At 38.9% G+C, this 144,179-nt stretch overlaps 2 protein-coding genes across 2 annotated transcripts; both read left to right on the top strand.

The window, feature by feature from the left end:
• The first annotated feature begins 1,473 nt into the window (after positions 1-1,473).
• PLSCR1 (phospholipid scramblase 1) lies at positions 1,474-31,786 on the top strand. The gene is made up of 10 exons (XM_087818070.1): positions 1,474-1,581; positions 5,995-6,060; positions 7,438-7,463; positions 10,248-10,325; positions 17,342-17,670; positions 19,297-19,339; positions 21,865-22,085; positions 23,789-23,950; positions 28,864-29,025; positions 30,859-31,786. The coding sequence occupies exons 3-10, from the start codon at positions 7,451-7,453 to the stop codon at positions 30,913-30,915; spliced, it is 1,065 nt and encodes a 354-aa protein (XP_087674196.1). The 5' UTR covers positions 1,474-1,581; positions 5,995-6,060; positions 7,438-7,450; the 3' UTR covers positions 30,916-31,786.
• A 20,893-nt stretch (positions 31,787-52,679) lies between these two features.
• LOC107543807 (phospholipid scramblase 2-like) lies at positions 52,680-101,203 on the top strand. Its single transcript, XM_087818511.1, has 7 exons — positions 52,680-52,770; positions 53,654-53,877; positions 56,312-56,354; positions 84,889-85,109; positions 87,518-87,679; positions 98,294-98,455; positions 101,099-101,203. Exons 1-7 carry the CDS (start codon positions 52,680-52,682, stop codon positions 101,168-101,170), a joined length of 975 nt encoding a protein of 324 aa, XP_087674637.1. The 3' UTR covers positions 101,171-101,203.
• Positions 101,204-144,179: the final 42,976 nt, after the last annotated feature.

Raw genomic sequence — 144,179 nt, 5'->3', positions numbered from 1 at the left:
TTAACAGGTCCGGGATTCAGTCCGCAGTATATAGAGCACAACAAATCAGAAAGGAGGAATAAAAGCCCCAACCCAACAGAAAACTCTGTATTAAATATCAGAACATATCACAAAAGAAAATGGTAGAATGTTCACTGATAACAAGAAAAAATTACTCAGTATTACTAACAGAACTAACAAAAACAAGAATAACTTAATACCTGCCAATCAGAATAGCAAACACTTAGAAATGATATTTAGGAAGTGGAGAGATGTAAAACATGCCTTCTCAGAGTCTATTGGAAAAGAACAGAAGGATAAGCTTCTGTGGTGTGTACAGAAAGGCGTGTGCAAGGATGATGACCAGGACACAATCTGTCCTCGGGAAATTGGAAGCAAAGTACGCTGTGATTAGATCCATGATTCAGCTCTGCATTAAAGGCAAGGGGATTTCCAAGACGTATCACAAGGAGGAAACACGTCAGAGAACAGTTTTGCGTAAAAAAGCCCCAACAAAACACGAAAAACCCCGCTATGTACTTTTGTGCATGTGACCCTTATTGACCTGACTCTGGCCCGCATCACTCTGAGTCGGAGGGGAGGGGAGATTAACCAAAGAATTTAGATGCATGACCCGAGGACGCGGGCGTGGAGCGGGCACGTCCGGAATACTGCCAACTATAAACTTTCAGACTTCCACGAGGCAGGTAGCGGCGCCCTCACGTTACAGATTCACCGAGGCAGCGTGCCACGCGCAGTCACGGACGAGAGGGGGTTCCCGCCAAGGCGGCTCGGTCCCCTTTCTTCTTCACTCGTATTTTCCCCATTTCCGTCTCCCCCCGCTCCCCGCCCCCCCACACACCGCGCCCCCTCCAGCTCCCCTCCCCCGTCTCCCCTGCGCCCTCTGGGTGAATGTTCCCGTCCGCTACAGGGCCCCGGGGCAGGGGGCGCCGCAGGCCCTTCCTCCAGTCTCCGCGGCCCGCCCCCCCACCCCCACCCCCCCCCCGGTGGCGCGCACCGTCCCGTTACTTTCGCGCAGAAAAATTTAAAAGACGAAAGGAACCAATGCGCTCCTCGCTCAGCTCCCCGAGCGCGCCCTAGGCGGGCCGCGGCCGGGCCGGCGGCGCACGGGGCGCGCTCCCGCCGCCGCGCCCCCGCCCGCGGGTCTCCGCCGCGGGAAGCGTTCGCGATGCCCCGCTCTTCCCCGCTGACCTCCGGCGGGGCTGGAGGACGGGCGGGGGCCAGAGCGCGACCGCGAGAGGCCCGCGCAGAGAGCCGCGCCCCGCCCGCGCTCGCGCGCAGGTGCCCGCGGCGGGAGGTCGAGCGGGGGTCAGGCAGGTTCGGGTCGCGGGCCTCCAGCCCCACCCCCGGCGCCGCCCCAGTTCCCGTGCGCGGAGCTGCCGGCCGCAGAGCCCGCGTCGCGGGCGTCGGTCCCCAAGCAGCGGCGGGGCGGGGCGCTGGTCCCCGCAGCCTCCCCGCCGCGCCCGCCCGCCCGCGGGGGCGCTGAGCCCTCCTCGGGACGTAGGATCCCGGAAAACGAAACCGACAGCGGGGCTGCGGCGGCGCCAGGGCCGCTCGGAGGCTCCGTCCCTGCGACTCCAGGTAGGTGGTGCCCCGGCGGGGCCCGGCCGAGGGAGCGGAGCCTCGGGCCGGCGTCCTCTCCGCCCCTGGCCGCCCGGGAGCCACAGGTGGGCGCCGGCCTCGGGGCGGCTTGTGACACGGGGGCGCGAGGGCTGCGCCTGCGCTGAGGCTGCGGGGTACCGGGCGGGGCGGGGGTCCCAGCGGCCGCAGGAAACCGCGCGGAGGTGGACCCCGGCTGGACGGGTGCCCCCCAGGCCAGGAACGGGGGGCTCCCCGCCTGAACCGGCCTCTCCTGGGGCCTTCACGGCCGGGGCGCCTCGAGTCATGGTGAGAGGCTGGGCCCGGGACCTGCCCGCCCTGGGGCGAGGGGCGAGGGGCGAGGGAACAGTAAATACTACGGGGGGGGGGGCGTGCCGGGCGCCCCGCGACCCCAGCCCCGGGACGGCCCAGATGGAGACCCGCCGCCGCTGTGCCTGTCCGGGGCGCCGGCGGCCTCCGCACAGCCTCCCTTCCCTCCCTCGCGTCGGAAGCTGGGCAACTACAGGTCCCAGCGGTTAGAGGGTGACCCGACTGGGGTAACTTCGTGAGAGAGGGGCCTGGCACCGCGGGAGGCACTCGGCGAAGTCCGCTCCCGCTGTTTTGCGTGTCTGTCCGGCTCCCAGCTTCCCGGGCTGATGCCCGGTCCCCTGGGTTCCTTTACCCGTTTGCTCCTGGAAGCCTGGCGTGGTGGCTCCCCGGTTCCAGGAAAAGGCAGGTAACTGTTGTTTTTCCTAGTTTAGCAAGATCCAGGACATCAGTGCTGTGCAAGTGTCACTTGCTTATGTCGAGTGTCAGGGGAGTCCGGTCCCCCTTTTCCCCCTTGACCTTTGTCGCAGCAGAAGTTCCTCTTACTACCACCCTGGCGAGTACGCCGTGGGACGAGTGTGAAAGCCGAGCTAACGCAGGGCTGTTAGTAAACTGAGTGGCCCTGCCCTGGGTGGAAAGGGGCATGGAAAGCGCCAGGGCCTGGAGACTGAGCCCCCGCAGGTGTGCGGGGCTGCTCTCGGACCTGAAGGAGCGAGTGGCGGCGCACGGGCCTGTGCGCTCGGCGCGCGGCCAGGGCCTTGTCCTTGTCGGGGTCGGCTGTGCAGCTGGAGAGACGGAGCTGTGAGCACCGCCTCCTGTCTTACTCTGCCTTCCATCAGTATACTTTGAATAAAGGCACAAGCTTTATACTAAGTGAATATTTATACGTGTGTAAATGTATGTGTGTATTATATGTGTGTGTGCACACTGTATAGCACTTTTCAATAATGCTAAATTTAAAAAGTCAAAGTACTGTAGCTAATCAGTACTAACAACTGTGCTTTTCATTTTTAAAATTTGGAATTTATTACCTAAGCACTTACAGAAAAATTCCAACCTGGCCTAGTAAAAATACAATGGCCATGAGTAAATTTGAAATTATTAAGAGAGATACCATAAAGATAGTCTTTTGGACAACTTGGGAGATATTTTTTTGCAGTGAATCAAGGACTTGAGGGTAAAGCACATGAGGCATGAATCATTTTACTTAGTAAACATTCACTTTCTGGGCTTCACTTATGAGGAAAGGAAACAGCTCAGCTCTGCTTGTCAGCAAAGATTTCGCCAGAGGGGAGGAACCAAGCACCCATGCCAGGATAGCTGCCAAAGTTGTTTTTGTTTCTTTTGTCTTTTTGGTTTACTGGTTAGTCTTGTAGAACACTTGACCACCACTCTCTCAGTTGGTCCCAGTGGATGTTATATCTACTTTTGTCTTCGAAGTTTACTATAAAATGCTATCCCAAAGTGGTTCAGAGAATGTTTTATTTCCTTGAGCCATGTAATACAGGAGTAGACTTTTATAGGAAGAGTCCTCGTTACCAGATACTTTGCTTTTGTAAATCGGCCTCAGCCACCTCACTTCCATCCCATACCTTGTACCTGGATTTGGAAGACCAGTGGAATCAAAGTCTGTAAATTCATCTGGTTTGGGACTATTTATCTTTTACCAAAACTATAGTTCAACAGATGAAGTAGTTTTGTCCTTAGTATTAACTAAAGCTTTTCAGATGCATAAAATTTACCCACAATCAGAAGCTGAACATGAAGTGTTCTGTGACCAACCTCAGCAAGTGCTGGCCTCTCCACCTCCTGTGCCCAGTTTCTCTCGCCTCCACGCCTAATATCTCATTCTCACTTATTCAGAGAAATTTAGGGACATTGAATTCTGTGGATAAATTTAGAGCAGTAACATTTTGCTAAAATAATTTAGAACATATATTCCCCCATCTTGGGAATCTGAGAAAAAATGTTAACTGGTTTGTTCTTAGGCGATTAAGAAGTAAGTTTGGAGAAATAATTCAAGTCTAGTTTTGCCTAATTTGTATGCAGAGTAGTTTTAGGATTTTCCAAAATGAGAGATGCTTCCTGCTCGGGTTCCAGATTTTACATTCATACTTTTTGAAAGCAATGGGAGAGAAATTTTAGGTCCCCATGAAACCATTTTAGGTCAAAGGGTTTCACAATATGAATCATGGAGCAATAACTGTATATCACCTGCACTTCTCCTCCCTGTGGTAGATGTTTATAATTTGAAGTTCTGTATTTGTCCTGAAGTAATTAAGGTCCCAATGGTACAGTATATAATATGATTTTATTAGAGACTGTTTTTCTTTTAGTACAGGATAAATATGACTTTCTTGGAAGTCTTTTTGGGAATTGTTTCTTATAGAAGCAGTGGGAGGCAGTATTTAATAAAAGTTATCATGTTAATTAATTAATTCACCCAAGACTCAGCTCTGTCATTTCCAAAGCTGAGTGATGTTATGTCTTGTGATAGACCATTAAGTTTGAGAAAATCAAAAGACCCCTAAAACAGCAGAGTGGACAGATGTGACATGGTGCATATCTGTAATCCACACGTGCTTTATTCCACCTGGCACATACACAGGTACAGCCGTCACTTAACATTGTGCACCAGAGCTCATGACATACCATTTTAATACTTGAGATATTATGTAATAGTGAAAATTCTAAATCCTGCAGGAAAATGAGGGTTCAGATTGTGTTCCACAGTATTTTTCCCAACAAATGCTCATCCTCACAAACCTGTAGTTTAAGATTTAAAATAGTGTAGCCAAGTAGGAAGGAAAAGAGCAAGTATGACCGAATGAGCTCTGTTTGGAGTTGGTTTCATTTCTCTTCCTTGGATTTTATGCAAAGAGGGAATGATCTCTGACCCCATGAAAGGAGGGTAAATCCAGGCTGCTCAGGCTGCTCCTCATCTGGCGAGGACCTGGAGGCCATGGCTTTCCGCTGCGTAGGAGCTGCCAGCTGCTCCTGATGTGGTTCACAGCGTCATTTATTTCCTCTCTCTGGCACATGCGTTCTGATTGGCCTGGACTCCCCAGGCTCAAACAACTAAATATAAGAAAAAATATTTATAAATTTAAAATATTTTATTTTTGCCTGGCCAGGCATGGCTCAGCGGTTGAGCGTCGACCTAGGATCCAGGTGATCGGGGTTCGATTCCCAGTCAGGGCACAGGCCTGGGTTGCGGGCTCGGTCCCCAGTCGGTGGCGGCCGAGCAATGACTCTCTCATTATTGATGTTTCTATCTCTCTCTCCCTCTCCCTTCCTCTCTCTGAAATCAATAAAGATTTTTTTTTTAAAAAAAAATAGATATTTTATTTTTTAAGTAATTTTTTTAATTTTAATAATTTTAAAGTTCCCCCCCACACACACATACACACAGGGGGGACTTGTCTGTGTTCCTCCTCCAGGTATTATTCAGGATTTGTCCTTGAATTAAGTACCTTTCTGACATTGTAGGCAAGTGGACAGTGATGCAAACAATGGCCCCTTAAACTGCTGTAAAATTAGTTAAAAGCATAGGGTACTTTGGAACAATCGTGTTAAAGAGGGCTGTTCTGTGAGCAACAGAAGGTAAGTAAAACCTTTAGACATGTCCAGTCCAGCGTGCTGATTAGAAGGGTACTCTTTAATTGGACTACACAACTTTAGTCTTTTAATTTTATGTATCTGTGAAGGTACTCATAGCATATTTTAAGGTAATGGATATTACTTTTAATGTATAATATTTGATCGTGGAAATGTGAGATTTACAAAAGTAGCCATGGCATTTGGCACGTAGGACTTCAGTCTCCTTTTACTGTTCCTTTTATGACAGAACCTAAAACACGAATGTGGCTTATGAAGACTTTTAGCCAGCTTTGTTATATATGTTTATTTATTGATCATCTTATAGACTAACTGAAGAAAAACATAAATGTTAATATTTTTGCCCTTCTAGCCTGATGAGGTCCACAGCAGTTGGTTTCTGACTAGCTAATGAAAAGTTGGGTTACTGTCATTCTAAGTAGTCTAGGAAGTCAAATGAGTAACTCAGACAAGTGTTTTGCTTTATTTTAGGCCCAGGTAAACCTGTTCCAAATTATTCAACCATTGCTGAATTTCCTGAGCGCACGTAATTGAGAGGTGACTATCATTAGAATATTAATAAGAGTTTTACTAGATTATGACTTTTTTATGCTTAAAGTAGATAATAAAGAAATAAAATAAAAGGAGCCCTGGCCCATTTAGCTCAGTGGTTAGAGTGTTGACCTGCCCACCGAAGGGTCAAGGGTTCTTTTGCCAGTCAAGGGCATGTACCTGGGTTGCAGGTTCAATCCCAGGCCCTGGTCAGGGCTCATGCAGGAAGCAACCAATCAGTGTGTCATCCCCCCTCCACCCCCCTTCCACTCTTTTGGAAAATACCAGTGGAAAAAATATTCTCGGGTGAGGTTTAACAAAACAAAACAAAAATTAAAATGAGAGGAGGGACATGGTTTCTTCCTGGGAACACCAGATTTTAGTAAAGAATAGAGAGGGATCCGTTGACTTTTTATTTACCATTTAGGACAACACGAGGAAGCCTTAATAAAGTGGTAGCCAAGGCCGGAGAGGGCTGGGAAGGGCAGGGCTGATTTATGTTAGTGTGTGGGTCTGAGGTAAAACAGGTAACAGAGCTTTTGTCTCATGTGTTAATTGTTCTAAACGGGCATATAGGGTGTTGGGATATAAAGTGGAGAGAGAATGTAGTGACTGGGTAGGAGTGGGAAAGTGTAGGATGGGATCGAGGCACTGGAAGGCAGAAGTACTGAGCACAATGTTTATTATTATTATCATTATTATTTTTTTAAATATATCTTTATTGATTTCAGAGAGAGGAAAGGAAAGGGAGAGAGATAGAAACATCAATGATGAGAGAGTCATTGATCGAGCCCACAACCTGGCCATGTGCCATAACCAGGAATCGAACCCCGATCGCCTGGATCCTAGGTTGACACTCGCAGCGGCTGAGCCACGCCCGGCCGGGCTATTATTATTATTTTCAATAGAAATAACCAAACACAATATTTCAGGTGGATTGTCATGCTACTGCAACTATGACAACCCCTGAGAGTGGGTTCTTTGTTTAAAAGCATGTTTTAAAGTATAGAACAAAGGGTCAGGCCTCTTCAGATTTGCCATTCAAGCTGGGCAGAACACACCCCCAGGACCTGGACTTTCCAGAGGTATTTGCTGTCGTGTAACCCGATAGCTAAGCTTTCTCCCACTCATGCTGGACCACAAATGGAGCCCAGCCCTGAGCTGGCCACTACCTGAGCTGACCCAAAACTTCCGAAGTCCTCCTCAGAAACATAGCAGTGGGGATGGAGCAAGACCAAGGGTTTAAGTGAACAGATTCTGGTTAACTAGATGAATAGAGGAATATCTTATATGCGTGTATAGTTTCAGAGTATCTTGTTTTAACTGTCATACTTGACCTATAAAATTGTAACTGATATATTAATATCAGGTCTTCTTTTTCAGAGCTTTTTCAATCATGGACAAACAAAGTAAGTAAATTATGTGTTTACTTTTCCCCTATAATGTTAAATCTGTTGTTAATACATTAACTATCCTATGTTTTATTCAGTTTCTGAAAGAATATCATTTTCTTTGTGTTGTTTCTTCTCTGGAATCCAAAGCCTATTTCAGTGTTTTGATATATAGTATAAATAGATATCCACTACCATTAATTTGTCCTTTAAAATAAAAAAGCCTTAGATAAAACTAAAACATTTTAGGCTTACTGGAAAATATGTTGTATAATTTATACTATATTTCATTCATATCAGTTTTCACTTTGCTATGTGTATTTTATATACATAAAGGTTATTCAAATAATATTAATTAAAGATAATAAATTTAATGTCAGTTCATCATCATAAAATCCTCACATAAATCCCTGATATATATTTCATACACACACGTGAATAGTTTTAAATAAATACCAAGCATTATATTCTGGCTTTTTTTCTTTCAAGAATATTGACCAAGCATGTAATAAGACATTGTCTTATTGAAAACCTAAAGCAATACATATCGGGGGAAATATGAAAAACAAAATCCTGTGTTATGAAAGGATTTGCATTCTCTCTTTATTTTTGTTTAGATAACCAAAGGTGTTTATCTCACCACAAGGTCAGCCTTGCTACGCACGTAGTATCATTTCTTAGGACCAGAAACCTCGGCTCTTCAGGAGGTTTCATGATATTCTCTTAATGTTTGCTATGTCAATTTAATCTTACTTACAAAACTCAAAGCTTTTAAAATGTAAGTTTATATGATATTAAGCTGTTTTGTTTGCTGTAAATTTTAGGATGCTTCAAATCACTTTAGAAAGATTCTTTCGGTCACAGTCATAGTCACCTTTTAACTCTGCAGTTTCAATATATGTGATTTGTATGTATATGTATGCATAAATAGAAGTGAAATGTACCTATGTATATATATAAGTAAAAATAAAATACCTTTACAACAGTGTGATACTCCTATGATTTTATGTTATTTTAGGTTGCATTTCACAAATTCAATTGTGATTCATATGCTCCTTGCTCTACTTGACCACTTGCCCATCCATGTATTTGTCTTTGTATGAATTTCCACTGATCCTGTTACCAGGATCGTTGCTCTGGTACCAAAATCCCAGAGATGATGAGGTCCTAATTTCTTTATTCTGTCAGGTCATGGACCTATGTGTATCTTTACTATCGTTCAAACAACGGTACTTGTTCAGAGGTGCCGAAATGTGACATATCATTTAAGGGTAGGTCTTTAAGTCAGACTTGCAGTGTGTTTCCTCGAGATCCGTTGAGTCTGATCCTGTTGTCTCCAACTCAGATCGAGAGTAGGGGCTGTGGGCAGAGCCATAAGAGCTAGAGAACTAAATGCTAGGCCACTCATGTGACGCTGAGAAATAGAAGGGGATGGTTGGGGGAGAATGGCTTGCAGTATTTCAGAAATCTATGATAATTCCATGTGTCTTTCCAGGGTAAAGCCCTGATGGAAGTAGCTCTGTTGCCTGAATTAACAGTCTCCATGGACTCCATTCTGCTGAAGTTATTATGAAGCTAAATGAATGGAGGAGAGGCTCCAGCCTTCCTGCTGAAATCACGTTGATCTTAACAGGCTCATGAAAGAGAAGCATACAGGAGAGGTGTCAGATTGAAAGTTAGGCCAACATTTTCTTCTGAATTGATGCCATGTCCCCTTGATTCAAAAAGAAACTTTGGAATTCACAGTTAGAAGTCATAAGAAAGCGAGGAGCACATAATATAAGGGAAGAGCCCACTACACATAAGCTCCATGAGGGCAGAGCTAGTGTAGCCCCAGAGCCTAACTCAGGGGTGAGACCGGAGGTGCTCAGTAGATATTTATTGTCTGGCTGGGGTGGCCACTAAATGAATAACTGAAGAAATAAATATGAAGAACTAGGATATTGAACTATTTGTACAGAATTAGGGTTATTTAATGTTATCTGCATTGATTAGCAGATAACAACATTTAATCTGTTAGGTTATTGTAATTAAGTCAGTTATGATTTCTGTAGGTCAAATATCAGAATTTACTTTGGCCAACCTTATTAATATAGTTCCAGAGTAACCATGAAAAGGATATTTAAATACAGATATAGATGCATTATTTTAAATATTTTAAATGTTCCTATAGCAATGATTATAGATATCTTTAAAATCATCCATAACCCTTCCATTTTCATCCTCATATCCACCTAGTTTTACTTATCTTTTCACACTCCATATGTGGTTTTAAAACCATCTTTTTTATAATACCAACAAAATCAAAGTATGGAAGTGAACACTCCATAGTTAAAAACTAGAAATTCAACCCCAGTAACTCAGCTGTCTCATTTTATCCAAAAGGGAATTTGTTTGCCCTGGCCACTGTTCGTCATTTGGTTGGTTGTCATCCTATGCACCAAAGGGTTGCTGGTTCAATTCCCGGTCAGGGCACATGCCTGGGTTGCAGACTCAACCCTGGTGGGGGGGGGGGGCAGGGAGTATGCAGGAGGCAGCTGATCGATGTTTCGCTCTCTCTCCCTCTCCCTTTCTCACTCTCTAAAAATCAATAATTTTTTTTAAGGGAGTTTGTTTGAGACAGAGTTCTATGGCAAAATAATTCTGATAATAGGCACAGCTTGTGTTAGATGAAGAAGTCACCCTGTTTCAATACAGCACAGGATCATGCAAATGAAGTTATCTATCCACAGACATTGTATTTTTCTTTCTAGTGTATATTTTATTAAAGGAGATAAATGTTTACCTCTCCTTGAATTACAGTTGCGCAAACGAATGCTCCTCACCAAGGGACAAACTTCCCAGCTGCATATCCTCAATATCCTCCAGCAGCATTCCAAGGTAAAACATTTGTTTAAAGAATAAAACCAAAATAAATTCATCACTGATAATTCCCCAAAGGGTGGATGTGTGTCTGTCATCTGTCTCTGTATTTACTATAGTATTGCACTTTGTTGAAGATGCAGTAGTGAAATTGGCAGCCTAGTTCTTGATTTGTTTTGGTTGACTATATGTTATCATCAATATTATTAAAGTGATTTTTATTTATACAGTATAGTAAAGGTATAGAGTTAATAAAAATAGTGAGTTTACATTTAGCAAGTGAAATATAAAGCTGCATATAAATTAAACCCCAAAATACACATATTAAGTAATAGATTGCATCAATTCTCCATCTCTTCAGAGAATTGTAATCATGAAATCATAGTTAGAAGATTTAATCCTGAGTGTTTGTGAGTCATGTATAGCTGAGGTTGTGTTCAGAGAGTCACAGAAAAGACATGCCTGCTTAAAAGGAAGCTGTAAGCGACAGAAACATGGCTACCTGGGCATAATTCTCATCTTCATTTGGTAACATGTGAAAACTTTCCTTTTGTATACATTCTGGACCATGCCTTGCGTTTGAGTAAGCAGGCTTCCCACATCTTGAGAGACCATCCTGGGGAGCTGGGACCGAAAGGAATCAGGTTTGAACAGATGGGTGTGTGCATTTTGTATTCTACTCTGAACAGTCTGCTTGGGCACTGAAATCTGTTTTATTGTCCAGCGAGAAACCTCCCAGTGGGGCCTGGATGTCACCAGATGTTGGCAATTAAAAGAATGTGAACTAGAAAAAATCCAAGGCTCTAAGGTGATAGTCCCAAGGGTGCCTGCACTTAATATTACATGAGAGCTCTTAAAAACACTAGTGCCAGAACACTACCCAGAAAAATTGAAGCAGAAGCTCTGGAAGTGGTACCCAGGGATTTTTAATTCCATGGGTTAGTGTAATGTGCAGCCAGAACTGAGAACCACTGCACTACATTTTTAAAAATCATTTTCTATTTTCAATTACAGTTGACATACATCAGTGTGTACACCAGTGACTAGACATTACATAATAAGTGATCACTCCAATAAATCCCACACCCATCCAACACCAGGCTTAGTTATTAGAGTATTAGTGACTATATTCTCTATGTTATACTTTACATTCCCATAACTATTCTGTAACAACCAAATAGCACTTCTTAATCCCGTCTCCTTTTTCACCCACCCCTCCAACCCCACTCCCATCTGGCAACCAACAAAAAATTATCTGTATCTTTGAGTCTGTTTCTGTTCTGACTGTTCATTTTGTTGGTAGATTCAATTGTTAATAGATATGTATTTATTCTCATTTTAATGTTCATATTTTTTTATCTTCTTAAAGAAGACTCTTCTAACATTTCATGTAATACTGGTTTGGTGGTGACAAACTCCTTTAGATTTTTATTGTCTGGGAAGCTCTTTATCTGTCCTTCAATTCTAAATGATAGCTTTGCTGGATAGAGTAGCCTTGGTTGTAGGTCCTTGCTTTTCATCACCTTTAATATATTTCTTGCCACTCCCTCTGTCCTGCAAAGTTTCTGTTGAAAAACCATCTGACAGTCTTATGGGAGCTCTCTTGTAGATAACTAACTGCTTTTCTCTTACTGACTTTAAGATTTCCTCTGTCTTTAACCTTTTGCACTTTAATTATGATGTGTCTTGGTGTGGGCTTCTTTGGGTTCATCTTTTTGGGACTGTGCACTTCCTTGACTTGAACGTCTGTTTCCTTCACCAAGTTAGGTAAGTTTTCTTGTCATTATTATTGCAAATATGTTTTCAATTTCTTGCTCTCTTCTCTTTCCAGTACCCCTATGATGTGACTGTTGGTACACTTAAAGTTGTCCCAGAGGTTCCTTACACTATCCTCATTTTTTTGGATCCTTTTTTCTTTTTGCTATTGTGATTGAGTGTTTTTTGCTTCCTTATATTCCAAATTGCTGATTTGATTCTTGTCTTCATAACTCTACTGTGGATTCCCTGAAAATTTTTTATTTCAGTTAGTGTATCCTTCATTTCTGACGTATTCTTTTTTATGTTGTTGAGTTCCTCACTAAGTTCCTTGAACATCCTTATAACCAGTGTTTTGAACTCTACATCTAGTAGATTATCTCCATTCTGTTAAGTTTTTTTTCTGGACTTCTGTTCTTTCATTTGGGACATGTTTCTTTGTCTCCTCATTTTGACCACCTCTCTGTGTTTATTTCTATGTATTAGGTAGAGCTGCTATGTTTCCCAGGCTTGGTAGCATGGCCTAATGCAGTACTAGGTGTCCTGTAGCGTCCAGTGGCACAGCCCCCCCAATCACCCAAACTGGGTACTCAAGCTGCACCCCCCATGTGGGACTGTACACCCTGGTGTTGTAGTTGAGCCTTGACAATGTCTGAAGCTGTCCACTGGGTGCACTTGCTCTCCGTCCTCCTCTTAGGAGATACAGGCCAAGGTCAGCCACTGCCTGGCATATGCTACAAAGCGATCTGCAGATGACTGCTACTTGTGTTGGGTTTGGAGATGTCCAGGCAAAGCCAAGCTGTGAACCAAGGCTGGCTGCTGCTAGTGCTTGGCCTGGAGCTGCTTCGTGAGAGGTACAGGGCTAGCTGAGACCAGATGCTGCTTGAGAGATTTTAGGAAAATCTGAAGTATCAATCAAGACAGGCTATTTGTATGGAAAAGCCACTGGAAACAGCTTGGGTGGGCCCAAAAGTTGGGTGGGGTGGGACCTCAAGGATTCACTAGGGTGGGGCAAACAGTGTGAGCAGGTTGATGGATATGGTGCCTGTCTGGTGGCTCTGTGGCGGGAGGGCTCATCAAAGGAGCAATGGCCTCTGCCAGCATTTCTGTCTGGGAGAAAGCTTCCCCTCCAGCTTTTTCCCTGATGCCAAACAATGCATTTCCTCCTTGTATGTTTCCGGTGCCTTTCAAGCTGCTGCCCACGTGCTGGAGCTCAGAGGGAATGAGTCCGAGTGAGTCTACGTGTGGGCCCTTTAAAAGGAATTGCCTGGGACTCCAACAGCCTCCATCTCACTCAGCCACAATCCCCACTGATTTTTACAGTCAGAAGTTATGGGGACTTTTCTTTGTGGCATTAGAACCCTGGGCTGGGGCACCTGATGTGGGGCTGGCACCTCTTGCTCCGCAGGGGAGACTTGCACAGCCAAGATATCCCTCCCTATTTTTATCTGCTACATGTGGGTATAGGACCAGCCTTTCCCCATTCTACTCCTCCTGCAAGTTTTGATGTGGCTTCTTTAATTTCATACTTGTAGGTCTTCCATTCAGCTAGATTTTAGGTGGTTCTGAATGATGTTTGTTTTGTAGTTTAGTTGTAATTTTGATGTGGTTGTGGGAGGAGGCAAGTACCCTGTTTATCTATCCTCCATCTTGGCCAGAGTCTACTCTAAATTCTTATATGTTTGGTGTTTTGGAGAATTATTAGCAAGTCTATAATATTCATCCAAGTTACTTGGAGAATGATTTAATGTACCCACAGCTCATTAAAAGTAGGTGATATGTAATTAAATTTGGTTATCAGATTTGAGAGTTGTAAGAAAAAATAGCTCAATTTTATTTCTGAAGTTCAAGGCCACATATAGCACAGGTCTTAATATAACAATGATGCTAACAACATTGACAGCTAACTCTGCATAACATGGATTAGCTCATTTAATTCTCATATCTTATGAGGTAAATACTCTTAATTGTCCATATTATGGAAGTGGGAAAACAGGTATAGAGAGGCTTGATCAGGCTTCCAGTTTTGGCTTCTGTACTTGATAGTTGGTGGTTTTAAACAGGTTGCTGTACCTCCAAGCCTCAGTTCTTATCTATAAAATAGGGGTTACATTTTCCAATTCAGGTAGATTTAGAGATTAAATGAAAGTATATGTAAAACACCTAGCACAATGCCTTTCAAGTAATAAATGACAAGTATTTGGTGACTATATTAATAATATGTTAAATCAGTTTGGCTTTCTATAAATGAAAATATCCAAATTTCAGGTAATTCTGTATGCTAACCCATTGATTTTGGAAATAATGACCTATCCTTTTTCTCCAGTGTCTTGAGATGATTGAATTAATACCAATAATGTTACCAATTAATACAGCTGCACTTCTTCAGTGGCTCTCTAAAAAATACACATCTCTTCATATTGCAGACAGTGTTCAGTCTCTGTTGGCCTCCCATTACTTTTAAGCTGGAGGCCAGAATGTTTAATTTGGCCACCAGGTCCTGGGGGCTCCGGGCCTTCCCTTTAAGTGCCTCTTAAACCTGGCTCTACTGTTCGGGTAGGCAGGCCTTTTCCTCTGATCTGAAAAGCCCCGAGTTTGTTACTTTGCCAGAGCTTCTCTGAAGTGCTCTTACTGTGCCACCAGCCTACTCACCTCCTTTCGTCCCTGGGCCCTCAGGGAAGCTGTCCCAACTCCATCCCTTTCCCTCTCCTATCCAAACACCTTCCTATGGCAAATATAGTCATAGCGCCGGTCCCTCCTTCAAATGACTTATCTATGATTCTACCCATTAGTTAATCAGAGTGGTGGTGTATCTCCTTACAGTAAGGGTGAGAATCAAGTTCTCTCTCCCACTAGGCAATGAAGGCAGGGGTTTTTATCTGCACTTCTCATTTTCAGTCCCAGTGCTCAGCACTCCTAAAACGTCTTCAGATATGAATCAGATCAGGGAACTGACTCCCTCTTCTGCTCGAAATCCTCTACTGCCTGTGAGTCACACTTGGAGTAAAATCCAAACTCCTTATTAAGGGATTCCCTAGGTGAACCACTCCTTTCTTTACTGACAGCCATTTCTAGTCTTTCTCTCCCTGAGGATGGTCCTCTCTCAGACATGCCAAGTGCACCCCTAAGTGGGCATTTTTCAATTTAGTTTCCTTCCTCCTACAACATTTGTCACTGGATCGTCACACAAAGCTTTTCCCTTCTCATCTTTTAGTTCTCAACTTAAACTTTATCTATTTAAAAGTAACTAGTTGAGCCAGGCCTGTGTGGTTCAGTGGTTGAACGTCAACCCAGGGACCAGGTGGTCAAGGGTTGCAGGAGGCAGCTGAAAGATGATTTCTTTCCCATCATTATTGATGTTTGTATCTCTCTTTACCTCTCTCTTCTTCTCTCTGAAATCTTTTTTTTTTTTTTAAAGTAACTAGTTGATACCTTCCCTTTCCCTGTGCATTTTCTCTAATCAGTTCAATCTGAAATCTTTTTTAAAAAATTTATTTTCCGTCTCCCAGAAGCTGCCTGTAAGCCCCGTGAGAGCAGGTTGCCTTGTGGATAGTTGTATTCTGTTATTCTAGAACCGCTAGATTATAGACCACCTGTAAATTTGTTCATTGTAGAAGGAATGAATTATAAAAGCTGTAGTATTTAAAACACATTAGTATGAGGTTTAGTCTCTCTTTTAAGTCTTACTTTTTAATGGTGCATATATTTTTTTATTAGTGTTCCATTAAAAGTATTTACAAATTGTCTATTATAAGTGTCAAATTTGGCATAGCCTTTACAGTTAAAATATTGTGGAACACAGTCCTTTGAAATCATATTTCATTGCTCTCGAATTATTACTCTGTACACTATATATAAGCTTATAAAGCTTCACTGTAGTCAAAATACAGCAAATATAATGAGTATACTTGTGAAATTCACATGGAATATACAGTACACACACTTGTGAAATTCACGTGGAATACACAGTACACACACTTGTGAAATTCACGTGGAATACACAGTACACGCACTTGTGAGATTCAGGTGGAATATACAGTACACACTGGTAAGATTCACGTGGAATATAGAGCACACACTTGTAAAATTCACGTGGAATTTAGAATATACACAGCATACATTGTGCATATTAAGTACTTAAGACATTTATGCCCATGATAACATTTTACCTACTTTGGTTTTCAAATTGCATTTCCAGATAGTTGAGAGTGCTAAATTGTGAAATTTAAATTTGTAACCCAACCCTGGCCAGTGTGGCTCAGTTGGTTGGAGCTTCATCCCATACACTGAAAGCTTGCAGGCTTGATTCCAGATCAGGGCACTTACTTAGATTACAGATTCGATCTCCCGTTGGTGTGCATATGGGAGGCAACCAATCAATGTTTCTCTCTCTCTCTCTCCCTTTCTCTCTCTAAAATCAATGGACATGTCCTCAGGTGAGGATTACAGAAACAAAAACAAATAAATGTGTAACCTAAATATCACAGTGGATTTTTTTTCATGTAGAGTCTTAGGAACCGTAGGGTCTTAGGAATGGAATATACAGTGGGTTAAAACTTCAGGGAAATTGTTAACCCTGAAAATTACCTGGACAGTACCGAAAGGGATGACATGCCTTTACATCTATACCAGGGTTTCTCAATAGTGTCACTATAATATTTTGGGATGGATAATTCTTTTCTTCAGGGTGCTATTTTGGGCATTTTAGGTCTCTATACACCAGCTGTCAGTGTCACCTCCCCTCTAGTTGTAACAGCCAAAAACATTTCCAGAACTTTCCATATATGCCTTGAAGAGACAAAACTATCTCTAGTTCTATACACATAGGAGATACAATTTGTTGGAATTCCAAAGTTTCCATTTTTTACAGAGTGTTTTGGTCCTGGAAATCCTGGCTCAAAGCCTTTATGTTGAGTCTTCCACTCATTGCCATCTCTCTTTTCCATGAAGGCATTCCTGAATATTTATGCAAGAGACTATAACTGTTGTTGATTTTCTTTCACTTTCTTAGGTATTAAGCATATTTTCATCAGAGTTTTGAATGTCAAGAGTAAGGCCTGGGCCAACTATTCTGCCCAAAACTCTCAAAACAGAAGTGTATACAAAAGCATAGATATTTGATTTAAAGCTTGCTGAATGATAAAACATGAACTTTAAGCTTCATAGATACAGGATTCCTGAACTGAAATTTTAGTTTGTAGATACTGGGGTAATCCCAAAGACTTGATGTTTTCATTTTTCAGGGCAGTTACAAATTATTTCACTTGTTCATATTTCAGGACCTTCGGGACATACTGGCTACCCTGACTCACAGCCTGCCTATCCTGGGATGCTGACAGGCTATCCTGGCCCCCAGGGTGCCTATCCTGGAACTCAGGCAGGCTATCCTGGCCCCCAGGGTGCCTATCCTGGAATTCAGGCAGGCTACCCTGGCCCCCAGGGTGCCTACTCAGTCCCACCACCTGGCTATTCAGGTGCTGGTCCAGTCGGCTTCCCTGTCCAACACCAGCCAGTGCATAATCAGCCAGGTGGACCTGCAGGGGTACCATGGATGCCAGCACCACCTCCTCCATCAGGCTGCCCACCAGGGTTGGAATATTTAAGTCAGGTAATTTCAAATACATAAAATAGTTGTTAAAAGAAAACTGTGTTTCCAGTTTACGTAATGAGATTAACAAATTACTAATTCACAAAAGTTTGTAATGGTAAAACAACATTTTTTTCCTAACAAATCACTCTAATTCTTCTAGGTCAGGTTTACTTTTAAAGCAAACTATAAACTGCTTAAGAAATTGTGTTTTCTGCCTGGCTGGGCGTGGCTCAGCGATTGAGCGTCGACCTAGGATCCAGGCGACCGGGGTTTGATTCCTGGTCAGGGCACATGCCCGGATTGCAGGCTCAATCCCCAGTTGGGGGTGTGCAGGAGGCTTCCGATCAATGACTCATATCTCTCTCTCTCCCTCTCCTTTCCTCTCTCTGGAATCAATAAAGATATATTTTAAAAAAGAAATTGTGTTTTCTGTGATCTTGAATATTAATCTTTGATTATATCCAGGAGCAAACATTTATTAAGCAGCATTTTCCAGGCTTTATTCCTAAGTATAATAGAAGTATCAACTCATTTCATCCCTTCAAAAACTCTATGATGAATGGTGGGGAGAGGGACTGGGGAGGGGGAAGGAACGGGGTAGAACGGGTAATTGGGGAGAAAAAGGGACATCTGTAATATTTTAAACAAAAATAAAATTTAAAAAAAAACAAACAAAAAACTCTATGATAACCCAGCCAGCATGGCTCATCAGTTGAGCATCTACCTATGACCCAGGAGATCACGGTTTGATTCCCAGTCAGGGCACATGCCAGGTTTTGGGCTTGATCCCCAGTAGGAGGCATGCAGGAAGCAGCAGATCAATGACTCTCATCATTGATGTTTCTGCCTCTCCCTCTCCCTTCTCTCTGAAATAAATAAAAATATATTTTTAAAAAAATACTTCTATGATATATAGGTGCTATAATTATCACCTATTTTACGTAAGAGGAGACGGAGGTCCAGAGAAGTTTCATAATTTGCTCAGCATCAAAATGCCAAGGACGTGGAAATGGCTTTTTACTTCTGGAAACTTTGTCCTGTAAACTGGGCTCTAATTCCAACGCTGAATAATTTCCTAGGAACTGGAAAGAAAGTTCAAACTCAATTTACTATTGAGTTTCAATAAGTGTTACCAAAAACGGGGATAATATTTTGTATATAATATGACTCACTTTCCTGAATTTACCCACATTAATAGTGGACTCATTCAATAGATATTTTTAATTAAAAATATATTAACTTTAGCCCTGGCCGGTGTGGCTCAGACGGTTGGGTGTTGTCCCATGCACCTAGAGATTGCTGGATAGGGCACACACCCGGTTATGGGCTCTATCCCCAATAGGGGGCATGCAGGAGGCAGCTGATTGATGTTAATCTCTCATATAGATGTTTCTCTTTTCTCCCTTTCTCTCTAAAAATCAATAAATGATTCTTTTAAAAATTTTCTTAAAATAAAAATGTAAAAAAATATTAACTTTAGTTATACCTAGAAGTAATATGAACTATCAGTAAATATTGCTAATATTAGTAGGTATTGTTAATTATATATATTCTTTATAATATAAAAATGCTAATATTAATTTGGTTGGCTTAAAAAAACATGATACATAATTTACAGCTTAACTTTTTTTTTTACTATAATAGATAGATCAGATGCTGGTTCATCAGCAAGTTGAACTTCTAGAAGGTATGTATTGATTATGTTGATTATATTTCTAGAAAGAGAAGACATTTGTGCAAATAAAGTCATATCAACAGCCACAAATATAACACTTGCACAATGTGGAATGATTAAGCCTGGCTATTTACAAGTGTCTTTCATCCTAATAATGAAATGATGGTCGTTGTCAGCAGCTCATTTCTTCAATAGGAGTCAAGTGGTAAAAGACTATTACTCCGGGCATCTGTCCTGATGATGTAGACCCTAATTTAAAAGGAAACCAACCAAAACTTATTTCTGCTCCCCCTTCTCTTTAGGAATCATTTCAGTGATTTACGCCTTTCCCTGACCTCTCTCATTCGGCTTTCCTCTTTAACATGTGGTAACCTTGAGACTGGCACAGAGCCATGTGCAGCAGGGCACTTACCTTAGTGCATTTCCAAAGTGAATAAAGTTTTTGAATTTGGGTGGTATTTGGGGAAAATTTCAATCCTGCCAGCAGCTTCTCTTGGGAGTCCAGATGAGCCTCTAAACTTTTTTGCCATGAGCCGACGATTATCACTTTGGGTGCTGGAGGATGCTGACCATCAGACCTAGGGGTCCGGCTTCCTAAAACAGGCCTCGCGCTCACGTGATGGGCCTGGCCCCCACAGGTGTCTCTCACGTGCTCCGCACGTCTGAGATGAACTTAGGACGTCACCAGATGTTTCAAAACTCCTGCCAGGAGCATTCATACACCAAAGTATCTTTTTTCTAGGTAAAGAGCTTAACAAAAACTCTGCTAGTTTTAAAAATATATTAAATCCTTCACCTCTATACAAAGTTTCTTTTCACTAGTAGGAATTAAAATATGAATTACACTAGTCAGTGATAGATTTCGTTAGAATGTGCAATTTTTATCTATTGTATTTAGATTACTTACAGTGTGCATTGTTAAATGTTTATAATGTTCTCATTATTGTTAGTTTGTTTAAACTAAGTTTAAACTCCTGGAAAGGAGCTCTTTGTTGTTGGATAAATTGTATTATGAGTTTTTTTCATGTTTTATTCTAGGGAATTTATTTTTGAGATTATAACACCCCCCCTTAATAGTTTTTATATTTATAACTTTTCTACATTTTTGAGTATATATGTATTCATTGTAAAATATAAAGTTCTAAATTTAGTAATCATTCATTCTACAGTTTTTAAAAGGGATGTCTTTAATTTTGTTTTTTGTTTCAAATTGAAAATATGTAATTTAACACCATGACTATATAAAGAGATGAATATTACTATTTATTTTTAGTATCTGAGACTATGGCAGCCACATTTCTCAATTTAAAACATAATAGACAAAGACATAGCCATGGAATTTGTTTGTTTTTTTTGTTTTCACTTTTTAAGTAAATGGAAATTCAGAGACTGTGTAAGCCCATTGATTTCCTTCTATAGATAAGTAAACGAAAGATTTTTTAGTTTACTAAGAAATTAAGCTACCTAGTGAAACACTTAAGACAATAGGCCTATGTGAGTCAGAGGAGAGACACTGAAGGAGGTCCTGGTGCTAGACTTTGTGCAGGACGTCTCTCTCTGAATTAAAGTCCGTCCATACAGATATTGGAGAGTTGTTTTGTCTCCATATATTTCTTTTAATCACTTGTTATTTGGGTGGCTTGCAACATCCTATGACCCAGGTTAATGGGGGCTCTGGACAAGTGAAACCAGGAACTGCTCCTTCCTGGCACTAAGAAGGAGCAGTTTCCAATGTGGGTTCCCCTGGGGAGACTTTGCTAAGATGCCAGGCGGGTGTGAGTATTTAGCATGTCTCTTTCCCCAGTGAGGAGATCAGCCCCTCCAAGGTATAGAGTTCACTTAGGGTGCCAGTTGTCTAGATATTCTATGAGATGCAGCCCGGTTGCCAAGCACTTTTCCCCCTTGTCTAATACCACCTCCCACTCCTGGCAACTACTGCTGCATTGAACAGGGCCCGGGCCCAGTGTGGAGTCCTGACCCCCCCTTGCACTTTCTCTCCCTGTTCACAGGTGTGCACTGAGAGTAAACGCCTTCATTACCTTCCCTCACTCATGCAAAAAGCAAGCCATGAACATGGTACAAAACATAGTCACAAGCCAATTTATTTTATATCCTGTTTCCCAGAGCATGGGCATAGCAGTCATCCTCTCCTCCCTCCCTAACGAATATCTGAAAACTGAACCAACCAAGTGGACATGCTCTGCATACACCTAGCGGGACGGCGGCCATCTGAGCACTGCCCATCCCCCAGCCGCTGAGCCTCCCTTCCCGACAGGAGTCTGTGGAACTAGGAGGATGTGGGTTTTCTTTTCCGAGTCTCACAGAAGACTCTTTGTAGCCCTCTCTACCCTCTCCTGCTTGTCCTCCGTTGCTGTTTTTTCTTTGTTAGAGTCATCTCTGAAACCTGTCGTTTTCTTTCTCCCTGTGTGACATAAAATATTATCTAAAAATGATACAACGAGATATTATAGTATCTTAGGATAGATTCAGTATTCTTTTATCATAATGGTCATACTGACTCCATTTTATGTTTTTAGTCTTAACAGGTTTTGAAACAAATAACAAATATGAGATTAAGAACAGCCTTGGACAGAGAATTTACTTTGCTGTGGAAGATACTGATTGCTGTACCCGAAACTGCTGTGGAGCGGATAGGCCTTTTACCATGAGGATTCTTGATCTGATGGGCCGAGAGGTCATAACTCTGCAGAGACCACTGAGATGTTCCAGCTGTTGCTGCCCCTGCTGCCTTCAGGAGGTCAGTGAGCAACTGCCCGGGGAATATGTAAAGCAGTTCAACAAAAATTTTCACCCTTTCGTTGAATCTATATAATCAAATGAGATTTTCTAAAGATTTCTCATGAGATATTATTTTATGCTTGAAAGGATTGTGGACAAGAAGGATGGCAGGGGTAAAATAGTGAGTAGTGAGCCCCCTCGCCCTGAGAAAGTCCCTCGTGGGAATGAGCATCGCTCAGAGTCTGAATTTGGGGAGAGCTGAGAAGATAAGGCACCTTGGTCAAGTCCTTTACTTGACATGACCAGGAGAGGCCTGCCTGAAGCTGGAGGAGGGCACCCCAGAGAATACCCTAGAATACAATTCCAGGAGCAAGTGTACAGAGAACGTGGAAGAGAACAGACATGTTCACCCAACAATTTGGGCCACCCTATTAAGGAAGAAACCCAGGGGAGACTGCCTCTGAGAAATCTCCACTCCTGTGTGTTTAAGTTCCCCATTTTTAAAAATTAATATATTTGAGTCTCCTATAATAGAAATATGCTAGGTGTGGGTACCTTCAGCTCTCTAAAGACCAAGTGTCTGTTTCATATTACTTGCCAGCTCACTGATTCAGAGTGTGGATCTCGGGGGAGACACCAGGGCACAGAGGGCCTACAGGATAGTTGGCCTTTGCCTGTCTTCCACTGCCTGAGACCAGCCCTGCCTGGTCAGTGATTCCAACAAGTAGCTGTGGGACCGGGGAACAGACTGAGGCACAGCCACATAGATATTTGAAGTCTAAGACTGCATTAATTTTCAAAAGATAACAAGTTATTCCTGCTGAATTATTTTTTGTGTTGTCATTTAGGTAAGGTATAACAGTATCTGTCCATAGGAATATCTGAGGGAAAGTGGAGAGTTTGATGGAATATGCTCCAAATGTAAAGAGCACATTAACAAACATTATACTATGGATCTTAGAAAACAGTCTAGGACGACATCACTTACAAATGAGCGCACTGAGGAACTCTCAAGGTCACCCAGCTAATAGCAGAGCCAAGATTCCAGGCCCCAGTTCCTTTCCGTTGTAGAACCATCAGCACGCATATCCGAAAATTGCACCAGTGATCATCAGGGTTCTGTTCATATGTCTAACCCACTATTTTTATTTTTATTTTTATTTTTTAATATATCTTCATTGATTTCAGAGAGAGGAAAGGAGAGGGAGAGACAGCAGACACAAATATCAATGATGAGAGAGTCATTGATCGGCTGCAGCCCGCAACCCGGGCATGTGCCCTGACCGGGAATCGAACCCCGATCGCCTGGATCGTAGGTCAACGCTCAACCGCTGAGCCACATCTGGCCGGGCATAACCCACTATTTTTAAAGGAGTATGGGAACAGAGTTCCTTAGTAATTTAGACATGTTTCATAAGTATGGAAATTTAAAAATGTACAAGGTCAGCAGAGCAGTGCTTAAGAGTGGAGTCTATGGAGGCAGTGGCAGAGTTTGTGACTCATCTCATCCACTTTGTAGCTGGGGAATCTGATAGTTAGTTAGCTCTCTGTTCTTCAGTTACTTCCTCTATAAATAGGAATAGTACCAGCCTGTTAAGATGTGTTGTAAATCAAGTGGTGCTTAGAACAGTGTCTGACGCTTAGAATGTAGTCAGTAAATGAGGGTCGTTATTAGACATTATGATTATTATTACAATGTGTATATGTTTTGTTGCTTTATAGATAGAAATCCATGCTCCTCCTGGCGTACCAGTGGGTTATGTTATTCAGAATTGGCACCCGTGCTTGCCCAAACTTACAATCCAGAACGAGAGGAGGGAAGACACACTCAAAATCATTGGTCCGTGTCTTGTGTGCAGCTGTTGTGCAGATGTTGATTTTGAGGTAAGAGGTGTGATAATGTTTATAGGTTTTGCTTTCCTAATAAAAGAATAATATAAATTGGGAGGATGTTACAAATATATTAAATAAATATGTGTGTCCTAATATCTCAAGAGGGAGACAATGTGCTCATATATTTAACTTTGGTCAGAAAGGAATTTATTAATCTCCTGAGCTTCAGTGCTGATTATACTAAAGGGAAAAAAGGAAAGCAGAGCCTTGCACTCAAATAAATACAAGCAAAACAACTACCATTTAAACATGGTGGTTTCTATGTATTATTCATTTAGAGTAGAAGGTTAACCTTGTCATCTACATGTGACTGCCAAAGCCTGTGGATCCTTCCTCAGTCTGAAACACAGGCTGCCAGTGTTCTTGGCCCTTTCAGGTCTGACATCTTTGAGTTCCTACAAAAAGCCCAAATGTGCAGAGAGAGTTTTCAGGAAGATAGTGTAGGACCTGCTACCCAGTTATGCTTCATGGTCTCTCCTTTATCTTTATCTTTGTACTAAATTTGATTGTTAGAAACCACAATATATCTGTGTACTTTCTACATAGAGCAGTTTCATTACAGCCAGTTTCCAACAGGTGGCCTAGCCTAATAATTCACGTTATTTAGTTGCAAATATTAAAAATCAGGAGATATTTATAATTTAATCTTGATTTTCTCATTCTACTGGAAAAGTAGAAAATGTGGTAAATTGGGCCTATATTTCCATAAAAGGGGCAAAAGGACATATGTGACTTACATATGGGAACTCTCCGCCAGTCTCCCCTGCCTTCCTTAAGTTTTCCACTGTGCAGCTTCATTTTGTTATATTATCTGCCTAGTAATATGATACTGAATTCCTATGTTAAACCCTGGTTATATAAAGATGAATCCTTCCCCTCACTAACTTTATAGTGTAATGAGGGAGACAGGCAATTCTAAGAAAACATATGTGATGTAATAGAGACTTTATCAAGACTCTTTAAAAGGGATATAGATTGTGGGTGGGATTTATACTATGTATGTGTAAAGACTTTATAGATTTATGTCTAATGATATTTCTCTATCTAGGGTTATCATTCCTATCAAAGATCCAGAGGAGTAAAAAGGCAGTTGTTCTTTCAGGAAGTATTAACAGAAGTTTGGCTAATATATATTCTAGTTGTTTAAAAATAAGTGAAAATGCTGGTGAAGCAAGTCAGACTGGCTTGTGAAACTCCTATATTAATGCTAAGGAATTTAAAACTCATCTAGCAACCTTCGTCAATGATGCCTTAGAGCATCTATTATAGATAATAAATTAGCTTTACTCCTGAACATCTAGAATGGTGCTAAAATCTCTGAGGGAATTGAGAAAATAGTCCCTTGAAACATTTTCTGAAAGCTAGCTGATGGGAAGTTTGAATGCAGAAATTACCAATATGAGGAACCATTATGGAACATGAATTCCATTTGGGTGTCAGTGGGCATGGCAACTTGATATATGTAAAAAAAAAAAACAGCAAGAGCAGAAGTCATTCTATAGGAACAAATCATTCAAGAAACATTTAATAAGTGTACTAAGTGGAACTGATTGATGGATTTGATGTCAATTGAGGATGAAAGAAAATTGGGAGATTACTCTGATGTTTGAGGATTAAGGAGCTGAATGAATAATAATGCCATTGACCACATTAAGAATCATGGAGGAGAACCGGTTGATTTGTGAAAATCTGATAATTTATATTTGAGTTGTACTGGATTTTAGGCATGTAGAGGGAAATGTTAAAGGGTTTGCAGCATACCGATGGTAGTTGAAGCCTTGAGTACTTAATGTTCTAGGAACTAATCCACCAAGAACAAACTTCATATAATGGAACAATCTGCAGTCAATCACATAAGAAGTACTTAAGTAAACATTAGGCAAAACAAGAACCATAATAGGAAGAATGAGACTAATACTAAAGGACAGGAAATTTGAAAACAAGACAAATAGTAGAATGAAGAAAAGTCATTGATAAAACTTCATTGGAAAGGATTTAGATGCAGATGAAGATAAAATTACTGAAATGGATGATCCATGTTAGGAAAATAAAGGAGGAAAGTAGAACTTCGAAGGGATAAAAAAATTTGAAGTGATAGGGAAGCAAGAATAAACTACTCTTGCATATGCCAAAGAGGAGTACAGAGAAAGAGAAGACAGAGAATGTGCTGAGATAATATTCGGATAGATAAATGGCTAAGAATCTTTAAAATACCTTTATCAATTAATTTTTAAATAATTAAAATTTAATAGTAATGTAATAATACTATATTTTTTCAGAAGTTAAAATAATTTCATTTTATAGATTTTGTTTCTATTTTTATTTTTTAAGTATTTTTAACATAGTTTTGAATTTAAATTGATTTTTTAGAGAGAGAGGAAGGGAGAGGGATAGATAGACACACAGATGAGAGTCATTGATCAGCTGCCTCCTGCGCACCCCCTATGGAGACTGAGTCTGCAACCTGGGCATGTGTCCTGACCAGGAATCGAACCAAGGACTTCTTGGTTCACGGGTTGATGTTCAACCACTGAGCCACACCAGCTGGGCTAGATTTTCTGTTTTTAAAATATTATCTTAAATTTAGCTAAAAATTAGTCCTGTTGACCTTTCAGCTGCAGATCGTTTTTCACATTTAAGAACCTTTCCAGAAAAAAATTGTACATTCTCCTTCTTACATAAATTTTGGTGAATTTTTAGATTTCTTACTGTAAGAATCAAAAAGGGTAAATGGTCAGTTTAGTGATAGGACTATGATGACTGACAAATTATCTTTTGTATATTTCATTCCAAAATATTTCAAAATTTAATAACTAAATTAAAAATAAAATGTAAAGTTTTATTACCAGCTAAAAAATGCTTGGATGACAGCTTTTAGCAGATAAAACATTAAAAGGATACAACAATATGGAGGTTCCTCAAAAAATTAAAAATGGAGCTGCCTTTTGACCCAGTGATCCCACTTCTAGGAACATATCCTAAGAATCCTGAAACACTAATCAGAAAGAATATATGTACCCCTATGTTCATAGCAGCACAATTTATAATAGCTAAGATCTGGAAACAGCCCAGGTGCCCATCAGTAAATGAGTGGATGAAAAAGCTGTGGGACATTCACACCATGGAATACTATGAAGCTGTGGGGGAAAAAAGGACCTACTACCCTTTGGGACAGTATGGATAGACCTGGAGAATATTATGCTAAGTGAAATAAGCCAGGCAGAGAAAAACAAACATCACATGATCTCACTTATATGTGGAATCTAAAGAACTTAATAAACTGATGAACAGAATAGATTCAGTGACGTGGAAGCATGGATCAGACTGAGGAATCTCAGAGGGATGGGGGAGGGTGGGTGGGTAGAGGGGGAGAGAATAACCAAAGAATTTATATGCATATATGCACAACCCAAGGACAATGACAATGGTGGAGAGAGGGACTGAGGAGGGGGGTGGGACAGGGTGGAATGGGTCATTGGGGAGAAAAAGGGACATCTGTAATATTTTAAACAAAAATAAAATTAAGAAAAAAAAAGAGGATACAAAAGATTTATTAGTCTCTTTTCCCAGAATAGTGTGTATAAAGCCCCTAAAGCTCAGTGGCTTAAAACAGCAGGCATTTATTCCCATGCTCATGGGTCTGCAGGTCAGCTGAGTCACAGTGGGTACACACAGGCTCCACTAGGTGGCTCTGATTTAGGTTATAAGTTGGCCTCAGGCCTGCTCCAGGGATGCTCATTCTAGAGCTGTAGCAAGACCGAATGAATTTCTAGTGGCTGATCACTGGAGAGCAAGAGCCAGGCCAAACCACTTAGCCATGTTCAAGGTCTCCGCTCACTCCCACTATCACATATACTAACGTTCCATAGGTCAAGCAGGTCGCATGGCCAAGCCTAAGTATCAATGTTCAGGGAAGAATACTGGGCCTACAGGGGGAGGGGTGATGAATATTGGGGAGCAGTAACGCATGCTATCACCCACACCAGAATAAAATGAGTCAACTGTGCTTAGTTTCCCCACATTTATTTAGCAGCTCCCAACCTGAGCCAGGGCTCCAAAGGGTGTTGCTGGACGTGGCTACCTTGTGTACATTTTGAACAGGACATTTCTCTTCCTGGGCTGACTCAACCCTACATGTACACACCGTGGTGAGTGTGCCTACCCTCAGCCCCCACATGCCCACTTGGTGAGCTGCAATTGTGCAGCTACGATCTTCTCAACTCTATGATGGCCCTGGAGTTTCCTCAGGAAGAATTGTAAAATTAGAAAAATTTTACTTCAGAGCTTTTTTCTTTTGCTGTTCCTCCTCCTCTCTCCTGTTGTCCAGTCTTATCCCAGCCCTGGACCTGTGGCATCCCCTCAAGTTACTTATTGGATACTTTCTCCACTCAAAACTGCTAGTCTCCTTTCCCAGGCCCTTAGCACTTCCTGTGTGCCTGCTGAGAGCAAGTGGTAGTGTCCCTCCCATCACATTTAGTCACTCAGCCTTTGGAAACTCTGTGCTTGTCTTACTGCAGATGTGTCACATGGGGGTTTAGTTTGCTGCCTTCCTGATGGCTTCTAGAAATTTCATCAAAGAAACGTTTCATGTTTGTATCTTTTCCTGATTAAATTTTGTTTTAGATCAGTTCAAATGATTTAGTACTGTGTCTTAATGTACAATATAAGATGTTAAATACTTCAGTAAAACTACTTTCATATAAGCTTTCTGTAGCAAAGACAATTTTTTTCATGTATCTATAGATACAGGAATTTATGTGCCTCTGATGAGTGGTCTAATGGTCATGGTTATGTATTGCATGTAAGTTTAGTAACATATTCATTTCTTTTTATTCCAGATTTGAAAGTAGTTTTATTATTAGTTTTCTAGAATTCTTTAAGACTGTCACTTTTTTTCAATTTAGATTAAATCCCTTGATGAAGAAAATGTGGTTGGCAAGATTTCCAAGCAGTGGACTGGTTTTGTGAGAGAGGCATTTACAGATGCTGATAACTTTGGGATTCAGTTCCCTTTAGACCTTGATGTGAAAATGAAAGCTGTGATGCTTGGCGCCTGTTTCCTCATTGTAAGTCTATTCTTGCTAACCTTGGGTATTTCTTTAGTATTATCCCAAAACGGTTGAGTAAATTGTACCTTTTTAAGTGACCTGCTTAAATTTATAGGTTTTTTCAAAGGGGTCCCATTTAATCTTAGCTCTGAAATTCCATTTTCTCCTGATAGTCTGGATTCACAGGTGACTAGTTTCTCTGGAAATTCTACTCAGTTTCACTTGGCAATAGAAGAACTTTGTGTGTTATGGAGAAGCCTTGGTCTTTGGGGCTCCTATTAAAAAATCTAAATAGGTGCATTGAAATATGGGCTAACATGGAGTAGAACCCAGTGAAACGGGGATTTCGTCCTGATTCATTAAGTTAAATGCTCTACTAAGGAGTGTGAACTGCAATAAAAGTGCTTCCAATCCAGCCACCAGATGGAACTGCCATCAGAACGCATGGGACGGAGCAGTGATTCTAAACTTGTCTTCCATTAAATTACTTAGGGAGATTTCAAAAACCAAGTACCAAGTCATAGCCCAGCTCAGTTAAGTCAGAAGCTCACAATGAGAAGATTGTTTAGCTCCCCAGGTGATTCAGTGTGCAGCCAAAGTCAAGGATCCCTGGGAGAGAGCAACAGTTCTCAACCTTAGCTGCACAGTAGAAACACCGGGGTAGCTTTTTAAACTCCCTGTGTCAGGACTGCACCCAGACAGTGAATCAAAATCTCTGCTAAATGAATATCTTAAACATTTATTTGGGGATGCACTCAGAAAAAAATAAAACATGAGAGAATATATAGCAAAAGGATCCTTCTGTTCCTTCAACAAATAAATGTCAGGAAAATAAAAAGATAATTAAATGAGAGAAAGACTTAAAAGACATCAACTTAATGCAATTTGTAGACTGTAGACTGAATCAAACAAACCAGTATAAAAATACATTTACAGGCATTCATGGAAATTTCAATATTGACTGGCTGTTTGATGATTAATGACTTACTGGTTTTTTAAAGATATGATTATATAATGGTACACGGCAGATAAGACAGCCTGCGATGTTTGGATAGATGGGACACGGGATTTGGGTTGGGGGTACAGTTATTAGTAAATGACTATGGGATAGATTGGGCTTCTACTAAAGGACTTTTAAGGACTGGGCAACTAACTTCTAATAGGCATTGGGAAGATATTGAAAATGGTTAACTGGCTATTTTTAAACTAAGTATAAATAAAATAGTTGTAAATCCAAATTTTAGAAAGATAAATCCTGGGGACTGTGTGAGAATGGGATAAAGGAAAATGATAGATGTGAGAGAGAAAATCCATAGAATTTGACATTAAGTCGTGGAGGAGAGGGTCTAGTTAGGCATTGATGGAGTGAGGCCAGCTGGGCAACGCAGTCAGAAATTTGGAATAGAAATCATAAACTGGGCCAAACAATTCTAAGTGGTATTCTAACTCTACGGTGGCTTTCATGCCCCTGAAAAAAATCTAAAAGTTGTCCATAGTATTCAGTCATAAGAACAGTTATATTACTAATTAAGGAATATTAAAAGTTTAGGAAGAAAGATTCAAAAAGCATCATCCCAAGGGACCTGAGAAAAAGTGAAATTCAGAGAAATTACCAAAGGACTAATTAAATTCATACAAGTATTAATAAGTGATTGGAATTTATAGAGTTTAATTGCTACTAAAATGGAAAGTTGAAGCTATCCACTTTTCCCAGATCTACTTACAATAGTCAGTTTTCTTGTCTAGCAGATATGTTATTCTGTTTCGTCACATCCCTTAGCTTTTATGCACCTGAGACTTGACCTCAGTTTTATTACTGAAAACTCATTTCTGTATTTTGTTTTTATTTAGGACTTCATGTTTTTTGAAAGAACTGGAGGCCAAGATCAGAGAGCAGGAGTGTGGTAGTGGATTAATAAAGGTCTCAGAAACTCTGAAGTCTGTATATTGACTGAGACTATGTACAAGCAAAATTCAGTGGGTTTTCTTTTCTTTAGTGAAATGACATAACATGTATGACTTATACTGTGATGCCTGATGCTCCGGATCTATGATTTCAATTTTCAAATTATAGTTTATTTTCTGTATCACTTACTTATAAATGTTTTTATACATTTTCTTTCATTTTATACATTTTGTACTTCATTTTGTATTTCAGAGAAAGAACATAGGGACTTTTACATTTAAACATGAAACTTCCTTTGATAAATTGCTTTATTTTCAACTTTATAACAAAATTAATTAAAATTATTTAATACAAAATTATTTTATTTAGCTACAATTACATATGTAGCAACTTATTTTGCAAAATATTGTATATTCAAAATAGTTACAAATGAACATAACTTCAGTTTCCTTTACAATTATGTTCAAATAATACTCAATATTCACATTTCAAGGAAAAGTAAAATATGTATTTGTATTTATTCAGCAATTATATCACATTTAACTTTTATATAAGCTAATCTACTATAAGATTTTTATATTAACAAGACAATAAGTTACCATTTTCTAATGGATTTCAGTAAAAAAAACATGATTCCATCCCAAAAAAGGGCACATTTAAAGATTCACTCACTCTAAAACTGTAGTGTTATAATTTTTGAAGTAATTATTTACACATTGAATGCTTAGTACTGAATTCTGTTATTCACAGAACATGTTATGAGATCATTCAGGTATTAAATAAAACATGTATTCTATCAGAGAATGAACTTCAATAATATGCTAGTAGGTTATACCAACAATCAAGTAACTGAAATAAAAAAATATCAATATATTTCTTTGCATATTTTTGTTTTTAAACTGATCAATGTATATGATTTATACATATATGATTTATACACATTTAGCTCCCCTCTTCCTTTTCAGATGGGCAAAAGCATTTGATAATCTAATAAAATCCATTCCAGTGCTGGAAACTAGAATTTATACCTGTCAGTAACTTAAAGGAATTTTTATACTCTTTTATAGGGAAATTTGGCTTGAGTGGGAAGAGATGTCCAACCCATAATTCAACTCAAGCAAGGGAAAAGTGTGCTTAGGATATAAGGGCTTAGGGAAGAGACTCCCTTTCATCTTCAGCAAATTTCCACCATCACCACTAGCTCCTAATGTTGAGAACACTGGGATGTCAGGGGAGCTACAGGACAAGCTAAGCCTAGACCCTTATTCATTAGTCAAATAATTCACCAGATACCAGACTCCAGTGATGAGCAGGAACCATGGCACTCACATTGTGTTTGTAGTTGGTACTGACAGCATGCCAGGTAAAGTGAGCTCCTGGCAGAGCTGATCCCAGTGGCATTAGAGATGCCAGCTGCAGAAGGGGAGGGCTTCCCAGGTTAGCTCTCGGGGTCCACACCTGCTCAAAACGAGGCCAGAGACACTGGAACCACCTCTGTGACAGCTACATCTTGCTTCATTCTGCCCTCCCTGTCCTCCTTTTTTGTGTGGGATTCAGTGTCTCTGGCTCAGCAAGACAAAACTGCAGCTCCATGAACAGGCCCATCCTCCTTCCACTGTGCAAGAAGACTTGAGCCACATAGTTTCTGCAGAACCCATTTAAGTTCAAATATTTGACAAATCTCATTAAACATTTACAAAGAGAAAAATCTTCAAACATGAAATCTTAGAACTTAAAAATTATCATGAATTGCCACAAATGTCTGAATTAATAACCTCAAGGAGATCTGAGGGAATGTTCAAGAGTGGTTTCTGGAACAGGCTGTGGAGAAAAACCACACTCTAATGTGACACCATTTTAATGAACTTGAAAAATATGACCACATTTCAAATTACAATGGAAACACTTGCATAATGTATAAAGAACACAATAAAGTAAAAGATTTTTGAAATTCTTCCAGAAGTCACATAAACACAGTGTACAGAGAGAAAGTCAATTCCTGAGGAACAAATACATCAACTTCAGCTTATGCACAGCAGGGATTCCAGAAGCAGAAATCAGTGGGGCCAAGAGATAATGAATTTTTTTAAGTAAGAAAACTTAATTGCAAAAGGACAGACTGTACTCTTTAGGTGAATGGATTTCGCATATGTCAGAAAAATTCGTTAAAATGCCTATTTATGATTATTTTCACAAAACAAGTACTCCGTGCCTGCACTAGGGCAGACCCTGTTAGGCCTTAGCAGGATGGTTTCTGTGGCCTGACTTCCATGATAGTCCCCCAGCCTGTTCATCTTTTCTCACCTCACCAGTGGGGTTTGATCAGTTTAGTACTCTAGTCACAGGCATTTGAAAGGACCCAAGCATGTGAAACACAAAGGGAAATCCTACAAAGGCACTTAACGCCTTGCTCCCTTTACCCACGCCTGTCTTGAGCAGAGCCTAACCACTCCCGAGGCCCTTTCCCTCGAGTGCTGTGACAGGCAGGGATGTGGTGTCCTGGACTCACTCACAGCAGGGGCTCCCCTTGCCTGTCTTTTTTACCCTGAAGAGAAAAAAGGGAAAGCACATCTCAGGTCATCGTTCTGCCCACCAAGTCCTAGGTGTTGGCTTCTAAATACCACTCTCCACTGGAACTGGGCTCTTTGAGAAATAGTTATACTCAGAAGCGAGTCAGGCACAAGTACAAGATGAGTCTCGACCAACTAATGGAAAAGCCAAGGAGGTGCTCATGGAACAATGGTGGGAGTCAAAGGGATGAAGAACCAAACTGAAAGGCTCCCACCAGCAGATTCAGGAGGTTTGAGCAGCAAAATATTTATAGGACGCAATCATCACCTACTGAATTAATCAGGACACCACACCACCTTACTGATAGAAGTGCAAAAATTAAATGGCTGATGAGTGCAAACATACATATGTTTCAAATTCCATCCTCACAATACCCTTTTCCATCTAAAGGGGCAAAGAGCAACTTTTGCAGCAGAGCCTAGTGATGAAGATGGAAGTGATCATCCTCAGTCATGGGCCAAAGTGCAGCTGAGGGCCACCTGATGGGCTGCAGTAAGGCACAGCATCACAGGAGTCCTGGCGTGTCCTGTAGGACAGCACACCCAAGCTTTGCTGAGATATATTTAACAAGTAAATTTTATTAGCTTTAGTATACAATATGATTCAATATATGTATATATTGCAAAAAAGATCGCCACAATAATTTAATCAACATACACCCCCTCACATAATTACAATATTTTTCTTTGTGATGAGAACTTTTCAGATTTATTCTCTGGGAACTGCCATATACACAATACAGTATCATTAACTGTACTCACCATGCTGTACATTACATCCCAGGGACTGACTTGTGTTATAACTTGAAGTTTGTGACATTGCTCCACCTTCACCTATTTGTCCTATCCCCTAACCATGACCTCTGGCAATCACCAATCTGTTTTCTCTATCAATGAATTCTGTTTGTTTAGATACTACATATAAGTGAGATCATATAATACTTGCCTTTATCTATTAACATAATGCCCTCAAGGTTCATTCGTGTTGTTGCAAATGGTAGGATTGCCTTCTTTTTTATGGCTGAATAATTATACACACACACACGATGAAGCAAAAGTAGGTTTACATGGGTTCATATGGAAAATAATACAATAATAAATGACAATAAAAGAATAAACTCTGTTTAGTATACTTACAGCTGTAAACCTATGCTTGCCCCACCCTGTATACACATAACATTTATACCCATTCATCTGTCCATGGATATTTAAGCTGCTTTCATGTCTTAGCTACCATAAATAGCACTGCAATAAACACGGACATGCCCATATCTTTTAAAGATAATGATTTTGTTCCTTTGGATAAATACCCAGAACTGTTCTGTGGATGTATAAACATACACATTATCTAAAAATGTGGCTAGTGCCCTGGCTGGTGTGGCTCAGCGGTTAAAGCCCAAAGGGTAACTGGTTCAATTCCTGGTCCAGGGCATGTATCTGGGTTGCAGGTTTGATCCCTGGCCCCAGTTGGAGGCATGTGCAGGAGGCAGCTAATCCATGTGTCTCTTTCACATCGATGTTTCTCTCTCTCCCCGTCTTCCCCCTCCCTCCCTACCACTCTCTCTAAAAGTCAATGGAGAAATTATCCTCGTGTAAGGATTAACAAAAAAGAGAAAAAGAAAAAAAAAGTCTGTCTAATAGGTGCACTTACCTTGGAAGGAGACTGAGACTGGGGTTTTCTTTTAAAGGGGAACTTCAGGTTGATTAGTGTACTGCAATTTTTAAACAATGTATTATTGTATCATTTGTTAAATTTAAAATAAGCTAATTTTAAAATATATGATAATAAATTTTGATTTAAAAAGAAAAAAAAAACACCCAAAACTAGAATGCTAGATCATGTGGTTAGTTCTATTTTTTTGAGCAATCTCCATAATGTTTTTCAAAGTGGCTGCACCAATTAACATTCCCAGTAACAGTGCACAAGGGTCCCCTTGCCAACACTTGTTATTTCTTATCTTTTTGAAATAACCATTCTAATAGGTGTGAGGTGATATCTCATTGTGGCTTTGACGTGCATTTACTTGATGTTTAGTGATGTTGAGTACATTTTCATATACCTATTGGCCTTTTGTATGTGTTATTTGGAAAAATGTTTACACAGATCCTCTGCCCATTTTTTAATCAATTGTTTTTTTCCCACTGAATTGCATGAGTGATTTATATATTTTAGGTACTAACCCCTTATCAGATGTATGATTTGCAAATATTTTCTCCCATTTCAGACACTTAAGGAAGGCCTCAGACAAGAGAGACAAACACAAACAAAAAAACTAAACTTGGTAAAAACAGAGTAATTACTGGTAGCAGGAAAAAAAAAAAAAACGGAGAAAACAGCCTATAATTACAACTTCAGAGACATAAAATACAATCTAAAAAATAAGAGTAGGAAAATATAACAAGGATATTTGAGGGAGATAAGAGTTGAAAACAAGATAGTAAAATTTTAAATTAAGATAGGAAACATAAAATTAGATTTTCACATAGAATTTTAAACAAACAAAAAATTGGGATATGAGGATGCATGGAGAAAGTGGAAATGAAAGAAAGAGGTGTATCTGAATGCCCTATTAGGAAACAAATACAGGTTTACCTCACCATTAAAAAGAGGAGTATTTTGCCACCTAAATTGGACTAATTGAACTACCAGGGTACTCTGGTCCTGAGGAAAGTAACATGAGTAGTGATGTTTTAATTTTCCAAGAAGGGGGCGAGAGTAGGGGGGTGGATTGCTGAAGCACGTCTCCTGAATCTATGTATCTATGTGTTCCATTTCACAGTTCCTGAGTACTCTTTTTAAAATAAAATGGTCTATCTCTTTCATAAAGACTTTTATGTAGACAATTTTTGGAAGAGTCCTCAAAATATTATTTTGCAAAGAAAGGAATAACTCTGTCAGGGGATAATGCCCTTATTTTGAGGTCTCTCTATATCCCAATTTACTGAGCCAATTCTATGATTATTCAAGGAATCAACTCTTCTCCAAAGAATGGATTCTGAATTTTCACAAACAAATTCAAAATAGGTCTCTCCATAAATGAAAGCCATACATTAAAGACAACTACCTTCCCATAGCCCGGTTCCTGATATGATGATGTAAAGCAAAGCCCCACCCAAACAAAAGGGAAAACTTCCACTTGGTTGTTATAGCTTGACGTAACAACAGCCACAAAGCCTGTGGTATACCACAGAAGTGCTATGGTTGTTAGTGCTGCCAGCATTAGAAGATGATCACAGGTTTACCTGGTGATTAAAAAGAGAAGTATTTTGCCACCTGAGGTATATGGCCCAATGTTGGAGACTAAAGAATTTGTGTTTGGTAATCTAAATGGAAAATTTAAGTGCCCTACTAAGCCTATTTTCTCAAAATAGAAAACTGCACTACTTCACACGAATCTGAGGCACCCAGATGTCAGGACTTCCTTCTACTGCTTACCATGAGGCCTAGTATAAGAATTCCACCTTGGGGCTGTGGGACTCAGAGCTATTGGTAAATAGCAGTTGGCCTGGACAAGAAAACTGAGGAGATTCCAAGACGGAGGAGGATTAGGTGGGAGCCACACTGACACTCTCCAGGACCAAACTGGAATTACAACTAAAATATAGAAAAACCATCCTGAATAATCAGCTGAAGACGAGCTGGGGAGCACCCTCATAACCCAGGATATAAAGCAGAGACCACACAAAGACTGGTGGGAAGTGTGGAGGCACAAGAGAGCTGGCTGGGCTCCCACGGCAGCAGCTGAAGGTCTAGAGAGATAGCTTAGCTGTGGGGGATTCCCACTGAGGACTCTGGGGTCTAAACCCCAAGCTGAGCTCTCCAGCCCAGAGCATCAGAACTGAGAAAGGTGCCCACATAACATCTGGCTGTGACCAGCAGGGTTTCTGCCAGGGAGAGGCGACTGGAAACGCCGGCACCCTCTTTAAGGGCCAACACACAAAGTTTCATGTGCAGCCAGTCAGTCACCTTGGGCTCTGGCAGAAGGAGGGCAGAGCGGACTGTAGCTGTGTGAGGAGAATCTAGGACTGCTGGCTAGGGGAACAGAGATTAGAGGGAAGCTATATGGATTCCTGTGCTGAGTCATTCCCCCTTACTGCAGAGGACATCTTTCTCAAGCAGACTTTTAACATTCAGGAAGCTTTTGCCCCGGAGAGAAATAATTGCCCCACCCTGTTGAAAAACCTCTCACCCCACCCTAAGGAGTTTACACCTTGCTGTGGTCTAGCCTGAGACTCATTAAGAAACTAAGAATAGCAATCAGTCTGCAGGCAAGGGCAGATCACTGGGTGCTTTGAGTTTTTGCCTGATCTGGGGTTTGGAAAAGCAGACCATGCTATGCATCTTGGTCCTTTCCAGATGCACCCAGCCCCAGCAGAGGAAGCCAAAAGCTGTAGATTGTTGGTAACTCCAAACAGGGTACTCAAGGCCAGTCACAAACAGCGTCTGACATTGACTGCACCAAAGACCTTCCATAAAACACTAGGAGTCATAGGAGATCTACCTAACACATAGAAACAAACCCAAACAGGTAGCCAAAAGGGGCAGACCAAAAAAAAAAGCCCAAATGAAAGAACAAGAGAACTCTCCAGAATAAGAGCTAAATGAAATGGAGATAAGCAATTTATCAAATATAGAGTTCAGAATACTGATTGTAAGGATGCTCAACAGCATGAGAAAAGATATGCAAACTATGAAGGAAATTAAGAATTACATAGCAGAAATAAAGAATACATTCAAAGGAATAAACAGAAGATTAGGGGAAGCTGAAAATCAGATGAATGAATTGGAAGAAGGGTAGAAAAAATCACTCAATCAGAGAACCAAAAAGAAATAAAATTAAAAACCAGGACAGTTTAATGGAGCTGTGTGACAACATGATACATAACAATATTTGCATCATAGGAGTTCCAGAAGATGTAAACATAAGCAAGGGTTAGAGAATCTGTTTGAAGAAATAATGGCAGAAAACTTCCCTAAACTGGTGAAGGAAAAAGCCACACAAGTCCAGGAGGCACAGAGAGTCCCAAGCAAGAAGAGCCCAAAAAGACCCATGCCCAGACACATCATAATTAAAAAGTCAGTAATTCAAGACAAAGAATATTAAAGGCAGCAAGAAAAAAGCAAGCTGTTACCTACAAAGGAGCTCCCATAAGCCTGTCAGCTGACTTCTCATGAGAAGCTCTACAGGCCGGAAGGGAATGGCATCAAGTATTCAAGGTAATGAAAAGCAAGGATCTGAAACCAAGATTACTCTGTCCAGCAAGGCTATCATTCAAAAATAGATGGTGAAATGAAGAGCTCCCCAGACTAAAAAAAAAACAAAACACTAAAGAAGTTTATCACCACCAAACCAGCACTACAAGAAATGTTAAAGGGACTGTTGTAATAAGAAGTTGAAATAGCCCGGCAGGGCGTGGCTCAGCGGTTGAGCATCGACCTGGGATCCAGGGGATTGGGGTTTGATTCCTGGTCAGGGCACATGCCCAGGTTGTGGGCTCGATCAATGACTCTCTCATCATTGATGTTTCTATCTCTTTCTCTCCCTCTCCTTTCCTCTCTCTGAAATCAGTAAAGATATATTTAAAAAATAATAATAAGTTGAAATAAAGAGAATGAGAAACATGGGCATAAAGAATTAAAATGGCAATAAATAAGTACCTACCAATAATAACTTTAAATGTAAATGGATTAAATGCTCCAATTAAAAGACATAAGGTAGCTGAATAGATATGAAAATATGACCCAAATATATGTTGTCTACAACAGACCTACCTCAGAACAAAAGACTCACACAGGATCAGAGTGAAGGGAAGGAAAAAATTGTTCAATGCAAAGGGAAATGAAGAAAGACAGCTCGGGTAACAATATTCATATCTGACAAAATAGATTTCAAAATAAAAGCCATTACAAGCGGCATTAAAGGTCACTACATAGTACTAAAGGGATTGATCCAACAAGAGGATATAACCCTGGTAAACTCATATGCACTCAATATAGGTGCACCTAAATATATTTTTAAAAACTTCTGGAGGACTTTAAGGGAGAGACCAACAGCAATACAAGCATAGTAGGGGACTTTAACACCCCACTGACTTCACTGGATAACTATTCCAGAAAAAATATTTAACAAGGAAACAGTGACTCTAAATGACACATTAGATCAGATGGAATTAATTGATATGTACAGGACATTTCACCCCAAAGCTGCAGAATATACATTCTTCTCAAGTGCACATGGGACATTCTCAAAGATAGAACACATGTTAGGACACAAAACAAATCTCTACAAGTTCTAAAAGATTTACATCATATTAAGGATCTTTTTGGACCACAAGTGCTTGAAAATAGAAATTAACACTAGTGGCCGGGCATGGCTCAGCAGTTGAGCATCGACCTAGGATCCAGGAGGTCAAGGTTCGATTCTTGGTTAGGGCACATGCCTGGGTTGCGGGCTCAATCCCCAGCGGAGCGCGTGCAGGAGGCAGCCAATCAATGACAACTCTCTCATCATTGATGTTTCTACTTCTCTCTCTCCCTCTCCTTTCCTCTCTGAAATCAATAAAGATATATTTTTTTAAAAAATAGAAATTAATAGTAAAAACCCTCAAAAACATCCAAACATGGCGTCTAAATAGCATGTTATTAAACAATGAATGGGTTACCAATGAGATCAAGAAAGAAATCAAAAACTTCCCGGAAACAAATGAAAATGAACACCCAACACCCTAAAATTTATAGAACACAACAAAAGCAGTCCTGAGAGGGAATTTCATAGCACTACAAGCCTACCTCAAAAAACAAGGAAAATTTTAATAAACTATCTAACCCTACAGCTCAAAAACTTAGAAAGAGAACAACAGGAAAAACCCCAAGTAAGTGGAAGGAAGGAAATAATAAAGATCAGAGCAGAAATAAATGACATAGAGACTTAAAAATCAATACAAAAGATCAGTGAAACTAAAAGCTGTTTCTTTAAAAAAAATAAACAAGACTGATGAATCTTTAGCCCGACTCATCAAGGAACAAAGAGAGAGGACCCAAATAAACAAAATCAAAAACAAAAAAGGCAAAATAACAACTGATACCACAGAAATACTATGAACAACTATATGCAAACAAGCTGGTCGATGTGGACGAAATCGACAAATTCCTAGAAAAATAAAATCTTCCCAAACTGAATCTGGAAGAATCAAAGAACCTGAACGGACCAATAACAGATGATGAAATTAAAGCAGTAATAGAAAAACTCCCAGCAAACAAAAGCCCTGGCCTGGACAGCTTCACAGGGGAGTTTTACCAAGCATTCAAAGAAAAACTTAACATCTATGCTCCTCAAACTATTCCAAAAAATCCAAGAGGGCGTAGCCAGTTTGCATCAGTGGTTGGAAAGTAGGCCCTCAGGCTTGATTGCAGTCAAGAGCACATACCTCAGTTGCAGCCTCTATCCCTGGCCCTGGTCTGGGTGTGTGCAGGAGGAAATCAATCAATGTGTCTGTCTCACATCAATGTTTCTCTCTTTCTCTCTGTCCCACTCTCTCTGAAAAGCAATGTAAACAATACCTTTAGGTAAGGATTTAAAAAAACCCAAGAGGAAGGAACACTTCCAACCTCTTTTTATGAGGCCAGCATTAGCCTAATTCCAAAACCAGATAAAGATACTACAAAGAAAGAGAATTATAGGCCAATATCCCTGATGAACATAGATGCTAAAATTGTCAACAAAATATTAGCAAATCAGATCCAGCAATATATTAAAAAGATCCTACATCATGACCAAGTGGGATTTATTCCAGGGATGCAAGGCTGGTACAATATTCACAAATCAATAAATGTGATACATCACATAAACACACTGAAAGACAAAAATCATACGGTCATATCAATAGACACAAAAAAAGTGTTCGACAAAATCCAACACCCATTTTTGATAAAAACTCTCAGCAAAGTGGAGCTAGAGGGATCATACCTCAACATAATAAAGGTCATATATGACAAACCTACAGCCAACATCATACTCAGTTGGCAAAATCTAAAACCATTTTCCCTAAGATTGGGAACAAGAGAGGAATGTCTGTTTTCACCACTCTTATTCAACATAGTGTTGGAAGTCCTATCCACGGTGACCAGACAAGAAGAAAACATAAAAGGCATCCAAATTGGAAAGGAGGAAGTAAAACTGTCATTATTTGCAGATGACATGATATTGTACATAGAAAACCTTAAAAACTCTACCAAAAAACTAGTAGATTTAATAAGTGAATCTGACGATGTAGCAGGATACAAATTAATAGTCAGAAATCAATGGTATTTTTATGTACCAATAATGACCTCTCAGAAAGAGAAACTAAAAGAACAATTACATTTACCATTGCCACAAAAAAATTAAGATACTTAGGAATAAACTTAACCAAGGAGGTTAAAAACCTGTACTCAGAAAACTTCAGGACATTGCAAAAAGATATAAAGGAAGATATAACAAAGTGGAAGAATATACCGTGTTCATGGATTGGCAGAATTAACATCATTGAAATGTTACTACCCAAAGTAATCTATAAAGTCAGTGCAATCCCCATTAAAATACCAATGGCATATTTCACAAATCTAGAACAAACACTCCAAAAATTTATATGAAACCAAAAAAGGCCCCAAATAGCCACAGCCATCTTGAGAAAGAAGAACAAAGTTGGAGGGATCACAATACCAAATATCAAACTATATTACAAAGCCACTGTAATCGAAACAGCCTGGTACTGACACAAAAACAAACATATAGATCAATAGAACAGAACAGAGACCCAGAAATTGACCCAAGTCATTATGCTCAATTAATGTTTGACAAAGGAGTCAAGGGCATACAATGGAGCAAAGACACTCTCTTCAATAAATGGTGCTGGGAAAATTGGACAGGAACATGCAACAAAATGAAACTAGACCACCAACTTACACCATACAAGAGAATAAACTCGAAATGGATAAAAGACTTAAATGTAAGTCATGAAACCATAAAAATCCTAGAAGAAACCATAGGCAGCAAAATCACAGACATCTCTAGTAGCAATATGCTTGCTGGTACACCTCCTAGGGGAAGAGAAACAAAGGAGAAAATAAACAAATGGGACTGCATCAAAATAAAAAGCTTCAACACAGCAAAGGAAACCATCAATAAAACGAAAAGGGAGCCCACTGTATGGGAGAACATATTTGCCAATGATACATCTGATAAAGGGTTAATATCCAAAATATATGAGGAACCTATAGGGCTTAACAAAAAGAAGATAAAACAGTCCAATTAAAAAATGTGCAAAGGACCTGAATAGACACTTCTCCAAAGAGGACATACAGATGGCCAAGAAACATATGAAAAAATGCTCAAAGTCACTAATCATCAGAGAGATGCAAATTAAAACCACAATGTGGTATCCCCTCACACCTGTTAGAATGGCTGCCATTGACAAATCAACAAATGACAAGTACTGGCGAGGGTGTGGGGAAAGGGGAACCCTGGTACACTGCTGGTGGGAATGCAGACTGGTGCAGCCACTATGGAAAACAGTATGGAGGGTCCTCAAAAATTAAAAATGAAACTGCCATTTGACCCAGTGATCCCACTTCTAGGAATATATCCTAAGAAACCCTAAACACTAATCACAAAGAACTTATGCACCCCGATGTTCATAGCAGCACAATCTACAATAGCTAAGGTCCGGAAACAGCCCAAGTGCCCATCAGTAGATGAGTGGATAAAAAGCTGTGGGATATTCACACCATGGATACTATGCAGCTGTAAATAAGAAGGATCTCTTACCCTTTGGGTCAGCAAGGATGGACCTGGAGAGGATTATGCTGAGTGAAATAAGCCATTCAGATAGCAACAAATATCAATCACATGATCTCACTCCTTTGTGGAATCTAATGAACAAAATAAACTGATGAATAAAATGGATACAGAGACATAGAGGCCTGGAACAGACTGACAAATCTCAGAGAGAAGGTGGGGCTGGGGGAGTGAGTGGAAAGAGATTAAACAAAGAACTTGTATGCATATATTTATAACGCATGGACACAGACAATAGTGTGGAGAAGGCCTGGGGAGGGGGGCAGTGGATGCAGGGTGGAGGGAATCAATGGGGGAAAAAGGGAGATATTTGTAATACTTTCAACAGTAAAGATAAATTTCAAAAAAAGAAAACTGAGACAACAGTAGTAAAAATGATTTTAAACAAAATATATTTAAGATCGTCAGTGATACAATGCTTTTGAGTAAAAATTACCTTAAATACCTTAAACAAAAGCCAGAATCACAAGAGCTACAGCTATGGTTAAAATTAAAAGGGAATAAACTCCACCATACAGAAGAGGACAGCAATAAGGACCTAGCTTCTTTTGAGCTTGTAATCAGGTGAAGAATTTAAATAAATATATTTGACAAGTCTATAGCCACAAGCCAGCCTTTACATATAACAAGTCATCCGCAACTATGTGAACCCATGGTCAGTCCTCAGCTCATCAGTGTCACTTGGGCTCTTTCCACGATTCAGTTGTACCATCCTCAAGACTTGTTCTCACATGGCCTCAAGATGGCAGTCAAATTCCACATATCACCGCCATATACGAAGGAGGCATGCATACATATATGTATGTGTGTGTGTTTGTACACACATACATGTACACATAAACAAGTAGGCAGGAAACTCCTAGAAGTCCTCAAGAAGACTTTTCCTTAGCCAAATCTGGGTACCACGACCACGTGTACCAATCCTGGGCAAAAGAGGCTGCTGTCACTATGACTGTGTACTAACGAAAAGTCATCCTTTGGGTTTGGACACTCCTTTCACGAACACATTGCTCACAAGACCTGAACAAAATATGATTCCTTTTCCAAGTGCTTCTCAAACTGAGGGTCAGGGAACATTGTCAACAGCATCATGCGGGAGCTTGTTAAAAAGGCCAGTTCTCAGTCCCAACCAGACCGACTGAGTCAGAAACCCTGGAGGTGGGCCCCTGAACATCGAGTTTTACAAGGTTCAGATGCACACTAAAATGTGAAGACCACTACTTTACCATGTAAAAGCAGATACTGAGTTTTGGATAGGCAAGTAATAGTTTATAGTTGTTTTTTAATTAAAGATGGTACTTTTCTCCATAGGCCATAATAAAATGAAAGTGAAGACAGTTAAAACAGAGCTGTCATTTCATTACATCAGTGACGACAAAAACACAAGGACACATAGTAGGGAGTAGGGCTTCAATGGATTTGAGAAAATGGAAAGCAGCAGCAGCAGATGTGGTAAATGGTCTGGAAAACCATTTAAAATCACAACCTACGGCATTCAAAGAAGGATGTAAGAAAAAAGATACCCAATTCACCACCACGATCCCCACGGAGGTGAGGGCCTAGTGACGCCAGAAAAAGAGGGTATGAAATTTCTCGTTTTATTTCAAAGATTACCAGTAAATATAAAGAGTGCATGGAGGTCTACACTCGAGAGCTATCACCCACTCTTGTTCACTACCTGAGTGGAGAAAATGTGGCAATGCCGTGTATTACACTAAGCAAGGGGCCAAAGGCTTCTTGTGTAAAACTGAACAGAAAAGTCTCAGGATTTAAAAACACAATATTCATTGAGGGAATAGAGGTTGGAAAATAATTTAAAAAGGAAGCTACCGGATCTCTACAGTTTTCCTACCTCTTCTGCAGCAGAAGATCAACAGTCAGGAAGCAAAAGGCCAAGCAGAAGCTCCTGCAAGCCCTGGAGACCTTGGGCTTCTATTTTGCTGCATAGAAATGTCGTGAACTAAAATGTTTGTGTTCCCCAAATTTTACATGTTAAAGCCTTAAGCCCCAATGTGATGGTATTTGAAGAGGGGCCTTCGGGCGGTATTCAGATTTAGATGAGGTCATGAGGGTGGGGCATTGTGATGATCTCTGAATTCCTGTAAGAAGTGGAAGAGAGACAAGAGTTAGTTCTCTCTGCCAAGTGAGGACACAGTGAGAAGGCTGCTGTCGGCAAGCCTGGAAGAGGGCCCTCACCAGGAGACAGAGCTGCTGACACCTTGAGCTTGAACTTCCCGGTCTCCAGAACAGTAGGAAATAATGTGTTGTTTAATCCACCCAGTCTGTGAGTTCTGTTATAGCAGCACAAGATAAAGAAAACTGATGTTAAAACCAAAAATAAATTTCAGGGTCCATCAAGAAGAAAAAGCTAATAGAACATCCCCACTAAAATCTGGACTCATAAAAAGTTATCACCTCATAAAATGAGAAAGAAGTAAACACCATTCAGAAAAAAATTGCTCCTATTGATGTGTTGCTGGATGAGAGCACCTATCTATCTTTCTATGTATATGTACTTGTAATATAAGTTTCCCCTGCTATCCACCCGGGAGGAGAGAGTTCCTACGAAACCTTCCATAAGGAGAAATGGCATAAAGCAAACAAATGATTGCCTTAGGACACAACTCAGTAAGTGTGCACGAAACAAATGAGGTGCTCACAGACGCCATTCAAAGCTATGGCAGCTTCATGCTGAGGTGCTGAGTGTGTTTCTGGGGAAGAAACTTGGTGTCACTCTTGCTGCTCCAGGTGCACTCTGCTGCAAAACAAATTCTAAATTCTAACTTTTTGCCTTTTTTATGTAAAAACAAAAATCTTCTTTGGATTTCTTTTGGTTATCAAAACAGATACTAATGTAGGTCTTTTGTAAAAGTGAAGTGGTAAAAGAAAACTTTCAAAAAGTACATCTTACCACTGCACCTTAGAAAAAAGTGGGGATACCCGTGTGTATATGACATATATGTGTAAATGACACGTATGTATACATGACATATATATGTATATATAAATTAGCTAAGCATTAATTTCAGACAAAACAGACAATGTAGGGAAAACACTAGAAAGAGAAACCCTTCATAATAATAAATGTTCAATTCACCAGAAAGATACAACTTTGAAGTTTTGCCTAATCATATAACCTCAAAATACATGAAGGGGAAAAAATCTCAGCAAGAAGAAATAAAGAAATCCATAATTACAGCTGAGGTTTTAATATTCTTCTGAATAAATGATAGAATAAGCAAACAAAATAACTATGCAAATAACAAATTGAGCCAATAGGAAAACGACACTGTACCCACATTTAAAGACTACACCTATTTTTCAAGTAATTGTAACTGATAATATGGAGTTGGAGAGATGCGGAAAATAACCATTCTCATACTTTATTGGCAGAAGAATAGAATGTTTTCTATAGTTTGTACAAAAAGATACGTGCAAGGACAATCACTACAGCATAATTTATAATAGCAAAAAACTGAAGATAAAGTACACCTAGGTTATTAGATCAATGATACAGTTCTGTATTAAAGGCCTAGAGATTTACAAGATGCATCATCACAAAATAGTTTGTATAAAATAATCCTACTTACCAAAAAAAGACACTATATAGATGCGTATATACATGTACATATTGTTAAAATTAATAAAAAAAAAGTGGAGACCAGCCTTGAATTTTCCCTGAGCAGACAAAACCAGGTTAGTCGTATAAGTAAAACTTAATTTAGTTTTGCAAGCCTAACTTCACGTAGGTCGTTTCTCACTTACGCATCTGGAAATCATCAGCAAACCTTGACCTGTTTCCCAGTCTTGCTGTGAGGCCAGCAGGGGGCATCACCGTGTAACGCATCGCGCGACGGAGAAACGGCCCAGCCTTCGCGCTGGCGGCTGCTGGTCAGCAGGGCCCAGCCGCATCCCGCGCTGTTCCTAGCGCTCCCAGTTTGCAAACCGTCGTTTTCGCTCCCAGTTTGCAAACCGTCGTTTTCGCTCCCAGTTTGCAAACCGTCGTTTTCGCTCCCAGTTTGCAAACCGTCGTTTTGGTGTCTGCACAATAAACTCTTAGTAATTACTACTTCAGTGCATCGTTGGTTTTACTTCTGTTACTTTTGAACTTTTGACAATATAATAACATTTACCGAGTATTTATTCCGTGGCAGGCGCCATTCTAAAAACTTTACATATTTCATCTGCCTTAATCCCCCTAAAAATCCTGATGTGGATACTGTTGCTCCCGCACTGCACCTGCCCAGAGGCCAGGGTCTGCACAGGGTCACCGGGCCCCCGATGTCCCCCTTCCCCGCCTCGGCTCCCTCCGCCGCGCTCTCCCTCCCGCCCGGCCCTCCAGGCCCACTGCCCTCTCCCGGTGACCCCCAAACCCCTCTGAACCCCATGGCGAACGCGGGAATGGGGAGGAAGGGGTCCCTTTCACTCTTTCTCCACGCGAGGCTTTATTATTTGGAAGATCCTGTGTTACTTTTGTAAATAAAAGAGTTTTAAAGAAAAGTCATTGAACACTTTAACAAGGTGTATAGAGAGGTAAACATTCTACGCCTCTGGCCCTTCCGTCTCTGCAGCAAGTTAACCGTCACTCAGCCGAAAGGAGGCGGGACGGGGCGCGCGCGAGCCCGGGGCCCGGGAGGAGCCGGCGCCGCGCTCAGCGCTCAGCGCCCAGCCGCGCGCCCCGGGGGCCAGGCGGGGGGGCGGGAGAAGGGGGTGGGGGCGGGGGCCGGGGGGCGGAGCCAGGCCGGCGGGGGGGCGGGCCCGCGGCTCCCCGACCGTCCGGCGCCGCCTCCCGGCTCCCGGCGCTCAGCCCCGCGGGTGCGGACGACCGCGCGGCGCCGCCGGGGCCGCGGAGCCCAGAGCGCGAGCGGCAGGGCCGGCGGGGACCCCGCGGCCCCGGGCGGGACCCGAGGCCCCACCCACACCCCGGTCCCGGGGGGAGGGGCGGGGGGGCATTGTGTCTGCGTCGCGGGGGTCCCAACGGCCGCGGGGAGCCGCCCCGCGGAGGAGCCAGGGCGCAGCCCCGGGCTGGACGGGTGCCCCAGGCCAGGGGCGGCGGGACGGGGCTCCCCGCCTGAGCACGGCCGGGGCGCCTCGAGTCGGGGCGAGAGGCTGGGCCCGGGGACCTGCCCGCCCCTGGGGTGAGGGGACGAGGGAACAGTAAATACTAGGGGGTGTGGGGGGACCGGGCCGGCGCCCGGCGACTCCGGCGCTGGCCAGGCAGACGCTTAGTGTCGCGTGTCAGGGGAGTCGGGGTCCCCTTCCCCTTGACCTTTTGTAGCAGCAGCAGCTCCTCTCGCTGCCACCCCGGGGTGTATGACAGTCGGGGGAGTGTGAAAGCTGAGCTAACACAGGGCTGTTTGTAAACCCGGGGCGCCGCCCTGGGTGGAAAGGGGCGCGTGGAGGAGCCGGGTCCCGGGGACCGAGCCCCCGCAGGCCCGCGGGGCTGTCCCCGGACTAAAGGAGTGACGTGGCGGTGCCCCGGCCTGGGGTCAGCCGCCGGCGGGGCCGCGTCCCGGGCAGGCTGCTGGCCTCGGGGCGCAGCTGGGGCACCGCCTGGGCGCCGCCCGCCCGCCGCGCGCTCTCCCCCGCTGGGCGCCCGCGGACCCGTGGGCTCGGGAAGGAGACGAGCCCGCAGCCTCGGCCCAGCGCGGGGAGCTCCGTGGAGAACGCGCGCCCCCCACTCTCCAGATACGCGTCCTCCGCTCTGGGGCCCGTCCTCCTCGACGCCCCATCTAAGCTAGCGCCCCACAGCTGTCTCCCAGCCGTCAGACGCGCTGACAGCACTTAGGGCGTGTCGTGCTGTGTTTACTTTTGCTGGTTTTCCATCTCCCCGCGTGGTCCTAGCGCACGGGGTGGGCCTCGCATGCTGATCGTTTGGAAGCGAAGAGGAGGGACGTAGCTGCTTCTTGAGAAACCGGGATTGAGTCCAGCATATGGAGAGAATAGTTGACGTCTACTTACCACTGTGATGACACAGTAAGGAGAGTTAGTAAAGGGCAGTCAAGGCAGGAGAGGGGTAGGACTAATTAATATTAGGGTGTGGGTCCAGGATAAAACGCACAGGGAGCGGATGTTTTTTGTCATCTGTTAATTGTAATTAACAAGCATATGGGTGTTAGTGTTAAAGTGGAGAGATAGGAAAAGTAGTCTTTCCCTCCACAGGAAAGGGTAGGACAGGATCAAGGCACTGGAAGGCAGAAGTACTGAGCACAATGTTTTGTTGGGCTGTTTGTTTGTTTTCTGTAAAAATAAGCAACCCAAAGTTTCCATTGGCTTGTCAGGGTGCTACTCCTACAACACCTGAGAGTAGGTTTTCTAGCTAAAATCATGGATGGCTGCACAGAACAGGGGTGGGGTCTACACAAATGTACTGCTCATGCTGGACAGAACACACCCACAGGCCTCGGAATTTCAGAGAGTTTTGCAGTCGTGCCACCTGATTGCTAACCTTTCTCCTCCTGCCGGAGCCCAGCCCTGCGGCTAGGTGCTAGATCACCTAGATCATCTCCGTAGGTTGTGTAAGTTGTGAAGGCTCTAGTTTCTCACTTAGTTACCATCGGGGTCTTATACTCACAGTATTTCTTCATGGCGTTTTGCCTCATTGAGCCCTCTCCTCCCAGGTTTTTAGAAATTATTCACCATCCTGGGCTGACCAACAACTTCTAAAGTCCTACTAAAAAACATAGCAATGAGAATGGGTCAGCCAAAAGGCTTTAAATGCCAGATATGTATAGATAAGAAGAATAAAGAGAAATATACCATGTGTGGGACTATATAGTTTCAGAGTATCTTGTTTCAGCAGTCATATTTGACCTATACATTTGTAGATAATCTATTAATAGCAGATCTTCCTTTTCAGAACTCTAAATCATGGATGATCAAAGTAAGTAATTTGCTTTGTTTAGTTTCCCCCCATTTGGTAATTCTGTTAATAAGTTATCATATGCTTTATTTAGTTTTTGAAAGGATGTAATTTGCTTTGTATTTGTTTGTGTTCCACAATCCAGTGCCTAGTTCAGTATTTCAGGAGATATACACAAATATCCACTAGAGCTACTTTTCCCTTTAAAAAAAAAAAAATCTAAGGGAAACCTAAGAAATGCCAGCCTTTTGGGAAATATGTAATTTATATCACATTTCATCCAGATTGGTTTTTCCTCTTCTAGTGCATTTTATATACATAAAGATTATTCAAATCATACTAATTAACAGATAATAAAGTTAATGTGTTATTTCACTGTAATAAAATTCTCAGATCTCCTGATATATTTCATAACATAATTAAGTACATAGATTTAAATAAATACTAATCATTATGCTCTCGATTTTTTCCTATCAAGAAAATTCTAAATAAGATGGATATTAATCAGCATGTAATATAAGATCTCTGTTTTTAAAAATTAACATTCTAAAGAGAAAAACAATACAGAGTAGGAAAACAATACAGATTAGGAAAAAATATCAAGAACAAAATCCTGAGAACGGTGTTAAAGAACTGATGCTAACCTAACAAGATGTACTTACACAGTTACAGTAATCAAGACAGTGTGGTATTGGTGACAGAATAGATGAGAAAATCAATGTAATACAGAGAGCCCAAAACGAGGCATCATAAATATTGCCTATTGGTATTTGACAAAGGAACAAAGGCAATACAATGGAGCAAAGATAGTCTTTACAACAAATGGTGCTGGAACAGCTAGAAATCCACATGCAAAAAAATGAATCTAGATACAGACTTTACACCCTTAGAATAATTAAGCCTAAATTAATTACAGATCTAAATGTAAACTGTGAAACTAAAACTCTTAGAGATGACATAGCAGAAAGTCTAAATCAGCAGCTCCAGGCCTTCCCTTTAAGTGCCTCTTAAACCTGGCTCTACTGTTCGGGTAGGCAGGCCTTTTCCTCTGATCTGAAAGGCCCCGAGTTTGTTACTTTGCCAGAGCTTCTCTGAAGTGCTCTTACTGTGCCACCAGCCTACTCACCTCCTTTCGTCCCTGGGCCCTCAGGGAAGCTGTCCCAACTCCATCCCTTTCCCTCTCCTATCCAAACACCTTCCTATGGCAAATATAGTCATAGCGCCGGTCCCTCCTTCAAATGACTTATCTATGATTCTACCCATTAGTTAATCACAGTGGTGTATCTCCTTACAGTAAGGGTGAATATCAAGTTCTCTCTCCCACTAGGCAATGAAGGCAGGGGTTTTTATCTGCACTTCTCATTTTCAATCCCAGTGCTCAGCACTCCTAAAACGTCTTCAGATATGAATCAGATCAGGGAACTGACTCCCTCTTCTGCTCGAAATCCTCTACTGCCTGTGAGTCACACTTGGAGTAGAATCCAAATTCCTTATTAAGGGCTTCCCTAGGTGAACCGCTCCTTTCTTTACTGACAGCCATTTCTAGTCTTTCTCTCCCTGAGGATGGTCCTCTCTCAGACATGCCAAGTGCACCCCTAAGTGGGGATTTTTCAATTTAGTTTCCTTCCTCCTACAACATTTCTCACTGGATCGTCACACAAAGCTTTTCCCTTCTCATCTTTTAGCTCTCAACTTAAACTTTATCTATTTAAAAGTAACTAGTTGATACCTTTCCCTCTCCCCATGTATTTTCTCCACCAGTTCAATCTGAAATTTTATTTTTAAAATTTATTTTCTGAATCCCAGAAATTGCCTGTAAGCCCCATGAGAGCAGGCTGCCTTGTGGATAGCTGTATCCTGTGATTCTAGAACGGCCAGATTATAGACCATCTGTAAATATTTGTTCATTGTAGAAGAAATGAATTATAAAAGCTGTAGTATTTAAAAGACATCAGTGTCAGTGCCCTGGCTGGGTGTCTCTGCTGGTTGTAGCCTTGTCCCATACACCAAAAGGTTGTAGGTTCGATTCCAGTCAGGGCACCTCCCTGGGTTGCAAGCTGATCTCATGTCAGCGCGTGTCTGGGAAGCATCTGGTCAATATTTTTCTCACATCAATATTTCTCTCTCTCTCAAATCAATAAACCTATCCTTGAGTAAGGATAAAAAAAGACAACCTTTTTTTTTTTTTTTTTTTTTTTTTAGAAAAAAAGAAAGACATCAGTATAAGGTTTAAGCTCTCTTCTTATTTGTACTTTTTAATAGTGTATGCATTTTTCATCAGTGTTCCATTAAGGGTTTTTACAAATTGCATATTCTAAGTTAATTTTTGCATAGCCTTTACTTATAAAATATTGTGGAGCACAGTACTTTAAAATTATATTCCATTGCTATGGAATTAGCACTCTGTGCACTCTACAGATAAGTTTATGAGGCTTCATCGTAGTCAAAATTCCCATGGCATATGTACACTTGTGAAATTCACATGGAATATAAAGTACATGCTTGTGAAACTCACGTGGAATATGGAGTACACACTTGTGAAATTCACGTGGAATATGGAGTACACATGGTATACACTGTGCTTACTAAGTACTTAATACAGTTTTGCCCTTGATAAGGTTTTACCTACCTTGGTTCTCAAATTGTATTTCCAGAGAGCTGAGGGTGCTAAATTGTGAAATGTAAATTTGTAATCTTGATATCACAGTGGATTTGTATCATTTAGAGGGTCTCAGGAATGGACTACCCCATGGTTTAAAACTTCCTGCAAATGTTAACTCAGACAAGCATCTGGACAGTACTAGATGGAATGACATACCTTTGCCTCTATACCAGGGTTTCTAAATAGTGGCACTATAATATCTTCTTCAAGATTATGTTTTGGGCATTTTAGGATATTTAGCAGCATCTCTGGTCAGTATCACTTTCCCCTTCCATTGTGACAATGAAAAACATCTCCAAATTTTGCCAAATATCCCTTGAGGGGGCACAGCTGACCCCAGTTTTATACATATAGGAGATGCATTTGTTAGAATTCCAAAATATCATTTTTTGTAGGGTGTTTTGGTCCTGGAAACACTGGCTCAGTGTCTCTATCATGGGCCCTCTTCCCAAAGCCAAGTCTCTTTTCCATTAAGGAATTCCAGAATATTTATGTAGGTGATTCTAGATCACTGTTGATTTTCTTTCTTTCCCTTAGGTTTCTAACATTTATATATAATTCTTTACAGTAGTGGTAAGGCTGTAGGCTGACGTGATTCACATTCCACCACCCTCAGAATAGGAGTGTGTATGAAACCACAAGCACTTAATAGAAAATTTGCTGAAAGACAAAAACACAAACCTTAAGCTTTGTCAAAACAGTATTCTTGAGCTAAAATTTCAGTGTGTAGATAACTGGGGCAATTCTGAATGTATTGATGTTTCTACTTTTCTGCCCAAATACAATCTATTTTACTTGTTCAAATTTCAGGATGTCCGGAATATAGTGGCCAACCTGGCCTCCAGGATGCCTGTCCTGGCCTCAAGACTGACTACAAAGTCCCACCGTCTGGCTATTCAGGTACTGGTTCAGTGAGATTCCCTGTCCAACACCAGCCAGCGCATAAACAGCCAGGTGGACCTGCAAGGGTGCCATGGGTGCCAGCATCACCTCTTCCACCAGGCTGCCCACCAGGACTGGAATGTTTAAATCAGGTGATTTCACATACATAAAACTCATTAAAAGAAAACTGTGCTTCCAGTTTACATAATAAGAGTAACAAATTACTAATTCACAAAAGTCTGAAATGATAAAACAACATTTTTTCCTAACAGATTACTCTAATTCTTCTAGGTCAGGTTTACTTTTAAAGCAAACTACAAATGGCTTAAGAAATTGTGTTTTCTATGATCTTCAATATAATCCGTGATTACAGCCAATAGCAAACATTCATTAAGCACCATTTTCCAGGCTTTCTTTCTAAGTATAATACAAGTATTAACTCTTTTCATCCTTTTATAAATTCTGTAATATATAAGTGCTATAATTATTAGCATTTTACAGAAGAGGAAACTGAGGTCCAGAAAAGTTACATAAAATGCTCAGCATCAGAATGCCAAGGAAGCATGAATGGCTTTTTACTTCTGGTACCTTGATTCTGTATCCTGGGCCCTTTAATCCCAACACTAAATAATTTCCTAGGAATAGGAAATAACAAATAAAGCTTAGTGTTGAGTTTCAGTAAAAGAGTTAGAGCCTTAGCCCGCGTGGCTCCATGGTGAGAGTGTTGGCCCATGGACTGAAGGGCCTCAGGTTCAATTCTAGCCAAGGGTGCGCACCTTGGTTGCAGGCTCCCTGGCCCTGGGAGGAGCGCAGGCGGTAGGCAACGAATTGCTGTGTCTCTCATCAGTGTTTCTCTCTCTCTCTTCCTTCCACTCTCTCTGAAAAGCAATGGAAAAAATATCCTCTGGTGAGAATTTAAAAAAAAAGAAAGGAATTAGAATTTTTCGTGTAATATGACTCACTTTTATTGTAATTAAGAAACTTACATTTTTATAATGTTTTTGTTCTTCAGAAAACCAATGTTATAGATACTACCGTCAACTGATAGTTGTTAGTGCCAGCTCAGTGCCTACAGGAATCCCCCATCTAGGGCACAGTGGAGAAGGAAACGCCACTCAGTGCAAACAGCTCATCTGAGATGCAGCAGGCTGTGGGACAGCTCAGTGGTGTTCCGGTCAATCAGGAACAGCGGGGCTGCGGAGCAGCGCGAGGCGGCCTCAGGCGGCCGGGAGCCGGCCCTCTCCAGCCGGTGGCCGCGCTCTGCCCAGGCCGCGCTGGGCCGCTGTCTCCACCTGCTCTGCTCCGCTCCCCTCCAGCCTGCTGCGGTCTCTCTGGTCAACCACCTTCGGTGTTGCAGCTCCAGCCAGGGAAACTCAGTGTTCAGTGTTTGGTGGAAAGGGAGCTTATGCCCCCTGAGCCGGGGGAGCTGACTTACCCAGGAGCTAGTCCCGGCCCCTGCTTGCTGACTGAGCTGTCCTCATGTGAATGAGAACTTTGAATCCTCACAGTGTGATTGGCTCTAAAAGCTGTTCTGTTCCAGTTGGGCAGAATGCAGCCGCTCTGATTGGTCAGTAAAGATAGTGATAGGACTATAGCTGCACAGTTCTGAATGGACAGGGAAAGTCTCATCCTACTGGCTGAAGTCAGATTCCAGGAACTCTCTTGGACAGGCTGGCTCAAGTGGCAGGAACACTGTGCAAGCAGGCAACTCTGCAGGAGGCAGGAAGCCCAGTGCAGGCTTCTCCCTGAGGTGTGGTTTGCATAAGATGCCCCTATTTAAAAACAGCTATTAGGCTCTTTTTAAAAATTTGAGCACAGTTAGCCACCAGGATTCATTCTTGATAGGTATCTTTTTTCTCAGGGTCAAGACCACTAATAAAAAAATAAAATCCTGAACTTCAATGTACTGCAAGATAGTTTATCTCAGCAATGTGAGATTTTATATTTGTTTGGTATTAAGAATCTCATAGATAAAGTAGAAATTCAAGTTCTAATGTGTTCAATTTATAAATAAATAAATATTCCTATAATAGGCAATCACTTTTCAATAAGTGAATTTTCTCTTTCATACTCTCTTTACTAATTTAATTTCCCATAATGCACTTGAGCAGCATATTTTATAAGAATTTTAGTAGTTCACATATTCAAGAAACACCTAGGTAGATTTTTTAAAATTAGGGACTCACAAAATATGTAGGGCAAGTTATTGCTTACTACAAATAATGATATCAAGTATACTTAGAAAATAATCTTGAGATTTATAGAAAAAATTCCTTAAATGGATGATAAGGTCTTACTAGTTCCTACACATCTTCTACAAGGAATGATGTTTTCTCATATTTATAAGTATTCCTGTCAGAGTCATTTGCCCGGCTTAATAGTGAACACACCCAAGATATTTTTTAAATTATAAATTATTTTACTTTATTTTTATACTTTAAATTAATACAAACTATTATTAAATATTGAGACTATTGACAAATATTGATAGTTACATCATTTCTAAAAATATAAAAATGATTCTTAATTTGGTTAACTTAAAAAATATAATGTATACTTACAGCTTAACATTTTTTAATATATTAGGTAAATGAGGTATTGGTTCATCAGCAAATTGATCTTCTGGAAGGTATGTATTCTATTATCATTTTTCTATAAAGAAAAGATTTATGCAGATAAAGGCACATAAACTACCACAAATATAATATTTTTGCTGATATATTGGTTAAGCCTCATTATTTACAAATTTCTCTCCTCCTAACAGTAAAATGATAAAGATTATCATCAGCTCATTTCTTGAAATTAGAGTCAAGTGGTTAAATTATATTTCTTTGGGCACCTGTCCTCATGATACTGAGCCTAATTCAGAAGGAGAACAATGAAACCTTATTTTTGTTCTCCCTTCACTCTAGAAATCACTTGTGATTCTATTACTTTACCTTACTTGTATCGCTTCAGCTCTTTTCTCCCCAATTTGTGATAACCTTGAGATTGACACAGAGCCGCATGCAATAGTTTATGTTACCTTAGTACTGTGTATTAAAAGTTACATTAGTATATTTCTAAAGCAAGTAAACTTTTAAAATTTGGATGGATGCCCTGGCTGGTTTAGCTCAGTGGTTGGAGCCTCGGCCAGCAGACAGAAGGGTCCCTGGTTTGATTCCAGCCAAGGGCAGGTACCTCATTTGCAGGCTCTATCCTGCCCCCGGATGGGGCGAGTTTGGGAGGTAACCAATCCATGTGTCTCTCTCACATCGATGTTTCACTCCCTCTCTCTCTCCTTCCCACTCTCTCTGAAAAAGCAATGGGAAAAATATCCTTGGGTGAGGGTTAAATAAATAAATAAATAAATTTGGATGAGTATGTTATGGAAAATCATATTCCTGCCTACAGTTTCTCTTTGAAGTTGAGATGAACCCTGTAAAACCTTTGTTCCATGGACTGTGAATTACCAGCTTAGATTAAGCAATGCTACAGTGTTGGATTGTGCTGACCAGCAGATCCAGTGGCCTAGCTTCCTAGAAAAGCACTCCTGATCATTCTACATGACACCTTTGACTCTACAAGATGCTTCCTGTGCTCCCCAAATGCAAAAATAAAATTAGGAAGCCACTAGATGTTTCAGGACCACTGACTGTGGAAAAAGAACCTGGGTAGTTTCATTAACTATAGTGACTTCCTTCTAGATAGAAGTTTTGAGAAAACTGCTAAGTTTTAGAATATATCTGTTGAATCAATCTTTATCTCTCTGCAAAGTGCCTTTTTATTTGTAGATTAAAACATGAATTGTACTAGAAGAGTAATGGATTTGATTAAAATATACAATTGCCACCTGTTATATTTAAATTACAGTGGTACCTCAGTTTTTGAACATCTCCATTATTAAATATTTCCGTTTACAAATACCATAAACCCAGAAGTAAATGCTTCAGTTTTCAAACATGCCTGGGAAGTCAAACATGCCATATGGATTCCACTAAGTGCAAGATCCTGAGGCCTAGCTGTTGGCTGTTGAGTCCTGAGCACCCACGCAACATGGAGGTGAAATTTGGGCTTATTTGGTGACTGTGTGCAATCAGTCTGTGCTATCTCAGGAGCACTCTTGCAACCAATTTGTTTTTGTGACTGTGTGCAATCAGTCTGTGTTCATGTCATCTCAGGAGCCCTCTGCCCATCACCCCTTGTAGTGAGAAATGGATAAAAGCTGCAAAACCAAGAGAATAATTAACAGAACGACAGTAGAGGTGAAGGAAGTTATTTCCAAACATGAAAGTGAGGTCCGTGTATGTGATCTGGCAACACAGTTTGGTATGACCAAATCTACAGTTTGTACCATCTTAAAAAATAAAGATGCCAATAAAGGAACCAATGTTGCAAGATGTGTTAAACACAAGACAAAGAACACAGACAATTAAAGAAGTGGCATAATTGCTTTTCATATGGATAAATGAAAAACAGTTGGCCAGTGACAGCATTTCTGGGAGCATGATTTATGAAAAAGCTTTACATTTGCATGCTGACCTTATCAAAAACACCCCTGGAATAAGTACTGAGAGTGATATTTTAAAGGCAAGTAGAGGGTGATTTGAAAAATTTAAGAGGAGGAGTGACATGCACAGTATGGTAAGACATGGTGAAGCTGCCAGTGCCAACAAAGAAGATGCTGACCAATTTGTTTTGGAATTTAAAGATTATGTAGAGGCAGAGGGTTTCCTTCCCCAACAAGTTTTCAACTGTGATAAGACAGCCTGCTTTTGGAAGAAAATGCCAAAGAAGACCTACATAACAAAGGAGGAGAAATCACTACCAGGACACAAGCCAATGAAAGACAGGCTAACCCTTTTATTTTGTGGGAATGCAAGTGGGATTTTAAGTTGAAGCCTTTGCTAGTCTACCATTCTGAGAACCCCAGCGTATTTAAGAAAAACAATGCCATAAAAAGCAAACTGCATGTGATGTGGAGGGCAAACAGCAAAGCTTGGGTAACCAGGCAATTTTTTTATTGAGTGGGTTCATGAAGTGTTCGAGCCAAGTGTAAAAAAATGCCTTCAAGACAGAACTCTTCCAATGAAGTGCCTGCTTGTTATGGATACTGCTCCACCTCACCCTCCAAGCTTGGAGGATGAGTTGATGGAAGAGTTCAGTTTTATCAATGTAAAGTTTTTGCCTCCCAGCATGACTCCACTCATCCAGCCCATGGACCAGCAGGTGATATCTTATTTTAAGAAGCTTTACACCAAAGCACTGTTCCAAGTTGCTTTGAGGTGACCTCAGACACAGAGCTAACCCTCAGAGAGCTCTGGAAGAATCATTTCAATATCCTACATTGCTTACATGTCATAGACAAAGCATGGAGGGATGTGTCTCACAGAACAGTGAAGCCAGAATGGAAGAAATTGTGGCCAGAAACTGTCCCTGAACATGCATTTGAGGGTGTTGAAGAGGATGCTCCTGTTGCTGAGGATACTGTGTCTCTGGAACAGTCCACGGGCTTGGAAGTGAGTAGTGATGATGTGGAGGGGTCAGTGGGGACCACAAGCCTGAACTCACCACAGAAGAACTTCCAGATGTTCTGATGGAGCAGCAACAGGTGGCAACTGAGGAACTGTCTTTGGAGGAGGAGGAGGAGGGGAGAAGGGAAAGTCTTTCTATTGCAGTGATCAAAGACGTGTGCAAAATGGGTTGAAGTGTAAATTTTCCTTGAAAAATACATTAATAAAGGTACTGTAAGTCCTGCCATTAACACTTTCAATGATAATGCTATGTCTCACTTTAGACAAATTTTAGAACATAGGAGAAAGCAAATGTCAATTGAAAACTTTTTAGTGAGGAAAAGACCCAGTGAGTCTGAACCAGGTGTCAGTGGTATAAAAAATCAAGGGAAGGAATGGCAGGAGAGGAGTCACCTACAGTGATTCTGGAAGAGGGCTACACAACACCTGAACAAGCCACCTATTGTGATTATTGAAGGGGACCCCCCCACCCAAACCATGACTATCATCATTGCAGGTAAGAAAAATTATGTTTTCATTTATATCATCTACAGTACTGTTTTTACATTATGTTTATTTATTATTGCTTTTATAGTACAGTATAGTGTGTTTATTGCTTTCATTGTATATCATTTTATGGATCTGTGCTATCATTAGATAATAAAATTCATGTTAAGTTGCTGTTTTAGGGGTTGATTTTAAAGGTCTGGAACAGATTAATCCATTTTGCATTACTTTCTATGGGAAACCATGCCTCGGTTTTCGAATGTTTCATAACTCAAACGGTGTTCTGGAATGGATTACGTTAAAAAACTGTGGTACCACTATACTTATAATGGTCCAGTTCAAGATGGTGATGGCAGCAGGCTCCTAAACTCATCTCCTCCCATGGACACACTGAATCTCCAGCTACATATAGAGCAGTGTCCTCTGAAAGAAATCCAGAAACTAGCTGAGTGACTCCTACACACTGGGCAAATGAGAGAAAACTCATATTGAAAGAGAAAGGAAAAGCTGTAACACTATATTATCATGAACTTCACCCCTGGCACAACGACGCACAACCAGGAAGGAATGTGGACCTCCCAGCTTCTCCCTCAGGAGCATAGGGATTGAACATCACATGTGGAGCCCCAGCTTTTAAGATTTCTACGTGCACAATGGGCTGCCAAAATATACAGCTTTGAAAGTCAAGGGAGCTTATGTCCATGTCCCACAATGCTATAACAAACTCAGACAGTCAATAAAGGTCTCGTGTGACCATGGCTAAACCCCAGGGTTCAGCACAGAGACAACAGACTGACACAAGCCAATCTTTCTGTGAAAATAGCATATTTACTTTTTTAAAAACAAAAAACAGCAACATATTTTTTAATTTGGGGTGCAGGCTTCTAATTTAACACATCTAGGGGCCAACTGCAGTAATCTCCATAGACCAGAGAGGCCAATGGAAGCTACCTTCCTGCTTTCTTTCTGTCCCACCACAGTTCACAGATATCCCCAAAAAGGAGCTTGTGTACATATTTGGCATCCTCAGCTTTTGTGGCTGCCACCCAGGAGACACATCCATTGATTACCTGGCTCTGATAGTGGGGCTTGTGTTCTTGGCTTCAAAGAGAAAGTAGCACACAAAGAAACAGTGCTTAACTGTCCATCCTACCAGAGATCAGTTCAAATGAAAAAGAGACAAACACCCATCTCCCAGTCTTCCCCTTTAAAAAAGTTGTTACCTGAAAGTCTGTCTTCCAATCAGCCTGCATCTAGTCAATGACTGAGACCCTACCCTTCGGGAAACTAAAAGGTCTTGGCATACTCTAAACTACTGGAAGCCACTAAGAATAAGAAGACTGCTGGATAATCCCAAAGGTCTGAGAGACAACTAAGAGCTAGGGCACAGCTGAATGGGTGGTTTTACTTGCTACAAAACCTGCTTCTTTAAGACTGGGAGAGGTAGCTGTTTTATCTAATTTATGGAAACCAACACTAGGAGTCAAGGAACATGAAAAAGAATTATATTCCAAACAAACAAACAAAAAAGATAAAAACTCAGAAAGACCTTAGTGAAACAGAGATAAGTGATTTACCTGATAAAGAGTTCCAAAGTAGGTCATAGAGATGTTCACTGAAGTCAGGAGAACAATTCATGAACAAGTGAAAGTTTAAACAAGGGGCAGAATGTATAAGAAAGTACAAAACACAAATAGATAGCTGAAGGATATAGGAACTGAACCAAAATGTCAATAGAGGGACTCAACATCAGAAAAAAATGAAGCAGAAAAACAGATCAGAAAATCTTAAGACAGGGCAGTGGAATTTATCCAATCATAGGAACATAAAGAAAAAAGAATGAAAAAGAGTGATGATAGCATAAGGATCTTATGGGATAGCATCAAGTGGGCCCTGTTGGTTAGTAAACTGGCCCCTTACTCAGGGCAAAGAGAAGCCAAAGAGGCAGGTGACAACAGATTGGTAGGTGGCAGGTTTAAAAAGCAAGGGAACTTTCTTATGAGAATTGTCTTGGTTGCCACAAGATGAGTAGATCTCATTTTCTGATAGAATCTGAAAAATTTATATAGAGGCCTTAACTCAGTTCAGTTATATATACCATCCAAATGGGCTCAATATCGATTCTCTCAATGTTATGTCCTTGAAGCAGGCCCCACCAAGGGAATGGTAGGCAGAGGACAAGGGAGGGGTGAGGAACTCGGATTGCCTGGGCCCACCTTGTGAGTCAGCCAGCAGTCTGACTTTTTATTACCTCCACCAACAGACCAATATTTGCATTATAGAGATCGGAGAAAGAGAAGAGAGAGATAGTGAGGCCAAACACTTCTCTGAAGGATAATGGCTAAAAACTTCCATAGCACAGAGGACACAGACATCTAGGTCAAAACTCAGAGATTTCAGTGAGATGAATTCAGAGACACACGAAGACACAGTATCATTAAATTACCAAAAGCTGAAGACAAGGAAAGAATCTAAAAAGCAGCAAGAGAAAAACAATTTGTTACCTTCAAGGGAGACCCCCATATAACCAGGAGCATATTTTTCAACAGAAACTTTGCAGTCCAGAAGGAAGAGGGAAGATATTATTCAGGGTTCTGAGAGAAAAATACAGCCAACCAAGAATACTCCACAAGGCAAAGCTGTCTTTCATAAGTGAGAGATAAAGGGTTTTCTAAACAAGCAAAAGCTGAAGAAGTTCATCACCACTAGTCCTGTCTTACAAGAAATGAAAGAACTGTAATTAGTAACACGAAAACACATGACAGTATCAATCCAACTGGCAAAGGTAAATAAATAAATTGGGAATCATCTAAAGTTACCATGTTGGTAAGTTAATTACTTCTAAATGTAGTATTAAGGTTAAAAAAAATAATGTAGTAAAAAATAACTACAACCACAATGATTTGTTAATAGATACACAAGGTTAAAAGGTGTAAATTGTGGCATCAAAACATAAAACGTGTTTGAGGGGAAAGAAAAACATAGATCTCTAGAATGCATTCAAACTTGTTTTCAACTTAAAATAGACTGTTATGAATATGTTTTATGTAAGACTCATGGTAACCAAAAAGCAAAAACATATAGTAGATGAACAACAACAACAACAAAATGTAAATATGCCATTACAGAAATTACTGAAGCACAAATGAAGAGAAAAAGCAAAGAAAGAAACAAAAAATTACAAAAGAGCCAAGAAACAAAATGAAAGTAGTAAGTCCTTACCTATTAATAATTACTTTACATTTAAATACTAAATTATGCCCCCAAAATAAACCTAGAGCAGCTAAATGGATAAAAAACAAGATCAAATTGTATGCTGCCCAGAAGAGACTCTCTTCAGCTTTAACAGTACCTCCAACTGAAAGTAGAGGTATGAAAAGAGATATTTTAAGCAAATGGAAACCAAAGAAAGTTGGGTAGCTATATTTATATTTATATCAGACAATATAGAATTTAAGACAACGATCATACTAAGAGACAAAGAAGGCCATTATATAAAGATGAAAGGATCAACCAAACAAGGATAGAATATTTGCAAATATTTGTGTATCCAACATAGGAGCTCCTAAATATATAAAACAAATATTGACAGACCAAAAGAAAGATAGAGATAAATATTCAATAATAGTAAGGGACTTCAATACCCTATTTTCATCAATGGATAGATCCTCTGGACAGAAAAGCAAGAAGGAAACATTGACTTATATGACACTTTACATCAGATGAACTTAAAAAACAGTTACAGAACATTCTATCCTAAAGAAACACAATACACATCCTTCTCAAACACATGGAACATTCTCCAAGAAACATCATGTGTTATGAAATAAAATAGATGGTAATAAATTACTAATAAGGACATTGAATTAGAAATCAAAAACCTCTCAGCAAACAAAAGTCCAGGACCAGATAGCTTCACTTGTAAATTCTGCCAAACACTTAAAGATAAATAAATGCTCATTTTTCTCAAAATAGTCTAAAAACAAAAGGAAAAGAACACTTCCAGTCTCATTTTATGAGGTCAGCATTACTATGATACCAAAACTAAATAAAGACACTCCAAGAAAATAAAATTACAGTACAATATCCCTGAAAAGCATAAGTGCAAAAATCCTCAACAAATAAGAGCAATGGATTCCAACAATAGATTCAAAGAATCATACACTATGATTTAGTGGGATTTATTCCAGTGATGAAGGATGTTTCAACATCTGCAAATCAATTCATGATCAAGAACATGAAGGATAATAATCATAAGATTTCAACAGATGCAAAAAAGTATTTGACAAAACTCAACATCTGTTCATAAAAAAACAAAAAACAAAACAACAAAAAAACTATCACCAAACTGGGTATAGAGGCAATGTACCTCAACATAAGAAAAACTTGTCATATATTAACAAGCCCACAGTCAACATCAACATCATACTCAATGATGAAAAACTAAAATTTTTTTCTTTATGATCAGGAATAGCACAAGTATGCCACACTAGCCACTTTTATTCAACATGTCACTGAAGTCCAAGTCAAAGCAATTATGCAAAAAAAAATAAAAGGCATTTAAATCAGAAAGATAAATGTAAAAATGTAGTTGGAAATGGCATGATATATAGAAAGCCTAAAGACTCCTCCAATAAACTATTAGAACTAATAAATTCAGTATACAGTCAAACCTCAGTTCTCGAACATCTCCCATATCAAACAATTCACTTCTCAACCCAACAACCTATTCATGCTTTTATCTGGATGCTCAGTGACACATCTCTTAGGCAACAAACAAAATAGAGAATGAGCAAGTATGAGTCAGTTTACCACTAAACCTCATGTTGTTAACATCTCAGGAAACTGTGCCGTGAATATTTTTGTGGGTATTTATTTTTGCTTTTGCTGCTGCTTATTATTATTAAATTTTTCATTTCCTTTTAAATTTTTATTTACATTTCATGTTCCTTTTGATTATAGTGTTTATAGATTCAACAATACATTAGATACGTACTGTATATAAGTAAAGTTAAAACAGGGAATCATTTGAGGACCTGGAATAGATTAGTTCAATTTACATTATTTCTAATGGAAAGAAATGATATGGTTTTCAAACCTTCCAGAATGAATTAACTTTGAGAACCAAGGTTCCACTGTAGTTACAACATACAAAATTAATATACAGAAATCAATTGTGTTTTTATACACTGCTGATGAACTATCATAAAGAGAAGTTAAGAAAACAATCCTGCCCTGGCTGGGTGACTCAGTTGGTTGAAGCATCATTCCATACACCAAGAGGTTTTGGGTTCAATTCCCTGTCAGGGCACATATCTAAGTTTCAGGTTTGATCCTCAATCAGGGCACCTGGGGGAGGCAACCAATCAATATTTCTTTCTCACATTGATGTCTCTGTCTGTCTGTCTCTCTCTTTCCCATCATCCCTCAAATAAATAAATAAATAAATAAATAAATAAATAAATAAATAAATAAATATCCTTGGGTCAGGATTTAAAAAAAGAAGAAAGAAAGAAAAAAAAAAAATCCCATTTAAAATTGCATCAACAAGAATAAAATAGCTAGCAATTAATTTAATCAAGGAAAGGAAAGACCTATACACTGAAAACTAAGACACTGATAAAAGAAACTGACAAAAACACACACAAAGGAAACATTTTCTCAGTGATTGGAAGAATTAATATTGTTCAAATGTCCATACTACAAAAAGCAGTGCAATCCCTTTTAAAATTCCAATGGCAGTTTTCACTGAAAGAAAAGAACAATCTTCAAATTGTATGGAACCACAAAAGATACCAATAGCCAAAACAATTTTGAGAAAGAACAAAGCTGAAGGCATTACACTTCCTGATTTTAAGCTATATTACAAAGCTACAGTAGCCCAAACAGTATAGTATTGGCATAACAGAAGACACATAGATTAATGCTACAGAATAGAGTGCCCAGAAGTAAACTCAGAAATAAACTACATATACGGTCACTTTATTTATGACAAAGAGAAAGAATATACAATTGTAAAGGATAAGCTCTTCAATAAAAGGTATTGGGAAAACTGGATTATCACATGCAAAAGAATGAAACTGGACCACTATCTTACATTATATACAAGAATCAACTCAAAATACATTAAATATTTGAGCATACAACCTGAAACCATAAAACTCTTAGAATAAAACATAGGGGATAAACTCCTTGACATTGGCCTAACCAAAGATTTTTTTTGGACACATTACAAAAGCACAGGTAACAAAAACTAAAGCAAGTGGGACTACAGTCAACTAAATATTTTCTTTACAACAAAGGAAACCGTGACCAAAATAAAAAATTAACCTATGAAATGGGGCAAAATATTTGCAAATCATGTATCTCATAAGGAGTTAATACTCAAATTATATAAAGAACTCATATAATTCAGTAGGAAAACAATTTATTTTAAAAGGTCAGAGGATCTAAATAGATGTTTTTCTAAAAAACAATAACATCAAAACCATAATGAAATATCACTTCACATGATATTTAGATAATAGAATGGCTATTATTAAAAAGGCAGGATATAACAAGTGCTGGCAAAATGTGGAAAAAAGAGAACCATTGTGCACTGTTGGTAGGAATGTAAATTAGAGCAGCTACTATGGAAAACAGTATGAAGATTTCTCAAAAACTTAAGAATACACTACCTATAATCCAACAATGCAGTTCTGAATATTTAACAAAATCACTATCTTAATTAGATATCTGCACCTCCATAGTCACTGCAGCATGTTTACAATAACCAAGACATAGAAATCCAACATATATGTTTATGAACAGATGAATGGATATATATATATATATGAATTTATATATGTGTGTAAAATATATATATTATATTTTTATGGCTGAATTATACATATATAATTATATATAATTATATATAAATATATATAAGTTTATATATATTATAGATAATATAAATATTATTTTATATATAATTATATATATAAAAAAAGAAGGCAATCTTTCCACTTGTAACAATATGGATGGACCTTGATGGCATTATGCTAAGTGAAATAAGACAGATGGAGAAGGCAAATAATATATGTGGAATTTAAAAATACCAAACGCACAGGTACGAGGAACAGATTGGTGGTTGCCGGATATGAGGATGAAGGTGGCTAACAGATACAGACTTCCAGTGATAGGATAATAAGTTCTGCGGGTGTGATTCACAGCATGGTGAATATAAAAGTATCGTATTGTATATTTGAAAGTTGCTAAGAGAGTAACATTTTTGTCATTGTTAATCCTCCCCCTAGGATATTTTTTCCATTGACTTTGTTTTTTAGAGACTGGAAGAGAGGGAGGAAAGGGAAGAGAGACAGAGGGAAAGAGAGAAAGAGGGAGAGAGGAATATCGATGTGAAAGAGACACATCAATTGGTTGCCTCCCTCATATGCCAAGACCAAGGCCAGAGATCAAACCTGCAACCCAGGTGCATGCCCTTGACTGGGAATAAAACTTGTGACAACCTTGGGTGCACAGGCCAATGCTCTAACTTCTTAGCCACACCAACAAGGGCAAGAGTAAATCTTAAATGAAAGGAAATCTTAAAATCAAAGGAACTTTTTATCTATATGTGGCGGTAGATGTTAACTAAACTTATTGTGGTGATTACTTTGCAATATATACATGTATTGAATCATTATGTTGTACACCAAAAAATAATACAATGTTATATGTCAATTACATCTTGATAAAATATAGTAAAAATGTATCATCTTCAAAACAATACTTATTGAATGTCAACTGTAATTGAACAAAATTAAAATTAAAAAATTACAATTACTTATAATATACATTATTATATATTTACAATGTTCTTGCTTTTGTTTAGTTTTCAAAACTATATTTTGTTTGGAAAGGACCTCTTTAATATTTGATAATTTGTCATGTGAGTTTTTAACTGTTATATTCTAAGGCTTTATAAAACCCAAAAGACCAGGTACTCTATATTATATAGCATTTCAATTATAATTTTTAGAATTAAAAACTTATATATATATATATATATATATATATATGAAATATATGTATTTATCATGAAATATAATGTAAGTACTAAATTTACTACTTTTTAAAAAATATATCTTTATTGATTTCAGAGAGAGGAAAAGAGAGGGAGAGAGAGATAGAAACATCAATGATGAGAAAGTCATTGATCTGCTGCCTCCTGCACATCCCTGACTGGGGATCGAGCTCGCAACCCGGGCATGTGTCCTGACCAGGAATCGAACCCTGATCGCCTGGATCCTAGGTCAACATTCAACCGCTGAGCCATGCTGGGCCAGGCTAAATTTACTACTTCTTAATATTTCAGTTTTTAAAAAGGGATGTCTTTAATATTTTTACTTTCTTCTATCTCTACATGAAAGTCTATATTTTAGCCTTATGACTAGTAGAAAGTGATAAAGATTACTCTTTATCTTTATACTTTATACTCAGTATAAATTGATAAAGGTGGCTTGCTGCCTTCTGGAGGTCAGTGAATAATATGAAGTGATAAAGTTTATTTTTAGCATCTGAGGCGATGACAGAGGCTTATACCTTTGCCCAGTTCAAAATGTAATAGATCACAAAGTCTCTGGAGGTAATGTCTAGAGAAATGGCAGCATGAGAGGTCACCTTAGTCTCTCCCTTTGAAGTTTCAACAATTTGAACAGCTATAATTCAACAAAGGATTCCCTGCTCAATGTACAAAATGTGTGAGAGATTGGCACAAACACCTGAAGATGGGCAGGTGGGAGAAAACTGGGTATGTGGGAAGGGAAAGTAACTGAGGTGCACTGCAGACACAGTCCTGTAGCCTGGTGTTCACAGTCCGGAGCTCACTTTGGGGCTCGGCCAGTGAGGGGAGGTTCGGGTCGCCTCTGACACTCCCTCCAGCTGGGAGGAGCAGAGAGGTTCAGAGCATTCCTATGGGAGCGCGCAGTAGAAGCTGGGGCTGATCCCAGTGACCAAGGCAGGGATGAGGCACAGAGGTACAGCTGCAGTTGTCTGGCAAACAAAGCCATGGAGCTTGGTCGCCTCTCATCACCCTCCCAGAGTTTGCCTCCCCTCATCCTCCCAGAGCTAGTGGAAGGCCACAGAAGAAGCTGTACTAGTGAATTTCAGGTTGCAGAGCACATTATCTGCAAAACCAAGAACTGGTATTATGAAAACATTTTTTTCCCTGAGGGACAGGCATTCTCTGCCACTAATCCAGGGGTCAGATGGACACAGAGAGGATTCTGCAGAGGTCTGCCAATCATCGTTACAGGAAGAACAAAGTAGCAAAGATGCCAAACTACCCCAGCTCTCCCCAGCCTCAAACAAGGCAGCTGCACTGCCAGCACTGGGGACAGCACTGGGATTTTACAGACTTGGAACTCCATTACCCACTACATTCCCCAGCAGGGTTGGTCATCTGAGACCAAGACCGCCAGAACACGGAGAAGATGCCTACCTTCCCAGGGAACACAAGCTATTTTCCAGCCCCACCCTCAGAGAGCTGAAAAGCCAGAGCAGCGATAAAAAGCTAAAAATGTGATTCACTGCCACCTACTGGAAAACAATAGAAAGGCTTTTTATAAATCTGTTAGAGAAATACCACTCATACATAGATGCCTAAACAGAGAAGGAACCCGTCAAACACCATAAATTACCAAGGTAGTGAGGCAACTAAAAAAGAAAAATCTCCAAAAAGCAAACTTGAACACATGGAAATATATGATGCAAATAGAGAATTCAAGATTGCAGTCCTGAAAAAAATCAACAAGATACAAGAAAACTCAGGCAGCTTAACAAACTCAGAAACAAAGTCAGAGAACAAAACAAATACTTTACCAAAGAGATGGAAACTTTAAAAAAAGAACCAAGTAGAAATACTGGAGATGAAGACCTCAATAAAAGACATAAAGAATAAACTAGTAAGCATAGGAAATGGAGCTAATCAGATGGAAGAAAGATTTAGTGACATTAAATGTAGGAATCTAGAAATGATGCAGAGGGAAGAAGAAAGAGATTGAGCATAAATAAAAATGAAAGAACTCTATCAGAACTATATGACAATGTCAGAAAGAGCAATATAAGAAAAATAGGCATACCAGAAGAAAAAGAGCTAGAGAAGGGTATAGAGAGCCTATTCAAACAAATACTTGACGAAAACTTCCCAAACCTATGAAAAGAGCTAAATCCTCAAAACCAAGCAGCAAACAGAACAGTTACCTCAATACAAAACGGCCTTCTCTAAGGCACATTGTATTAAATCTGTCAAAAAATACTAAGAAAGAAAGAATTCCCATAGCAGCCAGGGAAAAGAAAGAAGTGACCTACAAAGGAAAACCCATCAAAATTTCATCCAACTTCTCAGAAGAGAAGTGAAGCCAGAAGAGAGTGGAACCAAGTATTCAAACATCTAAAAGAGAGAAATTACCAGCAATGAATAACATATCCAGCAAAATTATCCTTTAAATATGGAGAAATAAAGATGTCCCCAGACATACAGTAGCTGAGAGGATTTATCACCAGAAAACCTCCACTGCAGGAAATACTCAAGGGAGTTATTCTACCTGAAACAAAGAACGTAAGGTCACAACACTATGAGTAAGATCAACAAAAAACTTACAGCATAAACAGGGATAATTGTGACGACAAAAACATAAAAGGGGAGGGGTAAAGGTCTGTACTGGCGAAGAAGGATGAACATCTGATGCACGTGAAAGAAAAAGCTATTGTATATATGAAAGTTTATCTTTTATAAACCTGATGGTAACCACACACAAAATTTCCCAAACGAGGACACAGCTTAAAAAAAGAGGACCCAGAGGAAAGAAGTATGAAACACCACCAAACACACACAGCAGACAGAAGAACAGAGGAAAAGAACCAGTGGAGGCACAGAGCTACCAGAAAACAAAAAATAAATTATCTACAGGAAATCCTCATACATCAATAATTACCCTAAATGTAAATGGTCTGAATTCGCCAATAAATAGGCACGGAGTAGCAGAGTGGATCAAAAAACAAAACCCAACTATATGCTGCCTAAAAGAGACACACCTAAGCTGCAAAGACAAAGGTAGATTCAAAGTAATAGAGTGGAAAATGATTCTCCAGGCAAACAACATCCACAGAAAAACAGGTGTAGCCATATTCATATCTGAAAAAATAGATTTCAAGAGAACAAAGACAACAAGAGACAAAGATGGACACTTTATAATGACAAAGGGGACACTACATCAAGAAAACAACACTTCTTAATATATACCCACCCAACTAGGGAGCACTGAAATATATAAAGCAACTACTCACAGAACTAAAGGAAGAAACAGGTCAAAACACAATAATAGTTGGGGACCTTAATACTCCATTGATGGCAATAGATAGAGCAACCAAACAGAAAATCAATAAAGAAATATCAGCCTTAAATGAAACTCTAGACCAAGTGGACATGGTTGACATTTACAGAGCCTTTCATCCCAGAATATCAGATTATAAACTCGTCTCCAGGGCACATGGAGCATTCTCAAAGATAGACCATGTGTTGGGTTGCAGAACTGGCATCAACAAATTCAAGAAGATTGAAATTATACCAAACATATTCTCTGATCATGATGCCTGGAAATTAGAAACCAACTGCAAAAAAAGAAGTAAAGAAACCCACACATATATGGAGATTAAACAACATACTATTAAAAAATGATGAGGTCAAAGAAGAAATAAAAGACTAGATCATAAGATATATAGAGGCGGAGGATTAATGGTGGTGGCGGACTGAGTGGAGGCTACACTGACACTCTCCCAGGAGCAAACTTGAATGACAACTAAAATATAGAAAAACCACCCTGAGTAATCAACTGAAGACGAGCTGGAGAGACCCTCATAACCAGGGAGGAAAAGTAGAGACCACATAGAGACCGGTAGGAAGTGCAGAGGCATGAGAGGGCCGGCTGGGCTCCCACAGGCAGCAGCTGGAGGTCCAGAGGCACAGCTCAGCTACGGGGGTTCCCACTGAGGACTCTGGGGCCTAAACCCCAGGCTGGGCTTCCCAGCCAAAAGCACCAGAACTGTGAAAGGTGCCCACATGATATCTGGCTGTGAAAAGCAGCTGGGTTTCTCTCTGCCAGCGAGAAATGGCTGGAAATGCAGGCACCTTCTTAAAGAGTCAACATGTTACCAGCAAACCCTAGTGGAGTTTGTGCTGCCCGTCATTGTGTCCAACTCAACAGAGTCAGAGTTGAGTCATAGAAGGCATTTATTGAGAAGACTGGCCAACCAAGAAGACGGGGAGCATACAAGCATCCAAAACCTGTCTCACAGCATGGTGCCAGGAACGGGATTATAAAGGGGAATGGGATGGGGTAAGTTGAGGCTGGGAATGGAATGCAGCAACGTGCAGCCCCGAAGGTCCGCAGACATCAACTATTGTTCTTAACCAATCTGGCGATGCAGCATCTGGCGATGGACAAAACAGCATCTGAGTCTTGTGCCTCTAGATTTATGACTTTGTTCTTATTGCCCCGTGGGTTTGCATCCAACCATAAACCAGTCTGCTGAATTCAAAGGGAACACAAAGGGTCTGGGAGGGACAAACTTGTAACAATATATCATACATAATATTATGAAATAAGCACAACTAGTTATACAATCAAACTATAAATCATAATATTCAGGCTATTGCACCCCATCACTTCCCCCTCTGATTATGTAAATAATCTGATATCAGTCTCACTAATCTCTATATATTGTTCTTAAAGCAATCATATTGTTGTAGTGCCAATATTTTCACTTCTGCCATACAGCGATTACTTCTCCTAGGTCTTATGAATTTACATACACTAAAAAAATGAAGGCTTCCTTTATGCCAGCCCAGCTGGGTAGCCAAGAAGTAAGAGCAGCAAATTCCTTGGTAAAGAAGCTTTTCCTTTGGGTGACTTTGGAGAGTGTCTCTCACTTTTTGTAGTTTGTCCTCAATGAGTTCTAAATTGTCTGTTAGCCCGGCCGGGCATGGCTCAGCGGTTGAGCATTGACCTAGGATCCAGGAGATCAGGGTTCGATTCCTGGTCAGGGCACATGCCGGGTTGCATTCTAGGCAGCCAATCAATGACTCTCTCATCATTGATGTTTCTATCTCTCTCTATCTCCTTCCTTTCCTCTCTCTGAAATCAATAAAGATATATTTTAAAATAAATAAATAAATAAATGTCTGTTAAATTAAAGCAGCACATACCTATGAAGTCCTCGCGCTATTGCTTATGTCCCAATAATAAATAATCTGTGGCAGCATGGTTCTCTAATACAGCTTCCCTTACTTGCCCTAATTCCTGGCCCATGGATGCTATAGCTTGAGAAGTGGAATTTAAGGCCTCTACCATAGTACGAGCAAGGTTGGTTACTTCAGCATTCAGCAATCCTACCATTACTGGGATGACAAATATGGTTATAGAAATATATTCAGCTTGGCTAACCAACTGTACTTTACCATCACAGTTTTCATTTAGTAGGAGCTCATGGCACACTCTCTGAGGATGAGGCTTCTGTGGCAACATTACAGTTAAGCGTCCAATTGTATAAGGGCCTCTAGCACTATTCATAGGTACATAAGAATATGCTGTTAAACCACAGAGCAAGAACCAGCCAGGGGGAAGGAGAACATGCCCATTTCCATAAGATACAGAGGAATTTTCTTTTGAACAGTTCAATTGTTGATGATTTTTCAAAGATAAATAGTTTCCTGGACATCCTGTAAAATATACACACTCTTCCTACCCCTGCTATTTTAATAGAAAACACAGTACAAGGCCTTTCAACAGCAACAGGGCCAAAATTATATGTCATTATAAGTAATTCTTTTCAGTATATTCTGAAACAGTATAATTTCTTAAAGTCTTTAGAAGGGTTCTGACACCTACTAGGCATGAGGCAAAAGCCTGTTCTATGTATTTGCCTCCTGAAATACAGAAACATGACATATACAATATATTCCTGGCAAGTACACCCAAACATTCTCATCCCATTGATTGGAAAGAGATCAGACCTGCCCTACTAGTAGTTATAAGGCAAAGAAGGAAGCAAATCATTGTTTCCTTAATATAGTCTTTAAGTCTCTGAGCGGTTGTGCAGTCCAAGTCTTCTCTTCTGCTGGAGCTCTCTTCATGAGAGGCAGATGTACCCAAGGCTTAATCCCAGCCAACTTGACAGCTGTCGAGGTCATTAATACTATGTCCCAGGGTCCACACCACTTCTCTATTTGGTGTCCTGGGGATCCTACTTTTCACTTCTTCAGAACTCGATCCCCTGTGAAAAACGGGTGGAGAGAACCTGGAAGGGGAGAGACTCTAGGGGAAGCAAAGTTATGAGCAGCTGTTAAATATTTACTTAAATGTTGCACATATTTCTGAATAAGCACATCTTGGTCTATGTGCATGTTTTCTGTCTTAAGGACTGTCTGAAACCATCAGCAAAAACCAATTTTATAGGGACTTAATGCAATCTCACTTCTGGGAGCCACTTGGACTTGTAACAGGGCAATTGGTGGCATCTGGTTCCAATGTAGATGAATCTCCTGACATAGTTTTGGCTCCCAACCTTTCCTAAGGCCAGATATTATTTCGAGGGAGGAAATGTCAGGGGTCTGCATGACCAGTGGTGTGCTAGGACAGGCCATCCTGGTGGGGAAGTCCTTGCTCTGCTCATGTCTAACAGCCTACTGTATGTCCCCTCAAGGATCTTGGCTCTGAATTATTTCAGAGAAGAGGGGCACAGAGTCTCTTCTTATAGCTACTTCCTGCTGAAAGGGAATGATGGTTTTCTTGAGAGCCAAGAGATTCCTTCTCTCTGTCAGAGGAACAATGAGGCCTGGGCACAAAAGGAGGGGGCAGTGGTATCTAGAGGTGGTTTTCCCTGAGTGTAAGTAGGGCTTGTAACCTAGTGGAGACAAACTGTGTTATAAATTTTAGTATTATTGGGGTAAAGCTAGAACAACAAGATTTATGACAAATGGTCTGGTGGAAGGAAAAACAAAATAAAACAAAACAAAAAGACATTTCAGTTCTAATATTTCCCTATTGAAACAACTTTTCCCCCTAAAATCACCCTCATTTTATTAAAGAGCCAAATTAATACCAATCTCTTTACTGTATTGTTCAGTTTCAATTTGGCCTGGTTATTTGTATGAACCCAATAAGAGTAACACTTACCATATAAACTATTTATTTATTTATTTATTTATTTTTAAAACATTTATTTTTAATTTTATTTTTGTTTAAAATATTACAGATGTCCCTTTTGCTCCCCAATGACCCATTCCACCCCCTTCCATCCCCCTCCCCAGTCCCTCTCTCCACCATTGTCCATGTCCTTGGGTTGTAAAATCTGCTTTGCTGGAATCTCATGAATGAGCCATCCGGGCAAAGAAGCCAGCTACCTAGTTGCCATCAGGTTTTGCCTGCAATACCTATAGACTCAGGTGAATTTCTCAAGTTCTTGAGGTCCCCCAAATATCTTGAGGTTCTTTCCTTGCCATGTCCCAGGAAAACAACCTTCATCCCTTACCTGGAAAGACTGCCACAAACTATATGACCAAGCAAGGAACCAGGCTTTCTCCAAGGTGCTCTTATTGGCTTCAGATTCAGCCTTTGTTTTCATGAGGTTTCCTGGTGACATCCAGAGTCCAGGCATGTCTCTCTCAGACATGACATTCCAGCCCAAGTCTCAATTAATAAAATGATCATTGAAAACTGATCTTATTGAATTCATGCAAAGAAACATATTGCCATGACTCATTAAGAAATTGCCAAATTCTGAAGGGATCAGAAGAAAGAAAAATGTAATTTACCTAATTGCTTTAAGAAAAGAAACAAGTTTTCTTATGTCTGAAAAAAACAGAAAGATTAGAAATCAGAAATATTTTTTTAACAAAAGTTACAAGCACTATAATTATTTTCAGTTCATTAAGTCTCTTAATCAATTTTTGTTTCTCCTGATTTTTCTTGCCAGTACTTCTATAAATCCAGACACTCTATAGAGTTCCAGTAATTCTCATCCAGTTTGAAGGGGATGGTCTGAAAATTTATTCTCAGAGATATGTAATTTAAAATAAGTCAGAATCCTTTCCATGGATAACCTCAGAAGATGTAACATTTTTGCAAATTCATTACAACAAAACAGTGACTGTCTCTATATAACAAGAAGAAATTTAAAATGATGTGGTATGGATTTGATTATAATGCAATTGACATAAAATCCTGTCCTTTCTGAAAAACACAATATTCCAGAACAACATTTAGAGTTATAAATGAAAGTCTGTCAGAATTTATAGACTCCTGGAGATTTTTACATCATTTGGATAACATATATATATATATAAATAGAATATAGTTATTATTTCTTTACTTGACAAAGCTTCCTATGTACCTTAAGTATAAGCTTTTCCTTCCTTGAAGCATTCCAAGGCTTATACAAATGACCTAACGCTAATTCTAGGTCAAGAAAAAGTTTCCTAAAATTCAAACCCTAGGAAGATTGTCAACTTATGTAACAAAAGTTCATATATCATTATTATTATGAAATAGCATTGGACTATTTATTCATTCAGAGTGACAACAAAAGATATTAAACACAAACATAGGTAGGTTAGCAAAATTTCAGTTCCTACAATTAAGAAGATGACTATTTTAAAGTGATCAAGTACCTGATTGATATAACATAATATATAACCATTTCAATAATTTATAAAACTTTTGTATCTTAGGCAAATACAGGAAAGATTTTTTCCCTTTTAACAGGCTGGAAAATGACTAAACAAATTCTGTATTAGTTTACTTTAGATTCATTTATCTAATTAAATTTATTATTCAGGTCACCTATAATTTCCTTTTAAAATTTCTCTTCACAACCCTTCTACAACTTTCACAAACCTTCTTACCCATTCAGATATAGAGCAATTCACATTATTTTTTCCTTCAAAATGTATCTCTGTACCTCATACCTTCTTTTACTAAAACTATATAATTTCTTTCCAATTAATTATGATCTTAACTCTTAGAAACCTTAATTTTTAGCTGACAAGTAATTAACATTTCTCGTTAGTAATACATTCACATTTTTTAAAAGATATTTCAAATAAAATGTAAGACATATTTATTAACAGATTCAAATCCATCCTCTAGATTCTCTGTAATAAGAAGTCAAAAGTAGGCAAACTCAAACCAATTAATATTTTAGTATCCTGTTATTTCACAAAACATAGATATTTAATAAATTTTATTATTTAACTCAATAGGACTCCAAAGTTTTAAGTTACTTAAGACTTTGGAACATTATGTTTATATATATAATTGAATCATAAAACTTTATCAAAACTCTTTATTTTAGTTATATTTCTTCATTATGTCTTAACAACTCTATGAGATTTAAAGTCGAATATTACCCAAGGCATTTTCCTGGCAAATTTTGTAACAGGGATAAGGTGACCTTCACAAGTTTTCGGAGGCTGGAGAAAAGGTGGAGGGAGAAACAACCTAACAGGCCTCTCAGCTGTTCCCAAGACTGAGGCAACTCCCAGGTCTCCAGTGGCTTTAGTGTAAAAGTACCATTTTTTTCTTCCCACGGGGAGTGCCCTCTGCCTGAAGGCATTTTGGCATCTCTGGCCCTGCTGGGAGAAAGAACTTGGGGCGGAGGGGAGATTTATTGCTCATATTTTTCTTTCAGAGTAGAATTATGCAGAGACAAAGGCTTGAACATATGGCACTTCCCCACATTTCCTCAACGCTGACAGAACAATTCAAGCTGTAGAATAGTAAAATAGTTAAGAGATCCAAACAGTGGCCACCATTCATCAGATTGTAAAACATACATGGGCTAAACAGTATTGCAATAAAAGATCATTTTCTTTTTAGTTATAGAATCATAAGCATAAGTTGACCAATCAGCCAGAATGTGGACCAGTGGGCTGCCAGGACAGGTTGCCAATACATTTCCCATGCATTCAAGTTTTCAATACCCACAAATGCCAGAAACAGAAGGTACCTTAAATATGCCACTCTCGGCTTATAATGCCCAGGACTTTCAGACCAGAACAGGTGCTCAATCAGAATGCTGATTTAACCAACAGCAAAGGTGACTGGGAAAGTCTAGGGTGCTAGGGAAAGTTCCTGAGTTAAATGACTCAGCTGTTGCTAAGGAGTTTTCACAGGCACTTTCATGGAGTTCCCCACATCTAGACAGACACTCAGAGTCCTTTGGCACCTCCAAAAGGATCTCAGAGGAGTGTCCCAGCAGAGTTACCAAATTTATGTTAACAGGAGACCCCAGTGGGGTTCGGGCTGCCCATCACTGTGTCTAATTCAACGGAGGCAGTGTTGAATCATATAAGGCAGTTAGTGAGAAGGCCAGCCAACCCAGAAAACAGGGAGCATATGAGCATCCAAAACCTGTCTTACAGCATGGTGCAAGGGACAGGACTATAAATGGGAATGGGATGGGGTAAATTGAGGCTGGGAATGGGAGACAGCTACATGCAACCCCAGAGGTTTGCAGACATCAGCTATTGTTCTTGATCATTCTGGATATGCATGGACAAAACGGTATCTGAGTCTTATGGTCAGCACATGTCTCTGATTGTTCTGTGCCTCTGGATTTATGACTGTTTTCATTGCCCTGTGGGTTTCCATCCAACCTTAAATTGGTCTGCTGAATTCAAAGGGAACACAAAGGGTCTGGAAAGGACAAACTTGTAACAATATATCGTACATAATACTATGAAATAAGTACAACTAGTTATACAAACTATAAATCAATATTCAGGCTATTGCACCCCATCAAATGCACAAAGTTTCATGTGCAACCATTCACCTTGGGCTCCAGCACACAGAGGGCAGAGTGGACTGGAGCTGTGTAACAAGAATATAAGGATGTGGGCTCTGGAGATAGAGCTCAGAGGGTACCACTCTGGATTCCTGTGCCAAGTCATTCCTCCAAACTGCAGAGGACATTTTTCTCAGTCAGACATTTACCTTCCAAACAGCTTTTGCTTGAGGGGGAAGCAATTGCCCCACCTTGCATCCAAACCTCTAGGCATACTCCCTGGAGTTTCTACAGCCTGAGACTCATTAAGACAATCAGATTACTCAGCCTGCAGGCAGAGGCAGAATTCAGAGTGTTTGAGTCTTTGCCTCACCTGCTACTGGACCCGGCCTTGGAAAAGCAGACTTTGGTGTGCATCTTGGTGCTGTCCAAATGTACCCAGACCTAACAGAGGGTACTGCAAGCCATGGATTGTTGATAGCTCCAAACAGGGTACTCAAGGCCAGTCACAAACAGTGTCTGACATTGGCCTGCACCAGAGACCCTCCAAGAAGACTGAGTCCTAGCAGGCTTACCTAATACATAGAAACAAACTCAAACAGGCAGCCAAAATGGGGAGGCAAAAAAAAAGAAAAAGAGAAAAAAAAGCCCCACATGAAAGAACAAGAGATGTCCCCAGAAAAAAAGAGGCAAATGAAATGGAGATAAGCAATATATCAGATATAAAATTCAGAATACTGATTGTAAGGATGCTCAACAGCATGAAGGAACATATGGAAACTATGAAGGAAATTCAGAATGACATAGCAGAAATAAAGAATAGATTTAAAGGAATAAAGAGCAGATTAGAGAAAGCTGAGGGTCGGATCAGTGAATGAAAAGACAGGGCAAAAAAAGTCACTCAATCAGAGATCCAAAAAGAAAAAACAATTATAAAACATGAGGACAATCTAAGAGAGCTGTGAGACAACAGGAAACATGACAATATTCACATCATAGGAGTGCCAGATGAGGTTGAAAGTAAGCAAGGTTTAGAGAACCTGTTTGAAGAAATAATGGCAGAAAATTTCCCTAATCTGGTCAAGGAAAATGTCATACAAGTTCAGGAGGCACAGAGAGTCCCAAGCAAGAAGAATCCAAAGAGGCCCACACCCAGACACATCATAATTGAAATGCCAAAAATTCAAGACAGAGTATTAAGGGCAGAGAGAGAAAATCAATCTGTTACCTACAAAGGGGTTCCCATAAGGAGCTCATCAGAAATTCTACAGGCCAAAGGGAATGGCATGAAGTATTCAAAGTAATGCATAAAAAAGATCTGAAACCAAAGCTACTCTATCCAGCAAGTCTATCATTCAAAATAGATGGTGAAATAAAGAGCTTCCCAGACAAAAAAAAAAAAGGCTAAAGGAGTTTATCACCACCAAACCAGCATTGCAGGAAATGTCAAAGGGAGTGCTGTAATTAGAAGTTAAAATAGAAACATTACAAGAAATGTTAAAGAAACTGCTGTAATAATAAGAAATAGAGAGAGAGATATAGGCATAAATAACTAAAATGGCAATAAATAAGAACCTATCAGTAATAACCTTAAGGATTTAAAGGGAGAGATCAGCAGCCATACAGTCATAATCGTGGACTTTTAACACCCCACTGACTTCACGGGATAGATATTTCAGAAAAAAAGTCAACACAGAAACAGTGATTAAATGACACACTAGATCGAATGGGTTACCAATAAGATCAAGAAAGAAATAAAAAAAATCCTGGAAACAAATGAAAATGAACACACAACAACCCAAAATCTATGGAGCACAGTGAAAGCAGTCCTAAAAAGGAAGTTCATAGCACTGCAGACCTACGTCAAAAAAGCAAGACACATTTTTAGTAAAATATCTAACCCTACAACTTAAAGAATTAGAAAGCTCCCCTGTAAAGCCATCCAGACCAGGGCTTTTGTCCACTGGTAGTATTTTTATTACTGCTTTGATTTTATCAGTTGTTATTAGCCTATTCAGGTTTTCTGATTCTTCTGGATTCAGTTTTGCATGATCTCACTCATCTGTGGAATCTAATAAACAAAACAGACTAAGGAACAAAATAGATCAAGAGACATAGAAGCATGGAACAGACTATTGAATCTCAGTGGGAAGGCGGGGGTGGGGAGGAGTGGGTGGGAAGAGATTAATCAAAGAACTTATATACATATATTCATAACCCACGGACACAGATAATAGTGTGGTGAAGGCCTGGGGTGTGGGGGCAGATATGGAGTGGAGGGGATCAATGGGAAAAAAGGGGGATATCTGTAATACTTTCAACAATAAAGATTTTAAAAAAAACAAAAACAAACCTACCAAAAAACAAAAGTCCAGTACCAGATGGCTTCACCAGTGAAGCCTACTAAAGGCTCAAAGAAGAGTTAATACCTATCCTCAAACTCTTCCAAAAAGTTGAAGAAGAGGCAACACTTCCTAACACGTTTATGACCAATATACTCCTGATACCAAAACTTGGCAAGGATAACACTTTTTAAAAAAAGAAAACTGCAGACCAATATCTCTGATGAATACAGATGCAAAAATACTAAACAAAATACTAGCAAATCAAATACAGCAGTACATCATAAAAATAATACATCATAACCAAGTTGGGTTCATTCCAGGGGCACAAGGATGGTTCAACATATGTAAATCAGTCAATGTAACACACCACACTAACAAAAGAAAGGATAAAAATCATATGATCTTATCAACATACACAAAAAGCATGTGATAAGATACAACATCCAATTATGATTAAAATACTCAATGAAATAGAAATAGAAGGAAAGTATCTTAACATAATAATAAAGGCCATATACAATAAGCCCTCAGCCAATATTATATTCAATGGGGAAAAACTGAAAACGTTTCCTCTAAAATCAGGAACAAGACAAGGATGTCCACTCTCAACACTCTTATTCAACATAGTTCTGGAAGTCCCAGCCAGAGCAATAAGGCAAGAGAAAGAAATTAAAGTCATCCAAATAGGGAAGGAAGAAGTAAAACTATCACTTTTTGCAGATGGCTTGATTCTGTATTTAAAAAACCCTAAAGGCTCCACCAAAAAAACTATTAGAAACAATAAACAAATGCATTAAAATTGCAGGATACAAAAATCAATGTTAAAAAATCCATTGCCTTCCTGTATACTAACAACAAAACTTCAGAAGAAGAAATGAGAGAAAAAAATCATTTTGCAATTGCAACCAAAAGAATAAAATACCTAGGAATAAACTTAACAAAGCACATGGAAGACCTATATACTGAAAACTATAAAGCATTATTAAAAGAGATTGAAAAAGACACAACAAAATGGAAAAATATCCCATGTTCATGGATTGGAAGAATCAACATGGTTAAAATGGCCATATTACCCAAAGCAATATACAGATTTAATGCATCCCCATCAAAATACCAATGTCATTTTTTAAAGAAATGGAATGAGAAGTCATCAGATTTGTATGAAACCACAAAAACCCCAAAGAGCCAAAGCAATCCTGAGATAAAAGAACAAAGCTGGAGGTATCACACTACTTGACTTCAAATTATACTACAGAGCTACAATAATAAAAACAGCATGGGATTGGCACAGAAAGAAACACACAGATCAGTAGAACAGAATAGAGAGCCCAGATATAAAAACCACATGCATATGGGCAGCTAATTTTCGAAAAAAGAAGCCAGAAACACAGAATGGAGTAAAGATAATCTTTTCAATAAATGGTGCTGGGAAAACTGGAAAGCCCCATGCACAAGAATGAAACTGGATTACAGTTTGTCCCCATGTACAAAAATGAACTCAAAATGGATCAAAGACCTAAATGTGACACCCAAAACAATACAATAAGTTACATAGAACAATAGGTACCAGACTTATGGACCTTGGTTGTAGAGAACATTTTATGAACTTGACCCCAAAGGCAAGGGAAGTAAAGGGAAAAATAAATGAATGGGACTATATCAAACTAAAAGGGTTTTGCACAGCAAAAGAACCCAACAACAAAACAAACAGGCAGCCAACCAGATGGGAGATGATGTTTGCAAACAGTAGCTCTGACAAAGATTTAGTTTCCAAACTATATAAAGAACTCATGAAACTCAACACCAAACAAACAAACAACCCAATCAAAAAGTGGGCAGAGGACCTGAACAGACACCTTTCCCAAGAAGACATATGAGCAGCCAACAGATATATGAAAAGATGTTCAGCCTCTCTAGCAATTAGAGAAATGCAAATCAAAACTACAATAAGATCCCACCTCTCACCTGTTAGAATGGCTGCTATCAACAAGACAAGCAATAACAAGTGTTGAAGAGGTTGTGGAGAGAAGGGAACCCTCCTTCACTGCTGGTGGGAATGTAGACTGGGACAGACACTATGGAAAGCAGTCTGGCGATTCCTCAAAAAATTAAGAATAGAGCTGCCATACGACCCAGCAATCCCTCTCCTGGGTATCTACCTGAAAACTTTGAAAATATTTATTCTCAAAGTCATATGCACCCTTATGTTCAGTGCAGCATTATTCACGGTGGCCAAGACATGGAAGAAGCCAAAGTGTCCTGCAACAGAAGACTAGATAAAGAAGATGTGGGACATGTACACAATGGAATACTACTCAGCCATAAGGAAAGATGAAATACTGCCATTTGCAAAAACATGGATGTCACTCTAAGTGAACTATGTCAGGCAGAAATGTAGAGAACCATATGATTTCACTCATATGTGGGATATAAAACTGAAAGCAACAAATGAACAAACAAGAAAAGCAAACAAAGTTGACAGACACAGGCAACAGTACAGTCGTTACCAGAAGAAAGCTGCGTAATAAAGGGTAGAGTGGGTCAAATATATGATGATGGAAGATTATTTGACTTTCAGTGGCAGGCACACAATGCAATATACCGATGATGTATCACAGAAATGTACACTTAAAACCTATATAATCTTATTAACCAAGATCACACCAATTAATTTTATAAAAATGAAAGCATCCAATAAAAATTTAATAGACCTTAGAGATATAGTCATGGAATTCTTTTTTGTTTTTATTTTTTAAGTAACAAGAAATAAATTTAGAGATTGTATAAGACCATTGATCTCATTTTACAGATAAACAAGATTTTTTAGTTACTTACTTAATGAAACACTTAGGTAATACCATCTCATAAACCAGTTTTTTGTGTGTTTTTCATGAAACATTTGACTGGCAGATGTTGAGCTTGAGTGTGGTTCTTATAAAGGCAGAGTCCAGGGCCTATGTGAGTCAGAGGAGAGACACTGAAGGAGGTCCTGGTGCTAGACTTTGTGCAGGACGTCTCTCTCTGAATTAAAGTCCATCCACACAGATATTAGAGTTGCTTTGTCTCCATATATTTCTTTTAACCACTTGTTATTTGGGTGGCTTGCAACATCCTAGGACCCAGATTAATGGGGGCTCTGGACAAGTGAGACCAGGAACTGCTCCTTCCTGGCACTAAGAAGGAGCAGTTTCCAATGTGGGTTCCCCTGGGGAGACTTTGCTAAGATGCCAGGCGGGTGTCAGTATTTAGCATGTCTCTTTCCCCAGTGAGGAGATCAGCCCCTCCAAGGTATAGAGTTCACTTAGGGTGCCAGTGGTCTAGATATTCTATGAGTTGCAGCCCGGTTGCCAAGCACTTTTCCCCCTTGTCTAATACCACCTCCCACTTCTGGCTACTACTGCTGCATTGAACAGGGCCCGGGACCCAGTGTGGAGTTCTGACCCCCCCTTGCACTTTCTCTCCCTGTTCACAGGTGTGCACTGAGAGTAAACGCCTTCATTACCTTCCCTCACTCATGCAAAAAGCAAGCCATGAACATGGTACAAAACATAGTCACAAGCCAATTTATTTTATATCCTGTTTCCCAGAGCTTGGGCATAGCAGTCATCCTCTCCTCCCTCCCTAACGAATATCTGAAAACTGAACCAATCAAGTGGACATGCTCTGCATACACCTAGCGGGACGGCGGCCATCTGAGCACTGCCCATCCCCCAGCCGCTGAGCCTCCCTTCCCGACAGGAGTCTGTGGAACTAGGAGGATGTGGGTTTTCTTTTCCGAGTCTCACAGAAGACTCTTTGTAGCCCTCTCTACCCTCCCCTGCTTGTCCTCCGTTGCTGTTTTTCCCTGCCTAAATCATCTCTAAACACCTTTCCTTTTCGTTCACACTATGGGGCGTGAAGTATCATCTCAGGTAATATCTGAAAATATTTTAAGTATTTAGATTCATCATATTTTTAAACATAATGGTGGTTAAGATCTCCTCTTCTTTATTTTCAGTCATCATACATATTGAAACAAATAACAAATACGAAATTAAAAACCGCCTTGGACAGAAGATTTACTTTGTCATGGAAGATACTGGTTGCTGTACCCGAAATTGCTGTGGGGGTTATAGGCCTTTTAGCATGAGGATTCTTGATCTGATGGGCCGAGAGGTCATAACTATGGAGAAACCACTGAAATGTGACTGCTGTTGTTGCTCCTGCTGCCTTCACCAGGTCCGTCAGAAATTACCAGCGTAATATTTAAAGCAGTTCAACAAAAATTTTCACCCTTTCATTGAATCTATATAATCAAATGAGATTTTCTAAAGATTTCCCATGAGATATTGTTTTATGCTTGAAAGTAATGTGGACAAGAAGGATGGCAGGGGTAAAATAGTGAGTAGTGAGCCCCCTCGCCCTGAGAAAGTCCCTCGTGGGAATGAGCATCACTCAGAGTCTGAATTTGGGGAGAGCTGAGAAGATAAGGCACCTTGGTCAAGTCCCTTACTTGAAATGACCAGGAGAGGCCTGCCTGAAGCTGGAGGAGGGCACCCCAGAGAATACCCTAGAGTACAATTCCAGGAGCAAGTGTACAGAGAACGTGGAAGAGAACAGACATGTTCACCCAACAATTTGGGCCACCCTATTAAGGAAGAAACCCAGGGGAGACTGCCTCTGAGAAATCTCCACTCCTGTGTGTTTAAGTTCCCCATTTTTAAAAATTAATATATTTGAGTCTCCTATAATAGAAATATGCTAGGTGTGGTACCTTCAGCTCTCTAAAGACCAAGTGTCTGTTTCATATTACTTGCCAGCTCACTGATTCAGAGTGTGGATCTCGGAGAGACACCAGGGCACAGAGGGCCTACAGGATAGTTGGCCTTTGCCTGTCTTCCACTGCCTGAGACCAGCCCTGCCTGGTCAGTGATTCCAACAAGTAGCTGTGGGACCGGGGAACAGACTGAGGCACAGCCACATAGATATTTGAAGTCTAAGACTGCATTAATTTTCAAAAGATAACAAGTTATTCCTGCTGAATTATTTTGTGTGTTAAGTCATTTAGGTAAGGTATAACAGTATCTGTCCATAGGAATATCTGAGGGAAAGTGGAGAGTTTGATGGAATATGCTCCAAATGTAAAGAGCACATTAACAAACATGGATCTTAGAAAACAGCCTAGGACGACATCACTTACAAATGAGCGCACTGAGGAACTCTCAAGGCCACCCAGCTAATAGCAGAGCCAAGATTCCAGGCCCCAGTTCCTTTCCGTTGTAGAACCATCAGCACGCATATCTGAAAGTTGCACCAGTGATCATCAGGGTTCTGTTCATGCATCTAATTCACTGTTTTTAAAGGAGTTTGAGAACAGAGTTCCTTAGTAATTTAGACATGTTTCATAAGTATGGAAATTTAAAAATGTACAAGGTCAGCAGAGCAGTGCTTAAGAGTGGAGTCTATGCAGGCAGTGGCGGAGTTTGTGACTCATCTCGTCCACTTTGTAGCTGGGGAATCTGATACAAGTTAGTTAGCTCTCTGTTCTTCAGTTACTTCCTCTATAAATAGGAATAGTACCAGCCTGGTAGCTGTTTGTTATCAATAAAGTATTGCATAGAACATATCTTTTACTTAGAAGTAGGAAAAGGAGCTGAGTAGACATTTTTCCAAAGAAATCATGCAAATGGTCCATAGGTATATGAAAAAGTGATCAAGAGAACTAATCATTAGAGAAATTTAAATCAAAACCACAATGAGATGTTACACCTATTAGAATGGCTGTTATCAAAAAACAAGGCATAATTTATCAAGGTTGTGGGAATATTAATTGTTACAGCCATTATGAAAAACAGCATATGATCCAGCAATCCCACTTCTGGGTATATATGCAAAGGAAATGAGATCAGGTGTTCAAAGAGATATCTACATTCTCATATTACTTGCAGGTTATTTATAATAACCAAAATATGGAAACAACCTAAGTGTTGGTTGATAGATGAATGGATAAGAAAACATGATATATAGGTATATAGATATATAGATGTATACAATGGGATATTATTCAGCCAAATAGAAGAAAACCCTGCCTTTGAGACAACATAGCTGCACAGAGAGACCATTATGCTGAGTGAAATAGGTTAGACAGAAACAGACAAATGCAATATGGTATCACTTACATATGGAATCTAAAAAATGTAACTCATATAAACAAAGATTTGAATAGTGGTTGCCAGGGACTGTGCAGAGGAGGATAGGGAAATTCTGGTGAAACTGCACCAAGTTTTGGTTGTAAGATGAATAGTCCTGAGGATAAAATGTACAGCACGGTGACTATAGTTAATAATACTGTGCTGTATGCTTGAAATCTGCTAAGAGAGTAGATCTCAAGCACTACAATATGAAGTAACAGATGTGTTAACTAACTTGATTATGGTGATCATTTCACAATATGTATGTATATCAAATCATCACATTGTACACTTTAAATATATTACAATTAAACTTGTCAATTATACCTCAATAAAGCTGGAAAAGAAGATTATTGCCCATTACAAAAAAAGCACTCAATAAATGAGAGTTCTTATTATACATGGTGATGATGATGACGACGATGGCAATGATTACATTTTTTTTTACTTTTACAGGTAGAAATTTATGCTCCTCCTGGTACACCAATAGGTTATGTTATTCAGACCAGGCACCCATATCTGCCTAAGTTTACAATTCAAAATGAGAATAAAAAGGATATTCTAAGAATTATTGGTCCATTTTTTGCATGCAAGTGTTGTGGAGATGTTGATTTTGAGGTAAGAGATGTGATAATTTTATAGGTTTTGGTTTCCAAATATAAGGAAAATATAATTGTGTAAGATGTTACAAATATATTAAATAAATATGTGTGTCCTATTATCTCAAGAGGGAGACAATGTGCTCATATACTTTACTTTGGTCAGAAAGGAAGTTAATCTCCTTGAGCTTCAGAGTTCATTATGCTAAAGGGAAAAAAGAAAAGCAGAGCCTTGCACTCAAATAAATATAAGCAAAACAACTACCATTTAAACGTGGTGGTTTCTATGTATTATTCATTTTGAATAGAAGGTTAACCTTGTCACCTACATGTGACTGCCAAAGCCTGTGGATCCTTTCTCAGTCTGAAACATGGGCTCCTGGTGCTCTTGGCCCTTTCAGAAGGTCTGACATCTTTGAGTTCCTACAAAAATTGTGCAGAGAGAGTTTTCAGGAAGATAGTGTAAGATGTGCTACCTAGTTATGCTTCTCCATGGTCTCTATCTTTATCTTTGTATTAAATTTGATTGTTAGAAACCACAATTATCTGTGTACTTTCTACTTGGAGCAATTTCATTACAGCCATTTTCCAACAGGTGGCCTGGCAGTAAGCCCAAATTATTTATTAGCAAATGTTTAAAAATCAGGAAATTTTATAAGCTAATCTTGATATTATGATTCTCCTGGAAAATTATAAAATCTGTTAAACTGGGCCCACATTTTCACAGAGGGGGCAGAAATCTCCTTATAATAAGCAAGGATGCCCCCTTATAATAAGATGTGGGAATTCTTTCACTTTCCCAGCTTCCTCAGGTTTTGTGCTATCCCTTCACTTTTATGTTACCTATCTGACTTTTCTCATTATATGATTTTCAATCCCTCTATTAGACTCTGGTTATATAAAGATGAATTATTTCCTTCATGGATATAATAGACTTATGACAGAAATGGACAATTCTAAGAAGACACACATATGTAAAGAACCTTTATAAAGACTCTTTTAAAGGAATTTGTATAATGTGTATGTGTGTGTGTAAATGTATGTGTAAGAACTTTATATAGAGGCATGTATAATAGTTCCTTATGTAGAGTATGGCATACTTATCAAAGATCAGAGGAGTGGAAAGATAATTATTCATTCAAGGAACAATATTAACAGAAGTTTAGCTGGCATGTATTTATTTTGGAGAATTGGTGAAAATACTAAAAATACATTGTGAAATTATTATATTTAATGCTAAGGAATTTATATTTCATCCAGAAAACCTTTCAATAGAAAAATTAGAGTGTTCATTATATGTAATAAGTTAACTTTTCTTCTATGCATCTAAAATGATGCTAGCTAGGTACCTTCTTTCAGAGATTTGAGAAATGGTCATTTGAATCAATTTCTTTGTTTTATATCAGACAAAATACTTAATTTTTTTATGTTTTATTTTTAACTTTATTTTTATTGTTAACACTATTACAGATGTGCCCATCCCCACTTTCCCCTCCTTTGTCCACCTTTACACAGCCCATGGCTCCCCTCCCTCTGACCACCACACTCTTGTCTGTATCTATGGGTTATACACACACACACACACATATATATATATATATATGTATATATATATTCTTTAGCTAAAGCCTTCACCTTCTTTCATCCAGTCCCCTCTTCCCCTTCCCCTTGACAACTTAAATCAGGAATTTTGAGTATGAGGGACCACAATGGAATATGGACTACATCATGGTGTCAGTGGTTATGGAAACTTGGAGTAGAAAAGAGATAAAGTCTGAACACAGCAGGAGTCATTCTGTAGGAAGAATAAATCAGAGATATTTCATAAATATACTGAGTGGAACTGTCCTAGGAATTTGATGTCAGTTGAGAATGAAAGAAAACCTGGAGATGAATCTGATGTCCGAGAATTAAGAAGCTGAAATATTGTATTTGGCAAAGATAACAATCTTGAAGGAGAGACAGTTGATTTGTGGGAAGTTAGTGATTTGTATTTGAGTTATCTTGAATTTTAGGTATGTAGAGGAAAATATTGGAAAGTTTTCAGCATACACATAGTAGTTGAAGCCATAAGAAGATTATCCCAAGGGTGAAGAGAAGACAAGTAGACTTTCTTCTATATCTTATGGAGATAATAAGGGAATATTATCTCCTTCCAGGACTCTTGGTAGGGAGAAAATATGTATACATTAAACTGATATCCCAATCCAGGCCCTTCTATGAGTTTGAAATCTGAATTTATACCACCATTATGGTATGTTCAGGAATCTCAAAACTTAGAAATAGATCCTGAGTGGAGTTACAGATGGCAGGAGCAAATGTGAAAGAACATTAGAAGGAGATTAATCACCAAGGGCACCCTCTATTCCTACAGAAAAAAAACACACCTATCTTTACATAAGAAGATTCAAAACTTACATAATTCTCTAGGTACCAATCCAAGAACAAACTGCATGTAATAGCATAGTCTGCAATCATACAAGAAACACCAAAATAAACAGTAAAGAGACTAAACAAAAAAGGGAAGAATGAAACTAATAACAAAGGACAGGAGGATTTGAAGACAAGCCAAATATAATGAGGAATAGTCGTTAATAAAACCTCATTGGAAAGGGTAAGCTACAAATTAGATACAGATGAAGAGAAAATTAGTGAACTGGATTACCCATATGTGGAAAACAAACAGTAGTGGAAAATATTATAAATTTGAAGGGACAAAAAAATTGAAGGGACATGGAAAAATAAACTACTCTTTGCCAAAGAGTAGTCAAAGAGGAGCTACAGTGAAAGAGAAGACAGAGAATGCGCTGAGATGTTATTCAGAGAGACAAATGATAGAATGTTGCTGACTTGATGCTATGGACCCTCATATTCAGAAAGTACAAGGAGTTCTGGATGGGGGAAAAACTGACACCAAAATATAGTTTAGGTAAACTGGAAACTTCAAATTAAAAAAGAAAATCTAAAATATGCAAGTTGGGGTTCCAATCAAGATGACAGCATAAGTAAATGTGTGACTTGGCTCCTCCCACAACCATACCAAAATTACAACTAACCTGGAGGAAAACCACCATTCAGAACCACCTGAAATGTAGCTGAACAGAAGTCCTACAACTAAAGATTAAAGAAGAAGCCTCATAGAGCCTGGTAGGAGGGGCAGAGAATCAGAACAGGCTGGTCCCACACCCATGTGTAGTGGATAAAAATATGGAGGAATATCTTGGATGTAGAGATCCCCCCTGAGGAGTGAGGGGTCCAGCCCCATACAGACCCCCCAGCCCAGGGTTCCAGTGCCAGGAAGAGAAGTCCCCATAACTTCTGTCTGTGAAAAACAGTGGGGATTATGGCTGAGTGAGACAGAAGGCTACTGGAGTCCTAGTGTTTCTCTTAAAGGGCCCACACGTAGACTTACTCAGAGTAAGCTCCAGTGCTAGGACACCAGGGACATAGGGGGAGGAACTGAGTTGTCTGGCATCAGGACGAGAGCTAGAGGGGTAACTTCCTCCCAGACAGAGTGCTGACAGAAGCCATTGTTCCTTTACTGTGCCCTACCCCCACAGAACCAACAAGCAGGCACCATATCTGAGTCTCCATCAACCTGGTTACCATTGTTCGCCCTGCCCTGGTGATTTTTTGAGACCCCATCCCACCCAATTTGCATGCCCAAACCAAGCTATTTCCAGTGGTTTTTTCATACAAGTAGCCTGCCTTGGCTCATGCTTTGGGCTTTACTAAAATCTCTCAAACAGGCAGCATTTGGCCTTGGCGTGCCCTGTAACTTTCATTAAGTGGCTACAGGTGTGGTATTAGCAGCAGCCAGCCTTGGTTTGACCCAGCACAAGTGGCACCATCTGCAGATCACTTTGTAGTTTGCTCCAGGTAGCCCTGGGCAGGGCACAGGTAGCAGCTAAACTTGGCTTTCACCTTCTAGGAGACTCAAGAACCAGTAGGCCTAGTGGACAGCCTTAGACGACATTGAAGCACCACCCAAACACCTCCAAAAGTGACCCACTCAAGAGGCAGACTCAGCAGGCACCAGAGCCCTACTGAACTAAGTCCTGCTCTTGAGTTGGGCCTCTGCATGGCTGATCCTCCACAGTGCTCACAGCCAGTCCTTGCAGCTGATCAGCTTGGGGATAAGTCCCTCCCACTGATGCACCAACAGCAACAAGGCTCAACCACAAGAGGGTGTACACAGCCTCACAGGGAGCACACCTCGAGTGCCTGACTTGGGTGATCAGGGAGGCTCTGCCACTGGACCCTACAGAACACATGCTACGTAAGGCCACTCTACCAAGCCCAAGAAACATAGCAGCTGTACCTAATAACATAGAAACAAACATAAGGAGGCAGACAAAATGAGGAAACAAAAAAATATGTCCCAAATGAAAGAGCATAACAGAATTCCAGAAAAAAAACTAAAAATAGAGACAGCAATCTGTGAAATGCAGAGTTCAAAACACTGGTCATAAAGGTGCTCAACAAACTTAGGGGAAGAGCAGATGAAGTTAGTGAGAACTTCAGCAGAGAGATAAGAAACATAAAAATGGTGATAGAAAACATGGAAGATAACCAGTCAGAGATGAAAAATGCACTGGCTGAAATGACTGCATCACAGGGACTCAACAGTGGAGTAGAGGATGTTGAGAATCAACTTATTTCTCAACAGAAACTTTGCAGGCCAGAAGGGAGTGGAAAGAAATATTAAAAATGATGCAAAGCAAGAACTTATAATCAGAATTACCCAGCAAAGGTATCATTTATAATCGAAGAACAGATAAAGAGCTTCCTTGACAAGAAAAAGCTAAAGGAGTTTATTACCATAAAACCAGTATTACAAGAAGTGTTAAAGGGTCTTCTTTAGGAAGAAGAAAAAAGATAAAAATATGAATAATAAAATGGCAATAAATACATATCTATCAACAATTATTTTAAATGTAAATAGATTAAATGTTCCAATCAGAAGACATATAATGGCTGAATAGATAACAAAGCAAGACCCTTACATATGCTGTTTACTAGAGACTCATTTCAGGTCAAAAGACACACACACCGAATGTAAAGGGATAGAGAAAGATATTTCATGAAAATGGAAATAAACAAAATCTGGGGTAGCAATAGTTACACCAGACAAAATAGATCTAAAAAACAAAGTAAATGAACAAATAGATTAGAAACAGACTCATAGATACAGAGAACATTTTGATAGTTGCCAGATGGGAGAATTATTGGGAGTGTGGGTGAAAAAGGTGAAGGGATTAAGAAGTACAAGTTAATAGTTACAGAATGTCACGGGGATGTAAAGTACAGCACAGGGAATATAGTAATATTGTAATAGCTGTGTATAGTGCCAGATGAGTACTAGATTTATTGGGGTGATCACTTAGTAAGTTATATAATATCTAATCACTGGCTCACACACCTGAAACTAATATATTGTATTTCATCTGTAATTTTAAAAAATTATAAAAAAAGAAATTATTTAAAAAGGAATAAGACTGGACAATGTGGACAGCAGCTCTAGTCACAACAGCCAAAAGTAGAAACAATCCAAAAGTCCATTAACAACAAATAAATAAACAAAGTGTAGTATATAAATAAAATATGTAAGTGGGAAGGGGGAATCTTATCTTACTTTAATATGTAATTTCCTGACCATTAGGGATTTTGAGCATTTTACTCTAGGTTTAATGGCTACTTGTTTTTCCTCTTTTTTGTATTGTCTATTAATATCCATTTATCTATTGGGTTTACATTTTTCTTGTAAATTTATAAAAATTATTTATTTATTGTAAACAATCCTGCATCTATCCTCTGATTTACAGTTTCCACAAATCTAACTTTTGTTTTTAGACTATATATATATATCTTTATACTTATATTTATCTTTTCTCCATACAAAAATTTCATTGCTCCTGGTTTTCTTAATTATGAAGTCCCTCCCCAAATCTTCTATTTTATTTATTCTTTTTTATATTTATAATTAAATCTTTATCTCACCAGGAAATTTATTAGTACAAGATAGGGACAAACTTTATTTTCTTTAAATGAATAGACAGTGCCCGGCCGGGCGTGGCTTAGCGGTTAAGTGTCGACCTAGGATCCAGGCGATCGGGGTTCGATTCCCGGTCAGGGCACATGCCCGGGTTGTGGGCTCGATCAATGCCTTTCTCATCATTGATGTTTCTGTCTCTCTCTCTCCGTCTCCTTTCCTCTCTCTGAAATCAATAAAGATATATTTTTTTAAAAAATTTTAAAAAAAAGAATAGACAGTTCATCATCAGAATTTATTAAGTAGACTATTTATTCCTTGCTAAATTGAAATACTATGCTTGCCATGCATTAAATTCCACAAGTAATGGGGTGTGTTTCTAAATTCTCTCCTCTGTTGCAATAACCTAACTATATGGTTTTCAGCGATGCCTTATGGTATGATTATGGTGGCTTAATGATATGTCCTCTGTCATAGCAAAATGACCACTCATTCTTCTTTATCATATTTTCTTGCTATTATCTTAATGTTTCCTTTTATGTGAGCAGTAAGATCATGTCATTCAATTTTTCAGAAGTTAGAATCTAATCAGAATTGTGTTAAATCTATTATTTTTAAATTAACACATTTATGATACTAAACCTGTGCCATCTCGGAGTGTTATGTCTTTTAATTCATTTTTATCTAATTCTATTCTTCATAACACCACGTAGGTTCATCATATAGAACTTCTGCCTGTTTTTGTTAAGTTTAATCCTAAGTAATTTATAGTGATTATTACCAATAGGGAAGAATACTTATATTTTTAGAAGCTGATAACTAATACTAAGAAAAGCTATTTATTTCTATTTACCTCTTATTTAGTCATATAACAGTATTCTAGTATTAAAATTGGGTGTTTATGCTTCATTTATGTGGTTTATCTAGGTATAAAATCACAGTGCAAATAAGACTATGGTAGCTCTTGTAATCTTTATATACCAATAGGCTCATTTTTTTCCCAGCCTACTTATAATACAGCAAATTATAATGATTACAACAGTGAGAATACCTACCATGTTGATGATTTCAATTGAAATAGTAGCAAATATCCCATAATTTAGAAAAATATTGCTTTTAAAATATTTCATAATTTTAAAAGACATCTCTATTGTTTTTCATGTCATTTTTCTATTCCTACCTTGCCTAGAGCAAGAATCAGCATATTGTTTGTTTGTTTGTTTGTTTGTTTGTTTGTTTTGGTAGAGGGTCATGTAGAGAATATTTAAGGTTTTGTAAGACAGATGGTTATTGTAACAATTACTCAGTTCTACCACTGTAGACAATTGTAGACAATACATGAATGAATGGACATATTTGTATGCTCATAAAAATTTATTTAAAAGACAGAAGGCAGGCAGATTTGTGCTACTGAACATCATTTGCTGACTTTCAACTGAGATTTTTATTAGGAATTGATATCTAACTTTTTTAAAGGGAGAATATCATAGTGGTCAACAGTTCAGACTTTGGAGATAGAATGCCTGAGTTTGAAACCCATCTCCATAATTTCTTATTTGTGTAATGTTATACAAAGTACTTAACCTTCCTTTGCTTCATTTTTTCTTCCGAAAATTGCATATAATAATAGTAAATATTTTGCAAGATTATTATGAGCATTAAATTACCTATCAATCATAAAGTCTTTGCATGCCATGTGTATGCTAAATGTTATATAAATGCCTAATTAGTAAATAATAAAATATCTTTTCAGCAGCCATTGATATGAGCACTTGTTTAGAATTGCATCAATTTTCTAGTATTTTATGCTTTGTTACAGTATATTGTCTTGATACTTACCTAGGTATATGTACTAGTGTCCTTTGGGGGGGAGGTTGCATTATATTTACATTATAGGTGAGTCTATAGTTTTCTTTTTAAAATACCTTTAACATTTATTGGTATTAAATTTATGTATTTGTAAATTTAATTCAAATATAATATGCCATAATGGTATCCACACTTCTGACACAAAATGTATGGGGGGACTAGTTCCCATACCAAACAATTCTCCAACTCCCTGGACACTAACTGGCTGCACTACACTTAATTCAACTTGACGTTAAATATTCAGAGTTGATGCAGACCCCACAGGTTGCGGATTCAGTCCCACTAACTGCCCTCATTTCAGATGTTAACCACAAGTCCTAGACATTCTGCACTCCTGGCTGACTGCTATAAATCTAGGGGTCCCATGATGCCCTCCTTGGGGTCAATAATTTGCTAGAATGGATTGCAGAGCTCAGAAACACACTTTACTCATGTTTACAGGTTTTTATAAATGATATTATAAGGATGCAGATGAACAGCAAGATGAAAAAATATATAGGGTAAGGCCTGGAAGGGTCCTGAGTTCAGGAGCTTCTGTCCCATGGAGATGGGGGTGCACCACCCTCCCAGAACATAGATGCACTCAGCAATCTGGAAGCTCTCCAAACCCCATCATCTGGAGTTTTTACATAGATTTCATTAAATAGGCATGGATGATTAAATCATTGACCATTGTTGATTAAGTCAATCTCTTGCCCCTGTTTCTTCCCAGGAGTCAAGGAAGAGGTAAAAGTGCCAAGTCTCTAATCATTGTTTGGACTACCTGGTGACCAGCCCTCATCCTGAAGCTATCAGGGACCCACAGCCACCAGTCATTTCATTACCCTACAAAAGATTTATCACTCAGGAGAATACAATGGTTTTAAGATCTATGTGCTAATAACCTGAGGCAAAGACCAAATATTATAACAAAAGACTCTCCTATAATTCCTATCACTCAAAAAGATAAGGAGTTTTAAAGCTCTATGTCAGGAACCAAAGACAAAAACTAAAGATATAGTTCTTATTGTGTCACAAATAGAATTTATTATTTCAAAGAGGAAAGAACTTTATTATATGGATTTTCTGTTTTTAAAAGGTTACCTAGAATTTAGTTAAAAAGTACCTAGTCCTGATAACTTTTCAATTGTCATTATTCATATTTCTGATCCTTTCCATTAAAAAGCTGTTTTTTACTTTTTTGCATGAATATTGATGAAGTATACGATTTCTTGCTATAGGAATAAAAAAGGGAAAATATTAATATCTGTTAAACCTAGTGTGGTATTATTGTGGCTCAAAATTTATCCTCTGTATTATTCATTTTCAAAAATTTTCAAACTTAAAAATAAATTTAAAAAGCAAAATAAGATTACTTTACAAACTACAAATGCTTAGATGACAGCTATTAAGAGGTAAAACACTAAAAGGATGCAAAAGATTTGTTAGTCTCTTTTCCCAGAATAGTGTGTATAAAGCCCCTAAAGCTCAGTGGCTTAAAACAGCAGGCATTTATTCCCATGCTCATGGGTCTGCAGGTCAGCTGAGTCACAGTGGGTACACACAGGCTCCACTAGGTGGCTCTGATTTAGGTTATAAGTTGGCCTCAGGCCTGCTCCAGGGATGCTCATTCTAGAGCTGTAGCAAGACCGAATGAATTTCTAGTGGCTGATCACTGGAGAGCAAGAGCCAGGCCAAACCACTTAGCCATGTTCAAGGTCTCCGCTCACTCCCACTATCACATATACTAACGTTCCATAGGTCAAGCAGGTCGCATGGCCAAGCCTAAGTATCAGTGTTCAGGGAAGAATACTGGGCCTACAGGGGGAGGGGTGATGAATATTGGGGAGCAGTAACGCATGCTATCACCCACACCAGAATAAAATGAGTCAACTGTGCTTAGTTTCCCCACATTTATTTAGCAGCTCCCAACCTGAGCCAGGGCTCCAAAGGGTGTTGCTGGACGTGGCTACCTTGTGTACATTTTGAACAGGACATTTCTCTTCCTGGGCTGACTCAACCCTACATGTACACACCGTGGTGAGTGTGCCTACCCTCAGCCCCCACATGCCCACTTGGTGAGCTGCAATTGTGCAGCTACGATCTTCTCAACTCTATGATGGCCCTGGAGTTTCCTCAGGAAGAATTGTAAAATTAGAAAAATTTTACTTCAGAGCTTTTTTCTTTTGTTGTTCCTCCTCCTCTCTCCTGTTGTCCAGTCTTATCCCAGCCCTGGACCTGTGGCATCCCCTCAAGTTACTTATTGGATACTTTCTCCACTCAAAACTGCTAGTCTCCTTTCCCAGGCCCTTAGCACTTCCTGTGTGCCTGCTGAGAGCAAGTGGTAGTGTCCCTCCCATCACATTTAGTCACTCAGCCTTTGGAAACTCTGTGCTTGTCTTACTGCAGATGTGTCACATGGGGGTTTAGTTTGCTGCCTTCCTGATGGCTTCTAGAAATTGCATCAAAGAAACATTTCATGTTTGTATCTTTTCCTGATTAAATTTTGTTTTAGATCAGTTCAAAGATTTAGTACTGTGTCTTAATGTACAATATAAGATGTTAAATACTTCAGTAAAACTACTTTCATATAAGTTTTCTGTAGCAAAGACTTTTTTTCATGTATCTATAGATACAGGAATTTATATGCCTCTGACGAGTGATCTAATGGTCATGCTTACGTATTGCATGTAAGTTTAGTAACATATTCATTTCTTTTTATTCCAGATTTGAAAGTAGTTTTATTATTAGTTTTCTAGAATTCTTTAAGACTGTCACTTTTTTTCAATTTAGATTAAATCCCTTGATGAAGAAAATGTGGTTGGCAAGATTTCCAAGCAGTGGACTGGTTTTGTGAGAGAGGCATTTACAGATTACAGTGATTTTGACATTCAGTTCCCTGTAGACCTTGATGTGAAAATGAAAGCTGTGATGCTTGGCGCCTGTTTCCTCATTGTAAGTCTATTCTTGCTAACCTTGGGTATTTCTTTAGTATCATCCCAAAAAGGCTGAGTAAATCGCACCTTTTTAAGTGACCTGCTTAAATTTATAAGTTTTTTCAAAGGGGTCCCATTTAATCTTAGCTCTGAAATTCCATTTTCTCCTGATAGTCTGGATTCACAGGTGACTAGTTTCTCTGGAAATTCTACTCAGTTTCACATGGTAATAGAAGGACTTTGTGTGTTATGGAGAAGCCTTGGTCTTTGGGGCTCCTATTTAAAAAATCTAAATAGGTGCATTGAAATATGGGCTAACATGGAGTAGAACCCAGTGAAACGGGGATTTCGTCCTGATTCATTAAGTTAAATGCTCTACTAAGGAGTGTGAACTGCAATAAAAGTGCTTCCAATCCAGCCACCAGATGGAACTGCCATCAGAACGCATGGGACGGAGCAGTGATTCTAAACTTGTCTTCCATTAAATTACTTAGGGAGATTTCAAAAACCAAGTACCAAGTCATAGCCCAGCTCAGTTAAGTCAGAAGCTCACAATGAGAAGATTGTTTAGCTCCCCAGGTGATTCAATGTGCAGCCAAAGTCAAGGATCCCTGGGAGAGAGCAACAGTTCTCAACCTTAGCTGCACAGTAGAAACACCGGGGTAGCTTTTTAAACTCCCTGTGTCAGGACTGCACCCAGACAGAGAATCAAAATCTCTGGAGATGGGACCAAGCCTTCAAGCTGTTTAGATCACTCCCAGGTGATTCCAATCTGCAAGCAAGGTTTGGAACTGCTAAATGAATATCTTAAACATTTATTTGGGGATGCACTCAGAAAAAAATAAAACTTGAGAGAATATACAGCAAAAAGACCCTGCTCCTTCAACAAATAAATGTCAGGAAAGTAAAAAGATAAAAATAAAATGAAAAAGGGAGACACATCAACCTAGTACATTTGTTGATCATGTTCGCTTATTGTTTTGAGTAAATCAGTTTAAAAAATATTTACAAGGCATTTAGGGAAATTTGAACATTGGCTATTTGATGATAATGAATTAAGTTTGGATTTTTTTGTTTTTTATTTTTAACTTTAAAAAAATTTAATTTATTTTTTAAATATAGTTGGCATACAATATTATATTGGCTTCAGGTGTACAATATACCGATTAGACATTTATATACCTATGATGTGACTTACAGGACAAGTGTAGTACCCATCTGGCACCATCCATACTTATTACAATATTATTGACTGCATTACCTATGCTGTACTCTACATCTCCATGACTATTTTTATAACTAGCAATTTGTACTTAATCTCTTTCATGTTTATCTCCCATCCTTCCAACCCCCATTAAAAAATTAAGGTGTTTTTTAAGCTGTGGTGATGAAATTGTGGTTCTGTAAAAGCAAAACACCATCCATATCTTTTAAGGGTACTTACTGAAGTATATTAGTATAAAATGGAATGACGTAGGGTTTTGCTTTAAATAATGGAGTAAGGGTTGGGGGAAATAGGAAATGGAGTAATTGTTGAACCAAAATTGGTCATGTTAATAATCATTCAAGCTGGGTGAGGGGTTGTTGGGACTTTATTATGCTATTCTACCTAATTTGGGATATGCTTCATATTTTCTGTAATAAGTTTTAATATACACAAGGTTCTTTATAAAATTTTTTCCACTAAGTGTTCATTTCACATTAAAAATAAAATCTAACCTTAACCTTGTGGGAACAGTTCAACGGACAGCAGGGTAATGTGAAATATATGCTGTGTTTGGGGAAGAAAGCGTAGCCTAAGGTGTTTAGATTGATGGGAAATGGGGCTGGGGTGGTGGTGAGCTTATTTATTAGTAAATGACTAAGGGCTTCTTTTAAAGGACCTTCAAAGATCAGGTAACATTTTATAGAGAATTGTAGTTCATTGGAAATGTTTCATTCAATGTTAATTTTAAACTAGGTGTAAATGTGATAGTATAAATCAAAGATAAATCCTGGTGTCTATCTGAGACATGAACTGGAGAGGTGAAGGTGCAATAGTACGATTGCTGGTGACTGGCAATATGGATAAAATTATTTCTGCTGGAGCATAAAGGAAATGATGGGTGTGAGAGCTACGAATTCCACAGGATGTGGCTGAAGTTGTAGGGTGGCGTCTGTGTAGACACTGATGCAATGAAACAGGCTGGGAATGCAGTGGATAAAACTGGAGGACAAATGAAACTAACACAAGAAACTCTACCTCTTAGGAGAGCTGTCATTCTTATGAAATTTTTTTTTTTTTTTAATTTTACATGGAACTAGACTAGTCACAGAAAAAGTTATATTACTAGAGAGGGACTAAAAAAGTTGAGTAAAAAGGATTGAAAGAGGAAGATTTCTAGGGGACTAGAAAAATGTAAATATATTGAAATTACCAGAAGATAATTAAATTAATGTAGCTATCAACAAATGAATAGAATTGCAGGATATAATTGCTAATAAAATGGAAAGCTGAAGGTAGAGCTTATATAGCTATAGACTTTTCCCAGATTTATTACAGTTAAATTTTCTTGTTTAACAGATATATTACTGTTTTCCTCAGAACATTTTGCGTTTCTACATCAGAGAATTATCTGTTTTGCTGCTGAAAACTCATTTCTGTATTTTTGTTTTTATCTAGGATTTTAAGTTTTATGAAAATAATGCATGCCCTCAAATGTTGTGTTCATTGCTGAGAGCAAGATTCTGTTAGTGTATTAATGACTATCTCAAAATTTGAAGTGTCTATACTAACTGGACCTGTCTAAAAGAAAAATAAGTGATTTTTTAAAAGTTATTATACCATGTGTGAATTACTCTGTGATTCCTGTAGTCCAGGTATGTGATTTCACTTTTAAATTATGTAGTTTATTTTCTGTAGCATTGCTTATAAATGTTTCTATATATTTTCTTTGAATGTCCATTGTGTATTTGGGAGAAATGACATAGGACATTTTACTTTTATATTTTAATCCTTTGGGTGAGTGTACCATTTATTTATCTAAAATATTTTAAAATCTTTATTGTTGAGTGTATTGCAGATGTCCCTTCCTTTTTCCCCCCATTGCCCCCTTCCACGAAGATCCTGCCCTGCCCTAGGCCATCACCACCCTATTGTCTGTGTCCGTGGATAATGCATGTATGCATATAAGTTCTTTGGTTAATATCTTCCCGCCCCACCTCTCCCCCTTCCCTCTGAGATCCATCAGTCTGTTCCCTGTTTCCATGCCTCATGCCTCAAGTTCTTTTTTTTTTTACTAGATAACCATGCACTTTATTAATTTTCAAATTATCAAGCCCAAAACCATGTCCAGAAAAGTTTTTAGAATTTTAACAATTTGAGCCAGGTCCCTGGCTCAAAATAATAGTCAACTGATAACAAAATAATATGTCAACCAAATCCTATAAACATGACAGATTTTAAAAATACCATCCAGCCCGGCCAGGTGTGGCTCAGCGGCTGAGCATCGGCCTAGGATCCAGGCGATCGGGGTTTGATTCCCGGTCAGGGCACAGGCCCAGGTTGCGGGCTCGATCAATGACTCTCTCATCATTGATGTTTCTCTCTCTCTCTCCCTCTCCCTTCCTGTCTCTGAAGTCAATAAAGATATTTTTTAAAAATAAAAAATTTAAAAAATTTAAAAAAATAAAAATACCATCCAAAATGTCAGACAATGAAAAAGTACTAGAAACCAACCTACCCAAAGATGTACCTAAAACTTCGATGATTAAAATAATAGCACTTCGTGAAGACTCTTTGTAAACAACCAAATGAAGGAATAAATAATACACTTAGTTTGCAAAGCACAGTAGTGTATAAAGATGTCAATTACCACCTGAAACATTTACGGATTTAATGCAGTTCAAATCAAATGGCCCACGAGGTTGCTCTAGGTCCTTTGGAAAGTTCACGGGCACCACTGAAATGGAACATCCACTCCGAGCAGCAGAAATGTCACATGGGCCTCAAATAACCCAGCAGGGACATCAGAACAGTTCAAGTGGTGGCCACACAGTGAACACAGCAAACGCCACCTCCCTAAGTTAGATAAATGGAGGTGTGTTCACGCTTCACCGAGCTGGCTGGACACCCTAGTCGCCTCTGGAACCACGGGATCTGCAGGGCTTTGCGGGGACACAATCCTTTATAGAGCCAGTAACATCCAGGGGTCGGAGCCCTTCTCATCCACCAAGGTCTCCTTCTTGGTAGCCAGGTGGAGGAGGAGGAGGGTCCCTCTAAGGGGTCTTAGGGTGAGTGCAGCTCTGTGAAGTCAGCTATCACATGGGGGTCTGGTGAGAAATTTGAGGCTTAGGAGCCCTGAAGCCAGACTAGGGCCATGGCTGGAGCTGGTGCAGCCAGGGCCATATCTTGGGCACCCTGCTCAGGGTCCCACCACGCCTCGCTGTGGCTGGAGACACTGGGTTCTGCTGCTAGGAAGACTGCGAAGGGGCTGGGCTGAGGGGGCTGCAGAAACCTGGGCCCTATGTGAGGAATACAGGATCCTCCTGGCACCCTGGGCCCCAGGGTGAAAACAGGCTTCTGGGGCACATAGGCCCGCAGGCACAGGCGCGCAGGCTCCCAGGCCCTGCAGCCTGGACAGTCCCAGCAGTCTAGTTTCTTTGGCCTGGCGATTCTTGGACCACACCTGGACTTGGTGCTCCTCAAGGTTCAGCCTGGCAGCCAAGGTCTCACAGTCCTGGTAGGTCGGTTAACAGTTGCCTGCATAGAATTTCTCCAGCTGCTGTACCTCTTGTGTACTGTACACGGTGCTCGCCTGCTTCCGCTGCCTCTGGCAGGTTGGGGACCACTAGGAGCCCATGGGAAACCCTGGTTCTTGCATCATGGATGCTGCTGGGCCCTCTCTCCATTTGGCTCTGGTTTTATTTTATTTATAAGCTTATTTTGTTTATTAGATTCCTTGTTCATTTATTGTGATTTTTAGATTCAATTGTTAATAGATATGTATTTATTCCCATTTTATTATTCATGTTTTATCTTTTTTTTCCTCCTACTTAAAGAAGACTCTTTGACATTTCATGTAATACTGGTTCGGTGGTGATAAACTCCTTTAGCTTTTTCTTGTCTGTGAAGCTCTTTATCTGACCTTCAGTTCTAAATGATAGCTTTGCTGGGTAGAGTCATTTTGGCTATAGGTCCTTGCTTTTCATCATTTTGAAAATTCTTGCCACTCCCTTCTGGCCTGCAAGGTGTCTGCTGAGAAATCAGCTGACAGTCTTATGGGTGCTGCCTTGTATGTAACTAACTGCTTTTCTCTTGTTGCTTTTAAGATTCTCTCCTTGTCTTTAACCTTTGGTATTTTAATTATGATGTGTCTTTGTGTGGGTCTCTTTGGGTTCATCTTGTTTGGGACACTCTATGCTTCCTGGACTTCTAAGTCTATTTCTTTCACCATGTAAGTGAAGTTTTCTGTCATCACTTTTTCAAATGGGTTTTCAATTTCTTGCTCCCTCTCTTCTCCTTCTTTAACCCCCATGACAACTTGAGGTTGTCCCAGAGGCTCCTTACACTATATTCATATTTTTGGATTCTTTTCTTTTTGCTCTTCTGATTGGGTGTTTTTTTGCTTCCTCATGTTCCAAATCACTGATTTGATTCTTGGTGTTCTCTACTTTACTGTTGATTCCCTGTAAATTATTCTTTATTTCAGTTAGTGTTTGCTTTATTTCTGATGGGTCCTTTTTATGTCACTGATGTTCTCACTAAGTTCCTTGAAGTTCCCACTATTTCTTGAAGTTCTCATTAAGTTTCTCAAGCATCCTTATAACCATTGTTTTGAACTCTGTACCTTGTAGTTTGCTTGCATTTCATTTAGTTCTTTTTCTAGAGATTTCTTCTATTCTTTCATTTGTGACACGTTTCTTTGTCTCTGCATTTTGGCTGCTTCCCTGTGTTTATTTCTATGTATTAGGTAGAGCTGCTGTGTCACCTGGAATTGGTAGATTGGCCTTGTGTAGTAGGTGTCCTGTAGGGTCCAGTGCCTCAGCCTACCCACTCACCTGAGCTGGGCACTCCAGGTGCACCCCTCTGTGGTCTGTGTGCACGGCCTTGTTTCAGTGGAGCCTTGACTGCTGTTGGCATCACTGGGTGGGATTGACCCTCAGACAGTCAGCTGTGTGGAACCCTGTAACTACAGCAAAAGAGATGCTGTGCAAGAGACACCCCTATGGAGTAGGACTTGCTTCAGTGCGGCTTTGCTGCCCACCAAGTCGGCCCTTGAATGTGTCACTTGTGGATGTGGTAGGGTTATAATCTGGTGTGGACGGTAAGCACTGGGTGCACTGGATCTGGGGCCTCCCAGGGGGAACAATGTCAGCTACTGCCTGTGCCCTGCCTGGGGCCGCTGGGCATTAGCTACAGGGCGATCTGCAGATGGTTGGACTTGTGTCAGGCTTAGAGGTGGCCAGGACAGGCCAAGCTGTAAAACAAGGCAGGCTGCTGTTAGTCGCCAGGGTGGGGTGAACAGCATGGGCCAGGTTGATGGAGACTCAGGTATGGCACCTGCCAATCATCTCTGTTGGAGGTGATCTCAGCAGAGTAACAGTGACCTCTGCCAGCATTCCAGTCTTTGAGAAAGCTGATCCCCAGCTCTTGCCCTGATGCCAAACAATTTAGTGCCTCCCTGTACATCCCTGGATCCTTTCAAGCTGCTGCCCCAGTGCTGGAGCTCAGAAGGAGTGAGTCTGAGTAAGTCTGTGCACTGGCCCTTTAAGAGGAACTTCCTGGGGCTCCAGCAACCCTACATGTCACTCATTCACAATCCCCACTGGTTTTTACAGCCCAAAGTTACAAGGACTTCTCTTCCCAGCACCGGATCCCTGGGCAAAAGGGTCTGATGTGGGGCTGGGACCTCTTGCTCCTGATGGGAGACCTCAGCAGCCAGGATATCCCTTCAATTAAAATAATGCCACACGTGGGTGTGGGACCAGCCTGGTCTGTGCCTCCACCCCTCCTACCAGCCTCGATATAGCTTCTTCTTTAATTCCCTAGTTGCAGGACTTCCATTCAGCCAGATTTCAGGTGGTTCTGAGTGATGGTTGTTCTGTATTTTAGTTGTAATTTTAATGTTGTGGGAGGACGGGAGTACCATGTTTACTTCTGCCGCCATCTTGACCTTCCCTTGACATTTTACCTTTAGACATGAAACTTCTTATGCAAAACTGTTTTGATTTATAGTCTAATTTATTTTACATTTTTATAACAAAAAATAGACTATTAATATAAGTATAATATAAAATTTTACTTTATTAAATCTAAAATTTACTTCATTTGTAACAACTGTTATTTTGCAAATAATGTATATTCAAGAGTTAAATATTACCATAATTTCAGTCTCCTTTACAATTATGTTCAAATAATACATAATGTGCATATTATCAAGAAAAAGTAAAATTCAGGAATTTTCACTGTATTTAACTTCTCCTATAATCTAATCTGGTACTCTAAATAAGATTTTCATGCTGACAAGACAATAAGTTACCACTTTTTTGTGGTTTTTAGTGGACAAAGAAAGAAGTTCTGTTCCAAAGAAGGATACATTTTAAAGACTCACTCTATCCTTGTTAATAGATATACATATTCCTTCCTTCACAGAGTAAAAACTTCAATAGCCTATTATTATTTATACCAATAATCAAGTAACTGAAATAAAAAAATGTTGACATATTTCTTAATATATTTGATTTTTTTTCTTTTTTTAATTGAATGTATTGGGGTGACACTGGTTAACAAAAGTATACAGGTTTCAGGTGCACAATTCCACAACACATTATCTGTATACTGTATTGTGTGTTCAGCACCCCAAGTCAAGTCTCCTTCTATCACCATTTATACCCCCATCTTCCTGCACCTTCCCCACTTCCCCTCCCCAGCAATCACCAGACTTGTACATGTCCAAGAGTTTTTTCTTTTTCTTTTTTTCCTTTTTTGCTCAACACCCCCAACACCCCTACCTAACTTCCCAATCCCTACTCAACAGCTGTCTGCCTTCTCTCTATCTCTGAGTCTGTCTCTGTTTTGCTTGTTAGTTTATTTTATTCATTAGAATCCACATATGAGTGAAATCATATGGTACCAGTTTTTCTCTAACTGGCTTATTTCACTTAGCATAATGTCCTCCAGATCCATGCATGGTGTTGCAAAGGGTCAGATTTCCTTTCCATTATGTAAATATACTACAGAGGGTTTTTAAAAATGTTTTTATTCATTTTAGAGAGAGAAGAAGGGAGAGGGAGAAACAAAGAAACATCAATGTGAGAGAGAAACCTCAATAGGTTGCCTCTTGCACACATCCAGGGATCAAACTGGCAACATGGGTATGTGCCCTAACTGGGAATTGAACCAGTGACCCTTTGGTGCATAGGACAATGCTCAACCAACTGAGTGACACTAGCCAAAGCCATAGCTTTTATAAACACTCATCTACTGATGGACACTTGGGCTGCTGCTAAATCTTGGGGTGCATATATTTTTTTGAATTAATGTTTAGGGTTTCTTCAGATATATTCCCAGAAGTGGAATCACTGGGTCATAAGGCATTCCACTTTTAATTTTTTGAGGAAACTCCATGCTGCTTTCCACAATGGCTGCACCAGTCTGCATTCCCACCAACGGTGCATGAGGGTTCCCTTTTCTCCACACCCTCGCCAGCACTTGTTTGTTGATTTATTGATGGCCCCCATTCTGACAGATGTGAGGTGACATCTCATTATGGTTTTAACTTGCATTTCTCTGGTGATTAGTGGCATTGAGCATCTACTCTTAAGTCTCTTGGCCATCTGTATGTCCTCTTTAAAGAAGTATCTATTCATGTCCTTTGCCCCTTTTTTATAAGGTTTATTTTTATTGATTTTTTGAGAGAGAGAAAAAGAGAGGGAAAGATAGATAAAAACATGGATGTCGATCTGCTGCCTCCTGCATGCCCTCTACTGGGGATAGAGCCCATATCCCAAAGGCATGTTCCCTGACCAGGAATCAAACTAGTGACCTCTTGTTGCATAGGTGGACACTTAACCAACAGAGCCACACTGGCCAGGCGTAATCCTATTTGTTTACTTTTTATTTTGTTTTCCTTACTTGAGATATATCAGAAAAAACAATTCTATGAGAAATGCCTGAGATTTTATGGCCTATGTTTTCTTCTTGGATTTTTATGGTTTTGATTCTAACATTTAAGTCTTTAACCCATTTAGAGTTTATTCTTGTGTATGGTGTAAGACAGTGGTCTAGTTTCATTTTTTTTGCCTGTATCTGTCCAATTTTCGCAACAGCATTTATTGAATAGATTATCTTTACCTCGTTGTACATTTTTGCCTCTTTTGTTAAATATTAATGGACCATAGAGGCATAGTTTATTTCTGGGCTCCCTATTCTGTTCCATTGATATATATGTCTGTTTTTATGCCAATACCACTCTGTTTTGATTACTTAGGCTTTGTAGTATTATTTGATATCAGGTAGTATGATTCCTCCAACTTTGTTCTTCTTTCTCAAGATCACTGTAGCTATTCGGGGTCTTTCGTGGTTCCATATAAATGTTTAGAATATTTGTTCTAGTTCTGTGAAATAGGCTGTTGTTGTCTTGATAGGAATTGTGTTGAATCTGTTGTGTTGAATCTATAGGTTTCTTTGGTTAGTAGTGACATTTTAATGATGTTAATTCTTCCTGTCCATGAACATGGTATATGTTTCCACTTATTTGTATCATCTTCAGTTTCTTTCTTCTGTGTCTTATAATTTTCCAAGTACAGGTCTTCTACATTCTTGGTTAAATTTACTCCTAGGTATTTTATTATTTTTGAAGCAATTGTGAATGGGATCATTTATCTTAGTTTCCATTTCTGATAGTTCATTCTTGTTGTATAAAAATGCAATTGAGCCTGGCTGGGTATGGCTCAGCAGTTGAGCATCAACCTAGGATCCAGGGGGTAGTAGTTTGATTCCCGGTCAGGGCACATGCCCAGGATGTGGGCTCGATCTCCAGTTGGGGGCATGCAGGAGGCAGCTGATCAATGACAACTCTCTCATCATTGGTGTTTCTCTCTCTCACCCTCTCCCTTCCTCTCTCTGAAATCAATAAAGACATATATATATATTTTAATGCAACTGATTTTTGGATATTTATTTTGTATTCCACTGCTTTACTGAATTCATTCATCAGTTCTAGTAGTTTTTTGGTAGAATCTTTAAGGTACTCTAAATACAGTATCATGTCATCTGCAAATTATAACTGTTTTATTTCTTTCTTTTTTTTTCCGATTTGGATGATTTTATTTCTTCTTTTCTGATTGCTGTGGGTAGGACTTCCAGTACTATGTTGAATAAGAGTGATGATAGCAAATAATATAGTGAATACCTGGGGTGGGCCAGGAGCTGGAATGAGAGGGTCCTAAGAGGGGAAATTGGGGGACATCTGTAATACTGTGAGCAATAAAAAATATTAGAATACTTACTGAAGTTAGAAAAAAAGAGTGGTGAAAGCAGACATCGCTGTCTTGTTCTCGGTCTTGTAGTTTTTTGCTTGAAAGAAACTGAACAATCAGTTCAGGTGGTGTTCTGAACCCTGCACATTTACCTCCTTTTCCCCTTCAAACCTTCTTTAAAGGAGGAAAACATGTGATACCATTTAGTAAAACCAATACCAGCACTGGAAACTAGGGCTTCTGCCAGTCAGAAAATTAAAGGAAGTTTTGCAATCTATTTTGTGTAGAAGATTGGATTGAGAGAGATGTCCAACCCACAGTTTCCCTTGCACAAAAGAAAAGTGTGCTTAGAAAATGAGAGGCTAGGGGAGAGACTCTCTTTCATCTTTAGCAGAACTCCAGAAACAGGCACCACTCCTCATGGTCAATGTCAGCAACAACAACATGCAACCAACACCACTAGCTCCTAATGTTGAGAACACTGGGATGTCAGGGGAGCTACAGGACAAGCTAAGCCTAGACCCTTATTCATTAGTCAAATAATTTGCCAGACACCAGACTCCAATGATGAGCAGGAACCGTGGCACTCACATTGTGTTTGTAGTTGGTACTGACAGCATGCCAGGTAAAGTGAGCTCCTGGCAGAGCTGATCCCAGTGGCATTAGAGATGCCAGCTGCAGAAGGGGAGGGCTTCCCAGGTTAGCTCTCGGGGTCCACAGCCTGCTCAAAACGAGGCCAGAGGCACTGGAACCACCTCTGTGACAGCTACATCTTGCTTCATTCTGCCCTCCCTGTCCTCCTTTTTTGTGTGGGATTCAGGGTCTCTGGCTCAGCAAGACAAAACTGCAGCTCCATGAACAGGCCCATCCTCCTTCCACTGTGCAAGAAGACTTGAGCCACATAGTTTCTGCAGAACCCATTTAAGTTCAAATATTCGACAAATCTCATTAAACATTTACAAAGAGAAAAATCCTCACACATACAGTATTTGCCTTTCTCTCTCTCTCATTTCACTTAGCATAATGCCCGCAAGTTTTATCCATGTTGTTGCAAATGGTAGGATTGCCTTGTTTTTTATGGCTGAATAATTATACACACACACACGATGAAGCAAAAGTAGGGTTACAGTGGTTCATATGGAAAATAATACAATAATAAATAACAATAAAAGAATAAACTGTTCAGTGTACTCACAGCTGTAAACCTATGTTTGCCCCACCCTGTATACATATAACATTTATACTCACTCATTTGTCCATGGATACTTAAGCTGCTTTCATGTCTTAGCTACCATAAATAACACTGCAATAAACATGGGTGTGCCCATATCTTTTCAAGATAATGATTTTTGTTCCCTCAGATAAATACTCAGAACTGTTCTGTGGTTGTATAAACATACACATTATCTAAAAATATGGTTAGTGCCCTGGCTGGTTTTGCTCAGTGGTTAGAGCATGAGGTCTGGGCACTGAAGGGTTCAATTCCTGGTCAAGGGCATGTATCTGGGTTGCAGGTTTGATCCCTGGCTCTGGTTGGTGACAGGTGCGGGAGGCAACCAATGGATGTGTCTCTTTCACATTGATGTTTCTCTCTCTCTCCCCCCTTCCTCTCTTTCTTCCACTCTCTCTAAAAATCAATGGAGAAAATATATTTGGGTAAGGATTAACAAAAAATTAAATAAATAAAAATCTGGCTAATAGGTGCACTTACCTTGGGAGGAGACTGAGACTGGGGTTTTCTAAAAGGGAACTCCAGGTTGATTAGTGTACTTGGAATTTTTAAACAATGTATTCTTGTATCATTTGTTAAATTTAAAATAAGCTAAATTTAAAATATATGATGATAACAAATTTTGATTTAAAAAGAAAAAAAAAACACCCAAAACTGGAATTTCTAGATCATGTGGTTAGTTCTATTTTTTTGAGCAATCTCCTTAATGTTTTTCAAAGTGGCTGCACCAATTAACATTCCCAGTAACAGTGCACAAGGGTTTCCCTTTTTCCATGTCCTTGCCAACACTTGTTATTTCTTATCTTTTTGAAATAACCATTCTAATAGGTGTGAGGTGATATCTCATTGTGGTTTTGACATGCATTTACTTGATGTTTAGTGATGCTGAGTACATTTTCATATACCTGTTGACCTTTTGTATGTGTTATTTAGAAAAATGTTTACACAAATCCTCTGCACATTTTTTAATTGATTGTTTCCTACTGAATTGCATGGGTCCTTTATATATTTTGGGTATTAACCCATTATCAGATATATGATTTGCAAATATTTTTTCCCATTTCATACATTGTATTTTCATTTTACTGATGGTTTCCTTTGCTGTACAGAAACTCCTAGTTAAATAAAGTACCACTTAATATATTTTTTCTTTTGGTGTCAAATCCAAAAATGTATTGCCAATACCTGTGTAAAGGAGCTTACCCCCTGAGATTTCTTCTAGAGGTTTTATGGTTTCAGGTCTTACATTCAAGTCTTTCATCCATTTTGAGTTGATTTTGGTATATGGAATAAGATAGTGGTCCAGTTTCATTCTTTTGAAAGTGGTAATCCAGTCTTCCCAGCACCATTTATTAAAGAGAAAGTTCTTACTCCGTTGTGTATTCTTTGCTCTATTTGCTATAAATCAAATGAATATATATGCATGGGTCTACTTCTGAGATCTTTATCCTGTTCCATTAATCTATGTGTTTTTTTATATCATACACTTTTGATTACTATAGCTTTGTAATATAGTTTGAAATTTAGACGTGTCATGCCTCCAGCTTTGTTCTTCTTTCTCTAGATTGCTTTGGCTATTGGTATCCTCTGTGGCTCCATACAAATTTTAGGATAGTTTTTTTTTTTTCTTTCAGTGAAAACGGCTATTGGAATTTTGATAGGAATTGCATTGCTTTGTGTAGTATGGATATTTGAATAATATTAATTCTTCCAATTAATAAGAAAATTTTCCCATTTTTTTGTGTTTTCTTCAATTTCTTTCTTCAATGTATTAGCTCTCAGTGTTCAGTTCTTTCACCTCCTTGGTTAAAGTTAATTCTAGGTATTTTTTTTATTCAGTTGTTAATGGGGTTGGTTCTTTTTAACTTCTCTTTCTGACAGCTTGTTATTAGTATATAGAAATGCAAGTGGTTTTTGTGTACTGATTTTGTGTCCTGAAATTTAACCAATTTGTTAAATAGTTATGACATTTAAGTTGTGGAGTGTTAGGGTTTTCTTATTATGGCATGTCATCTGCAAAGAGAGGCTGTTTTACTTCTTTTTTTGATGTAGGTGCCTTTCATTTTATCTTGCCTAATTGTTCTAGCTCATTTCCAATCTATTTTGAATAAAAGTAGCAAGATTGGACATCCTTGTCTTGTTTCTGATATTAAAGGAAATGCTTTCAGGTTTTTGCCTTTGAATGTGATATTAGACGTGGGCTTGTCATAAATGGCCTTTGTTATATTGAGGTACATTTCCTCTATGCCCAGTATTTGAGAGTTTTCACCAGGAATGGATATTGAATTTTGTCAAATGCTCTTTACATCTATTGAGGTGATTATAAGGTTTTCACCCTTTATTTTGTTAATGTGTGTATCATATGGATTGATTTGCAAATTTTGAATCATCCTTGCATCCCTGGAATAAATCCCACTTGATCATGGTGTACAATATTTAATGGATTGTTGAATTTGGTTTGCTAATGTTTTGTGGGGGACTGTTATATCGATGCTCATTAGATATATTGGCCTGTAATTTTCTTTTCTTATAGTATTTTTGTCTGGTTTTTGTATCATGGTAGTGTTTCCCATGTAAAATGAGCTTGTATGTATTACATATCTTCTGGGGGGATTTTGTTATTGATTGTGGTTGTTTTCATTTTGTTTTGTTTTTTTGAGAAGTATGCATATTTATTCTTTTTTGTATGTTCGGTAGAATTCACCAGTGAAACCATTTGGTCCTAGACTTTTGTTTGTTGGGAGGTTGTTGGTAACTGATTCAATCTCCTTACTAGAAATTAGTCTGCTCAGATTTTCTATTTCTTCACGATTTAGTCTTGGTTGTTTGCATGTTTTTAGAAATTTATCCACCTCTTCAAGGCTGTCCAATTTGCTGGCATATAGTAGTTCACTGCAGTCTCATTATTCCTTGTATTTCTGTGGATTCAGTAATGACATCTCCCCTTTCATTTCTGATTTTGAGTATTCTCTTTTTCTTGGAGAGTCTGCTAAAGGTTTGCCTATTTATCTTTAAAAAAAAAAAAAAGCTCTTAGTTCCATTGATATTTTATATTGTTTTTACTCTATTTCGTTATTTCTGCTCTGATCTTTGTTATTTTCTTCTTTCTACTAACTTTGGGCTCAATTTGTTCTTCTTTTTCTAGACCTTGGAATGTAAAGCTAGGTTATTTAATTGAAAGCTTTCTTTTTTAAAAAAATACTTTTATTGATTTTTAGAGAGAGAGGAAGGGAGAGGGAGAGAGAGAAAAACATTGGTGTGAGAGGAAACATCATTCGGCTGGCTGCCTCCTGCACGCTCCCTACTGGGCATTAAGCCTGAGATCCTGGCATGTGCCCTGACCCAACCAGCAACCTTTTGGTGCTGGGACGACATTCAACCAACTGAGCCACACTGGCCAGGGCAGACCTTTCTTGTTTTTAATGTGCCATTTATTGGTATGAAAGTCCCTCCAAGAACTGCTTTTACTGCATCTCATAATATTGGTATGTTGTATTTCAATTTTCACTTGTCTCAGATATTTTTCAGTTGTCTTTCAATTTCTTCTTTTACCCTTTGCTTGTTTAGTGGCATGTTGTTTAATTTTACTATTTGTTCATTTTCAGTTTTCTTCTTGTAATCGATTTCTTGTTTCATACCATTGTGTTTGAAAAGATGCTTAGTATTATTTCAATCTTCTTAAATTTATTAAGACTTGTTTTGTGGCCTACCATATGATCTATCCTGGAGAAAGTTTTGTGTACATTTGAGAATTCTACTGCTGTATTCTGCTGCTTTTGGACAGAATGTTTTGTAAATATCTGTTAAGTCTATCTGGTCAAATGTATCATTTAAATCCAATGTTTCCTCATTGATTTTCTGCTTGGGTGATCTATCCATTGATAAAATGGGGTATTAAAGTCTTCCACTATCATTGTACTGTTTTCTATTTTTTTTAAGGTCTATTGATAATTGCTTTATATATTTTAGATACTCCTGTACTGTGTGTACAAATACAGTCATGCACCACATAACATCTCAGTCAACAATGGACCTGATATAAGACAGTGCTCCTATAAGATTATAATGGAGCTGAAAAATTCTTGCTGTCTAATGACATCGTAGCCTTGGTAAGATCATAGTTCAACACGTTACTCACATGTTTGTGGTGATGCTAGTATAAATAAACCTACTATGCTGTTAGTCACACAAAAGTATAGCGCATGCAATTATGTACCAGACATAATGCTCGAGAATGATAGCAAACAACTATGTTACTGGTTTATGTATTTACTACGCTATACATTTTGCTGTAATTTTAGTATGTACTCTTTCTACTTATAAAAAATGTTTGCTATAAAACAGTGTGCCATGTTACTCTGGCATCCTCCTCAGAAGTCTTGTGTTTACTGTGTTGCTTGATCGCATCATTTTCTCCTGTGCTTGATTTACTCTTGTGTTCTTTTGCACAGCTGTACAGGTTGGTGACCTAGGAGCAGCAGGCTACACATGCAGCTTAAGTGTGTGTTAGGCTATGCCATCTAGGTTAAGTGCATACCGTCCAGGTGTAAGTGCATCCTGCGATGTTTGCACGGTGATAACCTAACGAAGCATTTCTAAGAACACAGCCTCATCATTAAGCCTGGCACATGACTATAGTTATAAATGTTATGTCCTCTTATTCAATTGAGCCTTATCATTATATAATGGCCCCTTTGTCTCTTAGTACAGACTTTGTCTTAAAGTCTAATTTGTCTGATAGCTCCCCCAGCTTTCTTGAATTAGTAGTCACTCTTTGAAGTCTAGGTGTTACGTTTGAAAGGGTGTTAGGGCTCAAAAAGGGATCAATTAAGGTAACTTGAAGTAATTCAACAGGAATCCCTGCCACAGTTTAAGGAAAAAAATTATTTTAAAAAAGCTTCTAGAAAACAGTTATTTGTAGCTCTGCAGAGTATGCCACATGGTGGCTCAGTTTCCCTCAGAGACCTGCCCAGCTCCTGTCCCTGTCCCTGCCCCCACCTGCCCTGCCTGGCTAACTTTCTTTTTTATTCTTTTTAAAAAATGTTTTAAAATATATCTTTATTGATTTCAGAAAGAAGAAGGGAGACAGAGAGAGAGAGAAAGAAACATCAATGGTGAGAGTCATTGATCGGCTGCCTCCTGCACGCCCCCGACTGGAGAGCGAGCCCGCAACCCGGGCAGGTGCCCTGACCGGGAATCGAACCCCGATCGCCTGGATCCTAGGTCGATGCTCAACTGCTTAGCTACGCCCTGCCGGGCTGACTAACTTTCTTAGGCCAACATTCCTGCAATAGACCTTTTCTCTTCCAAGCTGCATCACTACCTATATCTTGATTTCCTCAGTTGTCAAGTGGCCATAACAGCATCTACCTCCTAAGGTCAATGTGAGGTTTAAATGTTCTGCTATAAGTCAAGCCACTTGAACAGGTTCCTGCAGTAAACCAAATCAGCAAATGAAAAGTGCTTTGCTGTTAGTGATGATCATTAGTCTTAAATGACAGAAGGGGCTCCAGCCAATGTAGAAAATTTTGGCTAAATTGTATTTTTGTATTGTGGCTCTAAATGACATATAAAATTCATTCTAAACTCACAAATGAATACTGATTATTCCCTTGGAAGAGAAAAGATGTCTCCACACCAGATGCCAAGCCAGGGATATTCTCATCTCAGAGCAGCATGGAATACTATCTGGGCACAGAGGCTTTGGCTTCCCTTCTTAGATTCCTGGCCTCAAAATGTGGCAAGTCATGAAAGAAGGGAGCAAAAATATGGAGCATGAGACCAGATGAAATATTATTACCTGGACAATACAGTGTTTGAACTGGAAGCTCTGGATCTGCAAGTAAGGATGGCCATAAGATGATACACAACAGGGTCAATGGGCCACAGACTTCTGAGCTTCTCGCTATAATCAACATTCAAGTTAAACTTCAATCTACTTTTAATTTTATGGGGAAGAAAGTTGCTTAATCGTGCCAAGGGATAGCTTATAAATTTACCCAAGTTGGAAACCAACTCGATTTGCAAAACAGATACTTAAAGCTGCCTTGCCTATGAAAAGCAATATATTTCTCCCTATAAGATACTTACTAATTTATAAATAATAAAATAGTAACTAAGTTATGCAACACAAAATTCAGCTAAACTTTCTGACATTATACAGTATAGAAAGACCCCCTTTCCTCTATTTTCCAATGACATGTTCTTCATTTTCATCTGAGCTCTCCCCTTCAGTGCCTTAAATCCATATTTCTACCATCAGTCTGCTCATGATGATGCAAATATTCTCTAAGATAGCATGTATTACCATGCTCCTCACTTCCTTCTGAGTATTGGCTAATAGTCATTAAAATCCATGTCTCTATGAACAGTCTGTTTAAGGCAATCTTAGCTTTTTTTTAATCAAGATCTTCAAAGTTCTTCCAGCCTCTGTCCACTTCCAAATCCCAAAACTACTTCTACATTTTTAGGTATTTGTTATATTAGCACCCCACTTCCAGATACCAAAATGTCTATTAGTTTATATTAGTTTCTCATTGCTGCTGTAACAAACCACCACAAACTTAGTGGCTCTAAACAACACAGATTTATTTTCCTATAGTTCAGGGAGTCAAAAGTCTGAAATGGGTCTTGTGGATTAAATGTGTCCCCACAAAATCCACACATTGAATTCTTTTTAATCATCTCCCAGATATGGAGCCTGCAACCCAGGTGCGTGCCCTTGGCTGGGACCGAACCGGGGACCCTTCAATCCCAGGCTAATGCTCTAACCGCTGAGCCAAACTGGCCAGGGCCATGTGTTGAATTCTTTTTTTTTTTTTTAAATATATCTTTATTGATTTCGGAGAGAGGAAAGGAGAAGGAGAAAGAGCGAGAGATAGAAACATCAATGATGAGAGAGCCATTGATTGAGCCCGCAACCCGGGCATGTGCCCTGACCAGGAATCGAACCCCGATCTCCTGGATCCCAGGTGGACGCTCAACCGCTGAGCCACGCCCGGCCGGGCTGTGTTGAATTCTTAATACCAATGTGACTATATTTGGAGATGAGGTCTCTAAAGAAGTAATTAAGGTTAAATAAAGATAAAAGGATGGGGCCCTAATCTGATAAAAGTAGTGTCCTCATAAAAAGAGACCTTGCTTGCACTCTCTGTGCACATGCACATGCACAAGGAAAGGCCTTGTGAGGACACAGCAGCGAAAAAGTGATCACCCACAAGTCAGGACGAGAGCTCTCACCAGAAGCCAAGCGTGCTGGCCCGCTGAACTAAGACTTCCATATCTCAAGAACTGTGAGAAAATAAATGTTTGTGCTTAAGTCTTCCAGTCTGTGGTATTGTGTTATGGCACCCCAAGCGAACTGACGCACAAAATTAAAATCAAGGCATTGGAAGGCTTTTATTCTTTCTGGAAGCACTAGGATAGACTACTTTTCCATGACTTTTCCAGTTTTAGAGGCCTCCATTACTCCTTGATTCCTGGCCTCGTTTCATCTTTAAAATCAGCAAATGCTCTCATTGTAAAATTTGCAACTGGCCCCAATTCTTCTGCTTCTCTCTCCCACATTTAAAGGACCCTTGGGCTTACAGTGTGCTCACCTGAATAGTCAGGGACAATCTTCCCATTTTATGGTTACTTGATTAGCAGCTTTATTTCCATCCACAACTTAATTCACCCTTCCTATGTAACATAACCTTGGGTAATGGGTTCATCTTTTTAGGCACTCAGTCACCCACTCACCTAGGAAAGCTTTCATGGATAACTGAGTTCAGTTCAGCTCATTTGAAAATGAATTGAAAAGATTAGTTATTTTATACATTTAACAATAACCACCGTCCATGCTATACCCCAGATATTCAGGCAACTGAAAACACCCATAAACTGGGTGATTATATATGGGAATGTGAATAAAACCAAAAGTTTTTGAGAAAAAAAAGTATGTAACTGGCACATGTTGTTTCTGTCAATTATTTTTCTATTCAACGAGTAATACTGTCCATAGGTCTTTTATGAATGAAATTTTTTAGATTCTCTCTCTCTCTCTTTCCCTCTCTGTTTCCCTCTCCCTCCCTCCCTCTCTCTCTATATATCTTTGTATATATCCATAAACAATATATAGCATTACTTTTCATGTGTTTTAATAGAATATAAATGGCATTATACTGCATACATCTTCTGCAATTAGAAGTTTTTATTCAAAATTTTGTTTTGTACCGTGTCCCTTTTTAGCTCTGGTTTATACATTTTTTTTATGGTTAAATAGTACTCTGTTTCATCAGTATAATAAAATGTCTTTACCTGTTTAATTTTTGATGGACATTTTGTTGCTGCCAACTATAACGGTTATTTAATGTGAACTTGGCTAGGCCAAAGTACTGACATATTTGGTCAAACATTATTCTGCATGATTCATTGAAGGTATTTTTTAAATGAGATTAATATTTAAATCAGTAGACTTTGAATAAAGCAGATTACTTTCTATAATGTTGGTGGGCCTCACCCTATTAGATGAAGGCCTTAATAGAAATTATGAGCCTCCCTCAAAAAAGAGAGTTCTTCCAACATCCTGCCTTCAGACTCAGACCGCAGCCTCATCTCTTGCCTGGGTTTCCAGTCTATCGGCTTCCACAGTCATGTGAGCCAGTTCTTTGACATTTCTCCCTCTCTCCCATCCCTCTCCCTTATCCTGTTTCCCTGAATAGCCCTTACTAATACACTACCTTTTCCTTCTAATCAATCTTGCAGTGAATATTTCTGCGCATGTTTCCTTGTACGCATAGGAAGTGGTTTTCTGGGGCTACTCCTATTATTAGAATCATAAGTTCTAAGGGTATGAACATCTTCATTATCACGAGACATTGTAACATTGCTCTCCAAATTGGTCACACCAATTTACAGTTTTAACAGTAGTGTTTGTGCATTGCTATTGTTTTCCATACCACAGTATCTTCATATTGTCAGGCTTTGTCAGCTGACATTTTTAATAAGGAAGCTCATTGTTGTTTTAATTTGCATTTCTAAGATTTCTAGTGAGATTGAGCATATATTTTTGTTTATTTGTTGAATGTTCATATTTCTCCTCTCACCGTATGAAACATTCAAACCTATAAAAATTTTCATGGGTTTATTGGAGCCAAACTGATGACAATTGAGGGAAAGCAAAATCTCAATAGACTGAGAAAATGCTCTAAAGAATGGCAGTTTTGCACCTTTTTATATTCATTACAGTCAAAGGAGGAGCCATAAGAGGGTTATGTGAAATCCACTGGTTGTAGATTAGGGAGGCAGGAGAAAGCAAAGCAGGGAAACCTCTAAGATTGGATAAAAGTAAAACAGAGAGACACATGCTTCTTTTACACTGGTGGGTGCAGATAGTTAACAATATCACAGCACCTGGAGATGGTGTTCGGGGAACTTGACACCAACCAGGGGCTCTGCGGCCCCCCTTCTCATGGGGGATTGTGTCCTGAGGGGCCTGGAAAAGCGGGATCGCTCTGACATCCCAACGGTGTGTTATCTTAGGTGCAAAAGGACAATAGACAGGCTCAGTTAGGGTAAAGATTGACCTTTGTCAGGGAAGATATGGGCCTAGGACATACCTGCCCACCAGGACTGGCTTTTAGTTAGAAAGTTTTCATTCCAGACCACCCTCTGGGGTTGCCTTAGGTCTCTGAGTTTGCAAGACCACCACGCAGGCCTCCCTGAGCTGTCAGGTTTAGTATGCGGCTCCTGTTTTGTCCATACCTCTAATATTAAGCACCTTTTTACATACTTAAAACATTTTTTTCTCTTGGTTTGCTTACCTTTTTTCTTATCGATTCACGAAGTTCATTTTTAGGTTCCCCAATATTTTTATACTATATGCATCACAAATATCTTCTCCCAAGTGGTGGCTTTTATTTTCCATTATTTTTATGTCTTTTTTGTGCAGAAATTTTAAATAGCAATATTTATCAACTAAGGTTTGTGTTTTTAGGTGTTTGCTTTTTTTTGCAGGTTTGTTTTTCATAGTGAGGTCATTAATTCACTTGATACTGACTTTTTTTCATGTAATCTGAGTAGATATTCACTTTTATTATATATAACTAATCATCCCAACATCAATGAATTGTTCACCTTTTCGCTGCTTTATAATGCTTACCTCTGCCAGCATCAACTTTCATAGATATGTTTCTATGCTTCCTCTCTTGTTCTGCTGATCCATAGATCTGTGGGAAATTCATCAATATTTTCATGTCAGTAATTTCCTTCCAATTTGCTATTTCTGCTTGAATATCATTATTCGGTGCCTTTAAATGTCAACATTTTACCTGTGGAGCTTAGAGCAGACCACGGGGAAGAACATGCACAGTAAGTCATTTACTATCCTATTAAAACCACTAATCTTTTGCAGTTTTTCAGGTATCTATTACTTCTTTTCTTTTCTTTCTTGGTTTTATTTTGTAAAAAGTAAGTTAAAGCATGGCAAGAATAAAATATAGAAGTCAAAATAAAACTTTAGAGGTTCATTCATTTTTGTCACTAAAATAGGATACCTACTCCAACATCTCTAATTTTATGAAAATTATTCACAATGTATATTTTAAATCATAGGCTATGGAAGCTTTTTAATAGGAAAAAAAATATGAAAAGTAGAAGTTTTGAGGCTGAAGTATATGTTTGTGTGCCTAATGAATGGTTGCTTTATATGAGTTGCATAATATAGGCGGGACCTATGTGAGTAGTTTTAGAGATAGTATTTATGCAAATGGGAGAATTCTACTGTATAAAAGTTGGAAGGTTGTCTATTTTACTTACAAGTTAAAATATTAAGTTAATCAAACTAAGTTAACATTAAGTTCATTATCCATGAGAATGTAGCCAGAGAGAGAGGGAGACGGGGAGGGAAAGGAGGCAGAGCCAAGAATGTTTGTATTCGTGGGCTGCCAGGCGGCGGGCAGGGGACTCCAAGGCGAGGGGAGCGTGGCCACGCCGTGCAAGGCCCGGGCACAGCTGAGGCTGCATTAGGCGCCCTCCCGCTGACCCCGCAAGGAGCGGGGCGCCTCCCGCCTTCCATAGCACCGCTGACGTTATCATGAGGAAAACCTGTGTGCTCTGAGGTATTTAGAAGTGTAGCCACATGTGAACCTATTGGTGCCTTATCGGGGGAAAGTCTTAGTAGAAATTTGTTCCACAAATTACGGGGAGACATAAAGAAAATATTTGACATGTGTAAATTCCCTTGGCCTGCCTGCTCACAGGGTTCTAAGTATCTCGGGCTCCTCGTTTCCCCTGCTGACTCCGGTCAGGATCCGTGTAGTTAAGGAATCTTGCAGCCTGACTGCTCCAGCCTGTTCCACAGAACAATGACATTTTGTTTAGTCTGTTCCACCAAGTGGGAGCCTCCAGGCCTGGGAAATGTGGAAGTTTATTTCCTGGTGACTGTGATAAGAGCAGTCTAGGCCTTGAGTCCCATGGCTGTCCCCGACCTTCATATTTACCTTAGTTTCAGCCACCTGTGGGTTTGGCTGATAGAAAACAGGGAATTTCAGTTAAGGTAAATACTTTAAATAAAGATGGGGGGGAGGGCGGTAATGTCCATTAAAAGTCTGTCTGTATAAATGAAATTTGCTGAGAGTAAATCATAAATGTTCTCATCAAGCACACAAAAAAAGGTAACTATGTGAGGGGATGGATGTTAACAAACTGTATTGTGGTCATTATTTCACAACATATACATATATCAAATGATAACATTGTATACCATAAACTTACACAATGTTATCTGTCAAATATATCTCAATAAAGGTGGGAAAAAGAAGGAAAACAAATATTCATAAACACTCATTTATCCATCACTGAAAAAATAAACAAAAAACTGTGAGATTTGCATCAGCTATGCCCATTGGCTCATTTTTCAACCTATGGCTCAAAATATAGAACATGCCTTGGGGACTTGAATTGTCAAGAAGCTCCCACTGATTTCTGTTCATTTTCTTGTTCATGTTACACGCACGAGATCCCACTCAGGCTTCTAGGGAGAACAACCGGAAGCTCCCAGGGAAACTCATGTGAGTAGTGGCCACACTCAAAGTGACCTTAATGCCAGGCGATGAAGAAAAGACAAACATTCCGTCACCTGTGCTTGTGTGTTTGAGGCTTTGTTTTAGGGCTCCTGCTGACTCGTGCACTGAACATGTTCGCCAGCACCCACTGCTCAGTGCCTCCTGGGACTAGGTGAGTGAGATAAATTTGCAGGGCTGGAGAGAGAAGGCCTCAGGAGTGAGGGGCGGGAGGGGGACTCGCGGTGCAGTCCGGCCTAATGTCTCAAATTAAACACAAAGACACAAGCAAACCCTCCCCTGTAGAGTGGCCTAATTAGGTCAAAAGGTCTCCATTTGCACCCGCCTACCACTAGTGTTGTCACAGCTACGTACTGCTTTTCAGAAGCAAATTGTCCATGAATAAAATTTAAGTACTTAAAACAATGTATTATAATCATCAGCATTTTCTTGTTATTAAACGTGGGGACTATGGAAACGTCCAATTAGAGTTGGTAACCCACCTCTGCCACTTATTAGCTCTGTGCCTCCATTTCCTTTTACCAGCTCCCGCTTTGGGCAAGTCATATAACTGTGGTTTTTTGCCTCGGTCTCCCCATCTATAAAATGGGCATATTAACAAGAAGAACCAATTCATTCACCTGTGTCTCTACCTCTAAATGCTAGCTCTCCACGCACCTCCGCAGGTGGTTGTGAGGCTGAAATGAGCGATTGAACGGAAAGTTCTTGGAACCATGACCAGCACACTGCAGTTCGCACTACAATGGTGTTACTGACTTTTCCCTTTTCAAGTCAAATTCTGTTTTTAACTTGATAGCTGAGATTGTCTATCATACCTACATAGTTTGGTTTTTCAGAAATTATTCAATTGTTTTGCTTTTTAAAAAAATTTGTCTTTATTGTTGAAAGTATTACAGATGTTCCTTCCTCCCCCACTGACCCCCTCCACCTTGCTCCCCCCCCAGGTCTTCCCCAACTATTGCCTGCCCGTGGGCTATGCAAATATGCATATAAGCTCATTGGTTAATCTGTTCCTGCCCCCCCTTACCCTCTAAAATACATCAGTCTGTTGCATGCTTCAATGTCTCTGGATCTTTTTTGTTTGTCACTTTGTTTTGTTCATTAGATTCCACATATAAGTGAGACCATATGATGTTTGTCTTTCTCTGACTGGCTTTTTTTCTTTAGCATAATACTCTTCAGATCCCTCCATGCTCATACAACTCAACAAAAGACAAACAATCCAATTAAAAAATTGGCAGAAGACCTGAACAGACACTTCTCCAAAGAGAGGACATAGGGATGGCCAAGAGACATATTAAAAAATGCTCAGCATCGCTAATCATCAGAGAGATGCAAATTAAAATGACAATGAGGTACCACCGCGTACTTGCCAGAATGGCTGTCATCAATAAATCAACAACAAATGCTGGTGAGAATGTGGAGCAAAGGAACCCCAGTGCACTGCTGGTGGGAATGCAGACTGGTGCAGCCGCTATGGAAAACAGTGTGGAGTTTCCTCAAAAAATTAAAAATGGAGCTGCCATTTGACCCAATGATCCCACTTCTAGGAATATATCCTAAGAAGCCAGAAACACCAATCAGAAAGAATATATGCACCCCTGTGTTCATAACAGCATTATTTACGATAGCTAAGATCTGGAAACAGCCCAAGTGCCCATCAGTAGATGAGTGGATAAAAAGCTGTGGGACATTCACACCATGGAAGACTACGCAGCTGTAAAAAAGAAGGACCTCTAACCCTTTAAGACAATTGCTTTGCTTTTTAAGAAAGCCTTAAAATGTAGTTTCTAGTTCACTTTGGAAAAGCATATTCACTACACCCAGCCCATTAGCTAAGGGTCTTTTGGCACAGTGGTTGTAGTCAGACATCAGCATGCATAAGAATTTCCCAGAGAGCTTGATAAAATTCGGATTGCTGGGCCCATTCTCAGAGTTTATGACTCAGTAGATCCCGGTGCTGCCTGAATATTTGCATTCTAACTCTTTCTAATGTGATGCTGATGCTGCTCATCTAGCCTCTACACTTGAGAATCACAGTCTTACCAAATAAAATGTGGTATTTCTTGGTGGAAAGAAGTTTAAAAATGTAAACTTATTTCTATCTGTATATACACATTACTACATATACGCACACATAATTTAACAGATGTATAAGCTTGTTAACATCATTTACCATGTAGTTAAAAGGTAATATATTAATTAATTATGTAAACAAATATTTAGGATGTTTACTATTCATGTAACATTTCTATATAAGTTCCCAATGTTGAAATGTTTAAATTTATTTATTTACTTACTTTTATTTATTTTCTTTATCCTCACTAGAGGATATTTTTCCCATTGTTTTTCGGAGAGAGTGGAAAGGAGAGAGAGAGGAACATGGATGTGAGAGACACATGGATTGGTTGCCTCCCCCGTGCACCCCAACCAGGGTGGGGGATGAGCCTGCAACTGCGGCATGTGCCTTTGGCTGGAACTGAACCCGGGGCCCTTCAGTCCCAGGGCTGACACTCTAACCACTGAGCCAAACCGGCTAGGGCTGAAATGTTTTTAAAATATATTATTTTATAAATATGGGATTTTTATTTTTGGAAAATCACTAATCCACCCATTTGTCCTTATCTGACAGGTCTCTCTGTGATCACTGCTCATTCAGGGCAGGAAGGTGTCCGGGATACCCTCTTTTATGCCAGTTCCCCCTTCTCCTTGGTAAAGTTCTAGATTTTAAAACCATTCAACAAATAAAAGACACCTTTTCTTGGTTCCAAACGTGACTTGTATGTGTGTGTGTGTATTTTCTTAGTTTTTCTTTTAAACAGTTCTTTATGAATGTAAGAGGGAAATAGATTTGGAATATGAAAAACTGGGTGCTTCAAGCAATAAAAAAATATTTAAGCTGATACTGATTTAATTGTACTTGCTTATCTCGCTGAAAATGTAGATATGCGTTGCCACATCCTTAAGAGGAAGAGTGGATTCTTATCACTCTTTGTTCATGTACACAATGTCCAAAGACATAAAATGATCTAGGACTTCTCCTGTGGTCAAATTGTGGAACAAAACCTGTAATTCTGCCAAAAAGTCAGAGAGTGTTCCCAGGTCAGGTGATGTCACTCAAGATTCAAGTCTCAAGCTTAAAGGAACAAAGATCTGTAAAGTCCAATTTATCTAAAAGGTAGTCTCTATTTTGTTCCCGCTTGGTTTGGGCACTGTCCTGTTTTACTGTACAGGTCACAGACCTCCATACGTGAGGTATGGAACTGACACAATTTTCAGTTGAAGAAATAGTGCCAGGTTTACCTCCATGCCTCTTAAGTTTCATGGGAGTTGATATTTAGAGAATTATTAGTCAAACCACTCTGTTAATAGAAGCCTCTTAAAGAGTTAATTTCGTGTACCCTTAGGGAATTAAAAGTAATTGGTAACTAATTAGATCCAATCAGATTAGCAGATGTAAGAAATCAGTAAAAAAAAAAAAAAAAAAAAAGAGCATTTTCGATTATCAAATAAAAGTTTGACCAGGTTTTAATTTCAGCTCCTGAATTTTCTAGCTGTGTGATTTTGGATAAAAACCTTAAAGACTACTCTCTAAACTTCAATTTCTTTCTAGAATTATGTTAATAATTGCCTCTTCTTAGTTTTTTTGTTAAAATGAAGTAAACATATTTTACCACTATTGTTATGCTTAATCCCATTCCTGACACCCTCCCCCCCAAAAAAAAGACGAACTCATAAAATAGAGAGTAGTAAAGTGGGGCTGCCAGAAACTGGGGGGGGGGGGGGGGAGCTGGCAAAAGTGTATTAAATGTCTTTTATAAGAGGAGTAATTTCTGATACTCTAATGTATAACATGGTGACTATAGTTGGTAACTCTGTCTTGTATGACTAAAATTTAATAAGAACCTAAATGGTCTCACAAAACAAAAAAAAAGGGGATGGATTTCTTAATCCCTTCACGATGCAAAGCAGTATGGTGATGGCATAAAAACAGACACATAGACTAATGCAACAGATGAGGAGCCCAGAAAGAAGCCCAGGTGCATACAGTCAACCAATTTCTTTTTATTCCTCACCCAAAGATATGCTTTTATTGATTTTAGAGAGAGAGAGGAAGGGGGGGGAGAGAGAGACATTGATGTGGTTGCCTCCAGTACGAACCTCAACCGGGGGTTGAACCCAAACCTGGGCAGGCGCCCTGACCAGGGGTGAAACCCACAACTCTGGCACATGGGCCAACGCTCCAAATGAGCCATGCTGGCCAGGGGAGGCCAACTCGTTTGTGACAAGGGAGCTAAGAATACTCAATAAGGAAAGGAGAGTCTGTGCAATAAATGGTGCTGGGAAAACCCAGTATCTGCATGCATAGCAATGAAACTGGACGGATCTCTGTCTTGTGCCACTCACACAAAAAATAACAAAATGAATTTTAAATAATGTAAGATCTGAAATTATGAAACTCCTAGAAGAATATACTTTTGGTGGAAATGCTGATTGGTACAGATACCTTGGAAAATGGCATGGTGTTTCCTCAAAAAATTAAATAAAATAAAACTATAGCATGGTCCATCCATCCCACTTCCAGGTACATATTTGAAGTAAATGAAATCACTATATGAAAGAGATATCTGCACCCTCATGTTTTTGTCTTTTAAAAAAATTGTGATATAATTGGCATATAACAGTGTGTAAGTTTGAGGTATATAATGCATTGGTTTGATAATCTGTATATGGCAATATGATTACAACAATAGCATTAGCTAACACCCTTATAATTATCATTTTTGTGTCGATATTAAGATTTTACTCTCTTAGCAACTTTGAATTTTATTATAAAGTATTGTTTATTATAATCACATTGTTGTGCATTACTCCAGAACTTATTTATCTACTAGCTGCAAGTCTGAACCCTTAAACATTTCCCCAATTCCCCCACCCCCAGATCCTGATAACCACCATGCCATTCTTAGGGTTTACAAGTTCCGTTTTGTATTCCACATGTAAGTGATATACAGCATTTGCCTTTCTCTGACATATCTCACATAGCTATATGGCCTCAAGATACAAACTGTTGCAAATGATAGGATTTCCTTACTTCCCATCTCATGGCTGAATAATATTCCATATAGATATAGATATATCAATTTTCTTTATCTGTTCATCCATTGACAAGCACTTAGGTTGTTTCCATATCTTGGCTATTGTGAATAATGCTGCATTGGACACTGGTGTGCAAATCTCTTCACGATACAGGTTTGTAATTCCTTTGAATACATACCTAGGAGTGGGATTGGTGGAGCATATGGAAGTCCAATTTGTCTAATTTTTTGAGGAACAGGGATACTGTTTTCCATAATGGATATACCAGTTTACATTCCTGCCACAGCGTATACAGCTTCTCTTTTCTCTAAATCCTTGCCAAAGTTTATCTTTTCTCTTTCGGATTAAAAGCCATCCTAACAGGTGTGAGGTGAGGTGATATCTTATTATGGTTTTGATGTGCATTTTTCTAATGATTAATAATGTTGAGCAACTTTTTATATACCTGATAGCCATTTGTATGTGTTCTTTAGCAAAATGTCTATTCAGGTCCTTCGCCCATTTTTTAATTTGGATTATTTTCATTTTTGCTATTGAGTTGTACGAGTTCATTATATGAAGGGCGAAGCAAAAGTAGATTTACAGTTTGTATGGAAAATAATACAATAATTAATAAATAATAATACAAAAATAAACTGTTTCATGATCTCACAACTGTAAACCTACTTTTGCCCCAACCTGTGTTTTGAATACTAGTCCTTTATCAGATATTTGGCCTATGAATTTTTTTTCCAATTCTGTAGGTTGCCTTTTCAATTTTTTGGTTGTTTCCTTTTCTTTGCAGATCTTTGGTTTAATGTAGTCTCACTAAATACGGCCAAAGCAATACACTGAGTCAAAATATTACTCACAAAGAAAGTCCAAGCCTAGATGGCTTACAAGATGAATTCTACCAAATATTTAACAAATAATTAATACAAATTCTTCACAAATGCTTCAAAAACAATACAAGAGATACTTTCCAAATTATTCTTGAAGCCGGTATTAAATTGATAACAAAACCAGAAAAAGACATCACAAGAAAATAGCTATACACCAAAATTTCTTATTGAAATAGACATAGAAACCCTCAAATGTATTAGGAAATGAAATTCAGCAAAATATTTTTAAAAATTACACACTAGGATCAAGTAAAAGTTATTCCAGAAATGTAAGATTAGTTTGAAATCTGAAAGTCAATTAATATAATAAACCACATAAAAAGACTAACATACAAAAGCTATGTGATCAGCTCAATAAACAGATAAAAGGTGCTTGAAAAATATGAAACTCATAGTGATTAAAGATGAACTCTGAAAAAAATAGGAATAGAGGGGAAATTCCTCAACCTGGTAAATAGCATCTGCCAAAAAAAACAAAACAGGTTTTTTTAAAAAAATCACAGCTAATATCATATTAAATGGTTAAAGACTAAATACTTTTCCCCTAAAATCAGGAACAAAGCACAGATGTTTCTTCCACTTCTATTTAACTTTGTACTAGAGGCTCTAGGCAGATAAACAAGAAAATAAAATAATAAAATAAAATTAAAATTGGACAGGAAGAAATAAAATATGTTCTGTTGGTAGGTTGCATAATCTTATATAGAAAATCCTAGGAGTTCCACTAAAACACTATTAGAATTTTAAAAAAATGAGTTTAGCAAAGTTGCCATACTTATGATCAGTGATCCAAAATCAATTATTTTTCTATAAACTTGCAGTGAACTGTCCTAAAATAAAAAGAAAATTATTTTATTTATAATAACATCAAAAAGAATAAAATATGTAGGAAATGTCTGAACACCAAAACATATTGTTGAAGGAAATTAAGGAATGTCTAAATAAATGGAAATACATCCCATGTTGTGGATTATAAGTCTTAACATTTTCAAGATGGAAATGCTCCCTAGCTTGACCTACAGATTCAATTAATCTCTATCAGAATTGCAGGCTGCTTTTTTGTAAAAGCTGACAAAGTGACCCTAAAATTTACGCATAAACTCAAGGGATCCAGAATACCCAAAGCAATGTTGAAAGAGAACAAACTTGGAGGTCTCTTTCTTCTCCATTTCCAAATTTTACTGCAAACTAAAGTAATTAAGACATTGTGATACAGGACTCACCCAGCTGGGCGTGGCTCAGAGTTTGAGCATCGACCTAGGACCCAGGGGATCAGGATTTGATTCCCAGTGAGGGCACATGCCCGGGTTGCGGGCTGCAGCGGATCAATAACTCTCTTATCATTGATGTTTCTATCTCTCTCTCCCTCTCTTTTCCTCTCTCTGAAATCAATAAAGATATATTAAAAAAAAAAAAAAAGACATTGTGATACAGGACTAAGATGGACATATACATCAGGGGAACAAGAATGAGTCTAGAAATACACCTTATATTTACTGTCAATTGATTTTCTTTTCTTTTTTATCTTTATTGTTGAAAGTATTTAAAATGTCCCCTTTTCCCCCCATTGACCCCTTCTACCCTGCAGCACGCCCCGCTCCCAGGCCTTCGCCACACTACTGTCTGTGTCCGTGGGTTATGCATATATGCATAGAAGTGAGTAGGTTAATCTCTCCCCACCCACTCACCCACGCCTGCCTTCCCTCTGAGATTCATCAGTCTGTTCCATCCTTCTGTGTCTCTGGGTCTATTTTGTTCATTAGTTTATTTGGTTCATTAGAGTCCACATATGAGTAAGATCATGGGATATTTGTCTTTCTCTGAATGGCTTATTTTGCTTAGCATAATACTCTCAGGTCCCACAATGCTGTCTTAAAGGGTAAGGGATCCTTCCTTTTTACACCTGCATAGTATTTCATGATGTAAATTCTGAGAAGGTGCTTGATATGATTTCCGTCTTGAACTTGTAGACTTGATTTGTGTCCTAACATGTGGTCTATCTTTGAGAATGTCCCATGTGCACTTGATGAGAATGCCTGTTCTGCAGCTTCGGGGTGAAATGTTCTGTAAATGTAAACTAAATCCATCTGATCTAGTGTGTCTTTTAGAATCACTGTTTCCTTGCTGATTTTCTGTCTGGAAAGTCTATCCAGTAAAGTCAGTGGGGTGCTAAAGTACCTTACTGTGACTGCATTACTGTTAATCCCGCCTTTAAAGTCCTCCAGAAGTTTTTTTGGGTTTTTTCCAGACTGTGTGAGTCTTTTGTTCTGAGGTGGGTCTTTTGTAGACAGCATATATTTGGGCCATATTTTCTTATCCATTCAGCTACCCTATGTCCTTGGGAGCATTTAATCCATTTATATTTCAGGTTATTATTGATAGGTACTTTTCTATTGCCATTTTAATTCTTTATGCCTATGTTTCTCTTTCTACTTCTAATTACAGCTGTTCCTTTAACATTTCCTGCAATGCTGGTCTGATGGCGATAAACTCCTTTGGCCTTTTTTTGTCTGGGACACTCTTTACTTCATCATCTATTTTGAATGATAGCCTTGCTGGATAGAGTAGTCTTGGTTTCAGATCCTTGTTTTGCATTGCCTTGAATACTTCATGTCATTCCCTTCTGGCCTGTAGAGTTTCTGATGAGAAATCAGCTGATAGCCTTATGGGAGCCCCTTTGTAGGTAACAGATTGCTTTTCTCTAGCTTCCTTTAAGTTTCTCTCTTTGTCTTGAATTTTTCGAATTTTAATTATGCTGTATCTGGGCATGGGCCTCTTTGGATTCTTCTTGCTTTGGACTCTCTGTGCCCCCTGAACTTGTGTGAATTTTTCCTTCAGCAGTTTAGGGAAGTTTTCTGCCATTATTTCTTCAAACAGGTTCTCTAACCCTTGCTCACTTTCTACATCTTCTGACACTCCCATGATGTGAATATGTGTTCTGGCCACCATGGCCAGAAGAATATACCTAAGGAACTAACAGTAAAGGTAGAACAAGATCCCTATTGTACAAGACAAGGCCCAACAAGCTAGCCCAATAATTACCGCTCCCCCTGAGTTCCTAGAGAAAGAACAAACCAGTAACACTACTGGCCAAGCATAACCCCATTACTCATTGTAAAACACTGTGTTTAAATTGTCCCTTTTGTGTTGCTAAAGGTCCCCCCTTGTTTCCTGTAACAAAAGCTGACAACCTAACAAATTCTTGGAAACCTCTTCACCACAGTGCCTTTGTGGTTACTGAGAATAAAATGAGGGAAGAACTAAGGCTGCAGTTCGGCTTTTACATGGGTGAGACGCTTCAACTGTAGCCGCTGGCCAGCTAATAAAGGCTCCAAAAATTCAAACACAAACTCTGGTGGTCGTCTGTCGCAGGTCCCCCCAGAACATATGGTTACTTTTCATGCTGTCCCACAGCTCCCTTTAACTGTCCTCCTGTTTTTTAATTATTTTTTCTTTTTGGTTCTCTGATTGAGTGATTTTTTTCTACCCTGTCTTCTAATTTGCTGATCTGATCCTCAGCTTCCCCTAATCTACTGTTTATTTCTTCCAATGTTTTTATTATTTCTACTATGTTATTCTAAACTTCCTTCATAGTTTCTGTTTCTTTATGATCTCATGCTCTTGAGGATCCCTTTGGTCAGTATTCTGAACTCTATATCTACCAGGTTGCTTATCTCCATTTCATTAGCTCTTCCTCTGGAGAATTCTTTTGTTCTTTCACTTGGGGCTTTTTTTCTTTGTTTCCCCATTTTGGCTGCTTCTTTGTATTTGTCTATGTTTTAGATCTGCTAGGACTCTCAGTCTTTTGGATGGTCTCTGGTGCAGTCTAATGTCACACGTTGTTTGTGACTGGCCTTGAGTACCCTGTTTGAAGTTTTCCACACTCTGAAGCTTGTGGTTTCCTCTGCTGGGGCTGGGTTTGGACAGGACCAAGATGTGCACCAGGGTCTGCTTTTCCAAGCTCTGGGTCCAGAAGCAGATCAGGCAAAGATTCAAAGCACCCAGAGGCAGTTATTCAGTCACTTAATGAGCCTCAGTCTGTAGAAACTCCAGAAGGTGGCGGGTCTGGTTGTTATCAGTCTCTGAAGGAGCCTCAGGATATAGAAACTCCACAGGGTGGGGCAAGAGGTTTTGCAACAGGGCAGGGCAATTGCTTACCCCCACCAGGCATAAGCTGCTTGGGAGGTAAATGTCTGCCTGAGAAAAATGTCCTCTGCAGTATGGGGCAATGACTCAGCACAGGAATCCAGATGGCTGTCCTCCGAGTTCTACTCCCCCAAACCAGCAATCCCAGACTCTCCTCACACAGTCCTAGCCCACACTGCCCTCCCTCCACTGGACCCCAAGGTGAGTGGCTGCACACAAAACTTTGTGCTTTGGCCCTTTAAGAGGGTGCCTGTGTTTCCAGCTGTCTTTCCTTGGCAGACAGAAACCTGGCTGCTTTTCACAGCCAAATTTTATGTGGGCACCATTCTCAATTATGGTGCTCTGGGCTGGGAAGCCCAGCTTGGGGTTAAGCCCCAGAGTTCTCAGTGGGAACCCCCCACAGCTGAGATATTGCTCTGGACTTTCAGCTGCTGCCTGTGGGAACCCAGCCAGCCCTCTCACACCTCTGCATCTTTTCATGTCTATTGGCCATCTGTATGTCCTCTTTGGAAAAATGGCCAGTCTGGTCCTCTGCCCATTTTTAAATCAGATTGTTTGGGCAGAGGGATTGTGTTAAGTTGTAACTGTTCTTTATATGTTGTAGGGATTAACCTCTTATCAAATGATCATTGGTGAATATCTTCTCCGATTCAGTAGATTGGTCTTTTCATTTTGTTGAAAGTTTTATTTGCTATGCAAAAACTTTAGTTTGATGTAGTTTTGTTTATATTTTCTTTTCTTTTCCCTGCCCAAGGAGACAAATCCAAAAAAATTACTAAGAGCAATGTCAAAGAGATTTCTACATATGTTTTCTTTTAGGAGTTTTATGATTTCAGGTCTTATATTTAAGACTGTAATCCATTTTGAGTTTATTCTTGTATATGGTTTGAGGAAATGATCCAGTTTCATTCTTTTGCATTATCTGTCCAGTTTTTCCAACACCATTTATTAAATAGACTGTCTTTACCCCTATTGTATGTTCTTGCTTCCTTTGTCATACATTAATTTACCATGTAACTGTATTTTTCTTTCTGGGGTCAATATTCTGTTCCCTTGATTTATTTGTCTGTTTTTATGCCAGTACCATACTGTTTTGATTACTATAACTTGTATTACAGGTTGATATCAGGTAGCATGATACCTCCAACTTTGTTCTTCTTTCTCAAGATTGCTTTGGTAATTCAGGGTATTTTGTAGTCCTTATAAATTTTAGCATTATTTGTTCTATTCTGTGAAAAATGGCATTGGTATTTTGATAAGGATTGCATTGAATTTGTAGATTTCTTCGGGTAGTATGGACATTTTAAATATGTTAATTCTATATATAAGTACAGTATATTTTTCAATTTATTTCTATTTTCTTCAGTATCTTTCTTCAATGTTGTATAATTTTCCAAGTCCATATCTTTTACCACCTTTGTTAAGTTTATCCCTAGGTATTTTATTCTTTTCAATGTAATTGTAAATGAAATTTTTTTTCATTTCCCTTTCTGATAGTTTGATATTGATGCATGAAAGTGCAATTGATTTCTGAATGTTAATTTTGTATCCTACTACTTTACTGAATTCATTTATCACTTCTGATAGCTACTTGGTAAGACCTTTATTGTTCTCTCTATATATTATCATATTATCTTCAAATAAAGACAGTTTTTCTTCTTCCTTTCCAATTTGGATGAGTTTTATGTTTTTCTTGATTGCTATGGGTACTATGTCGAATAAAAATGGTGAAATTGAAAATCCATGTTTTGTTCATGATCTTAAGGAAAATGCTTTTAGTTTTTCCCATTACATATGATGTTGGCTGTAGGTTTTTCATATATGGCCTTTATTATGTTGAGATATGTTCCCTCTATCCTCACTTTGCTGGATTTTGTAAAATGTTTTGTCTGCATCTATTGATATAATCATATTATTTTTTCCTTCATTTTGTTTATGTGGTGTATCACATTAATTTATCTGCAGGTATTGAACCAACCTAGCCTCCCAGGAATAAATGCCACTTGATCATGGTGTATAATTTTTCTAATGTATTGCTCAATTCAGTTTGCTAATATTTTGTTGAGGATTTTTGCACCGATGTGCATCAAGGATATTGACCTAAAATCTTCTTTTTTTAATGTTTTTGTCAAGTTTTGTAATCAGAATAATGCTAGTCTTGTAAAATGAGCTTGGGAGTCTTCCCTCCTCTTGAATTTTTTGGAATACTTCAAGGATAAATGTTAGTTCTTCTTAGAATGTTTGATAAAATTCACCTGTGAAGCCATCTAGTCCAGGTCTTTTGTTTGCTGGGATTTTTTGATTACTAATTTGATTCATTGTTGTTTTTGTTAATCCTCACCTGAGGATATTTTTCCATTGATTTTTAGAGGAAGTGGAAGGGAGTGAGATTGGTTGCTTCCTACACGCACCCCAACCAGAGACCATGAAACAGACCTGCAACCCAGGTACATGCCCTTGACAGGGAATTGAACTTGCTACCCTTCAGTGCATGGGCCGATGCTCTACAACTGAGCTACACTGGCCGGGTCACTGATTTGATTTTGTTACTAGTTATTCTGCTCAGAGTTTCTGTTTCTTCTTTTTTTTTTTTTAACCCTCTCTTGAGGATATATTTTCTATTGCTTTTTCAGAGAGAGTGAAGGAAAGGAGAAAGGGAGAGAGAAAGAGAGAAATATCAATGTGAAAGAGACACATCAACTGATTGCCTCCAGCACACGCCCCCTACCAGGGGTAGGGAGAGACACGCAACCTAGCTATGTGACCTTGATCTGGAATCGAGCCATGCATGACCATTTGGTGCACAGGCTCTAACCACTGAGAAACACTGGCCAGGGCAGATTCTTCTTCAGTCTTTGAAGATTGAGTATTTCTAGGAATTTATTCATTTCTTCCCAGTTGCCAAATATATTGGCATATAATTGTTCATAGTATTTTCTTATAATCCTTTGTATTTCTGTGGTGTCATTTTGCACTTCTTTATTTTTCTTATTATATTTATTTGGGTCCTCTCTTTTTTTAATGAGGTTAGTTAAATGTTTATCATTTTTTATTTTATTTTCAAAGAACCAGCTCTTGATTTCTTTCTTTTTTTTTAACTTATTTTATTTATTTTTGCTCAGAATTTTATTATTTATTCCCATTTAGTCACTTTGAGCTTTGTTTGTTGTTCTTTTTCTACATCTTTTAGGTGAAAGGTTAGATTGTTTATTTGAGATATTTCTTGTTTCATGAGGTATATTGTCTTCCACAGACATAGGGTCATTGTGTTTTCATTTTTACTTGTCTCAGGGTATCTTTTGATTTCTTTCTTGATCCCATTGCCAACCCACTAATTGTTTAATAGCATGTATAGCATGTTATTTAACCTCCATACATTTGTATGTTTTTAGCATTTTTTCTTGTAATTGATTTATAGTGTCTTAGTTTCTTATTATTGTGATTGGAGAAGATGCTTTATATGATTTTAATCTTAAGTTTATTGACTTGTTTGAGGCCAATTTGTGTTCTACCCTGGAAAATCTCTCATGTACACTTAAAAGAATGTATATACTGCTTTGGGGTAAAACGCTCTGTAAAATATCATTTAAATTTATCTGGTCTAAAGTGTCATTTAAGGCCATTGTTTTCTTGTTGCTTTTCTGTCTAGATGATCTATTCATTGATGTCACATGGTTGTTAAAGTCTTCTTCTATGACTCTATTGCTGTGGATATCTGACTTTATCTTTGTGAATATTTGTTTTGTATGTTTAGGTGCTCCTATGTTAGGTACATAGATGTTTACAAGAGTTGTAATCTCTTTTTGGATTGGCCCCTTTCTCATTATGAAATGTCCTTTGTTTTCTATTATAGCCTTTGTTTTTAAGTCTATTTTGTCTGATATATTGCTACCCCTGCTTTTTTTGTTGTTTTCACTTGCACAAAATATCTTTTCCATTACTTTATTTTCAGTCTGTGTGTGATTTTGATCTGAGGTGAGTCTCTTAAAGACCACGTTGCAATAGACCCTGTTTCCTTGCACATTCACCTACCCTATACCTATGTCTTTTGAGTGGAGAATTTAATCCATTTACATTTAAAGTGATTATTGAAATGTATGTAGTTATTGCCAATATATCATTCATTTTTATAATTCTTTTTCTTCTTCTTAAAGAATTCTCTTTAATATTTTTAATACTGGCTTGGTGGCAATGAACTTCATTAGCTTCTTCTTGTCTGAAACAAAACATATCTTTTCTTATCATGATTAATGTTCATTATTAATGTTCATCTCTTACACTTATTTTTAATTTATTATTTATTAGTTTGTTTCTTTAATGTACCTGAATGAAGGTAGATATTACAATATTTGCCCCCAAACAATGTAAGTAATACATGGTGTTTATAAACAATGTTAAAATCATCTTCAAAGTTTGAAGTGGAAGAATTAGTTTTTGAATCTATTTTGTAAGTTCAATTCATAGGAAACCTGAGGAAAATACAGATAAATATGAGGATTTCTTTAGGCCGTTAAAAAAATTTTTACTTCAAATACATATATTTATTTATAAGTTTGTTAGAAACACAGAACTAGAGGTGGATGGCTCCCCAAAACTTATATTAAAAATTTTTATCTGATTTTTACATAGAACAAATGTCATCATGTCCTTCCACACTGAAGGGAAGAAGTTTATCCAAATAAAAATTAAAATAAAATAAAATAAAGAGTTTGCCAAGCTATTATCAAATGATTCTGAACCCAAATGATTCTGAAATTTATTAATTGTTTTTAAATATATGAAAGCCATATGGGAATGTGTGTAATAATTTATATTTTATAATACTAGTATTTTTTTTTTTTTTACTTTTTTATTAAATTTATTGGGACAACATTGATTAAATTTCAAATCATAGGTTTCAAATTCTATAATACATCATTCTATTATATTGTGTGTTCATCACTCAAAGTCAGCTCTCCTTTCATCACCATCTAATCCCCTATACCTTCTTCTGCCTCTCCCCAAACCCATTTCTCTCTGGTAATCACCTGTTGTCTGTGTCTATAAATTTGGTTTTTGTTTGTTTTTTGCTTAATCCCTTCGCCTTTTCAACCAGCCCCACAACCCGTCTCCCGTCTAAAAGCTGTCAGTCTTTCCTCTATCTATGAGTCTATTTCTATTTTGTTAGTTAGTTAATTTTGTTCATTAGATTCCACATATAAGTGAAATCATAGGGTACTTGTCTTTCTCTGATTGGCTTATTTCAGTTAGCACAATGTTGTCCAAGTCCATCCATGCTGTCACAAATGGTTAGATTTTCACCTTTTACATAGCCAAGTGTAAATGTCCCACAGCTTTTTTATCCACTCATCAACTGATGGACCCTTGGGCTGCTTCCAAATCTTGGCTACTTAAAATAATACTTAAGTGAACATAGGGGTGCATATATTTTTTCAAATTAGTTTTTTGGATTTCTTCTAATATATTCCCAGAAGTGGGATTGCTGGGTCTTAGGGCAGTTCCTTTTTTTAATTTTTTGAGGAAACTCCATACTATTTTCAGGTGTGGTTGCATAAATCTACATTCTCACCCACAGTGCATGAGAGTTCCCATTTCTCCACATCTGTGCTAAAACTTGTTGTTAATAGATTTATTGATAATAGGCATTCTGACAGGTATGAGGTAGTATCTCATTGTGGTTTTAATTTGCATTTCTCTGATGATTTGTGACATTGAGCATATTTTCATATGTCTATTAGGCATCTGTATGTTCTCTTCAGATAAGTCTCTATTCAAATTCTTTGCCAATTTTTAATTGGATTTTTGTTTAATTGGATTGTGTCATTTAAGGCCACTGTTTTCATGTTGATGTTCTGTCTGGAAGATCTATCAATTGATGTCAACCGGGTGTTAAAATCCTCTACTACTACTGTATTACTTTCAGTCTCTGCCTTTATGTTCATCAAGATTTGCTTCACATATTTATGTTGGATGCATAAATATTTACAAGGGTTATATCCTCTTCAGGAGGGCTCCCTTTATCATTATGTACTATTCTTATTTGTCTCTTACTATAGCCTTTGTTTTATTTTTTATTTCTTTATTTAATTTTATTTTACTTTACTTTATGTCATTTTATCTTTTTCATCACCATTTATCCCCTCTAAGCCCTCTGCCGCCTCCACCAATACTCCTCCCCTCCATAATCACCTCACTGTTGTCCATGTTCATGAGTACTCTTTTATTTCTTTTTTGCTCAATCCCTCCACCCCTCCCAAAATCACCCTTCAACGCCAAAAATGTCTGCCTACTTTCTATCTATAAGTCTGTCTCTATTTTACTTGGTAGTTCAGTTTGTGCTTTAAATTTCACATATGAGTGAAGTCATATGGTACAAAGGAAACCATAAAAAAGATGAAAAGACAACCCATGGAATGGGAGAAAATATTCACCAATAATACATTTGATAAGGGGTTAATGTCCAAAATTTATGAAGAACTTATAAAACTCAGCTCCCAAAAAACAAACAAACAATCCAATAAAAAAAATGAACAAAAGATCTGAATAGACACTTCTCCAGAGAGGACATACAGATGGCCTAAAAACATATGAAAAAATGCTCAACGTCACTAATCATCAGAGAGATGCAAATTAAAACCACAATGAGCTATCACCTCACACCTGTCAGAATGGCTCCATCAACAAATCCACAAACAAGTGTTGGCCAGGGTGTGGAGAAAAGGAAACACTCCTGCATTGTTAGTGGGAATACAGACCGGTGTGGCCACTATGGAAAGCAGTATGGAGTTTCCTCACACACAAAACAAAATTAAAAATGGAACTGCCTTATCACCCAGAGCTTCCACTTCTGGGAATTTATCCAAAGAAACTTGAAACACTAATTTAAAAGAATATATGTACCCCTCAGTTCATTGCAGCGTTATTTACAAGAGCCAAGATTTGGAAGGAGCCCAAGTGTCCATAAGTAGATGAGTAAATAAAAAAGCTGTGGTACATTTACTCCATGAATACTGCTTTGCCATATAAGGGAAGAAAATTTTATCTTTTATGACAGCATGCATGGACCTGGAGAACATTATGCCAAGTGAAATAAGTCTTTGTTTTAAAATCTTTTTGATTATAAATATTTCTATCAGCGTTTTTTATTTGCATTAGCATAAAATATCTATTTCCATGCCTTTAATTTAGTCTGTGTGTATCTTTCATTCTGATGTAGGTCGCTTGTAGACAGCATATATATGGGTCTTGCTTTCTTACCCAATAGCTACCTTATATTTTTTTATTTATTTATCTTTATTGTTGAAAATATTACAGATACCCCCTTTTTTCCCCATTGACCCCTTCCTCCCTGTATCCACTCCCCACCCCAAGCCTTCAGAATACCATTGTCTCTGTCCATGTGTTATGAACATGTGCATATAAGTCCTTTGGTTAGCCTCTCCCTGCCCACCCACCCACCCGCACATTCCTTCGGAGATTCCTCAGTCTGTTCCATGCTTCTATGTCACTGAATCTATTTTGTTCATCAGATTACTATGTTCTTTAGATCCCACATATAAGTGAGATCATGTGGTACTTGTCTTTCTCTGCCTGGCTTATTTCCCTTAGCATAATATTCTCCAGGTCCCTCCATGCTGCCCCAAAGGGTAGGAGATCCTTCTTCTTTACAGCTGCGTAGTATTCCATGGTGTGAATGTCCCACAGCTTTTCTATCCGCTCATCTACCCTATCTCTCTTGATTGCAGCATTTAAGTCATTCATGTTTAAAGTGATTACTGATAGGCACATATTTATTGCTATTTTATTATTCTAACTATGTTGCTCTGTCTCTCCTCCACCTCCTCCTCCTTCCATTTCTTTTTCTTCCAGCAGGCCCTTTAACATTTCTTGTACTACTGGTTGGGTAGTAACAAACTCTTTTAGCTTTTTCTTGCCTGGAAAGCTCTTTAACTCTCCTTCAGTTTTAAATGACAGCCTTGCTGGGCAAAGTAGTCTTGGATTTGGGGCCTTGCTTTTCCATGACTTTGAATATTCATGCCATCCCTTCTGGCCTGAAATGTTTCTGTTTAAAAATCACGTCAGTTTAATGGGAGCTCCCTTGTAGGTAAATAACTGTCTTTCTCTTGATGCTTTGAAGATTCTCTCGTTGTCTTCAGCCTTTTCCGTTTTCATCATGATGTGTCTGGGTGTGGGCCTCTGGGTTCCTCTTGTTTGGGACTCTGTACTTTCTGTACTTGTAGATTAGGGAAGTTTTGGTCATTATTTCTTCAAACATGTTTTCAATCCCTTGTTCTCTCTCTCCTCCTTTTGGTACCCCTATGATGCAGATATTGTTACATTTCTTATAGCCCAAAGGTCCTTTAAACTATGCACATTTTTTAAAATTATTTTTTTATTCTTTTTTCTTTTTGCTGGTCTCATTGGGTATTTGTTTCTACCTTGTTTCCAAATCACAATTTGACCTTCTGCTCATCCAACCTTGTAGTGTAGTGTATTCTTCATTTTAGATATTGTATTCTTCATTTCTGACTGGTTCTTTTCATGGTTTCTATATCATTTTTTATTCTTTTGAGCACCCTTACAACCACTGCTTTGAACTTTATATCTTATAAATAGCTTGTCTCTAATTCACTTAGTTCTTTTTCTAGAGATTTCTCCCATTCTTTCATTTGGGGCATGTCTCTGTCTCTCCTTTTTGACTGCCTCTTTGTGTTTGTTTTCATGTATTAGATGTACCTGCTATGACTCCCAGTCTTGGTGGGGCGGCCCTCTGTAATAGGTGTCCTCTGGGTTCCAGTGATGCAGTCCTTGGTCACCTGGGCTTTGTGCTCCAGGAATGTTTTCTGTGTGGTTTATGTGGGCCTTCCTGTTATCATCAAGTCATGATTGCTCTTGGCTGGTTTGTCCATGGTATCGACCCACAGGCTGGCTAACTGTGAAGCTCAAGCCTGACTACAGCATACAAGGTGCTGTGCAGGTGCTGACCACATAAAGCAGAATTTTCCTTAGCTGGGTCTGGTACCTGCCAAGATCTTCCTTTAGATATGCTGCTTGTGATTCTTATTGGATTCTGCTCTGATGTTTTCTGAAGCTGGCCACTGGGTGTGTTGGTTCTGCGGCCTTTTGGGAGGGACTCTGTTGCAGGCAAATGTCTCCTCCCTTTGCTGAAATCCAGGGTGAGTGGCTGCAAACAAGATCTTGTGTGTGGTCCTTTTAAGAGTGCACCTGTGTCTCTAGCACATTCCCACCTCTCCCTGGCAGACAGAATCCTCACTGATTTTCACAGCCAGATATTATGGGGGCACCTATTTCTGGCTCTGGCGCTCTGGGCTGCAGAGTCCAGCCGCCACCACCTGTGAGAGTGGGGCTAGCCCTTTTCTCATCTCTACCCTTCCTACCAGTCTCGATGTGGCTTCTTTTATAAATCCTTGGTTATAAGAACTTCTCTTCCACTAGTCTTCAGATGGTTATTCAGGATTTTTCTATAGATTAGTTGTAAATCAGTTTGGACCTGTGACACCATCTTGGATCTTTCTATAATGCTAATATTAAATAGGATTTTTGTATTCCTGATGCTTCTTTTTGGTTTCAGTTGAGAGATATACTTCATAAATAATTGTGAATAATTCAGTTAAAAACTATTTTAATAATAAAGTATGGATGATGATACACCATTAAACAAAGAAAAACTAAACCTGAAGTTCGAGTTGACTCCTGTATCTAAACAGGTTAATGTTTCTGTAATGTTAGATTTTAAAGGGAAAGGGAAAAATCTCTTCAATGTGTCACACTCGAGCATTTATATAATCTAGATTATGGCTTTCTATAATCAACTACCCATGATACAATTGTTGCAAACCTCAAGGTCAATACTCAGCTGTCCACCAGGATTAGAATATTTGATTCAGGTATGGTAATATGTTTCTTAGTTGATCAATGACAATATAAATTTAGCTTCAAAATATATTTTGTGTTATAGAAAAAACTTTGACTATAGACTAAAATACTACATCTTTAACATTAAAATTTTTGCATTTTATATTAACTTGAATTTGAAAATTTGATTGAGGTAGTAAATTTATATTTTAAATAATATAACATTGCTATTTGCAAATTTATTTCCTGGGGAACCCATTTTAACATAAATACCCATTTCTTAGAATAGGAAATTAGGTTTTGAGAATATAAGTAAAAACTGACTTCAAGAATCTTTGGTTTATTGCTTAGGTATTAGAAGTCTGGTATACAAATGTGAAATGAACACTGATATTAGAAAATGTCTTCAGTTTTATACCAGATTTAATGTCATGGAATTACTATTTAGTTTATGCTCACAATTCTGATTTAATTTCCTATAGTGCTGAATAATTAAGTTTGGCATTTCATAACTCATCATTGGCCACATCTTATTTTTTAATTCTTTAAAAATGAAAAAGTATATGTTCCTTCTTAAAAAGGTTGTTTACATTTGCAATGCTTAATTATAAACTTGTCACAAACAATGATATAAATCTTCCAAGACATTTTTAAATATGGCTTAAAACTACATTAAAATTTTTACTTCAAATTACAGTGTAGATATTTCTCTCTGAATTAAAAAAATACTTTTTAAAAAAGTCTTTAAAATTGTTTTATGAGCCAAAATATTGAGTACATCAATAATAAAGAAGAGAATACACTTTCTAAACTACCTGATGTGCTTTTATTTCCTTTTCCTATAGAAAAAAAAAAAGTTAAAATTTTACAACTATACTAGCATAATATATAGCATTTCACAGAAAAAAATGAGAGATGATAACGGATGCATTACTTAAATATCTTAAATGTAAGCTTTAATGTACTGATATATGCTTTAAATTTAGCTTTATCACTTCATACCACCTATCTTTATCTCCTGCTCTAATAGATAGATCAGTTACTTCTGTGTCAACCTTTTGATCTTCTGGAAGGTATGTGCCAAAACACGGATAATTCATTCTTGAATAGTAACTGATTTTGCTTTAGTTCAGCCAGCTCTTGTAAATTAAAGTTGTTCTGTCTGAGGAAAACTAAACCTTGAAATATAAAGAGAATACATAGAAGGTCCTTGGATGTCATAGTAGTCAAGGATTTAAATTGTAATGTAATTCAATATGTTTTAAGGTAATCATGTTGAAATGAGTTAATTATTTGATTTTATAATACATATAATTAATAAAGATGATTAAAGAAAAATAAACACATGCTTTCATGGTGTTACTCTATTTGCCTACTTTTCACATTGAATTTCTAATTTTTAGTTTCCTTGCCTAATTAAGCTCCACAATTTTATGCAAATTAAAATGCACCTTTTAAAGCTATATTTTAACTATATAGTTACCAAACAATAAGTTTGGTATCTAATATTTTAAGGAATATTCAAGGAGAAAATTAAATGTCATTGTGATGGACAATGTTATAATCTGACTTTAATAATAGATAATATATTAATGTTAATTTTTATAAAATTTTGAAACTGGCATGATATAATTTTGTTAAAATCTTGTGTGCTTACTGACTTATTTCTCAGATTATGGTTAATATTCAGATAGTACTTTGGGAAGATAACTACTAAATATACTAAATAGAGTTAATAAAACTAAACAACCCATTACACTTAGTAAAATCTGGAGATTCCTAAGCAACAGAGAATATTGCCTTGGTTTGATAAATATTCCATTTGAAAGAAGACTGATTCTCAGTCTTTCCTCAAGGATATGTTTGGTTATTTTTTATAATATTTTAAATGTCTAGTCAGAAATTTGACACAGTCTGAGTAAAATGTTTCCTGATTATTATCCTTCTCTAGAATTATGTCAATTCAGTTTAGTGATACTGATTCTT

Source organism: Miniopterus natalensis, chromosome 6 (genome assembly GCF_054644295.1).
Source record: "Miniopterus natalensis isolate mMinNat1 chromosome 6, mMinNat1.hap1, whole genome shotgun sequence".
Taxonomy (NCBI): Eukaryota; Metazoa; Chordata; class Mammalia; order Chiroptera; family Miniopteridae; genus Miniopterus; species Miniopterus natalensis.
The sequence above is the reverse complement of the archived record's forward strand: the minus strand, read 5'-3'. Positions and strand labels throughout refer to the sequence as shown.

Excerpts from the sequence above, each read along its gene's own strand:
- LOC107543807 (XM_087818511.1), top strand. The coding sequence starts at position 52,680 with ATGCTTGTGAAACTCACGTGGAATATGGAGTACACACTTGTGAAATTC. Across the intron at positions 53,878-56,311 it reads GACTGGAATGTTTAAATCAG|GTAAATGAGGTATTGGTTCA; the intron begins GTGATTTCACAT and ends TTAATATATTAG. Across the intron at positions 98,456-101,098 it reads TTGGCGCCTGTTTCCTCATT|GATTTTAAGTTTTATGAAAA; the intron begins GTAAGTCTATTC and ends GTTTTTATCTAG.
- PLSCR1 (XM_087818070.1), top strand. Across the intron at positions 10,326-17,341 it reads TCCTCCAGCAGCATTCCAAG|GACCTTCGGGACATACTGGC; the intron begins GTAAAACATTTG and ends TTCATATTTCAG. Across the intron at positions 19,340-21,864 it reads GCAAGTTGAACTTCTAGAAG|TCTTAACAGGTTTTGAAACA; the intron begins GTATGTATTGAT and ends TTATGTTTTTAG.